This window comes from Erythranthe guttata, chromosome 5, assembly GCF_056151865.1.
Source record: "Erythranthe guttata isolate IM_541 chromosome 5, IM_541, whole genome shotgun sequence".
In the NCBI taxonomy this organism is placed as follows: domain Eukaryota; kingdom Viridiplantae; phylum Streptophyta; class Magnoliopsida; order Lamiales; family Phrymaceae; genus Erythranthe; species Erythranthe guttata.
The window spans coordinates 15,465,070-15,607,735 of NC_142537.1; the positions used below are offsets into that span (position 1 = coordinate 15,465,070).

At 33.6% G+C, this 142,666-nt stretch overlaps 18 protein-coding genes, 1 long non-coding RNA gene, 2 other non-coding genes and 1 pseudogene across 30 annotated transcripts; 13 read left to right on the top strand and 9 right to left on the bottom strand.

The window, feature by feature from the left end:
* Nucleotides 1–8,349: 8,349 nt before the first annotated feature.
* LOC105966370 (GRAS family transcription factor) lies at nt 8,350–11,672 on the bottom strand. Its single transcript, XM_012990928.2, has one exon. The coding sequence runs from the start codon at nt 10,630–10,632 to the stop codon at nt 8,626–8,628; it is 2,007 nt and encodes a 668-aa protein (XP_012846382.1). The 5' UTR covers nt 10,633–11,672; the 3' UTR covers nt 8,350–8,625.
* A 1,207-nt stretch (nt 11,673–12,879) lies between these two features.
* Nucleotides 12,880–17,253, bottom strand: LOC105966374 (plant UBX domain-containing protein 8). Of its 2 annotated transcripts, none has more exons than XM_012990935.2 (7): nt 16,986–17,253; nt 15,584–15,645; nt 15,001–15,457; nt 14,805–14,888; nt 14,195–14,338; nt 13,506–13,562; nt 12,880–13,309 (listed from the first exon to the last, which is right to left on the bottom strand). In XM_012990935.2, the coding sequence occupies exons 1-7, from the start codon at nt 17,070–17,072 to the stop codon at nt 13,202–13,204; spliced, it is 999 nt and encodes a 332-aa protein (XP_012846389.2). In that variant the 5' UTR covers nt 17,073–17,253; the 3' UTR covers nt 12,880–13,201. The 2 variants fall into 2 exon arrangements, with proteins under 2 accessions (XP_012846389.2, XP_088673883.1); XM_088817757.1 differs by having other exon boundaries at nt 15,584–15,666; nt 16,958–17,168.
* A 2,112-nt stretch (nt 17,254–19,365) lies between these two features.
* Nucleotides 19,366–26,840, top strand: LOC105966371 (GPI transamidase subunit PIG-U). Of its 4 annotated transcripts, none has more exons than XM_012990932.2 (14): nt 19,366–19,668; nt 19,805–19,852; nt 19,950–20,010; nt 20,126–20,158; nt 21,275–21,379; nt 21,493–21,630; nt 23,090–23,166; nt 23,254–23,504; nt 24,348–24,404; nt 24,505–24,673; nt 25,465–25,522; nt 25,633–25,718; nt 25,806–25,862; nt 26,475–26,840. In XM_012990932.2, the coding sequence occupies exons 3-14, from the start codon at nt 19,962–19,964 to the stop codon at nt 26,553–26,555; spliced, it is 1,161 nt and encodes a 386-aa protein (XP_012846386.2). In that variant the 5' UTR covers nt 19,366–19,668; nt 19,805–19,852; nt 19,950–19,961; the 3' UTR covers nt 26,556–26,840. The 4 variants fall into 4 exon arrangements, with proteins under 4 accessions (XP_012846386.2, XP_088673886.1, XP_012846384.2 ...); XM_088817760.1 differs by having other exon boundaries at nt 21,496–21,630; XM_012990930.2 differs by having other exon boundaries at nt 19,416–19,668; nt 21,255–21,379.
* A 2,660-nt stretch (nt 26,841–29,500) lies between these two features.
* LOC148770742 (uncharacterized) lies at nt 29,501–30,707 on the bottom strand. The gene is made up of 2 exons (XR_016031143.1): nt 30,625–30,707; nt 29,501–29,823 (listed from the first exon to the last, which is right to left on the bottom strand). It is a non-coding gene; the product is annotated as an uncharacterized LOC148770742 (long non-coding RNA).
* Nucleotides 30,708–31,596: 889 nt separating this feature from the next.
* CYP87A2 (cytochrome P450, family 87, subfamily A, polypeptide 2) lies at nt 31,597–34,678 on the top strand. The gene is made up of 9 exons (XM_012990917.2): nt 31,597–32,356; nt 32,444–32,765; nt 32,887–33,036; nt 33,118–33,369; nt 33,444–33,533; nt 33,612–33,690; nt 33,790–33,896; nt 33,977–34,104; nt 34,196–34,678. The coding sequence occupies exons 1-9, from the start codon at nt 32,157–32,159 to the stop codon at nt 34,338–34,340; spliced, it is 1,473 nt and encodes a 490-aa protein (XP_012846371.2). The 5' UTR covers nt 31,597–32,156; the 3' UTR covers nt 34,341–34,678.
* Nucleotides 34,512–41,778, bottom strand: HAP2 (hapless 2). Its single transcript, XM_012990933.2, has 18 exons — nt 41,482–41,778; nt 41,218–41,361; nt 40,971–41,059; nt 40,143–40,182; nt 39,231–39,288; nt 39,077–39,137; nt 38,606–38,684; nt 38,205–38,339; nt 37,763–37,957; nt 37,314–37,394; nt 37,130–37,230; nt 36,624–36,741; nt 36,349–36,381; nt 36,152–36,245; nt 35,934–36,022; nt 35,453–35,565; nt 35,192–35,292; nt 34,512–35,091 (listed from the first exon to the last, which is right to left on the bottom strand). Exons 1-18 carry the CDS (start codon nt 41,650–41,652, stop codon nt 34,703–34,705), a joined length of 2,091 nt encoding a protein of 696 aa, XP_012846387.2. The 5' UTR covers nt 41,653–41,778; the 3' UTR covers nt 34,512–34,702.
* Nucleotides 41,779–43,277: 1,499 nt separating this feature from the next.
* TRNAQ-UUG (transfer RNA glutamine (anticodon UUG)) lies at nt 43,278–43,349 on the top strand. The gene has a single exon. It is a non-coding gene; the product is annotated as a tRNA-Gln (tRNA).
* Nucleotides 43,350–52,516: 9,167 nt separating this feature from the next.
* LOC105966358 (uncharacterized) lies at nt 52,517–53,150 on the top strand. Its single transcript, XM_088818033.1, is given in 3 exon segments — nt 52,517–52,638; nt 52,673–52,736; nt 52,821–53,150. Coding segments are annotated over 3 exon segments (516 nt in total).
* A 441-nt stretch (nt 53,151–53,591) lies between these two features.
* Nucleotides 53,592–53,663, top strand: TRNAQ-CUG (transfer RNA glutamine (anticodon CUG)). The gene has a single exon. It is a non-coding gene; the product is annotated as a tRNA-Gln (tRNA).
* Nucleotides 53,664–59,541: 5,878 nt separating this feature from the next.
* Nucleotides 59,542–62,876, top strand: LOC105966368 (hypothetical protein). Its single transcript, XM_012990926.2, has 4 exons — nt 59,542–60,102; nt 61,593–61,793; nt 61,923–62,000; nt 62,095–62,876. The coding sequence occupies exons 1-4, from the start codon at nt 59,665–59,667 to the stop codon at nt 62,716–62,718; spliced, it is 1,341 nt and encodes a 446-aa protein (XP_012846380.2). The 5' UTR covers nt 59,542–59,664; the 3' UTR covers nt 62,719–62,876.
* Nucleotides 62,877–62,937: 61 nt separating this feature from the next.
* Nucleotides 62,938–65,839, bottom strand: LOC105966369 (RHOMBOID-like protein 2). Its single transcript, XM_012990927.2, has 5 exons — nt 65,282–65,839; nt 64,151–64,314; nt 63,887–64,050; nt 63,545–63,795; nt 62,938–63,260 (listed from the first exon to the last, which is right to left on the bottom strand). The coding sequence occupies exons 1-5, from the start codon at nt 65,599–65,601 to the stop codon at nt 63,149–63,151; spliced, it is 1,011 nt and encodes a 336-aa protein (XP_012846381.2). The 5' UTR covers nt 65,602–65,839; the 3' UTR covers nt 62,938–63,148.
* A 2,327-nt stretch (nt 65,840–68,166) lies between these two features.
* Nucleotides 68,167–70,178, bottom strand: LOC148770745 (large ribosomal subunit protein eL24). The gene is made up of 5 exons (XM_088817761.1): nt 70,036–70,178; nt 69,595–69,670; nt 69,405–69,506; nt 68,573–68,721; nt 68,167–68,474 (listed from the first exon to the last, which is right to left on the bottom strand). Exons 1-5 carry the CDS (start codon nt 70,044–70,046, stop codon nt 68,324–68,326), a joined length of 489 nt encoding a protein of 162 aa, XP_088673887.1. The 5' UTR covers nt 70,047–70,178; the 3' UTR covers nt 68,167–68,323.
* Nucleotides 70,179–71,064: 886 nt separating this feature from the next.
* LOC148770746 (BON1-associated protein 2-like) lies at nt 71,065–71,565 on the bottom strand. Its single transcript, XM_088818034.1, has one exon. The coding sequence runs from the start codon at nt 71,563–71,565 to the stop codon at nt 71,065–71,067; it is 501 nt and encodes a 166-aa protein (XP_088674160.1).
* A 2,691-nt stretch (nt 71,566–74,256) lies between these two features.
* ABCI7 (non-intrinsic ABC protein 6) lies at nt 74,257–78,214 on the top strand. 2 transcript variants are annotated; one of them, XM_012980853.2, is made up of 4 exons: nt 74,257–75,353; nt 76,179–76,438; nt 77,549–77,860; nt 77,959–78,214. In XM_012980853.2, exons 1-4 carry the CDS (start codon nt 74,454–74,456, stop codon nt 77,969–77,971), a joined length of 1,485 nt encoding a protein of 494 aa, XP_012836307.2. In that variant the 5' UTR covers nt 74,257–74,453; the 3' UTR covers nt 77,972–78,214. The 2 variants fall into 2 exon arrangements, with proteins under 2 accessions (XP_012836307.2, XP_088673888.1); XM_088817762.1 differs by lacking the exon at nt 77,959–78,214 and having other exon boundaries at nt 74,318–75,353; nt 77,549–77,864.
* A 4,800-nt stretch (nt 78,215–83,014) lies between these two features.
* LOC105956937 (pentatricopeptide (PPR) repeat-containing protein) lies at nt 83,015–85,965 on the top strand. 4 transcript variants are annotated; one of them, XM_012980848.2, is made up of 2 exons: nt 83,015–85,591; nt 85,745–85,965. In XM_012980848.2, exon 1 carries the CDS (start codon nt 83,239–83,241, stop codon nt 85,414–85,416), a length of 2,178 nt encoding a protein of 725 aa, XP_012836302.2. In that variant the 5' UTR covers nt 83,015–83,238; the 3' UTR covers nt 85,417–85,591; nt 85,745–85,965. The 4 variants fall into 4 exon arrangements, with proteins under 4 accessions (XP_012836302.2, XP_012836305.2, XP_012836304.2 ...); XM_012980851.2 differs by having other exon boundaries at nt 83,037–85,591; nt 85,727–85,965; XM_012980850.2 differs by having other exon boundaries at nt 83,043–85,617; nt 85,727–85,965.
* Nucleotides 85,966–85,997: 32 nt separating this feature from the next.
* On the bottom strand, nt 85,998–89,007 carry LOC105956938 (bifunctional UDP-glucose 4-epimerase and UDP-xylose 4-epimerase 1). The gene is made up of 9 exons (XM_012980852.2): nt 88,509–89,007; nt 88,362–88,411; nt 88,156–88,291; nt 87,963–88,064; nt 87,404–87,631; nt 86,831–86,912; nt 86,652–86,734; nt 86,481–86,572; nt 85,998–86,360 (listed from the first exon to the last, which is right to left on the bottom strand). The coding sequence occupies exons 1-9, from the start codon at nt 88,707–88,709 to the stop codon at nt 86,276–86,278; spliced, it is 1,059 nt and encodes a 352-aa protein (XP_012836306.2). The 5' UTR covers nt 88,710–89,007; the 3' UTR covers nt 85,998–86,275.
* An 11,362-nt stretch (nt 89,008–100,369) lies between these two features.
* Nucleotides 100,370–101,411, top strand: LOC105956936 (protein P21 pseudogene; annotated as a pseudogene). Its single transcript, XR_001172715.2, has one exon. The product of XR_001172715.2 is annotated as a protein P21 pseudogene (transcript).
* Nucleotides 101,412–104,862: 3,451 nt separating this feature from the next.
* On the bottom strand, nt 104,863–107,761 carry LOC105956888 (hypothetical protein). The gene is made up of 3 exons (XM_012980797.2): nt 107,588–107,761; nt 106,167–106,610; nt 104,863–105,365 (listed from the first exon to the last, which is right to left on the bottom strand). The coding sequence occupies exons 2-3, from the start codon at nt 106,566–106,568 to the stop codon at nt 105,018–105,020; spliced, it is 750 nt and encodes a 249-aa protein (XP_012836251.2). The 5' UTR covers nt 106,569–106,610; nt 107,588–107,761; the 3' UTR covers nt 104,863–105,017.
* A 5,154-nt stretch (nt 107,762–112,915) lies between these two features.
* LOC105956931 (F-box/kelch-repeat protein At3g06240) lies at nt 112,916–114,118 on the top strand. Its single transcript, XM_088818035.1, has one exon. It carries the CDS (start codon nt 112,916–112,918, stop codon nt 114,116–114,118), a length of 1,203 nt encoding a protein of 400 aa, XP_088674161.1.
* A 2,395-nt stretch (nt 114,119–116,513) lies between these two features.
* LOC148770747 (protein FAR1-RELATED SEQUENCE 5-like) lies at nt 116,514–124,600 on the top strand. The gene is made up of 2 exons (XM_088818036.1): nt 116,514–117,909; nt 124,001–124,600. Exons 1-2 carry the CDS (start codon nt 116,593–116,595, stop codon nt 124,292–124,294), a joined length of 1,611 nt encoding a protein of 536 aa, XP_088674162.1. The 5' UTR covers nt 116,514–116,592; the 3' UTR covers nt 124,295–124,600.
* An 8,810-nt stretch (nt 124,601–133,410) lies between these two features.
* On the top strand, nt 133,411–134,353 carry LOC105956933 (thaumatin-like protein). The gene has a single exon (XM_012980846.2). It carries the CDS (start codon nt 133,481–133,483, stop codon nt 134,165–134,167), a length of 687 nt encoding a protein of 228 aa, XP_012836300.2. The 5' UTR covers nt 133,411–133,480; the 3' UTR covers nt 134,168–134,353.
* Nucleotides 134,354–140,176: 5,823 nt separating this feature from the next.
* LOC148770748 (F-box/kelch-repeat protein At3g06240-like) lies at nt 140,177–141,397 on the top strand. The gene has a single exon (XM_088818037.1). It carries the CDS (start codon nt 140,177–140,179, stop codon nt 141,395–141,397), a length of 1,221 nt encoding a protein of 406 aa, XP_088674163.1.
* Nucleotides 141,398–142,666: the final 1,269 nt, after the last annotated feature.

The window sequence follows — 142,666 nt, forward strand, 5'->3', positions numbered from 1 at the left end:
CTGAAAGAATATACATGTTCTCTTAATCTGCAAAACACTATGTGAGAGGTCAGGGAATTCTCCGGCGATTACCCTAAAATGCTAAAATCAGATGATGTCGCGTGTTGTTTGGGTAATTACAGCCGCCCTTTTCTTTTAAACATTTTTACATAAAATTTATGTAAGTGGGTTATTTACCGAACCAAATCTTATATTCAGTTCGGTAAACGGTATCAAATGTTGGCATACCGAAATTTATGTTCGATTTTAACGATTGAACATCCAATAAATTTACCATTGCATGAATATTTTCGTAAGATAATACATAATTACGGGGTGACTGTAATTATCTAAACAGGATGGAGGTTTTGTAATCTAACCATAACTCAGAGACGACCGTAATTTGTCCCGAAAACCTTTTGCCATTAAATTAATATGAGATGAATTTCCTTTAGTTTAATTAAGGAATAAGACGCGTCATCAGTCGGTAAAACCAACTTTATGACATACGGAAAAATTCATTCATTTGTGAAAAAAAGTTGTAATAATTCAATAACCCACATTAATATTGAAATTACTAGGCAAGTGCCAATTATTAAATTAAATTTATTTTATTTTCAAAGAGGCAGGGGTCAATTATTAAATGGTAAAATATAATATTAATAATACAAAGAACAAATTAAAGTTACTCCCTCCGTTCCTAAATATGTGTCGTTTTTCACCTAGGCACAAATCTTAAGAATCTCAATAAATATGTCTTGAATTTAGGAAAATAGATATTGGTGGACCAAAATACCCTTGTTTATTAATTAATGCAAAAAGATTGCTATAGAGTTAAGAAGGGTAAAATTGAAAAATAAGCAATTAATGCAGCATTGAAATTGTAAAATGACAGATAATATGGAACAAAAAAAATTCTCAAAAGAAACATATATTATGGAACAGAGGGAGTATTAAACATAATAAAGATATATAAGTGCACTTATTCTTTTCTTTTGTATAGACAAAATTATGTGCCTAACTTTCGGTTTGAGGTTTGACAGCTCTCAAAAGCTAACAAAAGTATTCAAATCACATGCACACATCATAATTTATACACACCACATATAAATATACATATATATTAATTTGTCTTTTTCTTTTTTTTTGATAAATTAATTAATTAACTAATTAATATCAACTCGATGCCACGTAGTATGTGTTGATCTTCAAATAACCACTATGGAAAATAGTTATCTTAAAATAATGTTGCAAGAGTTTGGATAAGTTTTGGATTACAGTAATTTAATTATTCTAATATAGTGGAGGAGTGTGTTGGAAAATAAAATAAATAATAAATAAAAATCCGAGATATTTACAATTAATAATAGAGAGAGAGAGCGGGGGAAAGTTAAGAGACAAAAGGAGAGAATTGGAATGTGTCTTTGATATTTATTAACAGTGTGGGTAGTTTGTATTAGGGGTATCGGTGGAAAATATTTAATTAATGCATCATTGGAATATGGAATTATAAAACGACATATAATATGGAATAAAAAATTTCTCAAAAGTGACAGATAAATTGAAACGCATGCATGCATATATATATATATATATATATATATATATATATATATATATATATATATATTTTGTTTGGAAACTCAAAACATGCATATATAAAACATATTTAACATGCTTCTATCCCCATAATAATAATAATAATAATAATAATAATAATAATAATAATAATAATATAAACATCCTTACAAAATACAAATAAAATGCATTTTTTTTGCATTATAAAATATGTATGAAACCCGTAAGCATATATCATTAGATTCTTTAAATATAGCAATTAACATAAACAAGACAAAGCATAGAATATAATATTCCCAATTTCTTTTTTTTTTTTTAATTAAAAAAATATATAGATTTGAAACTAATTTTTTATCGATGTTTGTCACTAAAGTTTGACCCGCCTCCAGAATTTAACTGTCTCAAACCGCCTCAAAACGCCTGCATACCAAAATTCGATGTTTCGAAAATTACATCACAATCATAAAGATATTGGACCGTCTCTATCTCAAAAACCGATTAATCCGCTGAGTCGACCGATTTTTAGTACGCTGAGTAAGATATATGCAATGAGTATCTAACGTGTGGATGAGTCAGAAAAAATGTGTAAACCAAAAACCGCTAAGTGGCTACCACGTGGCACATGGTATGACTCTTAACTTTTTTCTTTTAAATTATATAATCAATTGGTATGCCTCTAATTATTGATTAGGGGAATGCAAAAGATTATGATAATTAATTATGGTCTTATATTAAATGGTAATTAGGGGTGGTAATTTCGCAACTTGGACCGGATCCGATCCGGATCCATGTGGATCGGATACAAATAGAACCGGATCCAAAATCAACCTCTATGAATGGATTTAATGTGGATCGAATTTAGACCGATTCGGATTAGATCCACATGGATTCATTCCATCTTTAATTCAACTTATGGTTTAATATCTCAATTTATGTGGTTTAATATCTCAACTTTCACACTTACACATAATATTCACACACTTTTCACACACACATTTCACACACATGCACACTCACATACACGTACACACTTTTTACACACACAGACACACTCACATACACATACATACATTTTACACACACATACACACTTTTTACACACACACACTCACATACACGTACACACTTTTTACACACACAGACACACTCACATACACATACATACATTTTACACACACATACACACTTTTTACACACACACACACTTTTGTACACACACGCATACACACTCACATGCACATACACAATTTTTACACACTTTTCACACACATGCACACAATTTTTTACACACACACACTCACATACATGTACACACTTTTTACACACACAGACACACTCACATACACATACATACTTTTTACACACACAGACACACTCACATACACGTACACACTTTTTACACACACAGACACACTCACATACACATACATACTTTTTACACACACAGACACACTCACATACACATACACACTTTTTACACACACACACACACTTTTTTACACACACGCACACACACACACACTTTTGTACACACACGCACACACACTCACATGCGCATACATAATTTTTACACACTTTTCACACACACACGTACACATACTCACATATACACTATTTACACACACTCACATACACATTCACTCATTTTACACACACACACACACTTTTGTACACACACATGCACACACACTGACATGCACATACACAATTTTCACACACACACACACACGCATACTTTTCACACACAATCCAAGACATTTTTCACACACACACACACATTAGGGCTGAAATTTTTTGATCTATTAAATTTACAATTAAAAAAATATTTGACCTTTTTTTTTTAGAAAATTATTTTAGTATTTAATTTGGTTTTGGTTGGATCCAATATGACCCACTTCATTTTTAGTTGAACTTTCAAGGAATCTAAAGTGGATCCACATGGATCCAGTTTAAAAAATAATTCACTTGATCCGATCCGATTTGTTTCAACTAGATTTATAATGTTTCAACTAGATTTAATTCGATTTGTTTCAACTATATTACACGCAACACACACATATATATATTTTCCAATAAATATATTATATTTTTGCCTATTTATGTATTTATAGCTAACCATTATAAGTTATTAGATGATTGATACGCATAATGATAATTTAACTAATTTATCAAATTAAAATGTTAGATGAATAAAAGAAAAAAGAAAAAAGAAATAGAGAGATGGTACAATAATACTATGATTGATAAGTACAAAACATGACAGCTTATAAATGATCTCTTATTCATAATCATTTGATAAAGAATATGTGGGACATTGATAAACTTGTATGTATCCATTGTCCTAATCATTTATTCTGTCAAATTACTAAATCATCCCGCCGACATTAATTATTAATAAAATCCAAATTGAAAAGGATATATGGTAGGTAGTTAAAGTTAAACTGATTAGGGTTAATTACCATCGCTCTCTGATATAAGGTTAAATTATTAAAAAAAACAAAAAAATCATCTCGTTTACGTAATTACAGTCAACCCCTCAATTATGTATTTCCTTACACGTTCATTCCGTCGTTGTTAAATTTACATGGGGGTGTTCTTCCGGTCGATAAACTGACCGAACTGAACCGAACGAAAAATTGGTACATGCCGATTATTGAACCGGTAATTCGGTTCGATATTCAGTTATATATATAGAAATATTAGTATTTAAACTAAAATTAATTTTAAAAAATTAAAATTTTAAATATTTTTAATAAAATTTTGATAATTCCGTTATTTACCGAACCGTACGATAAATGGTATGGGAATTTGGAATACCGAAATTTCGGTACGATTTTACCAAATGTACACCTCTAGGGGTTTCGTAAGACAATACATAAGGAAGGGGTGAGTTGTGACTATAATTATGCAAATAATTTTTTTTTTTCGTAATTTGACCTTATCTTGTGGATGATTGTAATTTGCTCAATTGATTATACTCGACACCACAAAAAGAAGACTATAGTTGTATATCCATAATCTGATTTTAAAATAAAAGTGGTCAATATTTGTAATTTTAAGAATTCATTTGACTAAATTTATTTTAAACAGCTGTTAAACTCTTATGTTTGATAAGTTGTTTTAAGAGTTGAAAAGTTGTCACATACTATTTTCAGAAATATTTTTTTAAGTATTTGAAAAATGAGTTTATAAGCTATTTTCACTCATTATAAGATCTTAAATTAAAATAAAGGATAAATGTACTTTTTTTTTTTTAAAAAAAAAGAAAACTCTCTCAACAATTTATTTTTAAAATTTTTAAGGGTAATTGGCATTTTGCACCCTCAAATTACACCTCATTGGCACGATGCGCCCTTAAACTAAAATAATAGCGAAATTCACCCTTCAATTTATATTTTATTGGCAAAGTGCACCCTAGTGCAATTTCCGGCTGAATATATCACCTGTGGGCAGGGGTAGAACCGTATAATTAATGGGGCAAAACTAGAAAATTCCATAAATATGTTTCTTTAAAATGTTTTATTACACTTAATTTTATTTTTAAAAAATAGTCAAATATCATATTAACATATAAAATGAATGGGTTAATATACGAAATCTAATTTGAACTAAATGACAAATATAAATCTATTTTTTTAATTAAATCCTTAGATTGAAATAATATATGATCCACATCCTTAATTTTTTTAATCCTTATCTTGCCTTTATACCCTAAATCTTATAACCCACATATTCACGTTTCTTCTCAGATCTATTTTTCCTCTTTATTCTTCTTCTCTCTTTCGGGTTCTCTCTGTCTCGCTCTCTCTGTCTCGCTCTCTCGATTTATTTTTCTCGATCTCAACCTATATCTCTCGCTACAACTCCATCCCATGATTTGAGAGGAGGTGGTGGCTATAACCATGGAATCGACTATAGCGTTGCTGGAGGCGGTGGGGAGAGATGGTCATGACGGCGGCGGCGGCTCTAGGGAAGGCGCTGGTGGTGAGCGGCGTTGGTCGTGAGGATGGGGCTCGTTGGACGGCGGCGCTCAGGGATGGTGCCGGTGGTGTTCGCCGTTGGGGGGTTATGGCAGCGTGGGTGTAGCGGCGTGGTGATGTTGGCATCGAAGATCTAGGGTTTGGTGGAGGAGATCTACGGTTTGGTGGGACGGATCTAAGATTTTTCGATTTCATGTCTATAGATGTCTATAAGTTGTTGTTCCCGATGCATAAAACGGGTAGTGATTTAGTAAAATGATCAAATAAATTAGTCGAAATACGAAAAGATTAGCCGATGCGAGAAAACTCTTTCCTTAAGACAATATTGCCCCGCTACGGTGCTTACGGTTATTTGGCAAGTGTCTCCCAAGATACAACGGCTAACTCGGCATATGAGCACTCAAAATCCCGAGTACAACGAACGTTACTTTGTGTCTCAAACTCTCGAATCGAATACGGAAGAAAATATTCTACGAAGAATATTTCCGGGCTAAAGAAGGAAGAATTCCATAGAACAAAATTATAGAATTGAATTGATTTTTTATGTTAATGAAATCAAACATGTGGAGTTTCTATTTATAAGTTTCCAATGGTTGTGATTAATGAACACAACCTTTAGGAAATTAAACAAGTGAAGAGGTGTGGCCACACCTCTTCATATTGTCACACTTATTTGATCAAATAGGTGCCTAAGAACCTTTTTATAATTTCCATTCAAAAATTATTTTATTTTTATTAATAAAATTTCCAACATAAGTATCTATGGGCGTCTGGCGGCTAGGGTTCAAAGGAGGAATTATGGTTTTAAGAATATGTGACTGCGGATTACTACCGTTTCCTACGAGTGTCTATACATGACTACAGACTACTACGGTTTCCTATGGGTTTCTATAGAAGACTACGGCCGAAAAAATTAAAAAAATATAATTTTCAATATTACGTAGAAAAAAAAAGGAAAAAATACGAAAATGTAAAAAAAGAAATTGTTCTACGAAGAAAAATAATAACAAAAATGCTAGATGCGAAAATGAAAATGTTAAATGCATAATGAAAAAAAATGATAAATACAGCTTAAATATTACTTGGTGCATATTTCATTTTTTTTATATGAGGGCATTATTATTGAAATGGAATTTATAAATGATGTGAAATTAATGTTTAATTATACTTGTCATTTAGTTTTAATATATTTTCTCAGCAGGGGTCCTATATTTTAAAGCCCCAAAACCAAAATGAATAGAGACGGCCAGACGGGTTTTATAATTTCAACCCACAACGAGTACGGAGCGGGTACCGGTTGCTTAATACCTAATGCACTAAAAGCAGTGCATCTAATTTTGAAACGTCTTTAATTCCGTGGCTGAACGATAGCCAGGTAAGACTAATACTTCAGATATTATTATTATTATTATTATTATTATTATTATTATTATTATTATTATTATTATTATTATTATTAGTAGGAAACAAAATGGCAAATAAAATAAATTAATTGGTTTATTTTGTGCCCACCCCATGTTTTCATGTCCAAGTGAAATACGAATGTTAGTGCCATAAAAATATCTTAGAGCTATTTACATTTCGTATTTTCATATTATATTGGGATTGTTTTAAAAACTACTCAATTTGAATAAACACATTGGTGCTAAATGCAATTAATCCCTAATTTAAATGTCAATCTGCAGAGTATTGTATTAGTTTTTTTAACTAGTTATTAAGTAACAGTAAATTTACAGTATTCATCCCTTAAGTTTGCAAAGATTTCATATTTGGTCCCCTATGTTCATAAAAGAACACATTTGGTCTCTCATGTTTTAATAATTTGACATTTTTGGTCATTTTTATCAATTTACAGTTTGTACGTCAGCTACGATATTGATGGATACACGTTTGATTCCGTTTTTTTTAACGGAAATTTGAAGAAAATGACTAAAAGTGTTGAATTTTTAAAACATAGGGGACCAAATATGTATTGTACGAACATGATGAACCAAATATGAAATTGGTGCAAACTTGAGGGGTGGAAATGTATTTTTCCCTTACTTAAACCCAAAACTAAAATGATTTTCTAGGATTTAAATATTGAGGGACTAAATTGGAAACTAAGCAGCCTCTTGGGCTTTTCTCCAAATCCAGATTTTTAGGCCTAACTTTACATAAACTCCAACAATATTTGTTTGGTGCAACAATTAAATTGTAAATTCATTTCTCACTAAATTACAAAAATGCCATCCTTCATAATTCTCGACATAACATGTATGTAGCACGAAAACTCCAACTTCTTAACGTATTCACGTTCAGGACATGAGACGTGTCCCAACACTGGAAGACACCTGCCGAACACCTTATAGATCATTTTGCAATTTCTGAAAAACTAGAAACATGTTTGAATAACAAATTTCTAAATATTTTTTGTTAATTACCTAATTATTCACATGATTTATAATTAGCAATTCCAAATTGATAGTTGATAATAATATTTATTTTGAATATATTTGTATGCAAATATATAAAAATAATTTATAAATAAATAAAATCTTAAATACGTTTCCTTAGTATATTTATAAATATACCCATATACTTTTAATATTTACACATTTCTCCCAAGTTCCCTTGCCATTTCCCGTTACCCCGTAATCGCCGTTTTCGTGTCCGTGCCACGTAGCGTAACATAAAAAATTACAACTTGTTGAAAAATGCAATAAAAAGTGCAGTAAATTGATCCAAAAAAAGGAGGACAAACCAACCATAAACAAAAATACTCGAGCAATATTATTATTCAGACCAGAAGTAGAAGTGTACCATATAAAAATTGAATCTTGAAACATGACTTCTTACATAAAAGAATCAAAGAATACAATAAAGAATTCTACCTCAATACAAACACTTAATTATCTGCATCATATCATATATCTATCAATGAAAGAATAATGAATCATAAAAACAAATTCCTCTACACCTACAAAGAATGACTAAAATACCCTCCGTAATAACCGGGAAAAAAAAAATCGTGTACTACGTATATATATATTTAAAAAAAATTAAAAAAACGAACCGAATATCGAATGTCGAATGTGCGGTTCCAAAATCAACCAATCCGAGAATAAGACGAAGACGAACCTCCCTCGAAATCAACCGCCTTCCAAGCCGAAACCGTATACAAAGGCTGATCCAACCAACTCAAACTAACCGAAGCCGCTCCGTTTTCGTCTCTCGTCGCGACACTATAGTTGTCTCCGCCGTACGTCATCTTCAGCATCATCTGCCCTTGAAGCACCTCCCTCTCCTCGATCCCCGTGCACCGGAACCCCTCTCGTCCGATCATCTCGCGCCACCTGTCGAACCCCTCGTGCCTCTCGACCCTCTCCCTTCCCTCGCAAGCAACAATGTTCCTTATCTCTTTCCCGAACATTTCCTCGATCTTGATCCTCGCTTTGCTCTCCAACGGAAGGCTCGGATCGACCGAGTCGAAAATAGCCGAATAGTATTTTAAAGAATTCGAAACCCTAGATTCCAAGTCGACCCCGTTGTGGGCCCCCTCTTGCTCGGCTATAACCACTGCTTCGGCGTTTGTGCTCCTGATCAAACTCAAGAAGTCTCTCAAGGCGGCACCACCACCGCCTCCTGCGGCGGTGGTGGTGGTGTCGTATAGCATCTTGTGGAGCTGAAATAGGCAGTTTACGGCGACGGTTTCTTTCTTCTCTTTTACGTGGAGCATCCACAGCCGTACATCTTCCAATCGATCAACGACCGGATGGAACTCGAACGGAATATTCAAAGCATCTGCAAATCCCGATAGCCTATCTCCCGTTTCGATAAGCTCTTGCTTCGATTCTCCAACTCCCGTGATTCTTACATGGCTAGGTGGATTTCTTCTAGAAGCTAGGCTTTGGAATAAGCTAGGCCATTGTAACCCTTGCTTTACGTCGAAATCGATGATGTGGACTCTGTCTTTTCCCTCGAACGCCCTCAACAGAATCTCATTCGATGTGAAGTGGACGAATTTCGGAATCGGGCTGACTTGGTTCAACGCCCTCAACGCGGTGGTGCCGCCATCTTCTTCCTCCCGGGGAGCAGTGACGTGGAAGATGTGGGGCCACAGTCTGGCAGCTCTTAAGGATAAGGCCTCGGTGAAGTAGGCGACTAGACGGTGAGTAGGCGTGGGCCCACGCGGGGAGGCGATTGCACCTAGTCGAGCGAGGCAATGGTTGACCGAGGCGATGTTCTTTGACCCCATTTGCTCGGTGCAAGTCACGAGCAAGTCGATTAGCTCGACACACTCGTTTTCCTCCGTGTTGCTGTTTTCTTGATTAGCAGCCAAAACTTGTTGAGAGCGGGCCCCACTCGGGCCCGAAGGAGACGATCCATTGCCGATAACGCGCCCCACTGGATTGCTAAGAACCAAACCACGATCGCTCTCGGATGAAAGACTCGTCGACGACGATGATCCGGAAGCTTCCTTCTTGTACGTCGGGCCTCCCTCGAAATTCTTCTTGCATTGGAACCACGGAATGTTCGACAACGGGGGCAAAGGGGGCGGTGCTAGTATGACATCGCTCGGCACAAAACACACTCGATTCTCGTCTTCGTCTTCTTGCGCCGCCGAACACGAAATAGAGAACGGCAATTGAGGCGTACTAATAAAACCGGGATGGAACCAAAAGCTCTCGCTACCTAAACTCAAATGCTGCTGCTGCTGATGCTGCTCTTCTTCTCCTGCATTATTGTTATTACATCTCTTCCTCTTCACTCTGTCCATGTAGTTCTTGTCCAAATCATCGTCGTCTTCGTACGACACTTCCGCGGCAAACCTCTTCTTCTTCTTGTTCTGATTCTTGTTCTTCTCCCAGAAATCGTCTCTGTTGTCTCGAAGCTTAATGGAACAACCGGTGACAACAGTCTTCGCTTCGACGGGCTTCTCGACGGAAAGGCCGACGGGCCGAACGGGTGGGGCCCGCGAAGAATCTTTACGAGGGAAAGTAGTACAAGGTAAATCCAATCTCTGAGTGCTCATTGTGGGAATACTGTGATGGCAAGCTTCACTCCTTAATCTATGTCTCGGTGACAGCAATGTAGAAGGACAACCAGCCAACATTCTTCACTTCTCCTTTACCAATTTCCTTTTTTTTTTTTTCTTTCTTTTTTTTTTTTCTGTAAATTAAAACTCCAATTCTACACTACACTACACCCCAGCACCCCTTTTTTTTAGAAAAAAACTATGATGACGTGTATTTTTTTCTAACACTGAGAAATAAAAATCGTGTCTTGCAAGAACAATGTGTGCTTTTTTTCTATAGTGAGTGTGTGTGAGAGTTTCAAGAAATCAGAAAAAAACAAGAAACAAAAAATTGGAATCCGATGTCAGAAACAAATGTGTGTGCGTGTGTGTGTGTGTGTGTGTGTGTGTGCGTGTGTGCGTGTGTGTGTCCTATATGATGATGATATGTATTATGTATGTATGTATGTATGTATGTATGTATAGAGAGAGAGAGAGAGAGAAAGCTTATGTTATGTCCAACAAAGAATATTAATGAATCATACAAATAAAAAAACAAATATTCAGACAGAATAGAATAAAATAAAATAAAAGAATGAAAGAATTTGAATTGAATCAAAACACACCTACCTAAACAAAAAAAACCATCGGATTCCTCAACTTTTCAGACACAATTAATCAATATGCAAGAAGAGACGCCGCCATTGTTGATCATCAAACCAGGTAAGAAGAAGCTTCTGCAAATTTTGCATCTTTGCTCAAAACCGAAGCTGTAAAACACACAATCAAGGTATACATGCATATTCTTCTTCATCACACCTTCCATACTATAAAATAAATTCGAAACCCACCCCCAACTAAAAGAAATCAGATCAAAAACACCCTTCAATCATGCAGGAAGAAAAACACAAACAAAAAAATTAGCTACCATATTTTTCTTCTCCTAAATCATGTAAAATTAATAACTTATAAAAAAAACCCACTACCCAAAAAGCTACAAAACAAAGTGCGGCCGAGTTTTTATATACTGAGTGAAAAAAATTGGTGGCTCGGTTAAAAAAATGAAGTGGGTTATGAGGGTTAGGGTTTGTGGGCGTTGGATGAGAATCGGACGGTGGAGAATGGAGGGAGAAAATGTGACCGTTATGTTTGGGCCCTGTCGGTGAAATATGACCGTTGGAGGGAGGGAGGTGGTTTTTTTTTTTTTTTTTTCTTTTTTTTCTGGTGAAGCCACGTGGAACGCACGTGTATGTATACTCCCCGCTTTTTTTTTTTTTTCGACCGTTGGTTTTGACATCATTGTTTTTTCTTGGTTGTGTGTGGGAGAATTTCCAGACGGTTAAAATCATTATTAACTGTCTCTCTCAGCCTTGGTTAATTTGTATCGAAATTTAATCATTGTTAACTGGGTAAATCACTGTCAGCCCCTGACATAAGTTCAAATTACGAAAACCCCCCTCATATTTGGATAATTACAATCATCCGTCAACTATGAATATTCTTACATGTTCACTCTTGCGGTGTCAAATTTAATGGAATCTTTTAGATTATGTGGAATATTCTTCGGTTTATACATATTTTACCCCATTCGAGCTCCACATTTTGAGAAAAGATGATCATAAAGTGCGTCTCTTGGTTTGTAAATATTAGATTGTGGTGTATTATAAACTGCATTTTTGCTCAGAACGAGTACAAACTAGAAAACATTTCATATAATCTAGAAAAAGCTGTTGAATTTGAGACCATAAGGGTGGACATGTAAGAAGATTCATACTTGATGGGATTCTTGTAATTACCAAAACATAAGATAATAGTCTTTTTTTTTTTTTTTTTGCCGTAATTCGATCTTAGCTCATAGGAGATCGTAGTTTACCCTAATTAATTTCACGAGGGACAAGATACAAACATAGTTCCATTACTTTGAAATATATTCTTTGATTAGAATTTTGGGGCATTGACCTCAATTTTGCTTTTTTAGATTTTCACATAAATATACTATATTAAATACATATTTATAAATTTAATGTTGTTATATATTGTATTAGTAAATAGGACAAAAATGTAGATATATCAAGAGCTTGGAGAAGGGGAAAAAAATAGATTTAAGGGCCAACAAAATCCGTTTATATAATATCCTGTCTTGCCCTGGCCACGCCCTTGCGACTAGGGATTTAAACGGATTTTAACGTAATGGTATCGATTTCGTTCATATAAATTGAAGAAATTCGGAGTTGAACTATTTCGGATGTACGTGTTACTAAGACGATTGTTTTACCTTCTAAAATTATGTGTAATGTATATACTAAGGCAAAATTTAAATTAGCTACAGTTAGACACGACCACAGATTGGTTAGTCGATGACCATGAATCGGTCTGTGAATCGTGATCAAACCCATGTAATATAAGCCATTTAAGTTTCATAGTTTCATGAATCACAAACGGACAATTTGAATCGTAAATTTAAACAACCTAATCACAAATTTCATACAAAAGAACGGAATCCGAACTTTTTTTTTTTTTTTTTTTGACGTAATACTAATATCTAAGCAATCCAGAATACCAATCCCCATAACGGATAACGAAAATCGATCCTGAACCACCACCCATCCCCCAGACTAATTACGCTTTCAAAATCGTGGTCATGTTTAACAAAGATAGCATATGCGAACTATATCAACTCCAGATGCAAGGCTTCGTATTTGCTGGTTAGACCCAATTCATGGAGAGTTGATGTGCTCTCTTCATCGCTAAAAACACGCCGAGGATAATGCCTCACCTAAAAATAAGACGAAAAAAAAAACATTTATAAAAAAAAAAAATCACAACATGAAACCGATTAACACATTTATAAAATATTCTAATCTCAGAATCGAATTTTGCTTCAAGAAGGGCTTATTCCAGGCTATACGCTTGCAGTACACATGGTATAGCATAAGATTTGACCAATAAGAAGAGTGAGATAAAAGTTTTACCAATCTGTAACTCCCAGGTTTGACCACTCTGCCAACGTCAATGAAGTCAAATAGACACTGAAAAAACAAAAAAACGTAAAGCATGTGATATGAGCTAACAAATTATTGAATAATGGTAAATCAATCCTTTGCCACCTAAGTAGCACAGTACCAGACATCAGACGATAAATGAAAAAAACTCGCATAACATAGACATAAGTGCACAACATTTCCAAAGACGACTAAAGTAAGAATGATCCATCATGTTATTTATTACTCTCGTCAGGTAATTTTACTATATTACATTCCATCAAATATATTTAAACATGGTCCAGTCGAGTAATTCTAATGGAAGTAAATAACTTCAGCCAAGAGTACACATTTTTGGAAAATGAATTAGTTACAGAAATATAAATACGAGAATTTAAAAAAAAAAGTAGTGGTGACAAATACGAACGACTTGGAGGACACAAACCTTAAATGACCTTTTCTGTTCCTTTTCTTATTACTAAGCTATTACACAAGTCCTATTTTCATTTTTTTTAACTAAATTTGATCTGGTAAAAAGGAAAATTACAGTACAGGCTCCTAGGTTAGTTATAAAATCAAATTTTGAACTGAAAAAAGTTCTTTGAAGTGTGTCAAAATTTAAGGCTGGAATATACAATGATTTCAATATACATGGAAAAAAAATATCAGGCATAGATTACCTGCAACTTGTCTGACTTAAGAAACCTTCGTTCACACTTATTTCCATCAGGCATCCGCAGAAGGAGTGTAACAGCATTCTCATCATCTGCTGTTGGTTCCTGAGGAAGGGAAGCTTCTTTGGCTGCTAACTGTCTCTGATTTTCCTGGACAAAAATACAAATAAAAAAACTTAACCTACGGACAAAAGTAAATAATTCTAAGAGCATCATATAGTTTGCAGTGAAATATTTATAATATTATACAAGCACTAGTGAACGCCTCCGAAAAAACTCAAAAATTTAATAACAGATGGTTGTGCCCATTTTTTCTCTAAAATTACAACTTGGTTGTACATTTTGAGACCAGCAAGAAAGCCAAGAGAGAAAATATCTTATCAAATGCTCATCAAATTTCTCCGAGCTTCCAGCTTAAGGGCTATGTCATGCAAGTGCTACTGCTTTTATGTGAGAAAATAAATCTTTTTGACATATATTTGAAAACTGCTGTAATTCTCGGAATTAGCCATAAATCGAGGAGTTTGATTTATGCACACACTCTAATGCACACACTTCCTGTTAACTGGAGCACTTATTGTGATTGAAAATATTGCAAACCAGAAGAAGAGCAAACCTGCAATGACAGGGAAACAGCATGTGCGAGCTCATCATCTTCCGGGAGAGAATTTATTGGCTGAGGAGCGGAATCTCTCACATCCTGAATCAGAATGAAAATGGCAATACTGATAAAAAAATCATAAAGCCCAATAATCAAAAGTTCATAAAGTCTAATGATGATAGCAAATTGTACTTTGTGGATAATTACGTACAAGAATATCACTATCTAGTTGATTTGACATGGATGCATCCAGCTTGGAAGCTTCAATGGCAGCTCGTATCATTTCTTCTTCTATATCATTGCCATAGTCAGCCACATCATCATCTTCATCGTCCATTATGACCGTTCCACGTATTACAGGGCCAGGTTGATGCACAGTTTCAGTGACATCTTCAATAGTGGGAGCACCACTAGAATCTCCAATCCCGTCTTTCACCTCAATTGGTATCTCCCTCACCTCTCTTGGATGTGAAACAAAAGGCGAGCGAGTTGCAGAATTACCAATATCAAATATACTTCTTGTGCAGTTAGGGTCAAGCATGGAGAAAGGATTGAAATCTCTAGCAAAGGGTAAGAAGGAAGAAGTTGGTCTATGCGACTGGGCTGGTAAAGGATCGTCTATATCCATGCCATGATCCCGAATCGAGGTAAAAGATGCCTCTTGAGTTCTACATGAATAGAAGCAAAAATATAGGTGACAGTGATAAGGTACAACTTTATAAGACCTAACAGTAGTTATTTAATTTTCAGAACGATAATTAGAGAGCGATATAAAAAAAATGGTAGACACTAACATGCTTGTATCGGCTTCATTGAAATGTGCATTAACAGCTTCATTGAGGTCGCCAAAATGTTCCTGCAAACCGAAGATATAGAGCTATTCAGAATAAGGACAGAACCTAGAAAGAAAGGTCGCCTAATTCTAGTTTACAAAATTCATCAATCCAACTCTTCAAAGCTCTAAAATAGCAGCTGAATAATCCTAATAGTGACAGACAATAGAGTTCATAAACTAAATATGTTAAACACCTTTCACCAGCTAAAAAGAGAAACGAACATTTTATACCACACTCGCCAAACTGAATACCAGAATATCTTTCTCACATAATAGTGAACATTTATCATGCACGTTGGACCCGAGGCAGCTAGACGAATCCTTTTTTCCTAGGTGTTCACAGCATATCTTTGGAAGGTGTTCACAGCATATCTTTGGATCAAGTTGAATTTCTTCTAGTCTTCAAGGCCTTTTAATTTGAGGGCATATATGATACTTGAGCCGAGGGAAGAAGTAAAATTACCAACTCGACTAGATGGCTAGAGTAAGAAATCCCTTAAAAAGGTACTTTGATCCGCAATAAACGGGTCTGTGTATGCTCTAAGGAAATAAAATAATTACTCATAAAAACTCGAGCACAATAGATCAATTTTTCCAGAGTCCCTATCATATGAATCTTCTAACGCAATTTATTCTCACACTTTCAACATACAATAGTAAGCTACGAAGTATGCTTTACATCGAGCACATGGTCGTTTGGAGAAATAATTTGAATGGAAATTTTCTAGGATCATTGAATGTTAGTTCATTTGCCTCTTACCTTTTCTTCTTGAAAAGGTGCTATATATTTGAATCCAACGTCATAGTTCCTAGTGAACTAACACAGTACGTGCAAAGATATTTTCAAAGATATAATTGATACTCCCTATCCCCTCTGTTTCTTTAGTGCCGTAAATACTGTCATCACTAATCAGATTACCAAGCACCACTATCAACGCACGAAGTAATCACCCCAAACGAAGCACGATAGTTTCATACAGTAACAAATGGCGAATTGCAAATAGTGATCTAAAACCAATTCGTAATCTCCTAGCTTAATGTTCACATCATCAATTTCGAACCCTCTTTCACGGCATTTACTTTCTTAAAAGCCATCAAATGGACAAGTGGATTTATCAACAAACCAAAGAGTTAAGACATAATTCAATTCCGTAACAGAAAATCGAAACAAGAACCCTAGTTTTCCCAACAAGAACAGGTTTACAATCAAAGAAACACCTCCGATTCAGAATTAATTGAACTAAAAACAACATTAACCCAAGGAAAAAAAAAGCCGGAAATAGTAATTCACAACTAAAATAACAAAGAACAAAAGCAACAACCACAAAATTACGATCACGGAAATACAGTTGAGAATATACCTCGAGTTTCTGAATAGCGACGGCTTCATCAACGCCGGTAATGCTCATGAAAGTGTCAACAATGGCTTCTCGATCGGGCCTCGCCATTTTTACTCAATTTTAACTTTAGCTGTGGTTTGCGAATTTCAGAAAGAGAGATTCAAATATACGTACATGCGATATTATATCCACACATTTACAAATGTATAACCGCGAGGACTGAGCTCACCCTTTTGGCACCGACTGAAGGGTAATTTGGGAAGCAAAACAAAAGGATCGTCACTTCCACAATGTTCTAGACTTCCGCGCTTTTTTTTTTTTTTTTTTTTTTGTTTTTTTGTTCTTTATTCGTTTTTTTATAAAATTATTATTAAAAGTCAAGATGTAAGTTTCTAGCGACAAACTTTATTAGAACTAACTTTTAATTGCAACTACCATTTTTGTTATTTGATTTTTTTTCTTTTTGTTTTTTTCATTACTATAAGAATTTTTTTTTTTCTACATAGTATTGAAAATTATGATTTTTTTTGAATTTTTTTTTTCCGGTCATAGACATCTGCAGACACATGTAGTTCCGTTTTTGTCAAATAATACAGCATATTTAAAAATAATACTATGGTATGCTATGGTAACTCTATCGTTCACCAACTCCCAGCCGCCGTCAAACCCTAACTTCCAACGTCTTCCAGCCACCGTTAACTCATAGCAACCAACAAATTTCAGCCGCCGCCAAACCCTACCTACAAAAACCTAGTCGTCCACCAACCCTAGCCGCCGACCAAATTAAATCCTAACCATTGACTAAATTAAACCATATATGTCGACCAAATTAAATCATACCCTACCTGCAAAAACTTAGTCGTCCACCAACCGTAGCCGCCAACCAAATTAAACCCTAGTCATCGATCAAATTAAACCCTAGCCGCCATAATTGTCGACCAAATTAAACACTAGCCGTCGACCAAATTAAAACCTAGCCGTCATAGCCGCCACCGTCCGCCGTAGATCAGACCTCCACCACCATAGTTGTCGTCGCCTCATGCCTCCATAACCATCCCTTTATTAATGTCGCCTCCACCATCATGGTTACGCCGTAGCCATCGTCCCTTCAGCAGTGGAGTGAAGTGATGGATGGAGAGAGAGAGAGAGAGAGAGAGAGAGAGAGAGAGAGAGAGAGAGAGAGAGAGAGAGAGAGAGAAATAAGAAAAATAGATATGAGAGAAATGTGTAGAATTTATGGATTTAAGTTGTGGGCAAATTTGGGATAAAAAAAAATAAAGGATGTGGGTCATATTTATTTTTGTAAAAAAGAATTTAGTTCAGAAAAAAATATTAGGGTTGTATCCATATCTAATTATGTTTCCAGCTAGGGACCTGTAGCCTATTAACCCTTATTATTATGATGAATTACGACCAACCCTAAGTTAAAATCAAATTACGAAAAACCTCATTTATTTCTTATAATTACACGCACCCGTTAACTATGTATTATCTTACGGAAAAATCCCTTTAGTTGATAAATTTAAGGGCAGTTCATTCGGTAAAGTTGTACAGAAAATGCGGTACCCCAAAATTTCATACCGTTTAGTGTTTGGTTCGATAAATAACCGAATTACCAAAATTTTATTAGAATTTTTTTTTTGAAATTAATTTAGTTTAAATACTAATATATATATATATATATATATATATATATATATATATATATATATATATATATATATATATATATATATATATATATATATATATATATAGAAATGAATATCACACCGAATTAACGGTTTGTGTAATCGACACGTACAAATTTCGTTTGTTTCGATTCGATCGATTTACCGATCAGATGAATACCCCTAGGTAAATTTGACATCTTAATGGTGAACATTAAAACAAATAGATAGTTGAGGGGATGGTTGTAATTATGCAAACAGTAGATTTTTTTTTTTTTTTTTAATTATACTTTACCTCGAGGGTGGCCGTAATTTGTCCTTATTATTATTACTTTTACGTTAAATTATGGCACCCCTGAGGTAATATCAAATTACGAAAAAAAATCCCCATGTTTAGGTATTTACAATCACCCATCAACTTTTAATCTTCTTACATGTTCACTCTTACGGTTTTAAATTCAACATAATCTTTCAAATTCCGTGGAATGCTCTCTAATTCGTACTCGTTTTGGGAAAAAAATGCAGTTTCTGATCCACTATAATCTGATATTTACAAGCTTAAGAGACACACATCTTATGATCATCCTGTTTTAAAATACGCTAAATTGGTTACAAACCGGAGAATATTCGGCATAATGTAGAAAATTCTATTAAATTTAACATTGTAAAAATAAACGTGTAAAAAAATTTCTAGTTAACGAAGTAGTTGTAATTACCCAAACAACTGAGTTTTTTTTTTTATTTTTTATTTATTTAGATGACTGTAATTTACACTTAAATTATTGCAAATTTTAAAATAATTAACCCAAACATTTGCATCCCAACTCCGGCTACCCGATCGGAAAGCAAGCAAAGCATTCTCCGAGAATCAATGGAGGAGAAAACGAAAGCCGGAAGCAAGAGAACGAAGCTAGGGTTTTGGAAATGGGCAATAGCTTCGATCGTACTCAGGCTAATTCTCAGTTATTTCTCCAAGTATCTCAACCTCTCCTCTCGCCCCGAAGTCTCTACTCCTCTCACCAGCCTACGCCGCCGTAAACTCGCCGTCCTTCTCTCTCTCTCTCTCTCTCTCTCTCTCTCTCTCTCTCTCTCTCATGGATATGTATATATTTTCAAGTATTATCGATTTCCTTATTCTCTTAATTATTGTGTGGTTTTGTGCCCTTGCAGTGGCGGAGGGCTACTGGCTGAAGCAACTGTCGATATCGCCTTATTCTGGTTCGTATGATTCAAATTTACACTTCTTAAAATAAAAAAAAATCTGTTCAGCTTGATTTGGTTTTTCGTGATTCTTTGATTGAATGATAATGAACAGGTTCAATGTACCATGGATCGCCTTTATTGCTCTCAATCCTTGGCCCTCTTACTGCGAAGAAGTAACTTCTCGTATCCTAATAAACAAACATTTCGAATATCTTCGTGCTTCTCTCTCTGGTTGGCAATGCTGTGTGACTAACTGATTGTTGATGATTGATTAAATGTGTAATGCAGAATTGAAGGATATGCTAGTCATCTATTGTGCAGGTATTCGTTTCTCCGTCTCTGTGTAATATCTCTTCGTTTTGTTTGTATGGATGTGTTAAATGTTAGGGATCGCTTAATGTGCATTTTAGATTCTGAAATCACTAGGATTGTTGATAACTAATCAAAATAGTTTCATCTATATATGTTTTTTTTTTGTCGAATTTTGGGTGATTAGGAATATATAAAACACTCGACGATATTTGTAGGACAGAAACAAAATTAGTCAGCAATTGTGCCCATATAATGTATAGCAATCATGCTGCTCCAACCGAGCAAGTCCCTTTACCCTCACATAGATGTGGATGTTATCTGCTGAACTAGTTTGATGTAGTTATATAATCAAGCCAATGAAGAAAATGACTATTCTTAATTATTACATGTGCCAACTAGATCTTTGTTTAGCAATGTAACACGTGAAATGTGAGTCCGAACACTAAACAGGGTCTGGCCAAAACAAAATTTTCCTCCACTGCTATATTACATCTTATTAAAAGTAGAAAGGGGATAAGGTATTTATATTAGACTCTTGCACTTATGCTTTAGTGAAGCTCGTGTGATCAGTTTCTAGAACAGGTATCTTTTCTCCTGCCAGAATAATCTTACGATGCTATCCCTACATCAGTTCTGGCACAGCATTCAACTTGATGTCTTCATGTTGACATGGCTCGTAGACATTGATACGAGTCTTAAAAAAAGCTAATTTACAATCAGGAGTAATGAATAAAAATCTCCAACTTTTCTCCCATGTAGTTTTTAAATATAGATGTGTTATTTGTCACATTATTGAAAGTTGTGTTTCTGTACAGTTGACATGTTAACAGCTGGAGTGCTATGTTAATCCTAAATCACTAAGTGAAACAGTTTGAAGAGATTATATGTGGCGCCAATTACTGCATGGATTTGTTGAAAGTTTATCGCCTTTCATAATATGATATTTTATTGCACTAGTTATTGCACATCAAATGGCTTCTTGTGTTGTTTATGGTCACCCTCAAATTATTTTTGCCGCTTGTATCTTTTTATCCTTATTTAGTAGTCTGTCCTTTGAAAATCATTTATTTAGCTGCATCGAATATCAACACATTTTTGGATATAGTCTGGTTTCTGTGATTGCAGATTTTATCAGCGCAATTCTTATTCGTGCAACTGGACATATTCTTGTAACAGCACATGGTCATAGTTTGAAAGCATTAGGCCTTGATAAATTGTTCAAAGACACAGGTAAGCCAAATACTAGTTGCTGTCATTGTTATTCTGTTTTTCCCCATCATACGAGTACTCCTGCTTTTGAAATTTCTACAGGGAACTGATTAAGTTACTTTTATTTTGAAAAGTAGAGATTCTGCCCTCTGGTGATATTGCTGCCCTTGTGTATTTGTGGAACCCTTTCACGATCATCTCTTGCATTGGGTTTAATACATCACCCATTGAAAACCTGTTTGTCATCTTGTCTTTCTATGGAGCATCTGCAGGTATGAATGAACAACCTTTTCCTCTCTATGCATGATTTACAAAACTGGAACTTAAGAAATACTTCATGATGTTTTATTGCATTGCTCTAAAGCTCTTCTGGCTGAGATGAGGGTGGTCGTAGATCAGATGAAGTAAAAAGTGGTAGTTTTGTGTGTTTTAGAGAGATTCCCAATCCAGTTTAATATTTTTTTATACCCACTACGTTTAAATTTACATTGGCTCGAACAGTTATTTTCTTCACTCATGCTAATATAAACATGACTGAAGTGCAATGCAAACCTTTCTAAATTTCAGCAAGCGGACTTAATTTTGGTTGCAAAATTAAATGGCAGTACTAAATGGTACAGTTTCCCTGTGAGTATATATCCATTTCAAATTTAAAGATTAAATGTTAATCATCCTCCATGTAAGCTGCAGTAATCTAAGAAGTCAATTACCCAATATCGTCTCTTCTTCTCTCCAATTTGAACTTGAGTAATTTATCAACACAACTAGAGAAAGACTTTATGACTAGGTAAATATCCTATATCTCTTCATTTTCCCTTTTTACCAAGGATATCGTTGAGTGTCTGTATAGATATATTTTTTTTTGCAGAAATTATATCATAGTTTTAGGTGTATGCACTAGTAATGCTTATTTATTGAATATTGATTTAGTTAATCATTTCCAAGTTCCTGCAACCCTTGCTTAAAGTAGGAGATAATACTAACAAGGATTCTTAACCACTAATTTTGAGGATGACGAAAGCATGTTATATGAAATAATGAAATACCTTAGTACCTCTTAAAACCTCAAAGTCAGAGGGTCTCGGGCCTAAGCTTATCAGCTCTTCAAAACATCTTATAGGATGTTTGAGAGCTTATAAGTTCCGAAAAGGTGTGTGTTAGTTTTTTTCTCAAAAGAGCTCATAGGATCCAAATATAAGTTTTCCTTGAGAGCTTTTAAGTTTTTGAAAAAGTAATGATGATAATTTGGTACCAAAGCATAGAAAGATTCCAAATTATTATTAAATTACGATCTTATCTTAACATTTTTTTTTTAATTTTGATGAATTTAGTTACAACATTGCCATTATTAACATCTTAAAAGTTACATCTTGTTATTTTATTTAAACACATCAACAAGTTACTATTACAATAGATTTAATAACTTATAAGATCTCTTAAATAAGCTTAGTTAAACAACCCCTAACTTATGATTCCTTAAGCTTAATTGGAAGTTGAATGTACCGATACCTGTACTGTAGTATGTATTTAACGATGTCCGCTGTTAAGAAAGACTTCATGGATCTATTTATCTAGGCAATAATTGGATGCCAAATTCCATTTGGTTGTCGTTTTTAGGTTTCCAAACATGATAAAAGATAAGACTAGTGAACTCATCTAAGATCATTGAGAATTTGAACATTCAATATTGCTTAATCTAATGCCCTAAGTAATTGGTTCCAACATACGCAGGACTAGTACCATTGGCAGCTTTTGGGTGGGTCATAGCATCACATTTGTCACTCTATCCCTTGGTTTTAGTCATTCCGGTATGTTTTCATGAAATATTTATATTTGGCTTAACAGCCTTTTTAATCACGGACAGGTACTGGAATATTTTTGTTCGTCTATTCCAGGTTATCTTTTTATTAGGTTACGGTCTGGATGCACCCCCAAGAAAATTGTTTGTGCAAAGTAATTTACGAGTTGGAGAAGAGAGATCAAAGGATCAAGTTGGAGTCAAGAATAAACCCATTAAAACAACAAATTTTGCTTGGCGGCGAGTCGTCCTTTTCTTTTTCTGGGCAACCATATGGATAACTTACGTCTTAATTTTGTGTGCTATATCCATGAAAGAGCATGGTGGTCTTGCAGAGATGTTTAAAAGGTACAACATTGTAAAGTGATACCTTCCTTGCTTTCTGATGTTACTCCCACCTTCTGTGGAAATCGAACTTTCAGATACTAGATCTAATTTATGTCCTTTGGTACCAGATGTCTATAACCTTCAGAAATTTAGAGGCATATATAATTGTTGAGATCTCTTATCAAAACCAATATATCTGTTAATTAGATCCATGTCCTTGTGTACAGCGCCCATTCGTAATAGTAGATATGATGTCGTTCGTGAATTTTCTGGTACTTGCTTGCTGTCAAGTCTGCTATTTATTTGTCCTCAACAAATGACAAACTAGTTTCAATCTGGAATAGTAATTTTCCAAAACTTATCGTTTTACTTCGAATCTCCCCCCAGTCAAAGGTTGAATAACTACTAGGGTTGACAGTTCTTTTTTCTTCTTTCTTATTTCATCTCAGGTTGCCCACGTTTAGTTTGCGAATTATTTCCTAAAACATAAATTTCCTGTATTTCTTTTAGGTTGTAGCACTGCAATTGAAAAGATTGCAAGAAAATGCTATCTTATGTATTATTACAACTCAAAAGGACCAGAATAATTTGTCCCTCTTCTTTTATCCTCTACCATTTAATTTAGGCATAAAAGTTCTGCCTCACTTTAGTGCTCAACGAGTGTATTTGAAACTTTTTTTTCATAATTGAAATATTCCGCTTGTACTTAGATTCTGATAATGGAAGAGGCATTCTTAATTATATCTTGTCATTTTAAAGTTATTGTGTCTTGTATCTATTGGCGTCTCGTGATGACGCCTGGCTTGATATTGTTGCTTCTCTGTTGTTTCGAGCTGCACTAATTACTTTAATGTCTTGTTGCAGGACCTATGGATTTACTCTTACTGTTAAAGATTTATCTCCAAATATAGGTGTCTTGTGGTAAGTTGCAGGTGACTTTGTTGGCTTGTAAAATGTTTATTTGTTCAATAGCTATTATTTTCTTTTCCTTCTTCTATAACATATTGCTTCTTTATTACAGGTACTTCTTCGCAGAAGTGTTTGATTTTTTCAGGAATTTTTTCGTGATAGTTTTTCATGTGAACATCCTATTCATGATATTACCGTTAGCCATACGCCTAAATCATAGGCCCTGCTTTTTGGTCTTTGTGTACTTGGCAATCTCTTCAATGCTAAAATCTTATCCTTCAGTGAGCACTCCATCTATCTCTAAATTTTAAAATTTGCATGTTTTCGTTTTGTCTGTCTGGGGCTCAATATCATCATTACCCATTTTCTGTTTCTCTTAACTCACGTAAATCATACTGCTTAAAACAGCATATATTCCTGTGAATTCTCTTAATATTGTCAAAGGAAATGGAACCGATATCTACTCCACTGTCTCTCTTCTTTCGAATAATAATTAACCTTGTGAACGTAAGATATTCATATTTGGTTTTATCGATACAATATTCACACAGTTCGGTAATTAACTGATTTTTTTTTTTCTATCTGAACCATGTTTACAAATAGTGGACACAGTTGAACCATCAAGATGGTCACATTTGACTAGAACTTTATGCTACTGCCTAAATCTTATGACGCGAGTACGAATCATGTGTTCAGATAGGATCAATTAGATATAACTTAATGATAGTCCTGCTTTGTGATGTACCATCAATCAAAGTGTTTGAAAAACTTAATTTGTTTATGATAAGTTGTATCTGAACCAGTTCTAGAATACATCCGAGTGCTAAGTATTGATAACCGCATCCCCCAACTGGTGGCAACTTCTCACATGTTGCTACGGTTTAGCTCAACAGATTCTCTATGAAAATTATGGCGATGTAGAACACTCTTAATCTCAAATCATTTATTAGAAGAAAAAAAATCATAAACGAGTTGGTAGAGTTGAGTGACAATTGTCTTCAGAAGTAGTTTCGCTTTTTAGAATCGGCTAACTCTGTTTGACACCCTGATTTAATCATGGTCCATTGATCAGGTTGGAGATTCAGCTTTATACTTGAGCTTACTGGTGCTATTTGTGAATGAGTTATCAGGTATATTGATCTGTGTGTGCGCGCAGGCGCATACATGCACACTTACAAGTACTCGGTTTCACTAGTTTGGCGATTAAGATCTAACATCTTATAATCTATCTGGCCTGCAGAAATGAAATTGTCTTTCTTCCTCTTTTGCGGATATGTTGGGGTGTCGTTGCTAAGCCCTGTAATGCACAATCTTTGGATTTGGAGGGTACGTGTCTGTATGCTGAGAGGGATATGCATAACCTGTTCCTGGGAATTTAATATTCTGATTCGTCATCTTTGTAACTCTTTGCAGGGAACCGGGAATGCAAACTTTTACTTTGCAACTGCTATGGCATACGCATCTTTCCAGGTTTTTCGTTTTTCGTTTTTTTTTTCTTGTTCATTCTTAAAAATGAAATTATGCTGATTTATATATATCTCTTGATATCAACCAAGAAAGAACAAATGTATCTATATCCCGTCTCTTATCTTCATTTGCTATGTGGACAAATCCAGTACGTGAGCAACGATGCAGAATTGAAACGGACAACTTATGAATATTTTATGCTCGGGGGGTTGGAATTAACGCAACTTGTTTGTATTTAATATTGAATCCATAGAAGTTAATGTGAATGGTTGGTTCTTGAAATAGCCAATTGAAAAATATTACGTGCTGAAAAAATTTAGCTTGTTATTTTAGAGTGAGCTTCGCGTTTCTGCTTCTTTCATTTATATGACAAATTCTGTACCGTAGAGAATTTCTTTTGAAGCCACTTGAAGATGTGACAGTTACCAAGAACAATTATCGCTTGTCTTCAATTTAAGTGGGATTTTGCTACAAAGAATGTATTTGAAACTTGCGGTGCATGGAAACATTGAAGACGAACCAATTGGAATTCATATAATTAACATCTCTTCTTTTCACGCCTTCTCTTGAAAGCGTTTATTTAATTAATTAATCCATTTTCTGTATTTGTTGCAGATAATTCTTGTGGTTGAGAGTGTCAGTGCTATGCTTAATTATGACAGAAAGATCAGAAAATTATGTACTACTCCACTTTGACAAGTCTTTTGATTCCGATAAAGGCTCTTTCGTTTGGCAATATATTCGGTAATTTCCTTTAATTCACTATTGCAGGAAAAAAAAAAAAAGAAAAGACGAGTAATCTTGGTAATTCTCGTTTTAGATACCGAATGCAGACAGTTTAGGTCATTTTCTTACTGTCTTTTTCCTATCTATCCACTTATTTTAGATTTGTCTGTAAACTACTCTCTCCACATGTATGTACCTATCTATATATCTGCATATTTACGAACGATCGTATATTAACGATTTCGTATTTACCGATTATGGTGTTTTGGTGCTACCTAAGACTTGTATTTACATATAAACTACTCAATCTATCTATTTATACGTATCTATCCATATATCCGTGTATGTCACGGATGACAACACTCGACGATAGACGATAACTTATTTTCGTGCAGTCCGGTTAAGTTGAAGTTAACAGCGAGGAAAATGATATTCGTCCCGAAAATACGAAATTTCGATTTTCTTGAGTTACTCTGAAATAGCAACATGATATTTCAAGTTGCTTTGGAAAATCCACGAAGGATTTACCAACTTTCATTTAAAAAAAAAATAATATATTTATTTAATAAATTATATTTGTACAATTAGAAAGCTGTCTTGAACGAATAACGTGGTCAGCAGTAAAATAGTCAGCCCTAATATTCAGGGCGACCGGCAAAGTCCAGACAACTTTCCACTATACTATTTATTTTGGGAATTACACCACCCAATTAATTATTTAATTAAATTAAAATAATATTTCTCGAAGTTACAAACTCCAAGTGAAGCAATAAAATTTACTATTTTTCTAAGAACTATTTATTAATGAATAATGATCATGTACTTGAAAGTGATAATATTAAATAACAATGTTTTGACTCTATATTGAAAATTAATTTTAAAAAAAAGTTAGAATACAATATAAGTAGATTGGGAATGTTCTTGTTATATATGAGCCTAGTGATTCTATAGGGTTATACTAATTATAGGGACAGCTTTATTTTTCTTTTATTTCATATTTTAAATAATTATGAACAATTAATTAGGAGGGTAAATAATTATGAATTTTAAATTGATATTTTAGACAAAAGATTGTTTCATGCATACGCTATTGCAAAGCCAACACGTTGGCATATAAATTTCTGGATTTTCTTTTTAAATTTTATTATTGTTATTTTCGGAACGCCCGTCAAACCAACCCTCAGATCGGCCCTGTTCCGATGTTGCACCTCCAATTGTAGGACATATCTTGCATTGCGTACTACAACAAACGCAACAATAGGACGCCCTAAACTGGATTCAATATGTACAACTGTTTAATTCATACTTAGTGGCGAAGCCAGAATTTCATCATGAGGGGTCCAATATACATAAAAAAATATAAATAAAATTTAATTTAAATAAATTAATGAGAACAATGATTGTTTCAAGAGTGACGAGTTTAAGATATTGTTACATTGTGGATTTAAATTTTCAGGGGTTCGAAGCAGCGCCTCCAAGAAAAAGACGAAGATTTTTTTCTCTTTTTTTTTAAGAAGATAGAAAACGCAAAACTTAGAACTTTTTTACATTAATCTGAATTTTGATGGACTCAATATCAGACTGACCCTAGGTTACAAGTCTCGTAACTTCCTTATCCTACTTGTTAAACTTATTTATTATTTTTCTTTATTTTCTACAATTTTTTTATTTATTTTTTATATAAAACGTAATTGTTTAAAATTATATGAGCACAATATAAAAGCTATAAATAATATATATACATATATAGACTATAGTAGTAAAAACATTTAAAATTTGAGGGGGTCATGACCCCCCGGCCCTACACTGGCTTCCCCACTGGTCATTCCCGATTTGAACTCCCGTTTTTTCGAAATTCTTTTCTTTAGATGATCCTTCAATTCATATCCACCCTAAAATCAGGTTTACCCGTCAATTCCTAGGATCGAATCCTGGCAGCCGCAGTGTGGGAATTTCAACTCCAATGAGATTGGTTCCTTGTGGGCACCAGGTCCGGGTCCGCTACCTTAACGGGCTGTTGAGTTACCATGATTTACATTCCTCCATCAATCCTTGTCGGGCCAAGGGATGGGGGCCCTGGGGGCGAGGGATTTCGCCTTTTGGAGCAAGGTGTACCCGTCAATTCAAGGCAATGTAGCCTCCTTAATGCCATCAAAATTTCTACTATCATTAGTTATGTTTGGTATACAATAATTGGGATACATTTCGATATCCCTACAAATCTCACCCCTATATTTAATTGTAGTTTCAAATTCATTACCAACGATCTATAACAGACCGACTCGTCACACATGGTTAACTTTGTATGGTTTTACATCTCTAGTGCAGTTTGCCAAATATTGCATAATAGTGAAGATTTAACGCGTACATCTATATAGTTGACTGTAGATTCTTTCAATTACATAATAAAACAGACATATTATAGTTTCATAATTAAATATATATCAAACTAAAGAGTAATATATATTTACAATTTTCCTTAAAGAAAACTCAATTAGAGTGTTTGGTCTATCAGATATATATATATATATATATATATATATATATATATATATATATATATATATATATATATATATATATATATATATATATATATATATATATATATATATATAATCCTAACGGGACTCTCATCTTTGAAAAACTTTAGGACCTTGACTTCCAGAATTCTTTCTGTATATCAAGTTGAAAATATCAGCAATTTCAACAAGTTTTTACCCCATAAGGGGATTTACTTCATTATTATTTTGCTGTCCTGATTTTCTGGCTAAAAGGCATTTGATTTTTTTGATAAAAGGAAAAGCTCATAAAATTGCTGCAATCTTTAGCCACTTGACCAGGATCATTGTCCTTCAATTTCTTTTGATCATCGGCAAACACAAATTTCAATTCTCAATAAATTTCAATGTATCAACAACATTTCTTTTGCATTATTGATTTACAAGTAATCACTTAAATGAAATTAGGATATACATTTTTTCAAGAATAATAAATATACCCCACCCCCTATATATGGAGTGGTCTAATGGGTGGAACGAGAGAGAGAGAGTGTGATGTCATTTGACCCAAATTTGAATCATCTGATCATTCATTTATAAGGTCAATTAAATTTTTTTTTAGAATTATAACACTGCTCTTATTTATAAAATTATAATTACCATCCTCTTGAGGTAAGTCTAAAGTTGACATGAGCGTCAAATGATTTTTCTCGGATCAAGCTCGGACGCCCTAACAACTGTTAGTGATGCACACAAAGAGTCATTAGTGCAAGGAGTAATTGAGGGAAGTGCCGTAAAATTGTACATCACATTGGAAAAATCAAAAGATTCCATTTTTTTTTTAGTAAAATAGCAAATATTATTACTTGAAATATGAAAATATATACAATAAGTACTTGTAAATTGTGATGCATATATATCCCTTGCAATACACTAGCAGTCACCCAAAGTACTTTTGATGCATATCATATATCCCTTGCAATACTCTAGCAGTCAAGTACTTGTTCAATTCTTACACAACATTTTAGTTTACCAATGATTTTATTTTTTTCATTTTCTCGCAAAACACCAGGATCCTCATATTTTACGATAATAATGCAATAAAACGTAAAATGAACGTACTTTTCATGAAAATTGTATGCTAAAAAACTATACCGTATTAAAACAAATAAAGAAAATAGAGTCAAATACATGTGAAACATTGCTTAATATTGAACTCAAGAGGCACATAAGCAACCACGTAATACAATAAGCATGTTTTACAGGTAGATAAGTCCACACAATTGGATCTGTGCATCATACCATCTAAACAAGTGGGACATGTTTGGCTCTTCAACCAAAAATGAATAAGGGAATTAAAAAAAAAAAAAAAACTACTCTTTAATTTGTTGTAATAAACGAATACTTTTTGGTCGAGAATCTCAAATACACTAAATAGTATCATACCATAAGATCTACATATAATCACACACACACACATACATGTGGGTGTGTGCAAAGTGAGTAGTTATCAATCCACATGTACGGTGAGATCTTACCCGATGTATTTGACCGGTTGTAGCATCAAACAAAAAGAATCGAACTTCAACAACACACTTTTTATACAATTGCTTAAGACCCTGCGGTTAAGAAACCCTTATAATTATTAATTAAAACTTCAATAATAGTACTTAAAAAGATATTATTCTAAATTAAAAACAACTTTTAGAAATATATATATACATATATATTATAAAAACCCTGAATCAAATCACCGAAAGGAAATATTTTAGGTGGTAAATTGCAGAATGCACAAGTTTTTGGCTAAGCACTAACTGTTACCCCAGTCCCTTTATGATTAAACAACCAAAAAAAGGCCAAGAATATTAATATATAAAATAAATTAATAAATAAACAATAATAATAAGACAAATTTTAACAGTATATTCTATCAATACCTTTACAGTTCAAATTCTGATGATGGTGTTTGCTTTGACTATAAAGGTCCAATCTGCACACGAGTGTGATCAGGGATTCTAATAAAAAAAATCAGACAAGGTTTCTTGATTAGTGTGTGCATGTAACTCAAGGCTTTATTATTTGCCTGTAATGAGTCTCGATCCGATATTATTACAGTGACGAGTCGTGTAGTTAAGTATACGGACATGAAAGTGTTATTAGCTGCTAATAATTGTTCACACACCGTTAGTACTACACAGTAACCTACCTACAATTTAATCGTTGAACGTGTCTTAAGCCCGTGGCTCGAAGAGTTGGCTGGATATGGGTAGTTCTCTATGAGATAAACTTGAACTATAGCTTTACATTACCTACAACTACAATAGCATATGTTAGAATAAGTTAGCAATATACAATTGGAGATACAGTGGTTGCAATGAAATCTAGAAGGCAAACATTTTTATTACGAAAGCGGTGATGCGAACAAGATTCAGAACTGGATACGCGATAATGTACAGCTAACGAAGATCTAGGATTAGATTTAAATTTGCTAAAAATAAAACAATAGATAAGTTATTTTGTAGATGACAAAAGTATTTAGCACAGATAGAGGGGATATTTGTGAGTAAGCTGATATCCTTTGAGATACTATAGTAAATTATGTTTCAATAATTCTTCATACTTAATTAGTAGGTATGTCATAAGGATATCTTTTAATTTAACCAATCCTTCCCTTCTTAGATCTAGAGAGAGAGAGAGAGAGAGAGAGAGAGAGAGAGAGAGAGAGAGAGAGAGAGAGAGAGAGAGAGAGAGAGAGAGAGAGGAAGTATCCTGTAGGCTTCACCGGTTCATGCGAGGCTTTCTGCACGAATTTTATACATGCGTTGACCGAGGATAAGGAGATGCTGTAGATAAAAAATATTCCATTGTTATTAAACAAGTCATTTGGCAATAGTTATAAGCTTTTAAATCAACTTAAAGACAAAGTGTCCTAACTAAAATATAAAAAAAGTTGCTATTTTAACCAGTTGCAGATTCTTGCCTGCCTATTTAAGCACTTGTCCCCGTGAGTATGTAGATACACACACACCAGCAATTTTTTTCTCTCGTCTTCTCCTTCTTCCCGATAACAATGTTTTCGATAGTTTTCTTCGTCGGAGCTTTACTCGTTATCCTCATCACAAACTGGCTTTACAATTGGTGGAATCCTAAGTGTAATGGAGTCCTCCCACCAGGTTCAATGGGCTGGCCGATTCTCGGCGAAACTCTTTCCTTCTTTGCCCCTAACACAACTTTGGATATTTCTCCCTTTGTAAAGGATAGGATGCAAAGGTAATAATAATAATCATAATAAATCAAAATGCAGTCAAATAATCATTATCTTCCTTTCTCACAGTTATTGTTTACGAAACTTTTCAGATACGGGCCAATTTTCAAGACTAGTGTAGTGGGAAGGCCGATAATAGTATCGACCGACGCAGATCTTAACTACTACATCTTTCAACAAGAAGGGCAGTTGTTTCAGAGCTGGTACCCGGATACCTTCACCGAGATATTCGGGAGGCAGAATGTAGGTTCGTTGCATGGATTCATGTACAAGTACCTTAAAAACATGGTTCTGAATCTATTCGGTATAGAAAGCCTGAAGAAGATGCTTCCAGAAGTTGAACAGACATCAAAACGGAACCTACAAAGGTGGTCGCTCGAAACTAGTGTCGATGTAAAAGATGCAAGTGCACAGGTATAATCAAGAACCAAATTAATCTCACTATGCTATTCTTTTTCCTTTTTTTTTTTTTTTTTTTTTTTTTTTTTTGCTTTACACATTTGACAAATTTATTTGGGTGATGTATCTTCTGCAGATGATATTTGACCTCAGTGCAAAAAAGCTAATCAGTTATGATTCAGAAAAATCGACTGAGAATCTAAGGGAAAGTTTTGTAGCATTCATACAGGGATTGATTTCCTTCCCATTAAACATTCCTGGATCAGCCTACAACAAATGTTTACAGGTGTGCAAATAAATAATTGATGACAATCAATTGTTTATACGAAAAAAAATATTGTCAACTAACTCATATTAATTTGAACAGGGAAGAAAGAAGGCAATGAAGATGCTGAAAAACATGCTACAAGAAAGACGAGAAAGGCCGAGAAAAATCCAAACCGATTTCTTCGATTATGTGTTGGAAGAACTTCAAAGAGAGGATACGGTACTCACGGAGGCGATTGCTCTGGATTTGATGTTCGTGTTGCTTTTTGCCAGCTTTGAAACAACCTCCCTGGCAATCACTTTAGCAACCAAATTTCTTGTCGAGTATCCCCTCGTGTTAAAAGAATTGACTGTGAGTAAAAAATAAATTACCATCATTCATACAATCAGTCCTGGTGCATTTTATTAACATGCCTTTAATAACAGGAGGAACATGAGGCGATTATTAAAAGACGGGAAAATCCGGATTCCGGACTTACATGGAATGAGTACAAATCAATGAAATTCACATTTCAGGTGAATCTTCATTTTTTTTCACCTTACACCTGAATTTTTTTAATAATTTCTAAGTTCTTACAAATTTGAATAATGCAGTTTATCAACGAAACAGTCAGACTGGCAAACATAGTTCCTGCAATTTTCAGAAAAGCACTGAGGGAAATTAAATTTAAAGGTTAGAGTTAAAACATTGACTATAACTCATAAGATCATAAAAAGAAATTCCAGATTGGTTCATATTGGCATATTTTAATACAAATTCTTGGTGGCGCAGAATATACTATTCCAGCTGGTTGGGCGGTTATGGTATGTCCTCCAGCTGTGCACTTAAACCCCACCAGATATAAAAATCCTCTTGACTTCGATCCGTGGAGATGGGAGGCAAGTATTAACTACCAAACTATATTTTTATATTTTATTCATGCAAAAACTCATAATCACGGAAATATCGACGCCTACAGGGAATAGACACGAATGGTGCATCAAGAAACTTCATGGCCTTTGGAGGCGGGATGAGATTCTGTGTCGGAACAGATTTTACTAAGGTGCAGATGGCTGTCTTTCTACATTCCTTGGTAACCAAGTACAAGTAAGAGTAACGAATTCTGTAAAAAAAATAAAAAAAATTCCGTTAATGCATGAATAAAGCTTTGAGAAAACTAACCTCTTTGCAATGTCAGGTGGACACCAATCAAAGGCGGCAACACCCTTCGAACTCCTGGTTTACAGTTTCCTAATGGCTATCATATTCAAATATCTGAAAAAGAGAAAGCAAGTATAGGGTCAGATAAAGAAGACACCCATGCAAGCCAATTGGATGGGTAGAAAGACACACCTGTGCCATTGATATCCTCAAGCTGCAAGAGAACAAGAATCGATGAAGCCAATACGAAAAAGTGATATAGCAATGGAAATTTTTAACCACAATGCGATGAAATTGTGGTTGTTACACATATCGAGGCACATAAATCTATAAGCCAAAATACAGATAAGCAATAGAAAAATCTGAATATATGATATATATAATGTTGTCAGTTAGTATCATTAGCTACTATGTTAGTAGTATATAGAAGTTTTTCCAGTATACTATTATGTAAGTTCTGGTCATTGGAATACTATTAGTTGACATGAATACAATATACATATTGCTAGTTAAAGTATTACGCCTTGGTTGTCAAATGTCACCACTATCCATAGGTTTTCTTTCTTTTCGTCTTCTCCATTCTACTCAAGTGAACGTGTTCCAATACTCCTGATTTGTTGAGTCTTCCATGCTTGTGCTTGTCCTTATGAACATGGTGAAGATAATAATGGTAATCACTTTCCCCTAATTTGGTCTTATGCCTGTGCGCCTCACTGTGACTACTTCGCCTCCTATGAGTATCGACATGCTGCTTGTGATGCCTCTTTTCATGCCTATGATGTCTCTTCAAGTCGATGAGTGACGTGCCCGCGTCTCTGTGATGCTTCCTTATGTGTCCACTTCTCTTGTCATAAGTCCATACATGATCCTCCCACCAGTCATATAAAGGGTCGAAGAGTCCTTTTTGATGTAAAAGCCAGAGTAGAACTATAGCTGAAACTCAGAAAGACGAGATGTCAAACGCTTTTACCTTTGAAAATCGAGATACTTAACTCGCGTATTGAAAAAAAACCCCGGTCGGTAAACATGGTACCTGTTGGAAAGATTGCTAGAAACAGACCAAACATCAATATCCAACTCATGCAGATATATTGTATATGGCAGCTGAAGTCGAAAAACCCAGAGCACTTCCTTCTGTTTCGTACAAAATATCCGAGGAACATTGTCAGATGTCAGCTTGAATGAAAAAAATTAACAATGTTTTTTTGGCTAAAATGAATGGAAAACATCACATTAACGACGTATTCTGTGATTTGAATGAATAGACTTTTCGACCTAGAGGAAAATACAGTACCTGCAACTTTTTCCAGTGACGAAATCTGCGAAACCAGTCCAAAGTTTGTTCCACAGCACTTCAATGGATTCAAAGAAACCATTTATACTGGTCTTCGGAGGTTGAAATGGAATCTGAATGGTGACCATGATTGTTGAGATTTAGTTGACTGATGTGAATCCACAAACATATTTAACCATACGGGAAAAGTACATCATTCTTTCAGACTGATAGTTCGTTTATAGAAAGAAACCAAACACCGTATCTTCGTTTATCAAAAAATAACAAGTATGAAATTTCAAGCAAGTTGGCATGCCATAATCGTCTTGCAGTAACAATGTTCACTTTGTCTACAGTGTGATAACTATTCGCGAAATATATGTCTCCTTAACATTTGTTTATCGATAAAAAAAAGGTCCGAAAACATTCAGTTGTTTGGTCAGTAAGTGACAATACCCACATGTAAGCATTATGTTGTATTGATCTTAGACTGTAGCCAAACCTGAGATCCATTTTCAATAACAGTAGCCGTAGTTGTAAATTGACACTCTGCTCTGTCAACTTCACTAAAATCGGAGTCTTTCAGTATGGCTGCAATCAGATTCAGTAAAAGGATGCATTCAATATAATTTTCAAGTCCAATATCTGGAAATCGGGATCAATAAAAAACCTAATATCGCCCCAAAAGAAATTTGTTTTTCTAATCAATATAAATTATACCTGCACAAGCATATCTTGCAGCTTGATCAGTTGTTGGATACAACTTAAATGATCGGGTTATTACTTCATTTGGCTTCATTATGTAAAACTGTTCCTGCATTATCACAAACAATATGAAATATTAACATTAATTGCATTGATGTTTGATCTGGAAACACAATTAGGCATATCGTAGCAGTATAAGACCAAGTACTTACCTCCATTAGGCTAACACCAGATGAGCAATCAAACTGCAAGACAACCATAAGTAATTATCCAAACTATGCAGATTCAAGCATACGGAAACACATCATTTCTGAAAAATCTAGCTCCTTCCACTAATGTTTCTTGAATAGATTTAATTTGGGTAAATTATCAGTTTAACGTGGCATATAGTTAAAATTACCTATAAAGAATTGTGTCTTTCGTAAATTGAGTACATATCTATCTTATGTATGTACTAACAATCATATTTTGTATAACACTATCTTACAGTAAGGCTGTAGGATGCTTCAACTTCACCAATATTTTTTGTTGTAATTGTTGCAGTCCCAAATTGTGTCAAAGCTTCAAAAGTTGGCACAGTGATGGCCAAAATTTTGCCTGGGCTCCTGAAAAAGGTAAAGTCTATCAGACTAAAAAACTTACCAGTGAACAAATTGTCAAGAAAAAAAAGAAATGATATCAAAAATAAAAGTAGGACGAAATTAGTTTGGTTCTTAAATCTGAAAACATATAAGATGGTATATATCCCATCTTTTTATCACAAACATAAAATAAAACAAAGATCTCTTCATTTTTTCCTTTACCAACCTTATAGCCTTTTCTTCTTTAATTAATGAAATACCGAGTAAGGAGAAGTGATGGAATAACAACGGCTACAGAAATTCTGAATAAACACACACAAACACAAACCTTTTGTATTTGCATGCCCTTATATATGAAAAAAACATGATAAAATGGAAACATTTAAGCATTTTCCTGACAGTTCAGATTAACCTTTGATACACATATTCTATATCATCAGCTCTCAGTTCCAGCAAAAGGTTTGTATTAAGAACTTCTGTGATGCCTATGGAAAATGCATGACTTCCCGCATTCTGCAGATTCAATAAAGCCGTTAGGCATCCGTTAATGGATATTCTTGAGAATCCAAAACTTAATTTATATCCTAAAACGTAACTGGATGTTGGTTTATCCTCTCAAACCTTCTTTCCACGCAATAAAGAGGAACCTGATTCCGGCTAATTCTGTTCTGGTCTGCCTGAAAATAGAGAAAGGCATCATATGAGATGGGTTATAATGCTACGAAACTGTTTCATCATCAAAAGCTGTATGAGTTCACAGGATAAATTACTCAAATACTTACGTCTAACAAGATCTGAATTCGTTTGCATTTGAAGAACAAAATTAGAAACACTTTTTAGGTATTGTTTTCTAACTTCATAGTTAATACTTCATAAGAAGGCCTAAAAGTTAATCGATGGTGAGTTTACTACCATTAACAATCAGAAATTACAAAACCATGATATGCAAAGACAATCCATTTCAGACTCTGCAAGAAATTAAACTGCGGAGAAAAAAGCCTCATGCAAGGAAATCAAGATATAGAGGTCAAATCGATTAACTGACATCCCAAAAGTTCCACAGTTGATTATGCAAGCAACTCCAAAACGGTGCAGCACAAAAGTCTGGTTGCGTGTTAAAAGCCTCATAACTGACACCAATTTTGTTGCATTCAAGACCATCTAGTGTAAACCTGACTCGTTCAAGGAGCATCCACATGGAAAAATTGCTCCCCAGATTTTGAGGTTGACCTGAACCACCCTTCAATAAGAAGATAGATTGTATAAATAACCAAATATGAAACATCAAACAACTTAAATTTTATAGGATGAACAGACCATTTGTCGTTTACCGCTTGGTTTCTAATTCGGAGAAGGTAATTTATGTTTAGTCGACTTTATCATATCATGGTTTATGCATTAAAAATGGTGAGGCATCATCATAACTTTGATGAAAACCAAGCCAAAACTTGGAAGATGGAATATAAATCCCGCGCCAAGAAATCTACCTGTCTTGGAACAATGAGGTAGAAGTCATCGAATGAGGGAATATCAGTGTATCCAACATAATCTCCAACCATGTTCACCCTCAAAAATTTATCACCAGATATTGCAGTCCTATTCTCAGGACCCACAATAACTTCCTGCAAAGAGTTCCGAGATTAGTTCTAATGCCATCATTCCATAGGGCAGCTAATGAAGGGTTAAAGATAAAAGAAATAAGCAGTAGTGGATGAATAGCAACTTTATTTTTTCACCAGATTATTATATGTAGACTGAACACATTTATTTCTATTCACTAGTTATAATAGAGAACATCAAAGTCTACACATGAGTCTACACTAGTAATAATTGTGTAAGGGTTAGGCCTTCTGATTGTGATCAAAATGGAATTTACAAAGTGGCTTACCGATATTTTTGATTTTGTCTTAACCTCAATGCGTATACTAAATTCAACAGACCGCTGTCCAATGCCAAACACATGGAACCTAACATCAGCATGTTAAATAAGATAAGAGAAAGAAGAAAAAGGTAATAATGTAAGCAACTAAGCATGATTTCAAGATTGAAATGGAAAATATCAATATCATCACTAAGGCCCAACTTTAGTATCTATTTGTGAAACCTCGCAAGTGAAGACACTATTAACCCATAATAAATTATAGTGAAGCAACTCTATGCTCTTTTAACTCATTGGTTACCAGAGAAATTAGTTTATTCGTATGACTAAACCTCAGATGATACAAGCATTATGGGTAGGAAATGAATCAAAACCCAAGTGAATATATAGTTTAAAATATTATGTCCAAGTCAAAATTTTGCATCTGACATGAGAACCTTGGCAAAATAAGAATAGAAAAAAAGTAAACGGATACCTTACCAATCATCTGTAAAACGTAGACAATGTGCTGTATTTGCCTTCCCTTTCATCAACTTGTCAACTAAACAATCAAAACTGTAAAAATCATACTGCACTTTCAAAAGCATTTAGGTTCATTCTAGAGGGATGAGTTAAATACAGGTACTGAACTTACAAAAGTTTCCACACGATGATGGGACCCTGCGCTGGTCTCCACAAGGACAGCAAGTTGGCTATGCAGAGAACAAATATGATAAAAAAAATATTCAAAGGGATTTAAACATTAAATGAGCAAAGGATTATTACTGCTGTTGCGAAAGTTTAAAATCTCGAGTCATATTTAATATGGAAACTGATCAGCATGGCAGGTCTAAAAGAAACTGTCTTAGAGTCGAGACTTCAGGTGCCTTGCATTACTTTTTGTATGAAACTAACATAGAAAACAAAAAGCGATTTTTCCCTTTCGACTCTTGCTCCAGCAACAATACTTCACACATTTACACTGTTTATAGCCAAACAAAATACAACCGTACTTATTAAACTACTGCTAGATATAATACCAAGCTCTTAGCAAGACCACTTATGGAGGTTTTGTATCCTATGTGCGTATGCTTAAGGTACCAACTAAAAAATTTTCCCAGAAATTTTATCTGACTAAGCTGGAACTGTTTATTTCTGTATTTCCAGCTTACTTCCAATATTATTAGGATCAAAGTTTGAATGGATTCACCTGCATCGAACCAGCTAAGTACTCGTACATTTACAATTGAAAGAGTGGACTTCTTTCATCCAGTAGATTGTTAATGGTATCAACTGATCACCCTAGGTCCATGAGTGGATGTGGAAGCAAATCAATGAATGTCATAAATTTTCAATAGCGTGGGAACATACATGGAGACTAGCATCATTTCTGAAGATTAAGGGTTACATAGAAATGCTTAAGACAATGAATTGGCTCCTTTTTTTTAATTCTTATTTTCTGGAAACCTATCACAAAATCATCAGAAACTGCCTACATAAATAATAAATGTGCATCAGAATTGACTATCACTATCAGGAGAAAAGTTAAAGCCTTCAAACTTTTTACCTGAGTATGCTCAATAATGTGACCATTCTCATCTCGCAGCCTATACAACAATTTTGTCAGAAACGGACAACCAAGAAAATGGAACAGTTAGATCACATGATATTCTCATGAAAAAAGAGAATAAATAAACAGGAAATCACAGTAAGATGTTTTGTGATCAAAATATAGGAAGAACCACTGAAACAAACATTTTATATGTCGCACCGACAGCAATTTTTCCTAATTTGGCCCATGAACTTAGTGGATTCGTCAAATCCTGGTTCAAGTGTAATTGAAACTTCTGGTTTAGAAGAGAGACTTTATGAAAAATCTCTAAACACTGAACAGTTCCCAAATAGTTGTTATCTGTAGTACCAAATGGCCCGCAATTGCTTTATGAATATTTCACTAATCCCGGTTATTAATTCCACTCGTCCTGTTATAGTTTTGCTCTGAGTTCAATTCAGTTTCCATATCTAGTGATCTTTGATAAAATACGAGATCGGAGATATACTTTTGTAAATGGAGAGAAAAAAGACTGGCAACTTAGCATAGCAGAAATGGTAAAATATCTTTCCGACTCTTATTAGGCTCTCATTTTTAACATTTTATTCTTCTTTCCATTATGTTATCTGCCTTCATTCATCCTCCTTCCCTATACAATTTATGCATTCAACTTAGTCTGATTTTCATACGGGAATCAATTTACACTAATCCTCAAGGCACCACGCGCACCAATTAAAAATTCAAATGCTTCCAACTAAAATACTATATTCAAAATACGGTGAAATCCAACAAAGGGTAATGAATTAACGGAGAGAACGGCACATTATCATAGAGGGAACTTGCCTCTCACACATTTTAACAACATCTGCAGCAGCATCAGGCTCGCATTTTCGTGTTTGAACATAAAATTCTTGGGGCTTATAAGCAACATCCTACAAGAGAATTTTATACACGCAAATCACCGACAAAAGAAAACCACATATAAACCAACTAATACATATTCGTATATATATATATAAAGATGAACCGAGCGGCAAAATGTATAAATTAAAACAATGGACGACCTAATTAAATGAAAATTACAATATACCCGTATGTATGTTAGCTCGTACAACGCATAAGCAGCGGATTTATTGATAGTTATAACCGGAGGAACTCGAAGCGTGCGCATATTGTCGGTGGAGTTCTCCTCCGCTTCTACTATTTCCGCCACCAGCGACGCCTCCCTCCCACTCTACAGTACACCCAGAAAAATAAAAAAAATAAAAAATAAATAAAAAAACAGAGCATCATCAGTGAAGAAACTGGCATCGCTTGTAAGCAAACGAAGACATTATCGCGCAAAAAAACATACTGATTCGCTGGGCACAGCCAAATCGATAACGATCTTCGAAGTGCAGTTGAGCCCTTCCGATTCCGAGACCTTTTCGCATTTCTCGAGTTTCGATTTGGAGAGGATTTGTATTGCGGAGACGCTGTGGGAGAGTGAAAACAAGGTAATCGCTACCAGAATTAGGGTTTTCATGGCGGAATTGATCGATTGATTGAAAAAAAATAAAGATTACGGAAAAAGTGTGGAGACGGTGGGTTTGATTTGGGGATTTTGAAGGCAAAGGAAAAACCGTTTTGGCGGGCGAATAACTGCATCCGGGGTTTTGTGTTGGATTGTTATTTTGCAAGCGACTCCCTTGAGTTTTTATTAATTGGTTTTTGGCACATAACTCCCACTACTATGATGATTACAACATTTCCTATTCATCGATCTGCACCTGTCCGTAATTAGCACTTTCGGAAATTTTTTTTTTTTTTTAAATGAAAAAATAATTCTGATTTTATTCCAAAATTTGGATGATATTCGAAAAAGTTCAAATATATTTTATTTTATTGATCTAATAATTATAAATTTTAATAAAAAATACTATATATTTTTCCATCATTCTTCACATATTGTTGCAATTAATGAATCTAAAACAGCTAACTATGTTACCATTTTATTGTTGATTCAAAATATATATATTTACTTTAAATTAAGCTTGTATAAAATTAACTCAATTTTTCGATTTTATTTGTTATTTGATTGATTGAATTATTAAATATAATATAAAAATAATTTATTTGTTATACAAATATAAAAATCCTAAAAAGTTGCACGCGCGTCGCTCCACGCATCACAAATAAATGTTATTCTACGGCGCTCAAGTCAGTTACGAATTTAGAACGTATAGAGAAACATAAGAACATTAATTTTTTATATAGGCAAAATATAATTCTTTGTTCGCATAAATCATTAATTTGAAATTAATGACGACAATAATGGAGAATTTAAATTTTATTTACTTTTTTTTATATATACATATATGTATATATATAAAAGCAAGACTTTATAAACAATATTCGGAAAAAAATACAGTTTTGGTATCTCAAGTTTGCACTGATTTCACATTTGGTCATTTATGTTTCAAAAATTCAACATTTTTAGTCTTTTCCGTCATTTTCCATTAAAACTAACGGAATCAAGCGTGTGCCCGTCACTGCCTTAACTAACGGAAATGACAAAAAATGTTAAATTATTGGAACATGAGGGACCTAATGTGGTTTTCGTGAACATGAGGACCAAATTTGAAATCAGTGCAAACTTGAGGGATGAAAACTGTAATTTTTCCGATAATAGTGCATTTCATTCGCAAGCAGTTGTGAACACAAAATAGTAGTTTCAATACCAAACAACAGTCTATTTTACAAAACAAATATTCTTACAGACATATCAACTGAATCAATTAGCAGACAGTTAATATTTTTTTGCTTCAATAGCTGATTTAAAGAACAGTACTGTGGATTTAACATGATAACAAAATTATGCTTGCCCGAGATCAATAGGGTAGTGATGCAGACTTGTGCAGGTGGTCTCGTGTCTACGAACAAGTTCCTGAAGTATTCATAGTTCGTCTCTTCATGATCGGCTTTGCGAATGCACTTTTTCGCGAATAGTTTTGTGCATGGTTTAGTAAGTCTATTTTTTTGCATGTCTTTGTATATATATATATATATGTATATATAAATAAATAGAGATTACTTTGTAATCAGAAATGTAACCATATACTTCAAATTATTTATTATGTAATGCGTTTACAGAATTATTAGATCGAAACGGGTTCTATGGTGTAGTGGTTAGCACTCTGGACTTTGAATCCAGCGACCTGGGTTCGACTCCCGGTAGGACCTATACATAGTTTGTCAAATTCATAATTAAATATATTTTTTTTATTTCTAGATTTGAATTTTTAATTTCACACTAATATAGATCCAATTTTTTTTTTTTATCACGAAATATAGGAAATACTTTGTTTGTTGAACCGAGGATGGAGAATCATTAATGACCCGGATTTGTTGCTAGCTAAAATCTTAAAATTGCGCTTAACTGGACCTAAATGTGCTTGAAACTATGACGTGGTGTATAATCAAGGAAAAAAATTGCATTTGTATGAAGACGAATCCAAGCAAAAAAACATAACATTTCTCAGGCTGACTTGAAGAAGTAAGCAAAAAAACAAAAAAAAGAGAGCAGGAAAGCTACTGAAAATATCTGAAATAACTATACAAAAAATCTGAAAATTAGATATAATATATCACCAACCGAGCACAAATCAATCAGAATAGACAATATACAACAAAGCAACATTCGAAATGTCACATAACAGTGTTGGTAGAAACCAATTCCGACGCTTTGTCGAAAATGACCTCTTATACCAAAATGACCTCCATTCAAATTTCATACATTATTTATAAGATATTTATATATCTTACAAAACAACTTTTGATTTCTTAACATCGGACTCCTTTGATTTTCTGCCAAGGATGGCAGTATGAAGAATCAACATATCTGAATAACAAAACAGAGGGCTTTGTGAAAGAAAGATGAACGCCCACCCCAAATTGTTATATAAATATTTTAGTTTGGTCTGTAGACATCGCAATTATTTCCTTCAATTTCTATGGCTTCTTCCAGCAATAGCTAATTCAACATCAGCGAAGATGATAGAGGGTGGATACGATAATGACTTGTATGAATACAAGGGTTGAAGTCAAACCAGAAATACTGAAATTGGTGATGTTTGGTGCCATAACGCAAAATTGATTGGGGATAGAGATAAAATGAAAAGAGCGTTTTTGTGATTTTCGATTTGGATGCAGAGGATTCTCGAAAGAAAAAAAAATCGGCGTTCTAATGTCGATTATTGAGTACAAAATCGGTTTTCGAATACCGATATTTTTTGAATTTTTTTTAAATAATACATTATATATTTGGTTAATTGATATTTTTTTAATATTTGAAACGAAAATGTTTATCACCATTCGGTGGCGTCTACCACTCCTTTAACACAATCGAGTAGAGTTTTTCGTATCTCAAATATTTATTCGTTAGATAATTCATTTGAATAATCCTCCATCAATCCCCTAGGTTGATGCACGAGAGTATGAGAAAACGGTCTTAAAAAAACACAGATAATAAAATCGGTATTTAAAAACCGAATTTTGTAGTACAAGTCGGCATGACAATACCGATAATACAAAAACAAATCGGTGTTGTCATGCCGATTTTTACTACAAAAGTCGGTTTTTAAGTACCGATTTTTATTAAAATAATCGGAATGTGGTTACCGACTTTAGTAACAAAAATCGGTATTTGCAGACCGATTTTTGGTATCGTCGAATTTTTTTCCCAACAAAAAAAACGACCCAAAAGCAAAAATAAACGGTTAAAACATATTTCATTTTGTTCTCCACCCTCGTAAACCTCCATATCATTGTTTTCTGGTTCCATCGTGAATGTTTGGTATGTATTTGATAATTTTGGTGTGTAGGATTTCTTGGTGGGTTTGTGAAGAAGAAGAGTTTTAAGTCGTGAAATAAGGAAGAGGGGTTTCTGGATTTATGTATTTTATTTGGTCTTGCACAAAGGAAATGATTTTTTTTTTTTTTTAATGTTTTGTATTTTTTATTTGATTTTAAATTTCGTTAAGGGTAAATTAATATTTTTATGTTGGATGTCTTGAACTAATAAAAAAATGGGCTTGCATATAACCGCCGCCTTAAAGAAAAAGTAAATGAACTCCGAAGTCCCAGCAATAACACCTAATTGCAAAAGATAAATACAAGAACTTTAGAGCGTATATTTGACATTTACATTATTCTGTTAGTGTAGCTAACGTTAGCTACCCCTTGATAACCACAAGGTGGTTATGTGCTTGTATTGATACCACGAGGGGGTTATGTACCAAATGGTCAAACCACAAGGGAGTTATGTGCTATTTACCCTAATTTTAATTATGAGTGTGAAATCTAAATGTCAAATACTATACAATGCTTAATCCTAATTCCTAATTAAGGGCTTGATTGTTTTAGCTAGAATCAAGTGACAATTTTATAAACAATCACCACCTTATTTAGAGCAACTCCAATGGTAAAGTATCAAAATCGATCATCAAATATTAATTAATTTGATGATTCGTTTTATTGTTTTGATACTCATTTACTCCAACCGCAAGCATTAAATGAATTATCAAATATTAAATATAAGTATAAATATATTTAATATTGACACATGTCAATCTATAATAGGTTTGTTGGGTAGTTAATATTTTGATACCTCTTTTTTAGGATGCATTTTTGCATCTTCGAAAGTTGAATATCAAAATAACTACCAATTTAATTCCTCATTGGAGAAAAAATAGAAGTTATGCCATTTGATCCCCCATTTAATTCCTCCATTGAAGTTGCTCTTACTCACAATCACTGTGTTCTATTTTTATGATATCTTTTGCAAACACCATCTTATCTTACACCGGCAAGAATGTAACATTCGATTATATTACATATTTAGGGCGTTTTTCTTTTCCAAAACCTCATATTTCTAAATAAAATACAAATTCATAATCAACGCATAAGTTTTTTTTTCAAAATTCTTTATATTATAGGCATATTATATATATATATATATATATATATATATATATATATATATATATATATATATATATATATATATATTATATATAAAAGTATGAATAGTTTGGAGGTTTCTTCCCTTTTTTGTATGGACAAAATTACCCTACAAAATAACCTTTAGATATATGATTTATTGGACAACAAGGTCATTTAACTATATACTTTGATAATAGTAATAACTAATAATAACTCTTCCTTGATAATTGAGTTCAATTGAATTTATATTAACAAAAACACGCAATTAATTAAAGATGACATTTAAAATTGGCAAAAGAAATACACAATGATGTACTTTAGCTAGATAAAATCTAAAGTGAAATTAGATAATATTATTTTATAATCAATCTCAAAAAAAATAAAGTTTTAATTAGTCAGTAATTTATTATATATTAATCAATAGCTTATTGTATTTTAAAAACAACACGTAATAGTGTAATTTAATTTTAGTACCATTTTATGTAGGTAATGAAAATCCCTGTGAATATATTTTAGAAAAAAACAGATAAAATTTAAAGGGTAATTACATAATATTATGTTATAATTAATTTTCTAACAAAAATTAAAATTACAATTAATAATTAGTTTATTGTCTACTAATTAAAGTAACTGAGTTTTAGGATTTCACTTGACAAAAACACATAAAAGCAATAGACAATAGAATAGTGTTTACCAACCAAGAAAGAAGTAGATGAAACGGATTCATGAATTTACAAAAAATATGTATTAATGTAAAGTCTAAATGACACTCAATACAAGAAACTCAACAGTCTTTCTAATTTGTTATGGGTTTTAATTTTACGGTTAAATACACTTTGCACCCCTGAAGTATAGCTTATGTACCTCTTACCCCTTAAAGTGTCATTATTTGTAACACTTACCTGCCTCAACATCAAGTGTTTATATTTTAAAATTCAAATTATAATATACATAACAATTTGATAATTATTGGATCATATAAACATTAAGTAACTAAAATTAAATTATTGGAAATTATATATATATATATATATATATATATATATATATATATATATATATATAGAGAATAATTTAAGCTATTGGAATTTAAAATACATATTAAATTGTGCTTGAGGGGGTAAATGTTACAAATGAAACTTTAAGAGCGTAAGTTTACAGAGATTATACATTAGGGGTGTAAACTGTATTAGTTTATCCATATACTAATTCTAAAGCCGTTACAAGTTACAACATATCATCAATTTAATATTAGTTTATCCATAAAATGTTTACATCGATGAATGTAACCAAAAATATATAGGCACTTTTATTATATACACAACTATAATATGTCACTCATCAGATGCACCAGATATTAAACGATAAATTACAATTCAGATTCAAATAGCAACACCATCAGCAACTATTGAAACTCCAATCTACAGACACGTGTGCATGACGTATTTATGTAAGATCATGAATCATTAGGCTTCTCTTTTATTTATATTATTTAATTTTTCTGGATTTTTTCCTCAATCAATGGAATACCTACTGAAGGAGGACTTGAGTCAATAGGTCGCAGAAGGGTTACCTGATTTCTTGTTAAGCAAATTAAGCAATTGTTGGGAAACTTTAATTGGTACATCCTCAGTAAATCTATATGATTCATCTCAAGAATTCACAGAAGATATATACTTAAATAAACTATATAAAAGAAGTTATATTTTGTGATGTACATGCCTTCTTAGTTATTACAATTCGAACACACATGAATATCAAGGCGTAGAATGTATTAGTGGATATGTAACTTTACGAAAAAGAAATATATCAATTCCACTATTTGGTCTAAATGATGGAAGACATGTTTAAGTATCAAACATAATCTCATTTTTTTTGTACTATTTAACTCATTCGATAGATTATGATAAATTGACTGAATCTCTCTCTATATTTCCTTAGACCATGGATCTCTCTATACGTTGCCCTTCTTTCCCTTAAGAACTCAGAACCGCATTTCTACTTGATAGATCTCTTTTTCTTCTTACATTTTGAAAATTTGTAGCATTCATCATATTTAACTCACTCATCTTTGCTACGCAACTCTTTAGGATTCAAAGTTGCCTTAACTTCAATAAACATTTCTAATAATCCCCGGCCCTCATCGAAAACATCATTTACATGTCCATAATCTATAACCAAAATAATTTTGAAAATCTATTTTCCTATTTTCACTTATGAATAAAAATATAACATGCTATTGATTGAAACGAATAAAATAACATCTTTTAACGATGACCATGAGCACATTAAGAGTTTTGGGGGGGAAAAATCAAATTAACAAGATTAAAATAAAATAAAAAAGATCATGAATGAAAATATAAGTATAACGTATGAATCTAAATGTATTGAAATATTAGAAAATGTTAGATTTTATTGAAAAATAATATCAATATACTTCAAATAACTTAGATATTTCCAGTATCTATTTAATTGATTTTATCGAATATATATCGAAAAACAACACAATTTTTTTTAAATAAAAAAAATCTTATAAATATACTACAAGACGTACAACGCACGTCCACCTCCCAAGTATATATATATATATATATATATATATATATATATATATATATATATATATATATATATATACACACACACACACACACACACATCAATTCTCATTTGGTTTCATATAAAGTCGTGATTATACTAGAAAGGCCTTTAACCTCTTTTATTCGCATTTTTTAGAATTGGTTTTTGTCGTGTTGGTGGTGGTTCATCAAAGCCTTGGTCACAACACTCGACCGCTTTGATAGCTTTTGACTTTACGCTTGTTGGGATGTACATGTGAAGCCCAGTATTCAATGAAAATTCCCAAGATGTTCTAGATTAGTCGGTTTTAATTTTATTAACATGCTTTGATTAGATTCGTTTAAAGTGGAATAAATCTAATCTAGCAACTTACAGTTTTCGCGAGCAGATTCGTTTCTATCTCCGGCGCACGCACGAGGATCCACGTCAAGCCTTCAATCCTCGAAAAACTGCTGTCCAGAAATTTCCGACCATCTTCCTTCACCGATATCTCCGTGATGGTTGATCGATCTGATTAAGAAACCCTTCGGACTAATTATACTTCTATGGGTTAGGAAGCTACTGTATGAATTTCAATCCAATTGGACAAATGGTTGATGTATGGTGAATTTCTTCGCAGGACTGCTCAGAAATTTCGGGAATAATAGTTTGCTCTAAAAAACCTATAGTCTTCTATTGTATATCCAGGATTAATAATTCTTCTACAAGGGTGGACTTGTATTTGAAGAAATCTAAACCTATAATCGAGAAACTTAGAGAGAAAAGAAAAAGAGAAAAATATTTATCTCCAACGTTGAATTAGGCGTGTGGAATTATTGTTCTCTCATCAACCCAATCTCTATTATATATAACATAAGGAATTAGAGTCACACATAGAGAGGATTACATGGAAACAAATCTCACTCCTTCTATAACTCTATATAGTCGAAAATTGCAATCCAGTGGGGACTTAATTTTGGGCTATTTTAATTCCAATATATAATATTGGTTGAACTTTATTTTCTCGATTAATTAGAAAAATCATTGGGCTACAATAGGGACTAAAGGAGAAAATATAAATCAGGCACCTAATAATTAACTAAATCCAAACTCTTAAAAGAGTTCATTTAATTAATCATTAAATAATTATTTATTTTCCACTACCAAATATTTATTGAACTCCCGTTTATATTCTCAAATATTACATTCGAGCTCCGGTCGATCATTACTTAGATTCTCCCCACATTAAGAAATCTTATAACCACCAAATTAACCAATTTTGACCATAATTTCAATTCGACTCCAATTTTGACCCGCCACCATCGGAGACCGTTGGTCAGCCGGCGTTGACCTTTTTTTTTTTTCTTAAAAAAAAATTATTTTCACTAATACTATGTCTTGGCCGCTAAATTACTGTCTCCAACAGTAATTTAACTGTTGGAGACATTTATTTAACTGTTAATTGATTTTTTTTTCTTAAAACAATTATTTTAATTAATATTTCTCTGTCTTGGCTGCAAAATTACTGTCTCCAACAGTAATTTAACTGTTAATTTACCTTTTCTTTTTTTTTTTGAATTTTTTTTTTCTTAAAAAAAATGATTTTAATTAATATTACTGTCTTGGCTGCTAATTTACTGTCTCCAACAGTAATTTAACTGTCTGAGATAGTAATATTACTGTCTGAGACAGTAATTTTACTATATTAATTAATTTTATCGTGTTGGCCTGCAATTTTGCTGTCTTCGACCGTAATACGTCGGTCTCCGACCTTAATATTACTGTCTCATGCAATAATATTACTATTTGGGACAGTAATATTAGTAATTTAACTATCTGAGATAGTAATATTACTGTCTGAGACAGTAATTTTACTGTATTAATTCATTTTATCGTGTTGGCCTGCAATTTTGCTGTCTTCGACCGTAATACTACTGTCTTCGATCGTAATATTACTGTCTCATGCAATAATATTACTATTTGGGACAGTAAGATTAGTAATATTACTGTTCGGGAAAGTAATATTCATAATATTACTGCCCAAACAGTAATATTACTGTCTGAGACAGTAATTTAGCAGCCAAAACAGTAATATTAATTAAAATAATTTTTTTAAGAAAAAAAATTCAAAAAAAAAAAAGTAAACGGCGATTGACCGGTCGGAAAATTTTTTTAGAAAGAAATTTCAAAAAAAAAAGTCAATGCCGGAGAACCGTCCGGTCAACGCCGGAATCTGGCCAAAAAAAAAATCAGAAAAAATTATTTTCTGAAAAAAAAAAATCAACAAATTATTAAAATGGGGGTTGATGTGATACATTTGTTTAAATCCTGAGTCAATATGTAATATTCAGGAAGTTAGAGTATAATGGATGGAATTGATTAAAAATACATTATGGAGGTATTTTAGACTAAAGACATGAGGATGGATTTAGTTGAAAAAATGTTTTCTGTGTGAACCAATGTGTATTTAAATTTCTTGTCATGTCCCTCTTTACCATTTGTCCAAGTATTTATAATATTTAATATTATTATAAGTTGTATGTATCTTATACATATTTTATGAAATACATATTTTATGAAATATGATTAGATAAAATGCAACGTCGGGGGAATTTAGTGGCTATGAACACAATTTAAAAATTAAAATAAGTTACTAATATTGAAAGTGATATATAATAATTTATAAATAATATTATAAATCAAAAAGTAATGTTATATCAAATATTACAACAATCCTCTTAAAACCTTTAAATTTGCAATAGTGAAAAAAGTTCAGAAAATTTCAGTTTAGGGGTTAATGTGTAAGTTTTGAATATATATCTTTATTTTAACAGAAATTACAAAATTTGAGGACTAAGTTGAAACTTATGAAAACTTAAGCCGACTCTAATCAGATCTGTATTCTTGCAAATTGCAATTGACCCCAACCCTGGTTCAGGTTCTTAATCATAGCATACCAAAGTTTTGAACATCTTTTAACATTTGAAAGTTATGTTCTTAATCATTGCATAAATTGGGATAATATAGAAAATTTATAAAATATCTGCTTATCAAATGATTTATATGCTTGATTTTCTTGTAAATAGGCTAGCACAACGAGTTAATATAGTATTAAGATTATTTAATTATTAATCTAGATAGGGCTAAATACACTTTGCAGCCATGAAGTATAGCATATGTAACACTTACCCCTAAAAGTATTATTTGTAACACTTACCTCCATCAACATCAAATATTTTATATCTTAAACTTAAAATCATTATAAACATAACAAATCTAATAATTATGGATCATAAAAATTGAAAAGTAACTAAAATTAAATTATAGGAAAACGAAAAAAAAAAGTAATATATATTGTATAACAATGAATGAAAATATATTTTAAAAAATCAATGAACTAAAATAAATTTAAATACTTAAGATTACTATTATTTACGTATTGATTTCTTAAAATTTATCGATATGAATATATTCGATTAATTGGTTCGATAACAGTTAGATGTTATTTATTAAATTTGTACCCAACAGTACAAGATAATACTTTTTTTTTTTTTTTAAATATTGCATTTTTCAACAGATATTTTTAGTTGTATAATTTAATTATTCTTTTAGTTATTATTTTAATTTTTTTTTAAGGTATTAGGATTTAAAATACAAATTGAATTGAGGGGTAAGTGTTACAAATAATACTTTAGAAAGCAAGTGTTACAGAAGGTATACATTAGGGTGTAAACTTTATTTAACCCATCTAGAATCTAGATAATACAGAAATGAAATTATTTAATTATTCAATTATGATATGTTATGTAACCCCAGTTTGATCTCTTTTGTTGTATAGTAGCAAAAAAATGATGAGCGGCATGGTGTCTCTTTGTAGAAGACTAAGTATTAAGGATCTCGTTGCAAATTCACCCGTTTATACTCCGGCCACCCGTATCGAATTTCTCTTTCTTGTAATGTGAACAATGGTGTTTCTCTTGTCATGATTTCTAGTTGAAATCGAGGCTCACAAAAAACGGGCGTGACTCGCTTCCCAAGAATCTCGGTGTTAAGGTATTCGGTGGAGAGGTAAGATCATGGAATTTTTTTATATTTTTTTTTTTTGGTATTTCTTGATTTGGTGTTTTTATACGGTGAATGGTGGTGATGCAGGGAGTGGTGCCTGGAAATATAATTGTACGTCAAAAGGGGGACACGTTTCATCCAGGAAATTACATTGAGATCGGAAAAGATCACACTCTTTATGCTTTAAAGGAAGGGTGCGTCAAATTCGAGCGTCCCAAACTGACTGGTCGGAAGTGGATTCATGTGGAGCCAAAAGAAGGTCATGAAATTCATCCGATTTATGCGACTGCTGCTGAAGTTGCTCCTATAGATGGAGACCACAACTTAAACTTTTGTTTTTGCTATAACGTTTCTTTTCAAATAATGATTTCGTACTCTGTGAAAGGGTGTTTGGCTAAATCTATTTTAAATATGTGATATGTTCTGACATTTGATAAGCTGTTTGAAGAGCTGATAAGTTGCTACGTCTTTTTTTAATATCTTATAGAATGTCCATCAACTTATAATTTGAATCTTTAATATATTTTAGAAAAACATTACCAAACTTATAAGATATTTTTACGCTTATAAGCTTAGCCAAACACCCTCTTAGCGACAAAAGGAAAATTTCTAAATGTACATTAATGTGTATAACTACTTGGAAACTCTTACAAATTACAACTCATAGTATACAACTAGAATGTTTTATTTTCCCTAATGATTTGTATTATGCACCGAGGTAATTCGGTATTCGAGAAACAAAAATTGTTTCTGAGAAATCATCGTTTTGGAAATACGAAGATTCTTCTTTACCCGGAACTCCATATTCGAATATATTTCCGTGAAATATATTACTGTATTGGTGTAATTTCCGTGAAAGGTCCCATGGTCTAGTGGTCAGGACATTGGACTCTGAATCCAGTAACCCGAGTTCAAGTCTCGGTGGGACCTTTTCTCTTAATATATATATTTTTTTCCTTTTAGGGTAAATTACAATAACCCCCTAAGATATGGTCAAATTGTGGAAAAAAGCCCACATGTTTTGATAATTGCAATTACCCCCTTCAACTATGAATTTTCTTACACGTCCACCCTTATGGTGTCAAATTCAACATAATCTTGTAGATTTCGTGGAATGTACTCGTTTTGTGCAAAAATGCAGTTTCTGATGCACCACAATCTAATATATACAAGTCAATATGATCATCTTGCTTCAAAATATAGAGCTCGAACATGATAAAATGGTTAGAAAATTGAGAATATTCCATATAATTAGAAGATTCCGTTAAATTTCCATAATTCGACCATACCTCAGGTTTGATTGTATCCATCCTTGTACATTTCCATAACTAGACGAGCATTTCATTCCAGTTTATACTGATGATGTCAAGATTTGGTTTTTTTAGACCATATTATTTTAAAGAGGAGTATACAAAATTTTGGCGGCAAAAGTATAAAAGCAAATGGTGGTAAAAAGGGCGCGGGGCGTAGCAGAAAGAATCGAACTATGGAAGAAGCACGTGATGCTGCGGGCTTCGGAAACTTGTAATGAAATGAAATGTATGACAAAGTAGTACATCACTCTCTACTTCATCTCTTGTCTTTTCAAACTCTCTGAGTTCTCAGACATTAAAACATCACTGCCGGTCGGCTACACACAGACACACACACATATATATATATATATATATATATATATATATATATGCATATGGTTAATTACAACCACCCCTGAAATATGGTTAATTTATGGAAAAAAACCCTCTTGTTTGGATAATTACATTTACTCCTTAACTATGATTTTTCTTACATCTTCACTATTATGGTGTCAAATTCAACATAATTATCTAGATTTCGTAGAATGTGCTATAGTTTGTACTCGTTTTGTGTAAAAATACAGTTTCTAATGCACCACAATCTGATATATACAAGCCGAAAAACACATATTATGATCATCTGGCTTCAAAATATAGAGTTTGAATGCGATAAAACGGGTACAAAACTGATAATATTCCATTTAATCTCGAAGATTCCACTAAATTTGAAACTGCAAGGGTGGACGTGTAAGAAAATTTATAGTTGAGGGGGTGGTTGTAATTACCCCAAACATGAAGGGAATTTTCGTAAATTAACCGACCTCAGGTGTGGTTGTAATTTACCCTTTTATAATATATATATATATATATATATATATATATATATATATATATATATATATATATATATATATATATATATATATATATATATCAATTAATGATAACAATAATGGAGAATTCAAAACCTTATTTACATTTATGGCCACACCCCGTCATTTGGAAAATATTGTAGCACGGGTGACAAATTGTGAGAATACACGTTTAGGCTGACTCAGTATTAGTTAATTTCAACATTAGTTGACACTTGACATCCTATTTTTTCTTTTCCTTTTTTCCTATTGTAGATCGTCAGAAACTAGTTAGCTGACTCACCATTAGTTAACTTCACTCTATATAGAATTTGAACCCATGACATCGGGTTTTGAAGGCCCCGCGTTCTACCGAACTGAACTAAAGCCGCTTTCTTATTTCTATTACTTAGCAAAATCGAAAAAAATGTAAAGAAGAGGGTTATTTCTCTAACACTAATCCAGGATAAATATTAGTTTTAATATAATGACATACCCCTTAAAGTTTTTTTTTTTTTTTTTCTTTCCACCACCAAACCTAATCTCTCACACGCATGTTCTCCTCATCCGTTGCCCCGCCGCCCTTCCACCTCCACTCAACCGTGATGGTAGATTAGGAGAAGAAGCTTCAGATCTCCGCCGTTGATTTTTGGGATCCCTACATGAGAACGCGATCTCTCTCAAATGTGAAACTCAATATGGTAGCCTAAATCTTTGAAAGGGCTTCGTTTTAGAAGAATAACATACCACAATCATGCCTTTACTGTCTAAATTAATCTAGAACCTTAGGAAAATTAGATACTACATCAAGTTATCTACATCAGTTGATAATTGGCCGTAGATCTACACATAATTACATACACGAATGCGTGTGTGCTTAGTGAATGTCACTGTTTAATCTTATCTACTTTTAACAAATACCGGTAGCATTTAATTTCCCTAGAACCTTGCCACTTCTTCAAACAAAATGTTGGTTGCATCTTGAATTTGGTCTGAAATTCTCAAAACTAAAAAGATCAATCTGTTGAGGAGGCTGTTATTCTATATATCTCATCTACCAAATTGCACTTTTATATGGATGCTCTTGCAACAAAAATCATTTTTGAAGTCCTTGTTGATGAAATCCGTAAGTTTTGGGGTCTAAATGGAAATTTATTTTTTGGTCTAGGAACTCTATTTATTTTGGCTGCGCATGTTTAGGTAGTTGGGCACATTCCGTTAAATGGAAAGGGGTTGCCCCCCCCCCCCCCCCCCCCACCAAAAATGCTATTCTCATTTATTGTTTTTGTGCTTTGCCAATTGTAGACTCATCCTCCTTTATTTTTGCTTAAATCGAAATCAAAAATTTCGGATTTAATTTCGGAAGTTAAATTGGATCGAGAATAAAAAATTTCAAATAGTTTTTATATAATTCCAATTTCATTCAAAAAAAAAAATCGATGAATATCAGAATCGAAATTTTGAGAATTGGAATGAAAAAGCTGTTCCAAAATCGGAATTTTTCGAATTAGAACCGGCGGAATTCGGAAATCCGTTCGAACTTTCACCCCTGTTCGTGAAAATAAACATGATGATTATGTCTACTAGGATAAAACAATAACGGTAATTAAATACTCCCTCCGTTCCCTTTTAATAGTTGTTTTTAGCTTTGTACATGGATTAAGGATTTTAATAAGGGTTTATTAGGGATAACCCCCTTGTTCATATTTTCTAATGAGGTAGATCCAATTAATTTTTCCCTTTTTGAGATACACCCAAATTTGCCAACTTGGCAAAATATATTATGTAATTTTCCTTTAATACCCCTTTTTTATTTTGTTTTATTTTTGAACGGTATTTACTTTCTTAACTACGTGATATGAGATTGCTGATATGTTGCCTAAAATCACGGAATAAAATTACGTGAGTATATTGGCGGTTTCTATCAAATCTTGTACAACCGGTTTTGAAGAATTTATCCAGCGTTTCATCGTTTTCCATCGGATTTGAAGATAGGTTCGGATTTCATCGTTTTCATCGTTTTTTATCTTTTTCCATCGTTTTCATCGTTTTCAATCGGGTTCGGATTTGAACCGGTTTTGAAGAATTTATCCAGCGTTTCATCGTTTTTCATCGTTTTCCATCGTTTTTTCACCGGCGTGGAAATAGGTTCGGATTTAAGCGTTCATCGTTGTCCGTTAGAAGATGATGATGTTTGTTTGGAAAAGGATTGACAGAGTTAGAAGAGGATGGTTCACGCAGATCGGACCAGAGTTGTTTTATATGAGCTTCGTAGTTGGTTTATGCAATAATCGGAATAATTGTCCGCTGTGGTCGAGTTCATGTTTTTTATCCCGATCGATAGTTGGTTTATTTGTTTATAACAGTCGATTTAAGTGTGTTGGGTAGTACATTAAAATATAGTTCGTAGTCTTTTTTAATTTAGCGTATGGATTTTGCATTTTAAGTTTATTTTTGATGATATTAATGTATTGTCATTCAAATGTATTTGCAGTCTATTTAATCATTTTTTAGTATTCTGCATTTTTTATTTTGTTTCATGACTTTAGGTTTTTTCGATGGCGAATTTCGTACGGATTTTGTTGAGGTTTGGTGGGTTGGTTGCTATAAAGAGGTGTTTACGATGTATTGGCTCGGTAACTTCGGTTAAGTGTTAAACCGTTGTAATACAGTAGTATACTATTATGAATACCGCATGATACTACCATTATCATTTTATTATACTATTATGATATTATTAATGTACTAGAGTTTTTTAACTCGACATATTGGTTTGATTGTGTTATGATGTGTTTTATGTATTTTATCAAAACCCTAGATTGAAATTATGAGATTATTAATGTTCTATTTTATTGGTTATGTTGGAATACTTTACGTTGTTGTTGTTCTCAATGTTCTTGTCATTTCAGTGGTATATTGTTTGTAACACAATTTCATATCACTACTATAACCGTAATATACTATCATAGCAGATTAATGTACTATATTGAAATTATTAATATACTATGTGGTTGAATAATACGGGATCTATAGTCGATTAACGAGATCCATAGTCGAATTAGATCAATAAGATAGTCTATTACACGATATAAGGAAAATTACCCTAATTGATTAGTATTTCAAACAAACATATTATTCAGTTTCCATATATATTATTATTTTTTCATATATATTATTATTTACCCTAATCGTTTTCATATAATAAGGAAAATTACCCTAATTGATTAGTATTTCAAACAAACATATTATTCAGTTTCCATATATATTATTATTTTTCCAATAGTCAATTAACTAAACCCATAGTCGAATTAGATACATGGGATAGTCTATTAAAAGATATGAGATAGTCTATTAATTTTAAAACACAAATCCGCCGCCGTCACTTCTCAAATCTAGGGTTTTGATGATTCTTCGGCCCATAGTCGATTAACGAGATCCATAGTAAAATTATACTAGTGGGATAGTCTATTAAATGATATGGGATAGTATATTAATACAGATGTAATTCGACTATGCATCTCGTTAATCAACTATGGGCCGAAAAATTATCAAAACCCTAGATTTGAGTAATCCTAGATTTGAGTAACCCTAGATTGGAGCAGTGACGACGACGGCGACGGCGGCGAAAGACGATATCACTCCTAAATTGATTGTTACGACCTTGGATGCGGGAGCGGCGGAGGTCTTGGTCGTTTTTGGCGGTCTTGGAGGTGGAGGTGGTCGGATGTGGTGGTGGTGGAGGACTAGGCGATGGTGGAGGTGTTGCTTATGGCCAATATCGTTGTTATCGTCGTTGGCCACCGGCGACAACGGTGACGGAGGTGGCGGCGGTCGGAGGTGGAAGCGGCGAGCCCGGCGGGAAAATAGGGAGGGATTTCGGAGTGCAGAAAATCGTCAATCGCCGGTGTATAAATTTCTGGTTTTCTATGGGACGTTTTGCAGATTTTGATAGTGGTTTTGTGGGGATAGTGTTTTAACGGGAAAATAGAGAGGGATTTGATATTATTTCAAAAGGTAAAGTAACGGGATTTGTGGGATTTGATTGAGGGTAATTATGTAATTTAGAAAAGTTTGGGTTTTTATCAAAATGACAAATTTAAATTTGGATCTACCCCTATTATTTGAATGTTTAAGGGGGTTATATCTAATAGACCCTAATAATAAATGTGTCTTGATTTTAGGAAATGAATGTTTTTAGGCTAAAATAACATTATCTTATAATTAATAAGAGAGATAAATTAATTAAAAAAAGTATTAGAAAGAGTTCATAAATGTATAAACTGAAAATTAAATAATTAATGTACTATTGAAAAATTAAAATAACAGATAATATAGAGAAAAAAAATCTCAAAAGTAACATATAATGTGGAATATATGGAGTAACTAGTTATCATTATCATTCATTAAAGAGAGGAAAATAAATCTCAATACTAGTATTAGAACAACAGTAATTAATTATTCTGAAAATAATAAGTGTAAATTTGTACTAATATTAAAAACAACAACAACAACAACAATAGTAAATAGTAATAATAGCAATTGTAAATTAGGAGTAGAATCTATAATAGGTATTTTTGTATAAATAAATGGTGCTATTTAATGCCACCTCATTATTCCTTAGTATTTATTAATTATTATAATATATATTATATATGTTTGCTAATCCCAAGTTCAGTAGAAGAAGTAGTAGCATATTTCCCTTTTGACTCTCTCTCCTCTCTCTCTCTCTCCTTTCTCTCTCTAAAATGTAGTGTTCTTCAACCCATAATCATCTCTAACAGAAAAATGGGCAAAGCTTGCAAATGGATCAGAGCTCTGTTGGGGGGCAAAAACCCCGACCCGAACCCTAGTCCGGGTCCGAGACCGCCGGGCAAGAAGAGATGGAGCTTCGTCATGTGTCGGAAGGAAAGGGATCGCCGCCGGAGATCCCAACACGGCGGTGGTGGTGGCTACGACGGCAACGACGCTAGCAGGCAAGCCATCGCCGTCGCGGCTGCCACCGCCGCCGCCGCGGAGGCTGCCGTAAAGGCGGCCCAGGCGGCCGCGGCGGTGGTTCAGCTGACGAGCTGCAGGTTGGGGAGTAGCAGCACTTCCGCGGCGGGAAACGGTGGCGGTTCCGTCGACTCCTACTCCTCCGCCGGCGGTCGAAATGGGCCGGGTTACGGCTGGAGCCGGGAGGAGCGGGCAGCCGTTGCGATTCAATCTCATTTCCGTGCTTATCTTGTAAGTCTCTGCGTGTGTGTGTGTGTGTGTGTGTGTTCATGTTAAACTTTAATAATTAAAAAAACAAATTAAATTATTTTTTGATGTTATTTTTTTTTCTTGGGGGAGGATCGGTAAATATATACCGTATTTCATGGAGATTTGGTTTAAAACGACGCCGTACTCCTCTTTCATTACCAAGTTTTATTGTGCAGAAGCTTTGGGATTTACACCGCCGGAGTTATTTTGGTATCTCGAGTTGTTGTAAAAAAAAGAGCAATTCTCGGATATATTATTCTTATATATTAATATTTAGTGTAAATTACGGCCACCACCCCTGAATAAGGGTTGAATTACGAAAAAACCCCTCTTGTTTGGCTAATTACAATTATCCCTCAAATATGAATCTTTTTACACGTCCATCTTTATAGTGTCAAATTCAACATAATCTTTTAAATTCTGTGAAATTTTCTTTAATTTGTACTCATTTTGTGAAGAAAAAAATGTTGTTTTTGTGCGCCACAATATGATATTTACAAGTCAAGAGACAAACATATCTTATAATCATCTTGTTTCAAAATATAGAGCTCGAATAGGATAAAACGGGTACAAACTGGAGAATATTCGACATAATTTAGAAGATTTCACTAAATTTGACACTGCAAAAGTGGACGTTTCATAGCTGAGGGAGGTGGTTGTAATTACCCAAACACAAGGGAATTTTTCGTAATTTGGCCTTAACTCATTGCTAATCCTAATTTATCATAATATTTATTTATATTTCACATTTACATACACACGTACATCTGTATCTAATATCTATATATATGTGTGTGCATGTAGGTATAGATAATAAAATGTGTTACATTACCTTGAGTGGGGGTGGGAGGGGTGGACCAAGGAAATCTAGCAAATAGTAGATTTGATATCAAATATACTTCTATTTCATTTTGCTGCCCAAATGTTTTTTGTCGAAAATTTAGCCAAAAAGTTCATTGGAGTAGTTTAAGTTACAAATAGCTTTTTGACTTTTTTTGTTCACATTTGCCAGACAGAGAGTAGTTAGTTTGTGGGTCTATTGCTAATTCATTCTTCCATCATCAATAAATAAATAAAATTAAAAAAAATAATAATAATAAAAATTGATTCTTGATTGTCTTCTTATTAGCATAATTAGTGAACTAATTATCATCATTAATTATGTTAGTTGTATATGATAGTGCTAATTTGGTACCTTGTGGGCAAGGACTAATTCTTGAAAGTTACTTGTCTCCTTTTTTGGTTTAATTCTTATCTTTTTAGATACTTGTTCTGAACTTCTTGCTTACTTTTTTCTCCACTTTATTGCATCACTGTCTTGTCTTTTTACAATATTTCTAAAAAGTTTGAAATCTTTTTTGATTTATTAATTATGTTATTTTATTTTATTTTAATAGTAAAAATATATGATCTCTTATTTTTCCTTGTTATTCACTGATATTTCAATTGGAAAAAAAAAAAAAAAAAAAAAGGCAAGAAGAGCTTTACGGGCGCTGAAAGCGTTGGTGAAAATACAAGCAATGGTGAGAGGTCACATTTCGAGGAAGAAAGCTGCAGATGATCTACGACGGATGCATGCTATTGTGCGGGTCCAAGCAAGGGCTCGGGCCGGCCGAGTTCCGATTAATGAAGCCCGACATTCGACCGCCAATTCATCTCACTTCAGCCATTCAGTAAGTAATGCACCATTTTTTTTCTCATTATGAGTCTCCACTATTAGAGTAGAGATCTTTGGTTCGAATTTGATTTTTTTATTAAAAAAACAAGTATTTTGAAAATCTCTCGTATGTTTGAACTTGTAGGCACTGTCGAGTTGGGAGAAATTCGAGCAGAGAATACGGGCAGGTATCACAAAGCACGAACAACCGATGATGCTCAAGGTTCTCTCTCTCTCTCTCTCTCTCTCTCTCTCTCTCTCTCTCTCTCTCTCTCTCTCTCAAATATGAACACACAAATCCGTGCTAATAAATGCAGAAAAATGGCTCGAGATCATGCGAAAGATCATGGGACGAAGACGAAAGAAGCGACAAGATTCTCGAAGTAGACAGCAGTTTCAAACCAAACCCCACACCCAAAATCAAGAACAGCAGGATCTCCCACTCTCGCCACCCGAAATTACCAATCAGCCCCTCGTCGTCCAACGAGGTCCGATCATTAAGCCGCCTGAAATTCGAACAAGACGACGCAGCAGATGACATCAGCAGCAGCAGCCATGCCCTAACTTCCGATAACTGCCCGTTTGTTTACTCCGCCTCGCCCAGCTCCAAAACAGCTCTTTTCACACCTACCAAGAGTGAAGGCTCGGTCAGCTGTCTTAGCGGTTACTCTGAAAACCCTAATTATATGGCTTATACGGAATCTTCGAAAGCCAAGGCCCGGTCTACGAGCGCTCCTAAACAAAGGCCCGATCAGCAGTACGAGAGATCGAGCTCCACGAGTAGATATTCTGTCCACGTGTCTGGCGACTATGGCGGTGGCGGTGGCGGCGAGAAGAGAGCTAACAAAGCTTATCCGGGCTCGGGCCATTTGGACAAGCACGGAATGCCCGTTACTAGAGATGTTTCGAGTTTCAGTGGTGGTCTTTGGGTGAGATATTAGTGTAACTTAATTTAATTTAATTTTTTTTTTAGTGATTATATGATGTAGATCAAAGTTGGTCTAATCATATAAACTTCCTGGATTAGATGCTAATTCAGACGGGCGTAATAAAAAATCGAAGCCCGCAATTAAATGCTGCTATTCAAGAAAATTAACAATGGCTCTTCTTATACGGTACGTTTGTATAAGTGGCGATTCAAAAGAAAATTACACACCTTGTCATAAAAAAAGAATTCTCTATATATATGTTCAATACAAAGAAAATCGACAGAACTTATCGATGTCAATTACTATGCATGTACACAATGAAGCATATATACTACAATAAATTTTGTACCTCGAAAAAAATATATGAACTGTTGATATTCGACGGTGCGAGAGAAAAAAAAAAAAAAAAAAAAAAAAGATATAAACTGATGCGAAATCGAAATCAGTTATTACAGCTCCATCTCGATGTAGGCACGCAGCTCAGATAATGGCACCAGCTACATTTATCGTTCCCGTTTTCTCCCTTAAACAGCATTACCAATCCCACCGTGAATCTACATAATTTCGAGGGCATAAGAGTAAAAAAAATCAGTTTTTTTTTTTATTAATAATAAATCAAGAAACAAGTTAAAACTCATAAATGTGATAAAAACACACACATCCATGTTGGTGTGTGTGAAAAATTATGTCTTTACTCACCGAACGTAACATGATTCAACCCTAGCCAAAGACTATTTTTTTTTAAGTAAGACGTATATTATATATCTGAATTGCATAATCGATACGATATACGAGGTACATAGTGCGAGATTAAACGATAGATAAAAAGAAAGCTTACCCGACAATAAGAAGAACAATAGCCACAACCAAGAAAACATATTGGTAAGCCGTGTACTTGGACTTCATCCTATTATGAGCTGCCAGGTGGCGATTCTCCAGCCAACCGAATTGGGGTCGGACCAAAAGTATAAATCCGAGGAGGAAGCCACTCATAAACCCTCCAATATGTGCAAAGTTATCGACATGCGGAAGAATTCCAACGGCCAAGTTTATTGCGATTATCACAATCAGCGTAAAAAGAGCCGCAGCCTATTATTATTATACACGAAGATCTTAGTTAGTAAAAACGAGACTAAAAAATAAATCTTTTTTTTTTTGGAAATTTCAAATTTGAATTAACCTTGTTGGTATAAATGGTCCAATTAGTAAATAACTCGGATAACATTGCTCCGAGAAGTCCGAATAAAGCACCCGAAGCTCCAACGGAGATATTCCTGTGTATAAAAAGGGACGAGAGTACGCTCCCTCCGATACCCGATACTAGATAAATTGCCCCTATACGCACTGCACAAACACACGTTTCAGAATAATAATATATTAAATGTTCGAAGGTTATAAATAATAATTAAAAAAAAAAAAAAAAAAAAAAAAAACGGTAAATTACCAAATCCAAATTGCTGCTCTAGGCGAATTCCGATAAAGACCAAACTCAGCATGTTTGCAAGTAAATGTACGACACCGGCATGCAGCCATATACAAGTAATAAGCCTCCACGCTTGATTTCCGTGAACTATTTTGTCCCATTCGAGCGCTCCCAGTTTTTCCAATCTGCACGAGCATATATATAATTAATTAATTTATTTATTTTCCGGTACGAAGATGACAATCTTGATTCCATTTTTTGCGACGGGCACGAAAAAAGTATACTTAACAACCATTCAAGAAACTTAGACATTTCCTTTTCGATAAAGGTGCCATTTTTTTTTCAAGAAACCGAATAAATGCTCATGAAAAACTAATGTTTTTTTGAAAAGGAATTTGTTGTCTACATTATACGAGTCTCGAGCGTATTTAATGTTTCTTTTCTTACATTATCATACGACATTCGAATGGCTAATAGAGGATGCCGCTAAAACAGAACTCGAAATTCTATCAATTAATTGCACAACCCAAGATAGAAAACATATTATTATGTCGAGACTTTCACCAAAAAATAAACGAAAAACGAAAAGCAACGTCGAGGGATAATAAAAGTTCAAACACCTCATGTTATATCTAGTTGACACACTCTACAACAAAATAAGAGGGAGACAATTGTGGACTTAAACTGTTAAGTAAATTAAGGCCTCGTTTGGTTGCCAAAATAAGATTAAACAATCTAATGAAATCCAACTATATCATTTGACCTTCGATGATCCAATAAAAAAGACATGGCTAGAAGGCAAGATAAGCCATGTTAACATAATATTTGTGAGTCGACCCGGCAAGTTATTAGGGATACCAAACATCAAACAAATTCCTATTATTTAGTTAATCATGGCTAATCTCCCCAACCAAACGAGGTCTTATAAGAATGTAAGAAACTGCATATCCCCAAAAAAAGTCAACCATTCTTATACAACAAATTAACCCCAACAACTATTAAAAAATGATAATAATAATAATAAATAGAAAAATCAATCAGGTTAACCCAAAGAAACAAGTGCACAAGAATCCCTAAAAATTGGAAGAAAAAAATCAAGAAAATCAGCAAATGACGAAAAAAAATTCAAAAAAAAAAAGAAAAGAAAATTACGTTGAGGAAGAGGGGCCGAAGAGGGGGTTTTGTTTGAGGGGCTGAAAAGAGAGGCGGCCGAGAAACTTGGCGACGCAATCGCCGCCTTGAAATCCGTTATTGTGATTCTTCGGGCAATTGTTGACGAACATGATCGCCGCAAACATGCCAACGTTTGCCACAACTATCATCGGCACAAGCCACGATGTCCACTGACTCTCCGAATATTCCATGTGGTATGCTCCTCCTCCGCCGCCGCCGCCGGCGTAGTAATTAGTCTGTGGGTAGCTGTGGTTGCTTCTGTTCTTCGTTCCCCTCTCCGGATCTCCATTTCCCATCATTCTTTCTTTCTTTCTTTCTTTACACACTGTGTGTATGTATACGTCAGTGTGTGTGTGTGTGTGTGTGTGTGAGAGAGAGAGAGAGAGAGAGAGAGAGAGAAGGGTGGGGTTGAGGAGAATTCAAGAATTGGGGTAGAGAGAGAGAGAGAGAGAGAGAGAGAAAGAGATGGGGAGAGATTTAGGGAGAGTGGGGATTTATCTGTAGATTGCTTTGAATTTATGATTTGATTATTTATTCAGCCAAAATGTAACTTTCCTCCGTCTTTTCATATTCCAATTTCTAAACGCCATTTTTTTGAATTTTCTTTAACCAAAAAAGTACAAGGATTAAAATTGATTTTGGTGTATAGTATAGGGACTAAAAGTGTGATTATCCATTTTTACTTTAATAATACATATCTTTTTTATATATATAGAAAATTTTAAGGGCAAAATACGGTCACCTTTAGGTAAACTCAAATTACGAAAATAAAACTCTTATATTTGGATAATTATAAATAACCATCAACTATGTATTGTCTTGCAAAAAAATCCATTAGGTAAATTTTACACCTTAAGAGTTGACGTATAAGACAATTCGTGATTATAATTATCCAGACATAAAAGTTTATTTAATAATTTAAGCATACCTTAGAGATAATTTGCCAAAAAAATAATAATATCATTTCAACTTAGTTAGATTAAAAATTTAATATTATGAGCTTCAAATAAACTACTCAATATTCAAATATAAGATTTAGGTACATGTGACAATGTGAGATTTCCTTAGACATTAATCAATCCATTTAATATGTCATTGTATGAATATATTTATATATAATACGTAACAATGAGACCATATATTATAAATTATAATAAAATCCCAAATGAAGTTATATCCATATAATATTCTCAATCATAAATTCATAATCATTTGGTAGTCATTAAAAAAAATATTATTTTGACTAAAATAATTAACTAATGGCAAGTATTGCTTGAAAGTAATACGTTTGACTTATTGACCATCCGTAGTCCAAACTTAAAGACTATTATTTCAAATCAAACTAAAAAAAATGCCAATTCAAGAGCGGCAAATGCAGGCTTTGAGGCATTGTAATTCACATAAAAAATGATTTAAATGATAAAATTGATTTCTTATTATAAGATATTTTAATCGATAAATTGAAGATAATAAAAAAAAATTGAAAAAAAACCTCTTGTGGTTAAAATTACAAAAATGCCATTAGTTTCTTTAAATTTTCTAGTATTTATTACTTTTGTATATGAGATAAACGCCCACGGGCCACGTCATAATGATGTGTATCAAACATGGTAGAATTTATTTATTTATTTTAACAACATAAGGGAATGAAATTAAATTAAATTAAATGTAGGTTTTTGTTCTTCTTCACTAGGACCTATATATTCACAACACAATTTATTTGTTTATTTATTTCTTGTAATTAAATAAAGTGAGAAGAATTGAATTGCCAATGGGCTTGACAGCTAGCTGAATTCAATGTGCCAGCTTTTATTATATATATATATATATATATATATATATATATATATATATATATATTATTTTTTTAATAATTTAAAAAAAGGAAAATGGATTTTGCGAAAAACGCGGGTATCAGACGGCAAGGACACGGAATTCAGGTGTGCTATTGCCTTCAAAATGCTCCACCTTACCTTATTATTATCATCAAATATTTTCTCCGTTTCTAATTTACCGTCTTTTTTCACTTTGTACGAGTCTTAGGAATACCAGTAAATGTGTATTGATTTTAGAAAATATATTTTAAAATAATTTTGATCATTTAATGTTGTGATAATTGATAGTTTAATACTTGTAATTGAATTAATAATGTTAAAACAAAAAGATGAAAAAAAAAATGTCTTCTGAAATCTAAAAAAAAGCTCTCAAAAGATGAAATTGCTTTCATTATTTAAAAAAATCAATATTGACCGTCTTATAATGAGTATTGTATTTTAAAAGTGCAAAGTGTTATTAACTTTTGCCATGTGTTATCGAATGTAAAATGTTAAAGATGCAAAGTGGAATTAAGACAATTTCAAAGGGTCAAACAAAATATTTTCATTTGATTCTTAAGGATAATTACTCATTTTGCATCGAGTTATAACTTCGAGGTGTTGAGTGAAACAAACCCGTGTATTCTGTTCCTATCAATGCTAACGAACATGGGACGGAGTGGACAAAATACGTAGAACAATAGTAGTCCAACGTAACCTTTAGAGCAAAACAAAGACTTAGGTGGTGCTTGCAAACGCTTTTAGAAATAGATTATAAATATTTTTCCTGTACATGATCATTTTTAAGGTATTTACAAAACAAGCTTTTACTTTTGCTTCTCTGAAAATAAGTTAATAAGCTGATTTAAGCTATAATTTTAAAATGAACCATGTATCAGCTTTTTCTAATTTAGTTTATTTTCCAATTAATTTACAAACATCCCTAACTTTTAAAAATAATCACTTAATTCCATCTTAACTCACAATTACTAACTTCTACTTTTAAATATGCTTTTGCAAACACCACACTTAGAAGCAACATAAACGACGAAAGATAAAATGTGTTTTTTCTAACGAAAATAGAGTCTAAACCTTACAAACTAAAAATGCTCAGGAAAACAAAGAACAACTGCATATAATCCCAAAAAGAGTATGCTTCATCATATAGAAGTTAGCAGCAACAACTAAAATTAAAATTACGCAAAAATCAACGCTTTCCACCACCACCTCCGAGCTTAGGACCCTTAGGTCCCGCACCCTTCGTCACGTTGCTCTTAGTACTCTTCTGCTTCGAAACTGTCTCGGCCTTCTTCGCCTTCTTCTCATCCTTAGTCTTCTTGATCCTCTCCTTTATTTCACTGCAATTCAAGAATCATTAATAATGCACATCACTTCTAACTCCCCGGAAAAAGAAACAACAGCTCAAATCACAATTATTTATTTATTAATAACATACCGCAAGGCAGCTTCACGTGCAGCATCACGCACCTCCGGCTTTTCGGCCCTTCTCTTCTGGATGACTTCCAAAGTGGCACCGACAATTGACCTAGAATAGGGCTTCTTTGTCGCACGACGCCTCTTCTTCACTGCTTCAGCTGCAGCATCCTGTAACAATTGAAGAAACCATTTAGATACAACAAATACATACAAGATATATATATATATATATATATATATATATATATATATAGATACACACACACAATATATTGGATATTTACAAATAACTCTAACAATATATAAGACCGATGAGACGCAAGGCAGTTTTTCCTAGACGATGATGGATTTAATGGGTACTTACAGATGCTGATGTAAGAAATCATGCATCAACATATATATATACAATCAGTTATGCACTGGTTTTAGCAGATTTTAATGTCGTCTGTTCCCGCTTATGATGATTAATAACATTGGAGATGGATTTTCCAGTTCTCTGTAGTCATTAATGAAAGATTGATAGCTGTAGAATCTCTGGGAAAAATTGGAGAGCAAAAGGTTCTTGCTTTAACCCTGCTTTTTTCTTCTAATTTAATTATATTGGTGAATTAATTAATTACGATATTCGTTTATTTCCCATTTCCGATTTTCAGAGACATTGCAAGCTGACTCAGAATCACAAAGCCGAATGAGGAAAAGGGTGTAAATCGCTAACCATATGAATCGGAATTGTACTGCAATTTCACAATCTAAGTGATTTATTTACGATGCTTCTAATTAAACAATGTATTTGATTTTTCGTCTTCGGTTTTCGATAAATAGGTATATATATTCAAGCGTGCGTGGTTTACCTTCTTGTGTTGTTTACGGTACATTGTAGTCCAGGTAAGCTTGGCGGGCCTCAGACGGTTGTGGAAGTACCTCTTGCATTTCGAGTTAACGAAGAGGAATACCTAAAACAGAAGATAAAATAAAAAAAAAATTACGAGCCGATAAATATTTCGGAAGAAAATGCAAATGCAAGCACATTGAAATTCTGACCTGGGAATCTGAGCGAATAAACCTAATCCCCCTTCCTGGGTAGATCTTGTGTCCGCTAAAACGGCAAAGCTCGGTCCTGATAATTCAAAAAATCAATAAATCAATTAAAAAACATTTCTTTTGAATACTTATTGATTCAATCTGAACTAATTGAGATTTAATCAATAAATTGCATTTGCTACATAAAAAGTTGAAATTTTTATTAGGTTAAATTAGGTTAAATTGAAATATTCAGCCGAAACCAAATTATTATAAAATCATGTTCGATTGAAAATGCATTTCAGGCATCAAATAAACATAGATTACAATTCATGAAAAATTAAAACAGTAGCAAAATTGATGTCTATTTATCAGAAAAAACGAAACAAAATAAGCACAACAGGCGTAGAGAGAGAGAGAGAGAGAGAGAGAGAGAGAGAGAGAGAGAGAGAGAGAGATTACTTGAGAACCATTGCTGCAAATGTTTGTGAACACGACGCCGCACTTGGTTGATTTCTGGAGTTGCCGAAACCGAAAATGAATCCCGGTGAAGCATTTAAACTGGGCTTAGGGCTTTCTAAGGCCCATTTTCCATTTGGGCCTTGACTCAAATTGCTTATTACTAGGGTTGAAAATCGATTTTTTATTTTAAAATTATTTTTGGGAGTGATTGTTAATTTCAATTATGTTCTAAGAAAATTGGGAAAATAAAAGAATCGGATTTGGAATTGAAAAAAAATGTTTGGAACTCGACGTTTTATGTGTATCACTGATTGCATACGAACATTAGAAAATGTGCAGGTTACTCGCAACGTATTAGATGAGTTATAGACGATGTGGATTCATGCTGATGCACTATACAACACCACTTTGATAATTAAGTTACATCTCAAGGAATCGAGCGCACTAGACGAGATAGTTGTAACATTAGGGTCAGACGATATCTGATTGTTTTAATTCATAGTTTTCGTGATTCAATACTATCTTTCATTGTTTACATTGTTTAATTTGGTACTTAACATCAAATTGGATCAATATTGATTGTTAAGTTTTTGGATTATACCATATTATATATTAATTATTCAAAGATTTTGTTAGACTATTCTCTTAAATATTTTTTAATTGCTTCCGTACATCACATGGGTGAAAAATTACCGAATACAAAATCGAATTTTCGGTTCGGTCGGTTTACCGACAGAGTGAACACCCCCAGACTAGGAATGCAATTTTATGTTTCCTCTGTATTACACTTCTGAATTATAAGGTCCATACTTAACGAATATAAGTTAACCAAACCGTAGCTCGATTCTGCCCTGGTATTTGGGGTATTCGCCACTTTAATCTACCGAAAAAATACTATTGGACAATGATCATTTTACGTAGATGATCAATCAGAAACGACACGAAAATGCATCGGTCCCAAATCGAGTGTTTCGCAACGGCTTACTATATACAAATTGACAACGCTTTCCGATGTAAACTCAAAAAAATTCACAATTTCACCGGAACTCCAAACACCGAGTGATCGTCACATAGCGAACCCTCCAATCGTACAGCAACATTAACAACTCCCTGCCCTCTCGAGCCATCTCCGGACCTTAACCGGTAACTCAAGAACTGCATGGACCCCACATGGCTAAACCGGTTAAGTATATCGGACGCTGGGATCATGCACCACCCGAGTTGACTTTGACCCAATAGTAGATGTTTGGTGTAGAGCTGAAGGTATATCCCCGGATATCTTTGGTTGAAAAAATTATGAGTAAGCGATAACCGGAACTTGTCGCCCCATGTCGGGTTTACGCCTCCCTTTTCATCCTCTCTCGTTTCGTACAATCTTTGTAGGTTTTTATTTCGGGCGGAGGAGGCGGCGCTGAGTATAATGAAAGGCCGGATACGCCGGGAAAAGGTAAAATACGATTTATTTTTCGTGATGTTTTGAGCTGATATTATAGTGATTTCTATAATTGGAGGGAGGATATTGTTCTGCATTTTGTTTTTTTTTTTTTTTTCAAATTTTAATTTATTTTTTTTTGTATGTATTTGACATGATGAATATATATATAAGAGATTATGTTTAGGAAAAGTTGGAAGATGGGGATTTCTTGGGGGTTTCTTGCCTTGTGGAAAATTGTTAAATTAATGGAATTTTCAGCTGGAAAAGGTACAGAAATTGTGCATTTATTGACAAATATGTCTGGGCATATAATGAAGGAGAAGGTTGCAGGAAATTGTATGGTGGTTTCTTTATGAAATTTATATTATTTAATAGGGTAACTTACACATACGCCCCTAAGGTATGCTGAAATAACTTCAAGGTCCCTGTTGTATTGGTAATTACAGCCACACCCCTGAAACAATTATCGGAGTCAAGATTTCATGTTTTGGCGATATGCATTATATTTGTTTTCGGCGGGGTCGTTAATGCTACCATAGACGAAAATTTATAAATCATATATAAAATAATAAGGATTTAAGAAATGTTAGGAGAGCCATGTCACACCCTAGTTCTATGTTGTCTCCACCGCTGCCACTAATAGTTCGTTAGAACCGTAACGGAATAACTTATCCAATGTATTTTTCCATTAGGCTTTCTAACAATGTTTCAAGGGGTGATTGTAATTACTGATACTACATAGACCTTAAAGTTATTTTAACACACTTCAATAAGTTGTAGATGTAATTTACCCTAATTATTAATATATTAAAAAAAAATCTTTAGAGCATTATTTGTTATGAAGATTAATTTGAAACACATATATAGAGGGTGCAACATTCGGAATATGTTAAAACTTGTGTGATTTCTTATACGAAAAAATGTTTCGTTAAAATAAAAACAAATACTACTGGAGTGGATAGTAAAAAGTGGTGTGTTAAAATACTGTTCATTCGTATAATTTGGAAACAAACTGGTAAATTTTAGAACATTTGTTAGAGATGCTTTAACCTTTAATGGCAAAAGTGCCAATTTCCTGCATAAATGGTGCCGTATGAGAATTTCCGGGAAGCACTGTTATTAATTGCTGGTCTATGAGATGTTACATCTGATGAAAAACATTGGGTAATTTTGCACTCATATTCGTATACAAATCACTTTTCACTAAGCACCCATACACATGAATATATGTTATTATGTATAGAACATTAATACATAATTATTCGATTCAGTGTATTTTGTCGGGTGTAACATCTCTTAAATTAACTTTTAGTAGTCTATAATGAGAGAGTGTGATGTAATTTGACACTTGTTTGAACCATTTGCAAACACCTTTTTAAGTTAAATCCGTCACATATGATCAGCTTAATTTAATTTATATTTTTTGTGGTTTACTAGTAATTGCACGAGATATTGATCTAATGTTGGTTATACAATAAACTATATAATCATGAGATATTAATTTGATATTCTAGTTTTATTTAGGTCTCAATGCTCTTTTAAATGTCATAGAAAAAGAAATGTATCTTTTAACATCTCACTCACAAAAAATGACAAAATCATATTGGAGAAAATCTTAGTGGAGGAAAAAAAACATTATTTAAAGTTTAACATCTGTATCTTATAAATTGGTATTTCAGCTTTACCCTAAAGTCTGTTTATTTAAATATTTGAAAATAGCATTTAACAAGATTTCCATTTAGGGGTATAAATTGAAACTGAATTTTTGAATTCCGTCAATTTCAATTCAAATATTTTCGATTATGAAAAGTTATTTTTCACCCCGAATACCGAAAAGTTCATTTTTCAAAATCGGAATTGGAGTATATATGAGATTTCAATTTTTCGATCCAATTTTTTCTTAAAAAAATAATATTAGATTTATTATTTATTTTATACTATAATTTTTATCCCAAAAATATCAATTTTTGAATATATTTTTTTCATCCAAAATTTCAAAAAATATATTTCCAACTCTTTTTTGGAATTGAATTGAAATTAATTTTCATTTTTGATGAAACATTGAAATGTTTCCAAAATGAGTTATTCGGATTGAATCTTGTTCGATTTCTATTGTATTATTGGCCGGCTTAATCTCACTTTGCACCCTTCAAATATAGTAGTTTGGCACTTTGTCCCCGAAATAAATTAATAGCACTTTGCACCCTTAAAATATATCAGTTTGGCACTTTGCCTCCTCGAAATAAATTAATACCACTTTGTACCCTCGAAATACAATAAATTATGCATAACGCACACCGAATGAATTATTAAAGTTAATAAAGGTAATTTAATATTTCTAGTGGTATGTTTTTAGGATGCCAAACATGAATCAATTTTTTTATTTATCAATTATTTTGAAATTAAAAGGTGCAAAAATAAAATACATTTCATCAATATATTAAAAAATTATATTTTTTATCAAATAAAATAAAAATATTTATACCTCATATTTCCACCAATTACAATATAACATCCATCCATCGAATAACTTAGTGATAAAAGTTTATTTTGTAAGAAAGTAGTTTTTTTCCATAATCCAATGTGATTTTTATTTTTTTGCACTTGGTGAGCTCAAAACTAGGTTGAAATTTGAAGGAAATAACAATTTAATTTGTTACTTGGCACATTGGGAAAAGAATAAACAAATCAATAAAAAATGAAATTGCATGTATTGTTCAATTCAGGCTGCACTGTAAATAATTTATTGCATTCAGGGGGCGCAAAGTGCAATTATTATTTTTCATGGGTGCAAAATACCAAAATACTCAATTTCAAGGGTGCAAAGTGGGAATTAAGCCATTATTGGCCATTCTTGATTGTGAGTAAACAGAGTACTCACAAACCCCCGTGGACCTAAAACAGTAAACCGAGCTCAGGCCGATAAACATCCTACATTTTCCGGCGAGTCCCGGCGAACCTCAGGCGGCGATTCCCCAAAACAATGGTAACCGCCCATCCAATGTCTATCCAAACCCTCAACTCCTACCTTCCCAAACTCCGCCCACCGCCGCCGCCGCGAAACACCAGAATCAAACCCTTCGCCCAGAAACCAACACCGCTCGCAATCCTCTCAGACCCGCACGTTCTCCGCCTGGCGGAAACCCTCGAAGACTCCGTCGCCTCCTCCTCCTCCGCCGCCGCCTCTCCTCTCCAGAAGCTCAGGGACATCTCCTCCCAATCCCTCCTCTCCACCACCTGGCCCTCTCGAAAAGACGAGTCTTTCCGATTCACCGACACTTCCTTCATTAAAAACTCCGAAATCCAACCCATACCCCCCTCACCCACCGCCACCCAATCCCTCGATCCTTCAACCCTCTTCGCCGACACCCTTTTCCCCAGCCTCGCAATTGTAGACGGTTATCTCGTAAACTCCTCATCGAATCTGTCCGAATTGCCGGCCGAGGTTTTCGTCGGAGCCTTGTCTGCACTAAAATCAGAGAATGTAATAACCGAGAGGGTTTCGAAATACGTTTCGGGTTTTCAAGGGGATATGTTCTGGTCTCTGAACGGTGTCGGCGCTTCCGATGTGATCGTCGTGTACGTGCCCGAGGGAATCAAAGTCGATACTCCATTGCATTTGAGATTCCTTTCCGTGAATGGGAGTGATAAGGATTCGAAGATTCTGCCGATTTCGAATCCTAGGGTTTTGGTGGTGGTTGAGAAAGGCGGCGAGATTAGTATAGTCGAGGAGTATATAAATGGAGATGGGGATAGTGACAAGTGTTATTGGACGAATTCGGTTATGGAAGTTTTCGTTGGGGATGGAGCGAAGGTCAGCCATTCTTATATTCAGACACAGTCGTTTGGCGCTGCGCATGTTAAGTGGACTTCGGTTCGTCAGGTATATTCTACATTCTCGGTTGTCTTAAAAGTTTCTGTTTTGTGCTTTTGCAAGAAATGCCAATTTATATTTGTCCCGATATCGGAAATCAAATCATGTAAGCATATATTCGTGTCGCCTCCATCGGTTAAGTGAAAATGTGGTATTTAGTGTACTGATATTGCTCTGTCTCGAGTAATGTTGTTTGCTCTACGAATAATAGAAGCAAGCAACACACGCATCAACCAATTATTTAATGATCGACACGATATATCATAGCCTCGTTTGGCTGGGGAGATTAGCTATAATTAACTAAATAATTGGACTTTTTTTTGATGTTTGGTATCTCCAATAACTTGTCGGGTCGACCCGCATATATTATGTTATCATGGTTTATCTTGCCTTCTGGGCATGTTTTTTATTGGATCTTCCAAGATCCAATAATACAATTGGATTTCACTAGATTATTAAGAGGGTGTTTGGCTAAGCTTATAAGATGTTAAAATGTACTTATAAGATGTTTTAGAGCTTATAAGCACTTCCAAAGTGTTTGGTAAATTTAAAAAAAAAATCTTAATTTTTTTTTTAAAATAAGTTGTTGGTGAGCAAATAAGATCTTTTTAAAAAATTACCTCTATCCCTATCCCACCTTTAAAGAAGCTCATTATCCAAACACTTAAAACAATATCAGCTTATCAGCTCTTAAAACATCTTATCGGACGTAAAAGCTTGAGCTTATCAGCTGTTTAAAACAAGCTGTAGCCAAACACCCTCTTAGTCTTATCTTGGCAACCAAACGATGCCCTTGTGTTTGCGTGTTTTACATGTCGTGTGATACATTTGCAGGAGCGTAACAGTGCGTACGAGATGAGTGAAGTGAGCACCGGTGGAAAATTGAGCAGGCACAATGTACACGTGCAACAATTAGGGCCGGATACGGTAACCGAGTTATCGACGTTTCATTTGTCGATCGGCGACCAGTTACAAGACTTGCACAGCAAACTCGTGTTGGACCATCCACGCGGATTTTCACGTCAACTTCACAAGTGTATCGTAGCACATTCACTTGGCCAAGCTGTTTTCGATGGCAATGTTCAAGTCAATAGGTATTTTCGAACTTTCTTTTCGTCCCATCTTATTTATCATCGTGCATAATCGCTCGTTTTATGCTGATGACTGTGATTGAACTTGGTTTATCGATGCTGTCTTAAAAATATTATTAAAATAAAACAATGTAATAAAGAAAAGTGGTCGAAAAATCTATGTTTTAAGGACTCGTTTGGGAATGTTTATGAGATTGATTGAATCGGTTAGGAATATAGTGTCCATGATAATTTTATATGTGATTATGATATGTTTGGAATTTGTGATTGTACAATCCTAGTATTGCGTAATATCTTTCATCAAACTAGGTAAACTGTAGGAGTTGTGAGTTCTGGTTAAAGAGTGTGTTTGCTTGCTAAGCTTGTTTTAAACATCTGATAAGTTCTTATATGTGATAAGTTGTTTTAAGAACTGATAAGTTGTTGCGTCTTATTTTTAAAGTGTTTGGATAATGAGCTTATAAGTTATATTTACTGATTATAAGATCTTAAACAATAAGGTGGGGTAAGAAGCTGTTTGGCTAAGCTTATAAGATGTTAAAAATAGCTTATAAGATGTTTAAGAGCTTATAAGCTCTTCTAAAGTGTTTGTTTATTTTTTAAAAAGATCTTAAAATTCTAAAAAATAAGTTGTTGGACAACAAATTAGATATTTTAAAAAAAAATACCTCTACCCGAACTTTTTATTTAAGATCTTGTAATGAGTAAAATTAGCAGATAAACTTATTATCCAAACACTTAAAAAATAAATTGTTTATCAGCTCTTAAAACATCATCTTATTAGACGTGAGAGCTTATAAGATGTTAAAATGTACTTATTAGCTGTTTAAAATAAGCTAAAGCTTATTTGCTGTTTAAAATAAGCTTAGCCAACCGGGCACTTAAAAAAAGATCTTATAAGGTCTCAAACAACTTATTTTGTTGAATTTTTAAAATCTTTTATCATGATAATGAATAATAAAGTATATTATATCGTCCATCAAACCTAATCATATTGGCCAAATTATTTGTGAGACGATTCTCAGAATTTTTGCCACAACATATGAGGATTAATACGATTATTTATTTATTTTTATTTAAAATAATAACTATGAATTTGGTTTTTATGCACAGAGAAGCACAACAGACGGACGCAGGGCAACTGACGAGGAGCCTGCTATTGAAGCCAAGAGCGACGGTGAATGTGAAACCTAATCTCCAAATAATAGCAGACGATGTTAAATGCTCGCATGGAGCTGCGATTTACGATTTGGAAGAGAATCAATTGTTCTACTTTCAAGCGCGTGGCATTGATATCGAAACTGCAAGAAGAGCTCTCATCTTCTCCTTCGCGTCCGAGGTTATTCAACGTTTTTCAAACGCTTCTGTCCAAAAGAAAGTCGAGACTCTTATTAGAACCTTACTCGATTCCACACTCTCTCCAAGGTAAGAGAAAAAAATAAATTCGAACCCACAATAACAAAATTTTCAAATCTCGATTTGAACTACTTTTTAATGATTAGCGACGTATCTTCATTTTTCAGGGAAGGCAAGTGAGGGAGATTTGTACTATGAGGTTCTGAATTTTGGACAAACCGGTAATGTAGACGAGATCACGACAGCATAAATATTGTCAAATTGTAATTTATTTCCTCCATGTATTTTTCTTTCCTCTTTCTGTCGGAATTAAAGTCTGGATTATAGCATTTAACAGAAACCAATTACACATAATATTGAACTGTAAATGTTTTTGAACTGTCTTTATTTTCTTATTGGAAAAATTGTAGTTTTGGTCCTCTATGTTGGCCTATTTGGGAAATTAATCCTCTAACTTGTCATGTTTCAGATTTACATGCAATAGCTTTGCAAATATGGTATTTTTAGTCTTATTTTGCATGATTTTCAATTTTATGACGCGACAAATAAACTTGATGCATTTTACTTATATGGACACTTGAAAATTTATAAATTCGGCATCTAACTTACCATTTGTAGTACTTTAATTATGTGAGATGACTCATCTATAAATCAAATTAGAGGAACACTTATAATTTTGAAGTGTCTATATAAATAAATTTCTACGAGTTTGTTAGGTACATGATTAAACGATGACTAAATCCATAGGTCGAAAGAAATAGAACTAAAAGCCATAATTAAAATCCATAGGTCGAGTAAGCGTATTTTTCATATCCATAGCTAAGTTTCGATTTTCCTTAATCGTGATTCCGTAAATACTTAAATGGCTGGTCAACTTCATTAGTGAGATTTCATGCATGTTCGACTCATTTGGCTCCATCTCAGGCAACTTCAGATCTTCATTTTCCCGACATCTCTCAAATTGAAGTAAACCTCGTGTCTGATGTCGTAAAATTGTTGTCTTTAGTTATATTTCGAAAGTTTCCACGATGTCTACAGTTGTAAAATCGATGTCTGAAGTGAAAAGACAAATATATGGGGGCCAATTTATAATAAATAGTTATAAATAGAATGTATAGTACATTTTATATCTAATGAAGTTGAATGGGTGTAGGATAGAACAAACACTCATATATATACTAAGTAACCTTAATAACCAATCGTGTGTTTATGATTAGGGGTGTGAACGAGCCGAGCTCGAGCCGAGCTCGCCTCTTTTGGCTGGCTCGAGCTCGAGCTCGAGTCTATTTTGTCGAGCTCGAGCTCGAGCTCGAGCTCGTCGAGTTCTTCTTTTTTCGGCTCGAGCTCGAGCTCGTGTTAATTTTGTCGAGCTCGAGCTCGAGCTCGAGCTCGAGCCCAATTTCTTTTTTTTTTTTTTTTTTTTTTTTATAAATATTTTTAAATTATTATTTTAATTATATTTTTAATATGAAAAATTATTTTAAAAAAATAAAAAATAAAAACTAAATTGTGATTATATATTTTTTTAATATTTGTATTTATTTCTATAATATTTTATATTATTATACATTATTTAAATAAAAATAACATATAAAAAATAAAAAAAATAAAAAAATAATAATTAATCAGGCTCGCGAGCCGGCTCGCGAGCTGATGAACAACTAAAATCCGGCTCGAGCTCGGCTCGCCAGAAAGCTCGAGCTCGCGAGCTCGAGCTCGAGCTCGAAAACCTCGAGTCCGAGTTCGAGCTTTTTACGAGCCGGCTCGTCGAGCTAACGAGTCGGCTCGGCTCGTTTACCACCCCTATTTATGATAATGCATGTTCGTTTAAAGGTTATAATTTATCTACTAGAACTATTCATAAAAACATATGTATTTATTCTAAGATAATTAGATATGCTTCTATGAAATATTTAGATTAAATTTTAGAACATGGATTATTGGACTATAACTTCTAGAATATGAGCTTAAACTCTTATTTTAATACATAGTTCTCAAGCCCATATTATTTGCATATAAATCAAGTTGATTCACATCACACCGTTAAACTTTGATGTTAGTATCACTTATATGGGATAATTAGTGAACAATGCGAGGTACCGGTCACTGTTTATGCAAGACTCTAATATCGATGGTCGTTCGAGAATAGATACTTTTGTTGACGCTTAATTAATACAGGTCACGGGCTTGGCAAATGGAGCTTCTTGTGTGCTTGTGATGATATTTATCATCTATAGGGACATTGAGTAGATTTTTGAGAATTTAGAGGCCTTTTTGATAGATCTCGAAAATTGAAGTGCTCCCTTGTTATTTCCAAATGAGCCAAAGTACACAGTTTGCCTAAATGATTTTGTGGAAGTAAGATCACATTTTCAGAAATTTGAGGGACTTAATCGTGATTTGTTATATATAATTTCTTGAAAACCGAAATGCTAAATGCAGGGGGATTTTTACTGATCGCAGCAGGATTTTGGTCATTATCTCAATACACTCCTAAAAAATCAAAATTTTCTCTACTTTCAATTTCTGAAATTTTGAGACTTTGAAACTCGTTTCACAAATATTTTTGACAAATAACAACAACAATTGCCATGGCCGATTCAGATTACGATTATGAGGTAAAAATAAGTTGTTCTTTATTTTTTTGAGAAATTTCACTATTTTGTGTTGCTGAAACGAAACTTGGTAAAAAATTTCGTGTTCAACAACACGAAACCCAAAAAAATAAAAGATAACTAACTATTTCGTGCTCTACAGCACGAAACTGTGTTTCGTTCATTAGAGCACAAAACCCGTGTTCAAGTTTCGTGCTGCGGAAAACAAAACCTTAAATCTATTTTGTTTCACTAATGACAACTTGTATTATGATGTTCCTTTGGACAAGTTTGAATTTGAGGATTAATGTCATTTTTTTTGCCGTGGATTTGCGTAATTTGAAAGTAGGGAAACATTAATTGAATGGACCGAAATCTCCATTAATCAAAGTCATCGGTTGATTTGTGCTTCAAGCAATAAAAACACTTATCAGGTATTGACATGTTATATGTTTGGACCTGGATGACAAACGAACTGAAATGTTGGGACAAAAATCTGGATGTCTGTTCCGGTTATACAGTAGTAGGAAATATGATGGATCATGGCGACCAACTGTAAGATGACAACACAATCATCGGCCGACACCATACTCTATCGGACAAGGTTCGAGTAGTCGTTTGGCAGGACAAGAGTATGAAGTAGTTAAATTACTATGAAGTAGTTAAATTAGTGAGAAAGAGTCACGTGAAGCAGTTATTAACTATGGATCGTTTGACAAATGGTAATGTGGAGACAAACACGTCAGTAAAACATATTTACATGAGAAGATGAAACAACGGTGGGGGTGGGGTACGTGGTTTAACAGACTGTGTCAATCTTCAAGGGGATCATTTGAAAAAATGAAAGGGTGCATTTTGATAGAAGAATTTGGGGAAAGATTTCAAATCCATAATAATAAATCCCTTGGACTTGTTTGGATTGAGGGATTTGATGATGGATTTCAAATCCACACCCCTCATTTTTAGTTATGTTTTGAGCAATTGAGGTGGATTTCAAATGACTCCAAAAATGGAGTCATTTCAAATCATTTCCCCAAATCAAATCCCTCCCCAAATCCTTCCATCCAAACGCACTAAAAGAGAAAATATAAGCATAAGGAGGTCATCTGCAAAAAGATACTATGAAGTTTGAAACAGTCCGTTAAATTTGACGGACAAACTAACCGAAGCTACTCCCATGAACCACAAGGGGATTATGTATTTATGTGGGGATCACTATTTCAAATCCCAACTTTTGCTTACTTGAATACCAAAAAAATAAAAAATTATTAATTAATTGTAAATTACTTTAATATCCTTAATGAAATTAAAACCAAAAAAAATATTACAAATACTATTTTTCTTTGTTAAATACCAAATAATCAAAAACTCAAAAAAACCATTTCCCTCCTTACTCACAAACCCCTCACCTCCTCCATCTCCTTCTTCTCCCTCCCCAAAAACCCTTCTAAAAAATCTTCCTCACAACAAACCCTTCTAAAAAATCTCACAACAAACCCTTCTAAAAAATCTCAAAACTAAAGAAATTAAAACCTCACAAAACTTATAAAATTGAGTTATAAGACAATAATATGGTAGTATATATGAAAGTTGAACACATTAAGGTAAGTATCGATGTCTTTTTTAAGCTTCGAAGTCGATTTTGAAGTTTTTTTTTTTTGAAACCCGCCGGCAATTTTCGACACATACAGGTCAATTTTCGACACCAACGTGTCGGAAAAAAAAAAAAAAATTCGACACATACCTGTCGAAAATTCTCCCAATTTCGACAGGTATGTGTCGAAAAACACTATTGGTAAAAAAAAAAAAAAAAAAAAAATATTTTTTTTTTACCAGCAGTATTTTTTCGACACATACCTGTCGAAATTTGGAGAATTTTCGACAGGTATGTGTCGATTTTTTTTTTTTTTTTTGTTTTCGACACGTTGGTGTCGAAAATTGACAAAAAAATCGACCTGTATGTGTCGAAAATTGCCGACGGGTTTCAAAAAAAAAAACTTCAAAATCGACTTCGAAGCTCAAAAAAGACATCGATACTTACCTTAATGGCTTCTCTTTCCACATATACTACCATATTATTGTCTTATAACTCCATTTTATAAGTTTTGTGAGGTTTTGATTTTTTGAATTTGGAGATGTTTTGGAGGATTTAAGAAGATGAAAAAGATAGGGTTTAATTGGGTTGTCGCGGCAGTTACGAGCACGTACGGTGGCGTTCGGCGGCGGCGGCGGCGGCGGCGGCGGCGGTGAGGGTTGGAGAGGAGAAGAAATAGTGGAGGTTTTTCTTTTACAACAAAGGGTTTTTTTTCTTTTTTTTTTTTTATTTAGTTTTTGAATAGGTAATTTCTAATAAAATTTGATATAATTGATATTTTGTATGAAAGGGTGTTTTTGTAATTTTCTTTTTATTTTGGTATTAAAGTAAGAAAAAACTGATAAATATGTACTCAATTTTGGTTTTAAACTTGGTAGTATTCAAGTAAGCAAAAGTTAGTATTTGAAATAGTTGCCCCCATTTATGTGCTGATATTACAAGCATAATGGGGGTCATCTGCAAAAGCTTATAACCACAGGGGTTTAAGTGCTATTTACCCTTTCTTTTATTTTATTTTTTATTTTAATATATTTTATTTATTTTATTTTAAAATTTTACAAGACTGCGTGTAATTCTTTCTGTGCTACTTGAGGCGTTGAGCATAGAATAGAGCTCACACGCAGTGAAGAATGAAGATAAGGTTTTGTACTACGCAAAGAAATTCTTCTAACATGAAATACAGATAATTTCCATCTTTCAAATTTCCCCAAACCCCCTCTCACCCCACTCCCACTCTTTCTTTCTCTCTCTACATTTCCATGGCGGCAGCCGCTAATCTCTCTCTAGCACCCTATCACCACCACCACCACCACCACTCAGACACCAACCACCACCTCCCACTCCACTTCACCACCCTCCTCCTCCTCCCAACCAAAAAAAGATTCACCATCTCCTGCAACGCAGCCAAGCGCGCCGCCCCACCGCCGCCGCCGCCGCCACCTTCCGCCGTCGCCCAAGACCCAAAAACCCCATCTCTAGCCGAGCAGCTGAAACCCTTATCCACCACCACCCTCTCCGACCAACCCAACGAAACCCACCTCCTATCCAAACCCAAATCCACATGGGTCAACCCGACAAAGCCCAAACCCTCCGTCCTCTCCCTCCAGCGCCACCAGCGCTCCGCCTCCTACTCCTACAACCCCCAAATCAAAGACCTCCGCCAATTCGCCAAGAAACTCAACGACTGCACCGAATCCGATTTCTCCGCCGTCATTCAGACAATTCCTCATTCACCTTCCAGGGAGAACGCCCTTCTGGTTCTCAACAATCTCCGGCCATGGCAGAAAGCCCTCCTCTTCTTCAATTGGCTGAAATCACAAGACGTATTCCCCATGGAAACCATCTTCTACAACGTCGCCATGAAATCTCTGAGATTCGGCCGACAATTCCAGCACATTGAAGAACTCGCTCTCGAAATGGTCGAAAAGGGAATCGTGCTAGATAACATCACCTACTCAACCATCATCACCTGCGCGAAAAGGTGCAATCTTTTCGATAAAGCGGTCGAGTGGTTCGAGAGGATGTACAAAACCGGGCTCATGCCCGATGAGGTCACTTACTCCGCCGTGTTGGACGTGTACGCGAAATTGGGTAAAGTCGAAGAAGTGATGAGTTTGTACGAGAGAGGGCGAGCGAGCGGGTGGAAGCCCGATTCGATTGCGTTCGCGGTTTTAGCTAAGATGTTCGGCGAAGCGGGTGATTACGATGGCATTCGGTATGTTCTTCAAGAAATGAAAACGCTCGGGCTGCAGCCGAATTTGGTCGTGTACAACACGTTGTTGGAGGCGATGGGTAAAGCCGGGAAGCCGGGTTTAGCGAGGAGCTTATTCGAGGAGATGGTGGATTCGGGTATCGTACCGAATGAAAAGACGTTAACGGCCCTGGTTAAAATCTACGGGCGGGCTAGGTGGGCCCGTGACGCGTTGGAGCTTTGGGAGAGAATGAGGCTGAAAGGGTGGCCGGTGGATTTCATATTGTACAACACTTTGTTGAGCATGTGTGCCGATCTTGGATTGGTCGACGAGGCCGAGAGGCTTTTCGACGACATGAAAGCGTCGGAAAAGCACAAGCCCGACAGCTGGAGCTATACGGCCATGCTTAATATATACGGAAGTGGGGGTAGTGTTGACAAGGCTATGGATTTGTTTAAAGAAATGTCGGAAAAGGGCGTCGGGCTTAACGTAATGGGGTGCACTTGTTTGATTCAGTGTTTGGGGAGAGCCAAAAAGATCGATGATTTAGTGAGGGTATTCCAAACCGCCACGTCAGCTGGCGTGAAAACGGACGATAGGTTGTGCGGGTGTTTGCTCTCGGTTGTGTCGTACTGCAAGGGCGAAGATTCGGACAAGGTACTAGGTTGTCTGGAGTTGGCGAAACCGGAGCTCGTCGAATTCGTGAAGCTTCTGTCGGGCGAAGAGAGTAACAACTTCGACTTTGTCAAAGAAGAGTTCAAGCGGATACTAAGCAACACAGCTGTCGAAGCAAGAAGGCCGTTTTGCAACTGCCTGATCGATATATGCCGAAACAGAAACTGCCACGAGAGAGCACACGAGCTATTGTACTTGGGTACGATATACGGATTGTATCCAGGTTTGCACACGAAGACCGAAGAAGAGTGGCGGTTAAACGTGAGGTCCTTATCGGTGGGTGCAGCTCAAACGGCTTTGGAAGAGTGGATGGGAACTTTGGCGAAGATTGTGCAGAGGAAGGAGAATTTGCCCGCGTTGTTTTCGGCAAATACCGGAGCCGGAACCCACAAGTTTTCGCAGGGTTTGGGGGGCGCGTTTGCGAGCCATGTGGAGAAACTTGCGGCCCCGTTTAGGGAGAGTGAGGAGAAAGCCGGGTTTTTTATTGCTACACGAGAGGATTTGGTTTCGTGGGTGCAATCTAAGGCGGCTTCTTCTTCGTCGTCTTCTTCGGCTGTGAGTGCAGTTTGAAGGGAAAAACGAAAGAGAAAAACGAACTAACTGTAGTTACGGTTACGGAGGCGCGAATGTGCGGCCTTTTCAAGAAAACGTTTTTGTATGTGTAGTTTGTAGCTTGAGAGATTTGCTAAAGTTTTCGTTTGGAAGGGCAAAATTGGTATTTGAATGTTCTTCGAGGCTACATTAGGTGAATGTTCTTCGAGGCTACATTAGGTGAATAACTTGTTCTCCAATTTTTTGTTTTGGCTTTCGGTTTTAGTTTCACTAGTTTCGATTGTCGTAGAAATATGTTTAAAAAATCCTTACTCATACATTAATTCAGGGTATTTGTTGGTGATAGGGAAACGAGCGAGAGAGCGAGGCCGAACAAGAAAAACGAGTGCCAAAAGACGGAATCGAATAAGAGAGGTTCTTACACACACCACACCTATTTGTGAATTGTGAGTATTTTGAGACAATTTGGCTAAATTTTCTATCAATTACTTCTTTCTACACTACACTATGATGCTATTTATTTTCTTTTATTTGATTCTGATATTAATATACAAGTAATTTAGTTTATATTAGTATTTGTTAGTTGGTGAGTTTTCTAATTCATAAAATAGAATAATACTAGCAAATAAAAAAAAAAAGAAATTTATTACATCAGTCACACTGACCAAAATCAAGAAATGTGTGCTGTTACATTTGAAAATGATCCGCTCAGAAGAAAAAAACGAACGAAAAAAATAAACACATTATCGATGACTGAATTATTAAAAAGATACGAACTTTAACACGTAAGGAATATAAAAAATACAATCGTAGAATCGACAAAAACAAACCGAATCGGAGCATTTTTGCGTCGTAGAATTCGTGTGGAATTGAGCTCTCAAGGCTTGGATTGATAACCCCATGGATTCTGGCTTGCCCACTTCCATTGGTCCCTGCACATTTCTTCTATACCGTATTTTGCCCTGAAACCCGACGTCGGATTTCTAAATTAATTAATGCTGTCGAGTTTTTTTTTTTTTCTTTTTTTTGGGATTCAGAAGAAAGTGAATAATATTTGGTTAATGAAGATAGAAATAACTTACTTCCAACCGAGTTCTTTCCCAGCTTTCTCTATCGATGCATAAACAGCTGTTGCATCACCTGGCCTTCTCGGACACAGTTTAATCGGGATTTTCTGTACGATAAAAAAAAAATAGTAACGTTTTTTCGGTAGAGAGAGAAAGATAGAGAAGGAAAAAAGAGAGTTCTCTCACCTTGCCTGATGCCTTTTCGAAAGCAGCTACCATTTCTAGGACAGACGTGCCTCGACCCGTTCCCAAATTGTAGGACACGAAACCTTAAACGAAAAAAAAGAAAGAAAAAAAAATTGTCCGATGAATTAGTATGCATCTGAAAATTAGTGAAATTAAAAGATGGATTGAGATGTACTTACCTATGTCCTTGCATTCTAGAAGCTTCTCCAACGCAGCTACGTGGCCATCTGCTAAATCCATAACATGGATGTAATCTCGTATCTGTTAATAATAAGAAACCGGATTTTGTCAAATTATTAACTGCAAATAAAAAAAAACACTATTACTTCAAAGTTCAAAGGGTATCTAGTTTGGCAAGCTTAGATACAAAATCAGTTCCGAAGGCCTCGTTTGGCTCCTAAGATAAAATTAGTCAATATAAGATTAAATAACTTATAAAAGCCCGATTGTATTGTTCAACCAAGGAGGTCTAATAAATTATCTCTCAATTAGTCAAGATTAGAACCCTTTTCTTCCACAATTGTAGGGCTTGCCCGGAAATTATTGCACATTATTTAAGTAATGATCATGACTAATCTTATCAACCAAACGATGCCTTAAGGCTATGTTTGCTCTGAAACAAGCAAACATTACTTTGTTTATCGAATTCGGAAACAAAATGAAATTTGCGAAATCCCATTCCACAACCTAACCTAGAAAAAAGTATACTAACTATATAACAAGAAAAAATAATCGGAACGAGATTGACATACCGCGCTACCATCGAGTGTAGGATAATCATGGCCGTAAACATTTAACTCGGGTAGTCTACCAACAGCCACTTGTGTTATATAAGGCATTAGATTGTTCGGGATTCCTTTCGGATCTTCTCCGATCACACCGCTCTCGTGGGCCCCCACCGGATTGAAATACCTCAGCATAATCATTCTCCATTCCGGGTCGGCTATTTGAATATCTCGAGCGATTTCTTCTAGAAACAACTAATTATTACAGAACCAAAAGAAAATTGTTATAAATCAACATTGAATCAAGAAAGCCAGATTTTCAAAGTATATATTCCTCGGTTCCATAACATCTGTCACTGACTCACTATACAAATTCCAATACTGCATTAGTTACAATATTTTTCAAGTATACCCTTATTATTAACTCTTCAGTATTAACCCTGCATTAATTAGTAAATAAGGGTATTTTTGTATAAAAATATCTATATTCCAAAAATAAAGACACATTTATTAACATTCTCGAGACTTGTGCAAATGCGAAAAAACGACAGTTAATTAGGAACATAGGGAGTATTATAATACACACCTTTGTTCGACCATAAGGATTCATTGCCTTCAATTCCAAATCTTCTAGACACGGGATCTTCTCGGGTTGACCGTAAACTGTGGCCGATGAGGAGAAAACCAACTACAAATAATAACAATCATATTATTACTTGAAAAAATTAAAATTTTCATATTGTTTGTATATATGTAAGGATACAATGTTGGTGACACACCTTCTTACAATTATATTTCGCCATTATTTTGTATAAATTGATCGATCCGACTAAATTGTTGTCGAAATATCTCATGGGATGAGCAACACTTTCTCCTACAGCTTTCAGTCCAGCAAAATGGATCACTGCATCAAACCTATTAAAAATAATAATCAATCAAATTATATATATATATATATAATAATAATTTCCCAAATTTTAATTACTTGGTCTGAGAAAATAATTTCTCCAAATCCTCCAAATTTCTAATATCCCCCTGCAACAAATTGAAAAATTCAGAACCAAATTTTCCGGCGAAAATCGTAAATTATTCTGTGTGTGTGTGTACACATTATACGTACATATATACATACCAAATGGAAATGAAGATTCTGGGAGAGATGGTCGCCGACGAGCTGGCGGAGGCGGTGAACAGATTCCTCAACTGAATTATCAAGGTTGTCTAAAATAAAAACCTGAAAACCTTGTTTCAGTAGCTGCACCGCCGTGTGTGTGCCGATGAAACCGGCGCCGCCGGTAACCAGTATCCTCCCTTTCTCTGCAGTGATTCCCATGCTGTAATTGCTGTTTCAATCAACACAAGGATGATCGATTATATATCACTACTGATGGATTTATAGAGACTATTTATTATTTAATTGATTTTTTTGGGAATATTTTATTAGAGTGTGATTTAATTTACTGATAAGTTTTTGTGCGCATGTGTGGGGATGATGAGTCAGTGTACTGAGTAAATGAAGAGAGAGAAAGAAGAGAGAGAGAGAGAGAGAGAGAGAGAGAGAGTTGAGCAATTCAAGGAAAGTTTATTGAGATAGCAGAGGAAACAGAGTAACAAACTGGGATGAAAAAGATGTCAATTAGAATTCGGTTGTGGTCCAATTATTTTTTGTGTTTTGCACTTTTACCACTCAAATTTATTGTTTTCTTCCATTATGTACCAATTTGATCATAGATTCTGGGTAAATTACGGTCACCCATGAGATAAGGTCAAATTAAAAAAAAAAAAAAAAAAACAACAACAATCCTTATGTTTGGGTAATTACAATCACCCCTACAACTATGAATTTTTTTACAAGTTCACTCTTATGGTGTCAAATTGAACATAATAATCTAGATTCTGATGAATGTTCTCTAGTTTGTACTTGTTTTGTGCAAAAATACAGTTCTCCGTGCACCATAATATGATTTTACAAGTCAAGAGACATATTTTATTAGGGGTGGTTTCGGTACGGTTGCCGAGTATTTTGATGAATACCGTGTACCTACCGAATTATATGGTATTGAAAAATTCGATACCGTTACCGTACCAACAAGTGCGGTATACCGTTATTCGGTATACCGTTACTTTCGGTACGGTATATCGGTACATGGTAACTCTACCGTTAATTTTAATTTGTTACTTTGAAAACGATCTTTATAAAAACACAACACTTTAAACAAGAACATTGGCTATTTATATGATCATGTTCAATTTTTTAAAACTCCTTTAATATTTGTCAAACTTCAACTTCATTGATTTAGCCACACCTTGCAAAATAAGATTACTAGAGTCATGATTTTTTTTCAATCTCAATTTACAGCCGTACTATTTCAGTGTTAACCAAATGGGATGTACGTTTTTTTGTTGCACTAAACTTCAATGTTGTCTCATAAATTTTTAAGAACTGTAATTCAACTTTTTTAAAGTTTTGATCTATTTATATGTAGTAATTTTAATTTTAGTATGTTACTAACCAATATAAAATAAATATATATTAATTAAAATATAAATTTCAAATTTTCGGTACGGTACGGTATTACCATGGTACTGAAAATACAATACCGCTACCGTACCGTATAATAGTGGTACGGTACCAATACCGTACCAAATGTAGTGGTTACCGAAGTTTCGGTAATTTTTCGGTATTGTTTGGTAGGTATACCGTGGTATTCGGTAGACGGTAATTATTTTCCAGCCCTATATTTTATGATCATCTTGTTTCAAGATATGAAGTTCGAATAAGATAAAATGGGTACAAACTAAAGAACATTCAATATAATCTAAAAGATTTCACTAGGTTTTGACACCGTAGAAATAGACATTTAAGAAGATTAATAATTAACATGTGATTGTATTATCCAAACATAAACTTCGTTTTTATACTCCTTGCCGTAAGAGAGATGGCCGTAATTTATCCTTAGATTCTGTAATATTAAGAATTCTGTAAATATTTAATGCTATCAGAAGTGAAAATCGATAAATGGGATAGGATCATATGAGTAGTATCTAGAAATAATATTTTTACAAGTAAAAAATATCTGAATTTCATCTGCAATTCTGAAATTGGAAATAAATAAATAAATAATTACTTGAGCGTTTAGAAATTTTCGTTTGTTCTGTTTAACATAATAATAATAATAATAATAATAATAATAATAATAATAATAATAATAAAAATCGCAGTGACAGTACCATATTTGATGTAGAGTTTGGTACAATATATATTTACTAATTAATAAATGTGGAGTAATGATTAGGTAATATGGGATGGCAAAATCATTAGGAATGGAGACACGCAAGCAGAGATCATTGGAATTTGGAATTCGTCAGACCGTTGCATTATATGATGTCGATAATATTTTTGTACTAATATTTTCGGTAAATCTTGTTGGCCAGATTCTGGCCAACCAGAATAAATCAATTTACTAATATACCCTTAAATTATACTTAATTCCCATTCCTTTTTGGTGTAACTTAGGCAATAACTCGTCTGTTTGGAGAACCGAGGAGCCACCCAACCCTAAGCTCTTTCTCCTTCTCGACTTTTAATGAATTCTTATAATAATAATAATAATAATAATAATAATAAATTTGGAGTTAACACTATAAAGGGCATAAATGGTATAAAATATAAATAAAAAATAAAAAATAAAAAACAAAAAAAATTCGGATAAATTACAAACACCCCCTCAGGTATGGTCAAATTACAAAAACCCCCCTCTTGTTTGGATAATTACATCTACCCCCCTCAACTATGATTTTTTCTTACATCTCCACCCTTATGGTGCCAAATTCAACATAATCATCTAGATTCCGTGAAATGTGCTCTAACAGTTTCCGATGCACCACAAACTGATATATACAAGCTAAAAATCACATATTATGATCATCTTGCTTCATAATGTAGAGTTTGAATGGGATAAAACGGATACAAAAGTGATAATATTCCATATAATCTCGAAGATTCCACTAAATTTGAGGAGTTGAGGGGTGGTTGTAATTACCCAAACAATAGAGGTGTTTTTGTAATTTGATCATACCTCAGGGGGTGTTTGTAATTTACCCAAAAAAAATCCTATTCTGGTCAGCCAGATTCTGCCATTTAACATTGTCCTAATATTTTATCCTTTTTTCTTTTCTTTTGGGAACAATATATGTTAGAGTTAAAAGCAGTTAGACTCTTAAATTAAGGCCTGTTTTGCACTTCACCCCAAATTAAAAAAAAATTCACGTTTTTATCTGAACTCGTTAATTCGTTGGATAGTGTTCCTGAGCTCGACAGTTATGATCGAAATGCTAAAACATGTACTTTGCGTATATTTGTCCCTTCACTTACATTCTATATACTAAATATAAATATAATTCATATATATGCATGAATAATATGTATTTTCATTATACATAAATAAAATTCGAATAAATTACGGTCGCCCCTTGAGGTAAGGTCAAATTTAGTGGAATTTTCAAGATTATGTGGAATATTCTCCAGTTTGTACCCGTTTCTCATTCGAGTTCCACATTTTGAAACAAGATGATCAAAAGATGTGTCTCTTGGCTTGTAAATATCAGATTGATGGGGCATTAGAAACTGTATTTTTGTACAAAACGAGAACAAACCAGAGAATTTTCCACGAAATTTAGAAAATTATATTGAATTTAACACTATAAAAGTGAATGTGTAAGAAGATTTATAGTTGACGAGTGGTTGGAATTACTCGAAGTATGTATTCATATTATTGATTATAATTATACCGAAAAATAACCATTTTTCTCTTCGACTTTACGCCAAAGTCTCATAATTATTGCTTGATAAAATTAAAAGTTCTTTCGTAAGCTCCTGAACAATAATCATTAATTTCTTAAGATAGTGACCTTTTGCAAATCTGGAAAAGAAACAATAATCAATATAATATCCTATTTTCAACCTAATTAGAAATGTACATAAAATGCGAAAAGAAAAAAATCTAATTAATTTACTTGAAAATTGTATTTTCTCACACAATTCTTTTTTGACAAAATTCACTAAGTACATAAAAATATAGTTAATTAGTGGAACAAGAGAGTATAATGTCAAATGACCTAATTCGAATCACTGTATCGAAACTTTTTAGATCAAACTTATCAGATTTGACTTATGTCTAGTGCGCTTAGGTATTAACCACCAAATAGGGGCGGTCCAAGAGTGCGAGTCCAACAAGGTCACCCAAGCCCAAAAGGAACACTTTCAAAAGCCCAAATATGATATTATCGGTAATTGGCAGTCGCAGTCTGAAAATCATCCGGATGGATATAGCTCAACTAGTTCTGATGTGATAAGTTTGTGGAAGGTTCTAGAGTTGAGTATTGATAGCCGCAGTGTGAAAATTTCAACTATAGTAAAAATTAATTCTTTGTAGGCATTATATTAAAGTGCGTTACCTTAACAAGATGTTGAGTCACTATGATTTATATTTCTCCATTAAATACTTGTCCTATAGGGAAGGGCGCTCAGGGACAAAAGGTTTTTGGTGAGAGTAATTGCAATATCAATTAAAATTAATATATATTTTCATCTTATTTACATAATCTTTTACTAAATATTGGTTCAATTAAAAACTTCAATTATGTTACTATATATTGGTTCAAAAAAATACAAATTCAACTCAAATGTGCATGAAGTAAAATCAATTGAACTCAATTAAATAATCCGACAGTCAAGACTTGGTTTATATATATATTATTAATATATTATATATATAACAATATATGATATAATTAGTGGTGAAGTCAGGATTTTATCACGGGGGATCGAATATACTTTGAAAAATAAAGTAAAAAAATTAATAAAAATAATAATTGTTTTAAGAGCGGCGAGTGTAAAATTTTGTAATATCGGGGTTTAAATTTTCGGGGGCTCGGGGGCCGAGTTCCTGAATTTTTTTTAGAATTTGTTTTTTGTTTTTGACAAAACTAAAAGTTAGAACAAGAAAAAACGAAAAGAAAGACTCGTAGGACTTTTTTTTGAATTATGAGTGGACTAAATAAATATATAGGTATAATATAGTGGAATATTTTTCAAAATAGAGTGGAGTCGCCCCTAGTTTCGAGTCACGGTTCGTAACTTTCTTATACAACTTTTTACACTTATCTATTATTTTTCTTTGTTCTCTTCAATTAAAAATAATTAATTTTAATTTTAAAATAAAACTAAAGTTTTAAAAATTATATAAACACAATACAAAATAATAAATTATATACACATATATAGTAGTAAATAAAATTAAAATTTGAGGGGGACTATGCCCCGGGTCCTACACTGAATTCCCCACTGTGAATATAATGTTTGGTTCACTATTATTCATGCAAATCCATGTGGTATATATATATATATATTAGGGCTGTGCGTTGGTTGGTTTGGTTAAAAACCAGCCATAAAACCAACCCAACCCATCCAACCAACTTTGGTAAATATTGGAAACCGTTATCGACCCAATTTACATGGGTTGGGTAATGGTTGAAAACCAATTTAATGGGTTGGTTGGTGGTTTGGTTGATGGGTCATCCATCTAAATATTTTTTAATTTTTTTTAAATATTTTATTACTTGTTACAACGCTATATCTTTTATAAATTAAATGGGACTAGTTCAATAATATTTAAATAAAAAATCCAAAACATTACGGGCATATATATTGCAATTAAAAATAAATACTTCAACAAATAATAATCGTCCAAATATTTAGACTATATGTCTTAAAATTAAAATAGTTCAAATTAGATACTTAGGTTAGATTTATTGCTTTTAGGATTTTGGTCAATATTAAACAATTTAATAAATGTGATATAAAATAGAAATTTGAAATTAAAAATATTAAATATTTTAATTAAAATTAATAAATAATAAACGAATGAATAAAGTTGGTTGGCCGATATTAACCGACTAACCAACTTTTTAGCATATTAGAAACCATTATCGACCCAACTATACATGGGTTGGTTGACATTATCGACCCAACTTAAATGGGTCGGTTGATGGTTGATTAACCATCACAAATTGTGGGTCGAAAATGGGTTGGTTGGTGGTTAAAACCGATCCGTGCACAGCCCTAATATATATATATATTTTTTTGAGTAAATTCAAGTTCATTACAAGGGAAAATAGAGGAGGGGGAGACTCGAACCCTAGACCTTTACTCTATTGCAAATCCATGTGGTATATTTCAAAACCATAAGTATTGATAGACAAGTATAAAAATCGAAAGTAATTAAAGAATGGCCTTAAATCAAAGTTTAAAAATTAAAGAAAAAGATGTGCAATAATGGATCCCTCTAGAAAAGGACCAGTGTGAATTATGAACACGTTGCGGTTAAAAACAAAATAAATGTCACGTCAAATGATTTTATCAGACAATTAAATTTGCGTAATCTTTATAACAAGGGGTTATATGAGATAACCCCTCATACAAATTTTTTATTTTTTAGAGGCATAAATCCATATTTTTATTTACTATTAGGATAACCCCTTATTAAGGTTAATACCTTATTTACCCTTATTATATTCATAAAAATATAATTAAATTATTATTGCTAAAAGAACTTCCCTAAAATAACTCCCTTAAATATCTCACCAACTCCCCCAAATCTCTCTCACAAGGCAAATCACGTATTTCAGTTTTTCTTTTGATTCTTTTTACAATATTTTTGTAATTTCCATTTAAAAAATATAATTCTTTTTTTTCAATTTTCATTTTTTAATTGGTTTTTTACCGCAAGTTTAACAAAAAATTGAAATCCACTACATACTCATTGAAAACCACTATAAATTCATCTTTTACAATTTTTTTGTAATTTCGATTTAAAAAATATATTTACTTTTTTTTCAATTTTCATTTTTTTAATTGATTTTTTTTACCGCAAGTTTAACAAAAAATTGAAATCCACTACATACTCATTGAAAACCACTATAAATTAATCGAGAACAACTATTCGATTAACGTAGAAATCAGTATGAAATTATCGTAATCAACTTTAATGTTAATATAATGCACTACAAACGTATCAAAATCGAATAAAAATTTACATAATCCACTATGAATTAACGTGATCCATTACAAAATTATCAAAATCCATTACAAAGTTATCAAAATCCACTTTATAGGTTAAAGTAATCCACTACAAAATTAACGTAATATATGGATTGAAATCCACTACATATTCATTGAAAACCACTATAAATTCATCGAAAACCATTATTCGATTAACGTAGAAATCAGTATGAAATTATCGTAATCAACTTTCATATTAATATAGTGCACTACAAACGTATCGAAATCGAATATAAATTTATATAATCCACTACGAATTAACGTAATCCATTACAAAATTATCAAAATCCACTACAAAGTTATCAAAATCCACTTTATAGGTTAAAGTAATCCACTACAAAATTAACGTAATATATGGATTGAAATCCACTACATACTCATTGAAAACCACTATAAATTCATCGAAAACCACTATTCGATTAACGTAGAAATCAGTATGAAATTATCGTAATCAACTTTCATATTAATATAGTGCACTACAAACGTATCGAAATCGAATATAAATTTACATAATCCACTACGAATTAACGTAATCCATTACAAAATTATCAAAATCCACTACAAAGTTATCAAAATCCACTTTATAGGTTAAAGTAATCCACTACAAAATTAATATAATATATGGATTGAAATCCACTACATATTCATTGAAAACCACTATAAATTCTTCGAAAACCACTATTCGGTTAACGTAGAAATCAGTATAAATTTATCATAATCAACTTTCATAATAATATAGTGCACTACAAACGTATCGAAATTTAATATAAATTTACATAATCCACTACGAATTAACGTAATCCATTACAAAATTATCAAAATCCACTACAAAGTTATCAAAATCCACTTTATAGGTTAAAGTAATCCACTACAAAATTAACGTAATATATGGTTAATCCACTAAAAAATTATCGTAGAAAAACACTTATGCATCAACAACAAACTTATCAAAATTCACTACAAGCTTCCGAATTTATGAAAGTGTTGCTCGTGGTTTTCGTTAGGTTAGAGTGACCCGGTGATAAACACTACAAACTTATCATCACCCAACATCGTCTCACCTGCTGCCATCACCCGCTTGTGCAAGAACCTAAACCAAAGAAAAATAAGACAACAACGTGTCAATTTAATTCATTCACTAAAATTCGGTCTCTAAAGCAAGAATTTAAAATCCACTATAATCTCTTCAAAACCCAATACAAAAATTATCGAAATCCACTAAAATATTAACATATTCCACTACGAAATAAGTTAATCCACTAAAAAATTACAACAAAAGTATAATTACAAATATTCAAATAATGACCGAAAACATGAAGGAGCCTCAAAAGTATATTGAAAATCTCATATATATAATAGCTCATTCAACAATTCAACTAGTACGTTGTCACTTCTATTTTGTTAACCATCATATAGAATTTATTTATGGATATAAAGAAAAAATGATAACAGAAAAAATAGCAGCAAACCAACATCTTAAAACAGCAGCAAAGCAACACGAAAACAACAACAAAACAGCAACAAAATCAGCTGCAAATTAGGAGCCAAACAGCAGCAAAGCCAAAAGAAAACTGCAGCAAAAAACAGCAACAAAAACAGCAGCAAAAAACAGCAGCAAAATAGCATCCAAACAATAGCCAATTGTAGCTAAAAAAATACAATAAATAAATTATAATTCTAAATTTTCAGAAAAAAATTATCCAAAATTTGAAAATATTTTTGGAAATTATGGAATTTTCAATAATATTTAGTGCTTCACCTTATTAATTCGTATTGTATTCCTTACTAAAAATTATCAAATTTCGAAACCAAAACATGTTTGAAATCAGAAGAATTTATATAAAAAAAATCTGAAATTATGGGATGAAAAATCAAAAAACCTAAAGCGACGAAGTATTTTCGCATACCTTATAATCAACAACCGCCGACGAGAAAGAGAACCGCGGTGAGCTTATCTATTTGCCGACAAAATATAGAGCGAATGAGACAAATCGTTCTGCGTTTTGGGAAAACATACCAACTTCGTCGGTAAGCGGATCTCGTCAGCGAGTGAGAAGACGATTAACAGGATGGACAGATCTGGTAGTATGTAACGAGGGGTGGCGATGGTGGTGGGAAAAGAGAGGGGCGGCGGCCGAGGAGGAGAAGGGGCGGAGATGGTGTGGTCATCCGGTGAGGCGGCGAGGTTGTGGAGCGAGATTATGGCGTGATTGTGGAGAGAAGGAAGGAAGAAGATGAAGCGACGGCGAGATTAATGCGTGATTGTGGAGAGAAGGAAGGGAGAAGAGGAATAAGTGAAGGGACGTGTTTCAGGGTTTGAGTAGGTTAAAAAAATTCAGAAAGGTATAACAGGTTATTAATAATATAATTTGTTTAATAAAATACAATTGGATTTATCTCAAAAAAAGGAAAGAAAAAAGGATTTACTGGGTGTTTGCAAATGCTTTTTGAAAGTGATTATGCGGTTTTTTTTGCTCATAATCTGTTTTTAGGTGTTTGCAAAATCAACTTTTGTTTTTGATTCTCTTAAAATAATTTGTTTTAAGCTATTTTTTTAAAAACACCCCTAACCCTGTTTTTTCAATTTTAATTCATTTTCCGAAATATTTGCAAACACCCCCAACTTTTAAAAATAAACACTTAAAACTAATTTAAATCACAATCACTAACTTCTGCTTTTAAATAATCATTTGCAAACACCACCTTAGTCTAATGATACATTGTATATGAGGGGGTTATCTCAAATAATCCCTTATAACAATTAACACGCGTAGTTATGTTTCGTCGACACTTCCAGAAATTACGACCATGATTAATTCTTAATTTTAATTTAATAAACCAATAAAAACTTGATTCATATTATTTGTGTTATTCATAAGCGATTGACTTTTAATGTTGAGACTGATGCTAAAAAAATAAAATAAATAACATTTAATTATATTTATTGTGACCCATATGGCCATATGCAGGGGCGGACCCAGGGGTGTTTTCTTGGGGGGGCGGAAATATAGGGGTAAATTAAGAGAGAATTTTTTTTTTGTTTTTAGGGACTAAAATGTACAAAATTAAAAGTTTGGGGGGGCGAAAGTGTATAAACTAATACATAAATACCCAAAAAAAAAAAAAAAAAAAAACAGCTTAAAAAAAAATTCTTGGGGGGGCGGGGGCCACCCCAGCCTTAGGCGTGGGTACGCCCCTGGCCATATGTGATTATTGAGGTCTTATTCGATTACAAATGTCATAGTAATATTGATTGGATTAAATTATACAAATTGTTTAATCACTAACTAATTATTTAATCAATAAGATCTCAATACCTCTCCTCTAAAAATCACTCTTGCGTAAAGAATGAGTAAATGGTGCTCTATTTAATTTCATGCTAAAATTGGGGGCAATATAATTAAAATTATCGTAAGTCTATTTCAAGACTATCGAGTAGGCTATTTATTTTTTGGCAATTAAAGCTAGGGGTAAAAGTTGGAACAAAATTTTTAATTTTAGTCTATTCTCATAAAAGAGTTTCAGTCTTGAAACAACTTTTTTGATTCCGATTTCCAGAGATATTTCAAAATTTTTTTTTTATTGAAATTGGAATTATTTTGAATTTTTTATTTCGATCCGATTTAATTCTCGAAATTAATTTCGCAAATTCTAAATATTATGATTTTATGAAAGTGAGTGTTCTTACTTTTAAGGGTAAATAGCACTTAACCCCCTTGTGGTTTGGACATTTTGCACATGACCCCCTTATGGTATGAATTTAGGCACATAACCCCCTTGTGGTTTTGACATTTTGCACATGACCCCCTTATGGTATGAAATTAGGCAGATAGCCCCCTTGTGGTTTTGACATTTCGCACATGACCCCCTTATGGTATGAAATTAGCACATAACCCCCTTGAATAGAAAACTGGAAAAGACTAAATTACCCCTATCAAGTCAAAAATTCTTGTTTTAATTTAAAAATAATTATTCTATAAAATGAAAAGCTTAATGTATTTAACATTATCATTAATTATGATTGTTATATTACTATTTTTTATATAATATACTATGTTATAGCTGTTATCGAACTTTAATTTTATTAAGAAACAAAGTATTTATTTTTGTATTATTTTGAAAAAAATCTAAAAAAAATATTTGTCTAAAGTTGAAATGAAAATTAAATTTAAAAAAAATATATATATGCGGTAAAATAAAAAAAATACAATAATATATTATATTTCTCATTTTACAAAAAAGTACATTAAGCTTTTCATTTTGTAGAATAATTATTTTTAAATTAAAACAAGAACTTTTGACTTGATAGGGGTAATTGAGTCTTTTCCAGTTTTCTATTCAAGGGGGTTATCTGCTAATTTCATATCATAAGGGAGTTATGTGCAAAATTTCAAAACCACAAGGGGGTTATGTGCCTAATTTCATACCATAAGGGGGTCATGTGCAAAATGTCAAAACCACAAGGGGGTTATGTGCCTAAATTCATACCATAAGGGGGTCATGTGCAAAATACCCAAAGCACAAGGGGGTTAAGTGCTATTTACCCTACTTTTAAAGAATTTAATAAAGTTTCCTAAATTTTTTAAAAATATTAAAACTCATACGATTTCCGAAATTTCCCAATATTCCGAAATTTCCATAGGATTTAGATTTGAAAAGAATTTCTATTTTCCGATAATTTTGGAATTGAAATTGTTAGTTTTGTACTTCCAATTTTTTTTTTCGAAAAGCATAATTTCCATCCGTTTCTTCCAACTTTCACTCCTAAATTAGAGCCGTAGTTCGTTATTTGTAAAAAACGTCAAAAAGATAAAGTTGAAAAAACAGTCCTACATGAATATGATAGCAAAAAGCATGCATAGTATAGTTGACAAATCCAAAATAATCACATAATCCTTAATTTTTCAAACTAATTGAAAATTCAAATTCAATTCCATCACGTAACTCTCACCCTCTATAAAAACCATAATACAAACCACACACAATTAAGATTAAAAAAAAACAAAAACAAAACAAAAAAAGAAAATGAATTCCACCAAATTCATCTTCACACTCCTCCCTCTTCTCTTCCTCCACACCACCCACGCCATAATCTTCAACATCCAAAACAACTGCCCCTACACCGTCTGGCCGGCCGCCGTCCCGGGCGGCGGCCGCCGCCTCGACAGCGGCCAGACATGGACGATCGGCTTCCCAAACGTCCCGAAACTCGCCAAAATCTGGGCCCGAACAAACTGCACCTTCGACTCCTCCGGTCAGGGCAGCTGCCTGACCGGCGACTGCGGCGGGCAGCTCCGGTGCCAGTCCTACGGGTCGCCGCCGCACACGCTCGCCGAGTACGGGCTGAACAGCTTCGCGCGCAAGGACTACTACGATATCTCCGTGATGGAAGGGTTCAACGTGCCCATCGAATTCACGCCCACCACGAACGGGTGCACCCGACCCGTTACATGCGCGGCGGATGTAACGGGTCAGTGCCCGGCCCAACTCAGAGCGCCCGGCGGGTGCAACAACCCGTGCACGGTGTTCAAAACGACGGAGTATTGCTGCCACTCCGGGGCCTGCCGGCCGACGGATTTTTCGCGGTTCTTTAAGAAGAGGTGCCCCGATGCTTTCACTTACCCGGAAGATGACCCGACTAGTACTTTTACTTGCCCCGAGGGTACCAGTTACCGGGTTGTCTTCTGTCCTTAATTAGATCACACTGTATCTATCTATCGCTTTTGTTTTATTATTATTATTATTGGACCACGTACGCTTTTAGTTCTCACTGTATTGTTTTGTAGTAAAGAGAATTGTAGACGTTGTTATGATAACAGCGACGTACACTATTGTTGGTGATTAGCAATAACGAATTTCTGCACATGTATGTAGTTATGTGCAATTTCCAGGTTATAAATTAACTTATGCTCATAGGCTGATTTGAGACTCATAACACAATTAGTTAGCGGCTTAATTCCACTTTGCACCCTTGAAATATACCATTTTGGCACTTTGCACCATCGAAACAAAATAATATTTATTCCAATTATTTTTACCTAATATTTCCACCAGTTGCAATAAAAGATCCATCAATCAAATAATTTAGCGACAAAAGTTTATTTTATTTTATTTTGTAAGAAAATATAATTGTTTTTAATAATCTGGTGTGATTTTTATTTTTCCGCACTTTGTGCGCTTGAAATTAGATTGAAGGTTGAAGAAAATAACAATCTAATTTGTTAAAAAAACCAATAAATAATGAAATTGCTTAATTATTCAATTCATGGTGCATTGTGAATGATTTATTGTGTTTTAAGAATGCAAAGTGCTATTATTGGTTTTTTTGCATAATTTTGAAGAAAAAGGGGTTTTTTTTTGCATAATTTTAATTTTGGATGAACTAATTAATAAATATTAGATGGACTTAATAGATATATAAGTATAATATGGAAAAAAAAAATTGTAATTTAATGTTGGGCTTTTGAGTCCACCCTCCCAAAGGGTGGACTCGCCCCCCTGCCTATAGGCTCATCAAACTAATAAGATTCTTGCTAAGAGTTCAAGACCAAATTATTTAACCTAAAAATTTATCATGACAAAATCTTATTCAAAGTTTGAAGGGTCCATTTGATATACATTCCTAGAATGCAAAATATATAGGAATAGGTCCACCCTAAAATTCTTACTTTGAGATAACCCCTGGAGAGGTAAAAGTACTATTGTGCCATTAAGTGCAATATTTGCTCAACTGCATTTAGATTTTCGCCTCTACATTTAGCATATGGCTCAACTGCATTTAGCATTTTTGGGCCTGCATTTATCATTTTTATAGATTTTTTAAAATAAAAATATACATGTTTATTTTATTATTATTTTTTATACGTACCCTCTTTTGTATTATTTTTTATATTTTTTAATTTTTTTAATTTTTTTAATTTTTTGTTTTTTAATTTTTAATTTTTATTTTTTAATTTTTTTTTGATAAATTTACTGTACTGAAATTGAATATACATGACTATAGTATACTATACCTAACTATAGTATACCACAGTCGTGTATAGTTATATGTAATCATGTAATGTCTTTTTATCCTAAAATTAATCTACACCAACAAACAAAATTCACAATTTTAATCTTGATATTATAAATCAACTAACCCCCCAAAAAAAAAAAAAACACAATCACGTGCATATAATCTTCAAAACATGAACATGCATTACTATACATTAAAAAGCGCATAGCATACATATACGCATATGTTACTACACGTGACTATATATATATAGTTATCTACAATTATCTATAATTATATAAGTGGCATAAGTCTAGAGTACTGTAGCTTGAATGCAACTTCGCATGGCACTTCTCTGTGTCTTATTCTTGCATCTCATAATGTTATACAAAGCAAAACCTGTGACAAAAAATACAAGTTAAAGAGCAAAATGAAACATGCGTGTTAGATTACATGAAAAATACAAACAAACATGATGATTTTTTTTATTTTTTTTATTTTTGATAAATTTACTGTACTATAATCGACTACAAATGATTATAGTATACTACAAGTTCTATAGTCATGTATAATTATATGTATCCATGAGTATACATGACAACATATATGACTGTATATGACTACATATAACTGTATATTCACCTAACCAAAATTACCCATCTAAGAACCACTACTGATTAAGTTTCTACTACAGGCAAACAAAGCTCTCACTTGAGGCATTTCGGAGCATCTTCAAATAAATACAAAAAATAAAAGACATATGATTTATAACAAAAATGAATAACATAAGAATCAAACAAACTAAAAAATAAATTAATCCAAAGAAAAATATTTTAATATTAACTGTTCACAGATCTTAAAAAATATAGTAGATCTAACATTTTTTTTCATAAAAAAACAGTAGATCTGATTAGAGCCCTCCTTCAACCAAATAAAGAAAAGAAACTAAAACAATAACGTAGAAACCGTTTCACCTGTATATAACTGTATATACATACAATCAGTAGTGTATATCTGTATATACATATAACTGTATATTCACCTGACCCAAGTTCTATGGTCATGTATAACTGTAGTGAATATACAGTTATATGTATCCATGACTATACATGACTACATATATGACACTATATGACTACATATAACTGTATATTCACCTGACCCTAATCACTTATCTAAGTAATCGCTACTGATTAAGTTTCTACTACAGGCAAACAAAGCTCTCACACTTGAGGCATTTCGGATCATCTTCAAATAAATACGAAAAATAAAAGACATATGATTTATAACAAAAATGAACAACATAAGAATCAAACAAAATAAAAAATCAAATTAATCCAAAGAAAAAGATTTTAATATTAATTGTTCACAGATCGTAAAAAACATAGTAGATCTAATTTTTTTTTTAATAAAAAATAGTAGATCTGATTTGAGCACTCCCTCAACCAAAAAAAGAGAAGAAACTAAAACAATAACGTAGAAACCATTTCATCAAACGAAGAATGAGATTTAAAACGAATTTAAAACAAACAAACCTTCATCCATCATGTTTTTGGCATCATCGAGTCTATGCGATTCTTACGGGTAATTCAAGGCGGCGATTAGCGTCGAGCACGCGAAAAGGAACGGCGGCGCAAGGCTGTGGGAGGAGCAGCGGCGGCGTCGCAAGGAAGTGGGGGAGCGGCGGCGCAAGGCGCAAGGCGCAATGAGGTGAGGGGAGCGGCGGCGGCGCAAGGAGGTGAGGGGAGCAACGGCGGCAGAGGGCTGTGGGCAGAGAGATAGTTAGAGAGAGAGGGAGAGAGAGAGAGAAGGGAAATGGTTGTGGGCAGAAATAGTTAGAGAGAGAGGGGAGAAAGAAAAAGAGAAGGGAAAAATGACGGCTGAGAAATGTGGAAGTGGAGTGGGAGAAAAAAGATTAGGGGGTTAGGGTTTAAATTGAAATTAAAAGGGTAAAATGGGTATTTCAATTTGTTAGGGGGTCTGTCAAATTAAGATTAGAATTTGAGTTTTTGACTAGGAAAAAAAAATCATTAGAACCTATCCATATATATTTTCAAAACTAGATGTTTATCGCTCATTTCTCCAAATTTTAAACCTTAATTACATTCCTTTAACCTCAATAGTCCATGGGTAAAACTGAAGGTAAAATCCGGACATCAAAATTTTGAATTGCGTGCGTTAAAGCAATTAGGGGTAATTTTGTCAATAGAATAATTATGTCAATAGTTTTGTCAATATAACCCGTTAAATGTGGACTTTTGTAATGAAAGATTGTGATATTTTTAATAAATTCTGAATTAAGCCCTACAATTTTCAATATAAGAATCTCTTCCCTATGTAAAGTCTGACTAATTAAAGAACACATACATCTTTACCAGAAAAAAAAACTTATATTACACAAAAAACATAAAAAAAGAAAAAAGGAAAGAAAAAACTTATTACACACACAAAAGAAAAAAACCTTATTACACAAACTATTCAAACAAGAATCAATCGAAATATCAAACATGAATTACATTACGAAATCACTGAAAGCCACGCGAAACTAACTCCACGAACACATTAGATATCAGCATTGTCGGATCACCCAAAAGAGCAGACAAAATAATCTTCAGAATCGATTTAATCGTCCCGAACACGGCGCCACCACTAATTCGACTCCCTCGGTTTCCGCTAACCCTAGCCAGTTTCCGCATATCGACTTTCTCCAAACCCATCTCCCCATTCTCGACACACGCCGCATGCACGATTTCCGCCATGCAATAAACATGCACGTGGTATTTCTTGCATGCAGACACGTACGACCATCCCGGAACATCTCGTTTCCCATCAGAGATCTTTCTCTTCCTGCACCACATGCACTTCGACGAAACCTGTTACGATATAATATTTAGCTTATTAGTTTAGTTAATATTTAATTTTTTTAATTAATTAGAATAATATTTAGGATATATATAGCCGTGTGTTCGTGGTAATTAGGGGCTAATAACACGTTCTGTTGACAAGATTCACATTTTTTCAAACCCACTACTAAAATCAAAGCCTGTTATTAATTAATGTTACTGTTGCATTAAATTAGTAGCACCCCTCCCCAAGAGATTAGTTTAATAGGGGTGATTAAAAAAGAAAAAAAAAAACAATTTTATCCTTAAAATCATATCGTATTATTTTAAACTAAGTGGTTTTATAGACAATTCATATTAATAACTGAATTTAACAAATTTAATAGAAGATCTAATCTAAGAAACCGAGACTACAAGAAAAAGTTGCATTAGCGGCACCCCAATTGTGACAAACGCAAAAGTTGTCACTTAATGCATACATTAAGTGACAACATTTTTGTTGTTGTCACTAATAACTCTTTTTATTGTCACTTAATCCTTATTTATTGTCACTATAGAGCATTAATGACACCCCATTAGTGACAAGTATAGTGACAACACTTTTTGCCTAACTTTGTGAAAATAAGTGTTGTCACTCAAAAGATTTTTTTTCTTGTAATGCGAATATGCTACTAACTAAATAATTAATTAGCCAGCAGGGAGTTAATCCAATCTCATCTAATCCAATCGAATCCAATATAGGTAGTCGAACTTGAAAATTCCACCCAACTTGAAAAAAAATTAAATATTAACTAAACTAATAATAAACTAAATATTATATCGTAACAAAACCTTTGCCCTAAGACTGAACACCGCTTCGTCGACGGTTAGGTCTTTTTTCAGGTTCAGGCAACACGGGTGCAGATCTAGGTTATCCGCTTCGCAGTGGTAGCTGAACCCGCATATGTCTTTACCGCAAGCGTCGCAGATTTTCGAGTACTCCTTGCGATTGTTTTTGTAACTGAAACTCGTGAAGGGGTTATCGCGAAACTCGAAAGTTGACCCCAGGAAATAGTCGTGGGAGGTCGTTGTCCTTGGGTACCTGCACTCCTTGTGGAGCTCGTGCCCGCAGAGTTGGCATTGGTATCGTTGTCCGAACCCTTTCATTTTGCAGCCGTCGCACGTGAATAGCTTTTCGTAGCTTTTGAGTTCGTACTGCTCGTAGCAGTCGTGAGTTCCTTTACCGGTCGACATATTTTCTTGAATTCGGCACTCCGAGCCGTCGATCGAATCGAGCTAGATATTTAAGAAAATTCTTATTAGTCTATATATAAAACGGCCAAAAATAGGGTTGAACTAGTCAAAAAAAAAAAAAAACTCGGTTAATTTATGTTAATTCAAAATAAATTAATCTATTTTTTTTGTTCATTTTTAAATAATTTGTTCTTGTACGGCTCCAAGAAGTCATATATATTATGGTGTCGTTTAATTGTTTTTGTTCAAAATTTATATCAATTTAACCTAGGTAAAAACAAAAAAATGATAAATTTGGCAAAAATGTGTTAAACCAACAAAAAACGAGTTAAATTATAGGGTAAATTACGGCAAACCCTGAGGTAGGGTCAAATTACGAAAAAACACCTAATGTTACGATAATTATAACCACCCGGTAACTATGTATCTTCTTAAAGGTAAAAAGATTCATAGTTGCGGGCAGTGGCGGATGTAGCCTAGGTCTAGGGTGTGCAGTTGCACACCCTTGATTTTCAGTAAATATTACTATTATACATAAAATAACAGAAAAGGCAGTTGGTTGAAGTGGTAAAGATGTGTGTTGTCATATCAATAGGTTATGGGTTCGAAACCCACCCTTCACGATAATGGAAATTTTTTGAAATCTTAACATTTTTCAACTTTTTGGTTTTTAAATATTTCCACAATTCACCTAAAATTTGTAAATTATAAATTTTTGGTCCACTATTTTTATAAAGTGATATTTTAATTTTTTTATTCTACAATTTCGAACCCCCTTGGCAAAAATCCTAGATCCGCCACTGGTTGCGGGGGTGGTTGTAATTACCCAAACATTAGATTTTTTTTTTTTTCGTACTTTGATCTTGCCTCAAGGAGTTGACCGTAATTTATGCTAAATTAAATTATATTGATTAAGAATAGGAAACTAACAAGCTCATGACATAAAGTAAAGCCAATACTTAAAAAAGAAAAAAAAAGGAAAAAAAAATTAAAAGTGCCAAATATATATAATTAATTACCTGATTAGAGTGTTGAAGATGCCTTCAACCACCTTCAGAGAAAAGAATTAAATAGAAAAGACTATGCTTATGCTTTAACATCTATATAGACATATAACTCTCTTCCTCTCTAGAAATAAATAAATACTTAATTGGAATTCGCAGCAATATATATAACTTAATTTGTTTTTTCTTGCCTCGATCGTATGCGGAGGTGTATTTATAGATACAAATTGAGACTTTTTCTAACATGTATATAATTAATTTTTTTAAATATATTTTCTTGGCAAATTCCAAGAAGCATCATTTTGTAATAATTAATTATATCAGACCAAATCAACCCTTATCCCCACCAATTTGTTAATTTATTTAGGTCTTGTTCGGTAGTATTTTCTCTGTCCCATAATATATATATATATATATATATATATATATATATATATATATATATATATATTGTGTTTCGCATCCCAAGTTATTTGTCACTTATATTTTCAACAAGCATTAATCGCAATTTTTTCAATTTTGCCATTTATGACTCCTAATTAGTTATTAAAATAAACAATTAATGGTGATTTTCTATATTTTTTGCTATCATTTATGTATTTTTTTTTTGCTTAATATATATTTATGGTAGGTCAATTTTGTGACACATGGTTAGCCTAGTATAATTTATGTCTTTCGTATGGTGTGCAAGTTATTATACGAGAGTGTATGTTCACTCAATGCACCTATAAAGTTGACTGCATGTTCTTTCATTACCAAATAAAATAAAATAATATGTAAACAAATTCAATTTTTTGTCAACAAATCATTAATATGTAATTTGATGATGATGTAAAAGAGTGACCGAAGGAATTGCGTGAACATAGACAGTTGGAATTGGAAGTCCATATTATTAAGCAAAATAAACTTACAATATTTAAATAACAAAAATAATTTATGTTGACCACATTTTGATTGGGAATTAGCCGACTAGAGGTTTTGGTAGTATAATCTAAAAATATTAAAAACTATATGTTTATGATTAGTTTCATTGAATTTATTAAGAAAGTACATAGTTAATTAATTTGTTAGAATATTCCAAGATTCCGTTTGGAGGTCGGAATTTTGGCCTTAACCACTAAGCAAAACATTCCCACGTAATTCTTTCGTCCCGATTTAAATAATATTTTGAGTTGCCGTACATATATTGAAAAAATCAATAAATATTTATAGATTATAGTAAGAAGACAAGATATTGATTATTTTACAATTAATTAACAATGATTAATGGTAAAATTAAAAATAATAAATTAATGATTCATTGAAAATTTAAAATAATAGATAAATCGGGATAAGAAAAACTCTCTACAAAGACAAATAATTTGGGACAAACAGGGTAATAATGAAAATTATTTCTTAAAACTGTAATGTTAGCTGACGGCCATCTCTGGAGTGGAGCGGCAGGGCGACGCCCAGGGCTCAATTTCATAGGGGTTCAAATTGTCATTTTTTTAATATATATATATATATATATATATATATATATATATATATATATATATATATATATATATATATATATATATATATATGCAAATTTTTTTATTGTTTAAAATAATTTATTCTTCTAGTTTTTTCAAAAAAAAAAAAAAATCAGTTGTTTATTCTTTTTTCTAATTTATAAATTTAATTTAACAATAGATTTGAAATTTAATGTTTTGTTTTTATTCTAACATTTGGTTTACAAAAAGTTTTTATCTAGACATTAATATTTTATAACTAGTATTTCACCCGTGCGTTGCACGGGGTCAGTTTTAAAATGAGAATAAATAATAATATGGAAACGATCATCTTTTTATAACGTCAAGAATTCAAGTAAAACAAAATGGAAGGAAATAAAAAAATAAACAATTGCTTAATTTAGAGTTGTAACATATGAAATTCAATTAAATATACAAAGAAAAAAATGCGAAACGCGCAAAACCCGATATGAAGATTAAGTGAAATCCTTTAAAACATATAGCATAACTTTATTTCGTGGAATGCAAATTACTACACCATGTGAATTCCTGCAAAGTAACTAACTTAACAACAAATACGGTAGCAGAGAAGTAACACATTAGATAATCAAATAACCTGCAAGTTTATCACTAACGACGTTCAATTAGTGATGTACATTACTCAAACAACAATACAACTTATAAATATTAAAAAAGAGATAAGATGTATACACCATTATCGATACCAATATATTGATACCAATATTGATACTAATATCGATACTAATATTGATACTAATACAATACTAATACTAATACTAATACTAATACTAATACTAATACTAATACTAATACTGATACTAATACTAATACTAATACTAATACTGATACTAATACTAATACTAATACTAATACTAATACTAATACTAATACTAATACAAATACTGATATTAATATCGATACTAATACTAATACTAATACTGATACTAATACTGATACTAATACTAATACTAATACTAATACTAATACTAATACTAATACTAATACTAATACTAATACTAATACTAATACTAATACTAATACTAATACTAATACTAATACTAATACTAATACTAATACTAATACTAATACTAATACTAATACCAATAGCAATACTAATACTAATACTAATACTAATATTAATACTAATACTAATACTAATACTAATACTAATACTAATACTAATACTAATACTAATACTAATACTAATACTAATACTAATACTAATACTAATACTAATACTAATCGTAATCCTACAAATGCTAATACTATTACTATTCGTAATCCTGCAAATACTAATACCAATACTGATACTAATACTAATACTAATACTAATATCAATACTAATGTTAATACTGATACTAATCCTAATATTAATACTAATGCTAATACCAATATTAATACTAATACTAATACTAATACTAATAGTGATACTAATACTAATATTGATATTCGTACCGATACTAATTGCAGCAACACCCACAATCTTTATCTATCTTCACATCCGACCGGCTGCAGCTTAAAATTCTTAATTTTACGAAGCTTCTTACCCTGTTTCATTTATTATTTGTGAATCCACCGATTGAAGCATTATGAAAAGGAAAGCCTGTGCTGAATTGGGTATTAAGTCTTTCGATATCGACCTTCCGGAGGACGTCTCCGAACCTGACTTGAGTACCAAAGTCCACGAATTGATACAAACACATGAAAGGGTGCAATACAAACACATGAGAAAAATACAGATGCAAATAAAATGTACAGAGGGAGTGAAAAAAAGGTGAAAGGGAGAATCCTAACCGTATCTTCTGGTTTCATGCAAAATAGCTAAATATGAATGGGTTGAGGATTTAATTAGTTGTGCATCAGAGATTTTTGGGCTGAAAATTAGGAGCGATGAAATTAAAAAACAAAATTACAAATAATATGCAGGATAATTAGGAGCGAAAGTTAAAAAAGAACGAAAAAGAGATTTTAATAATTAGAAGATTTAATTAATTACAAATATGCCATTAGGGTTTTTCTAGGGTTGCCCAGTGTTTCTTTCTTTTATATATAAGATAATACAAAAAATATGCTGGAGATAAAATAAAAAAATTACAAAAAAACAAAAAAAAAGATTTTAATATTTAGAAGATTTAATTAGTTGTGCATTAGAGATTTTATGGCTGAAAATTAGGAGCGGAAGTTACAAAAAAACGAAAAAGAGATTTTAATAATTAGAAGATTTAATTAGTTGTGCATCACACATTTTAGGGCTGAAAATTAGGAGCGATGGAAATTAAAAAACAAAATTACAAATAATATGCAGGATAATTAGGAGCGAAAGTTAAAAAAGAACGAAAAAGAGATTTTAATCATTAGAAGATTTAATTAATTACAAATATGCCATTAGGGTTTTTCTAGGGTTGCCCAGCGTTTCTTTCTTTTATATATAAGATACTAATACTAATACTAACACTAATAATAATACTGATACTAATACCAATACTAATACTAATACTAATACTAATACTAATACTAATACTAATACTAATACTAATACTAATACTAATACTAATACTAATACTAATACTAATAGTAATGCTAATACTAATGCTAATGCTAATACTAATACTAATACTAATATTAATACTAATACTAATACAAATATTAATTCTAATACTAATACTAATATGTTAATATTGTTAATTTTAATGCTAATTTACATGTACTAATGTTAATAATAATTTTTATGTTAATGCTAATCTCTATATGCTAATGCTAATTATAATTGTAATCCTAATATTATCCAAATCCTTGTCCTATTCATAACACCAATCATGATTCTAATCCTAATCATATTCCTAACACTAATCATAAGTCTAATCCTAACCCTAATAATTTTAATACTAATAATATTAATGATAATGCGAATGCTAACACTAATGTTAATTCTAATTATAATTCTAATCTTGATTCTAATCATAATCCTAATCCTAATACTAATTATAATTCTAATACTAATACATGTCACTGATTGTAGTACTCATCATAATCATAATCTTAATTGTAATTCTAATACTAATATTAATCATAATCCTTATCATAATCCTAATATTAATTCTAATACTATATTAATCTGAATCCTAATCCTAGTTTTAATACTAATACTAATTCAAAGAATATTAATTATAACCATAATTCTAATGCTGACCGGCGATCTCCGGTAGTGGCGGGTCAAAATTGGGGTCAAATTTGAAATTATGGTTAAAAATTGGTTAATTGGTGAAATTGGGCTAAATTGGGGTGTAAATCATGAAATTGGAGTTGAATTGGGTGTTAATGAATTGGGGTTAATTTTGGTATATATAAAAGAATTTTCCTTATTAGCAAATAAGTTTGAATGAGCCGGCAATATTTACAAGACAAAAAAGTTGGATATCCCTTTTTGAATTAAATGCCTTTGTCATGGGCCTTTTTGTCATTTTTCCTAAATTTAATTATTAAAAATAATATTATTGGAGAGAGGACTTAATTGAAAGTATCGGGGAATGAATTGTAAACTTGGAAACTTTATTTGAGGTGAATCTATAATTTTGGAAATTTATGTAAAGAATATTTAGGTCTTTTCATGCAAAAGAATTATACCTCCACTCGCATAAGGAAACAAGTATCTCTCTAGAAAACTTTTGGGAAGAGTTCAACAAGAACAACAAGTCCTATCTATATATATTATATATATATATATTATATATATAGAGAGAGAGAGGGGCATAGAATTATTTGTGTGATCCCTACTCTCTCTCTCTCTGTTTCTCTCTCTATCAACTGATAAAAAAGAGAATCGATGGGAAATAATAAACAGATAAAACTAGGTAATGAATCGACGGTGTACTTTTCGGAAGAAATTGTTGAAGAAATACTATCACGACTCCCCGTGCATTCTCTGTTCCGATTCAAGGCCGTATCCAAATCATGGAACACTTTAATCTCTTCCCCGAGTTTCGCCGATTCGCACCTCAACAACTACGGCAATAGCAACAACTTCGTTCTACTCGCCTTCGACCAAACCACCCGAAAGTGGAAACTATCGTTTACCACGTTCGGCACATCGTCGCCGTCGGAATTGACAACCGTAGCCGTTGGTGACGGCGGCGGCGGGCGTGCGGACGAAAAATTTATCGAATTACCAACTACGTTGGAGAAGACGAGGAGGATCAAAGAGAAAATCATCGGCCCGTTTAACGGTTTCATCTGCATCTACCGGATTATCGGGATCCCCAGGATGGGGGGAATCACCCTCTGCAACCCTAATCTCCGTACAACCGAGACTCTCCCGATCTGCACCGTTACCGACAACGAACTCAGTTTCAGAACATCCGTCATACGAAGCATGGGATTCGGTCTAGATTCCGTCACCAAAGAAATAAAACTAGTACAAATTTTGTCTTATATTTTTCGGTTCAAGGATGCGATCAAGAAAGGAATCCGCGTGGATATCTACTCCCCGAGCAACAAGACATGGAGACATGTACCCGACGACGATGCTGCTACGTCGGACACTTTTATCTCCCGCGCAATCGGGTCGTACGAGGATGGTTCGTTTGCTCATTGGATCGATAACAATCAAAGTGTCGTACTATCTTTCGACATGCAGAAAGAGGTCTTTGTGAGGACCCCGATCCCGATCGAGTACGATCAATTTAAACATAAGGTGAAGATTTTTGCCAAGGGCAGTAGCTCGCTCGTTCTATTCGCGTACCCACGAGAACGGGTTACGGGAGAAAATTACTTGTTCGAAAGATGGGAGTTGAAGGGTTTAAAGCACTGGACTCGGTTGACGCGTGTCGGACCCTTTTTAGGTGTGACGAAGCCCGTCGGGGCTTTGTGGAGAAGCCGTGTAATTGTTGTGAGGGGGGAAACTAAGCTCGTTTTCTACGATTATTCGACTCAACAAGTAAGAAGAATTTACGACATGGAGGTAAACGATTACCACCTCAACTGCAGCGATCTCATCAAAGTTCTCGAGTATAAGGGGATTCTACTTTAGATGTATATATTATATACAGTTAAACGTCTGACGGTTGGGATTACCAAAATTCTATTAATTTAGTGAAATATTAGATTATCGAACTATTGATTTTAACTGAGTTGGGGCCAGAAGAAGTTATTAATTTATCGAATATTAATTTATCGATGTTTTATCGTAGTTCTCAAAAGAACGAGTTTACTTTTGCTTGTCTCAAAGTCTTATTTTTAATGGTGAGAGGGCCAAAATATTTTATTCCATTTGAGAAAAGTCCGCACCAATTTCTAGTCACTATTTTTTCCAGTTTTGCTCCCGCTCGCCACGTCATCATTGTGTCAAGCGCCCACATTTATATAGTGTCAATAATTATTAAATTATAACTGATAGGATGCCCAAGACATGTTAAGCATATTGACCCCCATTTACAATATCTATTTATATATATGGGAAGGTTCAGTTTGAACCCCTAAATTATGGGGTAAATACCCCGTAACATCAGGAGCTATGATAGCCGGCGCGTAGGTAGGTGTGGCGGCACTGGTGCGTTGATCGAAGAGCTCCGAACCACTAATACGGAAAACGTTGATCGAAGCGACAAAGGAAAACGTGATAAAATCGCCTGGGCCTGGCCAGACTGTTGTTGTATGTGATCAAAACAAGACATATTGCTCCACTCACTTCAATTTTTTCTGTTGTTTTTAGTGATCTAATTGCACTAGTTTCTCGATTTTTCTTATATATATATATATATATATATATATATATATATATATATATATATATATATATATGCATGCATGTGTGAATAATACAACCTTTTCCGTTTTCATCAGAGTTTCAGAGAGTCAGAAAGAATTAAGATCATCCGAGTCTTCTTTCATGTCCAATAATCTTGGTCTTACTATATCAAAATATACCATGATTTTTTATTAATTAAATAATTATTATAGATGACAAAGGGGGATAATTACAGTTTTGGTCCCCCAAGTTTGCACGTTTTTCACTTTTGGTCCCCCATTTACCGCCGTCAACAAAATACACACTAATGTTGTCACATTTTAACACATTTAGTCCCTCCGTCTGTTTGACCGTCAAGAAGTAACGGTCAACTGTTGAATTTGGGATTTTTCTTTGAGAAAATTGCAATAGACGGCGACGGCGTGTTGAGTGGAGGAGAATAGATGAAAGATAGGAGAACACATCTCGAAGGAGAGAAAAAGAGAGAAGGAGAAGAGAAGATAAATGAGAGAAAGAAAGAAAAGGAACCATGGAAGAGAGAAATTAGGCGTAGAGAAAAAGAAGAGAGAGATAGAAAAGGAATGAGAGAAAGGGCTAGGTTAAAAAAAAATTAGGAATAGGTATTATGGTGAAGTTGCATATTTATCACAATTGAATTTATCTTAAAAAAATATTTTGTTTTTGGACCACTCTTAGTTGTACAATGTGTTGGAATTTTTAATTGAATAAAACAATTAGGGTATTTCAAATAGGTGCATGTTTGGAATGAATGGGTTTCTTTCCAAACAACACGTCTACTTATGAAATAACTCTTTTTAAAACAACATATCCATTCACAAAAGGACTCTTAAATATCTATAAATAAAACAATGGCTGCGGCTATATGCAGGTCTATTCTATGCTACACCCGGTTAAGTTCACCGGGTGTCTAAGATTTCGACATGTGGCAATTAGTAAATTAATTAGTTAATTATATATTTTTAATTATTGTGAAATTAATTATTAAAAGAATCACTTTAAAATAGGTAATTAGGATCCTCTCTCCAAATCTTTCCTATTTTTTCTCCAATTACTTCCGTAATCGTCTCTTTCACCCACTACTGCACTTCTTCTTCTTCGTGGTTCGATTGATTTTTGGCTTTTGATTTTCTTTCTTCTGGCTTCCGCAAATGAAACTCTGCAACGAATCTCCAACTTTCCCTGGTAGGAGCAAATTAGCTCTATTATTCACGTAAAATGCAAGAAATTCTTTGTGATAAAACATGAGTGCAAGTTTATATATCTCACGCATATGCATTATGAAAGAATACCTATCATTAAAAATCATAGATTTCAACACACCACTAATAAGTAAAGACATGTCAGATCATTGTTATGTAGTTATTGGATATACATGTACTATAAAAATATTAATTTTTATTTATTAAATTTGATTATATTTTTTGTTTACAGGTATGGAACAAAATTCATTATCCAACGACGATAATGCAAATTGCGGTTCAAAGGTACATAACAAATATTTGATAGAAGAATTTGAGCATAAGTTAACAGTTGGGCAAATAGTAACAAGTCCTGAAAATGCATATCTATTATATTGTGAATATGGGCGCATTAAAGGTTTTAGTGTGAGAAAAGGAAAACAAGAGTATTTTCATGATAATAGTAGAGAACTTTATATGAAGGAGTTTGAATGTTCTTGTAAAGTTACAAAGGATGAAAAACGTAATAATAAAGGTAAACAACCAATATACTTAAAGATGGAAACGAGATTTGGTTGTAGAGCGAGGCTTAGAGTTGGAAGAAAAAAGAATGAAGAGTGGAAAGTTGTTATTTTTGACATTGAACATAATCATGACATGGTCGCACCTGACCAAAGTTATATGTTAAGATCGGCTCGTAATATTTCATATGTTAAAGGAGATACTTTAAAAGCACTGGTGGATGCTGGATTTTCAGTAGCTAACGCGTATTCTTATATGCAACAAGAATCACATGGGAGAGAAAATGTAGGTTTTGCTAAAAAAGATGCATATAATTATATTAATCGTTTAGCAAAAGATCACAAACAAGTTGATGATGGTGATGCTGCTGAACTAATTCGATATTTTAAGAATAAATCGAATGAAGATGCATTATTCTATTGGGATTTCCAGGTTGATGAAAACAATAGGATGTGTAACTTTTTTTTTAGAGATGGTCGGTGCCGCCTTGATTATGAAGCTTTTGGTGATGTTATTTCAATTGATACAACTTATAAAACCAATAAATACAATTTGATTTGTGCACCTTTCACTGGCATTAATCATCATAAGAACAATGTGATGTTTGGGTTGGCTTTTATGTCAAATGAAACAGAGTCGTCTTTTCAATGGTTATTTAGTACGTTTCTTGAGTCTATGGGTGGTAAACAACCCGAAAGTGTCTTCACGGATCAATGTCAGGCAATGATGAATGCAGTTGAAATTGTATTTCCGAATTCGCTACATCGATTGTGTCAGTGGCATATATGTCAAAACGCTCCCTCGCATTTTGGTAGTTTAAATAATAATTCTGAGTTCAAGAATATGTTTTATAAGTGTATGGAATTTTGCGAATCTGAAGAAGAGTTCGAGAATGTATGGAGTAAAATGATCGCTGATTACAATCTGTATGACCATTCATGGTTGAACAACATGTACAAGTTGAGAAATAAGTGGTCTACGGCATTTAGTAAACATAGATTCAGTGCTGGACTTAAAGCTACTTCAAGAAGTGAGGGCACAAATTCTACTTTGAAAGTTGGTGGTAAAAGTACACATAGTTTGTTTGAGTGTGTTGTTCGATTCGAAAAAGTTCAGAACACGTGGCGTCAAGATGAAAGAGAAAATGACTTTAAATGCCGTCGTGGAATGCCGACACTTGTGGTAAAAACTAATTATTTAATGAGAAATGCTGCAGCGGTTTATACTCACACTATATATAACATGTTCCAATCAGAACTGTTAAATTCATTGGGGATCGATCTTGTTGGAGAGCCTTTACGTATTGATACTTTAATCCAGTTTAAAGTAAGATCACAAGGCAGTTCAGGTCAAGTTTGTAAAGTTGAGTTTTCTTTGGACTCGCATGAAGTAAATTGCAGTTGTCAACTGTTAGAATTATTTCGTGCAAATTAATTATAAATTTGTGTCCGATAAATCCCAGATTCAGTTTTAGCTACTGTTCTACTGTTTTACGAAGAGTTGCAACAGTTAATGGAACAGTAATAAAAAGACACAAATTTTAAAGTGGTTCGGATACAACTGTACCCTACATCCACGGGGACCTGCAAATAAAATTTACTAATTTTTAGTTTTACGAATACAATAATAGGACTTAATCAAAATACAAAGACTCCCTCTTTGTTGACGCCGTTCTTGTATACTACGCTGAATTATAAATCTTCAATTTGCAGCACGTCCCTTGCTCCGCACGGTTGAACTCCCTTCAACGCTGAATCCCTCAGTCGGCGGATCGATCTCCTCCCGAGATCTGTTTAAGCCCCTCTCCCGAAGAACCGATCTTCTTTTTGTATAGAAGAAGCAAACTTGTGATACTCGTTGAATCTTGGTGTCTTCACCACAAAGCCTTGAAGCCGATATATTTTCGATGAAAATCACGTATCACGATGGAGCAATAAGAAACGAGAGGAAAAAATATTTCTCTGAAATCTTCTCTCGATGAAAAAGACGCTCCAGGTGCAGCAAAAATAAGAGCAGAAAAATATAATTTTTCTTCTCCAACAAAAGGCGTGCAACAGCAACCAAGAAGAGAGAGATCGACTTCTCTCCAAAAAAACGCACACACCGTATTATGTTCCTGCTTCTTCTTTTATAGTTTAGGAACACTCCTGTATTAGGTTTTACAAGGTTAGAGACGTAGAAGGAATTATCTTGTTAAAAGATATGGAATAAAAGTCCATGCCTTATTAAAATATTATCATCCTAATTTAATGGGAATTCCCATGTAAACAAACAACCAATTAATGACAATAAAATATAAAAGATAATCAAGGAAATCTTTTCCTTCTTGAAAAATTATACGCACAAGGACTATTGGATAGTCTTGGTGTACAAAAACTCTTTTTGATTAATAAAATAGTTTTCTATATAAAAGAAACAATTAATGACAAATTAAAGAATTTAAGTAAACAAGGAGACTTCCCTTTTGTGTCACGGTACATAGGACTTGTTGCACAAGTCTTTACTCATCCCTTGTTTATTAGAATCCAATTAGATTCTAACAATCTCCCCCTTTGTCATTGATTGATTCTAACATTTTCTCCCTTTGAGTAAATTGCCTGAAAATGAAACAATAGAGGATATAAGGAAACAATAAAACTAAAGATCATCCTCTGCATCAAAGGAACAGCTCATCATCATAATCTCTTTCAGCCACAAGAGTGGTATGAACTACTGCAATAGCAAGTGCCACAGTTTCAGCAACTGTTCCCACAGTACTGGCTTCGGCAGATGGTTCATAACGGAGTCAGCTCCCCCAGCATGTGTATCTTCCACTGTGAATGATCCTTAGGCAGCTCCCCTTGTAAATGACTTCATTCTTCCCCTTTGCTTACTTGGCTTTGTAGACTTGGAGGGCGACGTGGTAAATCACCCACGTAATAAAAGACTCAGCAAATAACGTCGGCATTATAACTCCTTCTTTTATATTCTTGTGAAGACCTAAACCAATTAATGACAATAAACATCTCCATAGAATTCCACTTGGTGTTGTGGACTTAGAATCCCACCGAGATTCTAACACTCTCCCCCTTTGGCATTGATTGGTCAGAATATTTACTCCCCCTAAATATATGATACATGCATGAACAAGGGTTAGCAAATTCAGAATAACATCTGCACATATAAACTGTTGGAACAGTTTATCAAACAGTTCAGCAGATAGTGTAAACCATAAATAAACCATAGTTCCAAAATAAAGGCAGATAATTCGTTCAGATAAGCACGAGATAAAAGGATATGCAGTAGCAGAAACAACTTCTCTGCACAGTGCTTATTATTTGTCCTATATTTCTGCCCAGCAACTGTCTGATGCACTGTAGCAACAGTTGTCGGAACTCCCCCTGCATTCCTGCACTGTTCCAGCAACTGTCTGATGCATTGTCGCAACAGTTGTCGAAACTCTCCCTGTGTTCATGCCATCGTTACTGTTCTTTTCTCCCCCTTTCTGGGCAATCACCATGCATAGATAACTCAACATGGACTAATGATCTTGATGATTCGAGCAAGCTGTTCAAACACTTAACAAAAAGATCAAACGTAGAGAGAATTTTGAAAGTAAGTAAGAAGAATCACCATACATGACGGGAACACAAAATCACAAACTCACACACTCAATAACACACGATAATTGCAATGCGAAATCAAAAGGATAGTGATATCAAATCCAACATTAAATAACAAAGACTACAGACTTTGCCAAACTTCATACGAAACGTGGAGATGAGAGGAGTAAACTCAATAGATCCGGCTGCAACAAAAAATTAAATTTAACCGGCACATAAACAAAAATCCCGTCTCTCTTTCTCTTTTTTTTTTTTTTTTTTTTTTTTTTTTTAAATAATGCCTAATGCAAGACAAGAAGTAAACATGAGAAATAAACATGAGTGAAGAGACATATGTGAATAGGATACTGCATGGACAAACAAAACATATGGGATTTATCTTCACATTCACGATAAGCGCAATCCCCAAAAATCCGACTGCCAGTGCAACCAATAAACTTAATAATCCCAAGTCAAACACAAAGATGCTCTTATTAGGTAGCGTACACACACGTCTAATGGTAGCTTTTTCCCATGAAAAATAGAGCAATTAAAAGGAACGAGATTATGGTGGTCGTGCAATGTGTAGTCCCCTGGGCTTTCTAATTGAGCCTTGTAGTGAGTGTTCGATCAAGTGGTTTACTGGCTCGACTCAACTAGGCTTCGAACTATTCACTGACCATATGTATAATTTATATTGGCCGTGCAATGTGTAGTCCCCTGGGCTTTCTAATTGAGCCGTGTAGCGAGCTTTCGGCCATGTGATTTACTGACTCGACTCAAAAAGGCTTCGAACTATTCACTGACCAAATGGTTGTAGATATATATATTAGTAACAGTAGTTCAAGAGTAGCTTTCACTCATTAAAAGAGGCAGCTTTTCCCTATAAAAACATCCAACCATGACAAGACTATTCAGAGAAATAAATAAGTTGGAGCCTTTTAAGTAATCATTTCGGGAATTGGTGAAGTTCTACCCCCACAAATTTTAGAAATACACGAAGTATCAAATTCACATTTGTCTCAATCATATGCAGTATGCTTAATGCAGGTCCTATATGAGATGCAAAAACATATGAAGTGTCCTACCCCTAAAAGTTGCAAGTCTGGACACACAGACTGTTGCAACAGTTCATGCAACTGCATCAGATTAAGCAACATAAATTCCCAGCGATTTTCGCAAGGAATCAAATCTCTGTGCATCAAGGGTTTTTGCAAAAACATCAGTTAATTCATTCTCCGTTGCAGCATAATCAATTGAGACAACCCCCTTTTCAACCAAGCCCCTTATGCAACAATGACAAATATCAGTAAGCTTAGTTCTCGCATGCTGAATTGGATTCATCGAATTATTTTTCGCACTCAAATTATCAAAATTCAGAAGATCAAGTTTCTTATGCCCCAATCTAATTTTGTCAACAGAACTGTTGGAACAGTTAGTACTATCATCACACGATTTTAAAGAAGTAATGGCAGATAAACAATTAAGATCAGATTTCTTTACCCAGATTTTTTGTTGAGTTTTATTCACTAAATCAACCTTTATCTTGGGTTTTTGAGACGACACAAAAGTGTGATCAATTTTAGCGGAAAGTGGTGAGCGGGCCATCATTCTTTTAACCATTTTCAAGTACTTAAAACACCTGGGTCGAATATGACCAGCAACATGACAAAAATGACAAATAGGCACAAAGCGTTTTCTTTGAAATGACTGTTTTGGCGCAACTGTCGCAACAGTCTGTGAAACAGTGCATTGTTTAACAAAATTGATTTTTCCTATTGGATCTTCTTTCTGTTTCAAAGAATCATCAGATAGTTTATTACCCCTTACACCTAGATGACCATAGTTTGGCTGATTTGTTTTCAAAATTTCATTCAAATTTACTCTACCAGTATTAAACTTAGAAATAGCATCTTGGGTTTGAGCAAATTTAGCCTTCAAACTATCTGTTTCTCTACTAGCAGAAATAGCATTTTGTTCAAGAGTAGAAATTCTTACCTTCAACACTTTGTTTTCCTCAATTAGGACAAGCTTCTCTTTTTCTAAGAATTTATTCGACTCGCATACCTGAAGAAATTTTTCGTACATCCTTTCATAGCACTCCTTTAATTCTTCCAAGGATGACACGTCATCATCGCTGCTGTTTTCTGAATCCCCATCATCACCTGCAACATTTAACGGAGTTAATCTTTTATCAGGTATTGAATGCAGCTTATCATACCTAAGTTCTGTATGAACTGTTTGTCCAACTGTTGTAACAGTTTCAGCGACAGTCTCTTTGCACTCGCTTATCAGAGTAGTTCCTTCGTAGGCCTCTTGTAGAACATCCCATGCCTCCTTTGCTGATTTGCACATTGATATCAATTTGAATTGGTCTTCATCGATACAACTCAAGATAGCATTGGTTGCCTTGGAATTATAATCTGCTATTCGTACTTCTTCATCACTCCACTTCTCTTTTGGCGTTTGAATGATCTCGTGTGACTCATTCATCGAGGTAGGAGGTGTCCAACCAATTAGAATCGCGCGCCAGGCCCATTCATCAATAGATTTGATGAACATCTTCATCCTTATTTTCCAATCAGAGTAGTTCAATTCACCCAAGACAGGTGGTAGGAATGCGCCTTCACGATGATTATTCATATCTGCACAAAAAAAATAAAAAAGAATTAAATCCCAAAATCTCACTAAGTGTATCTAGTGACAGGCTCTTGATGCCAATTGTTAGAATTATTTCGTGCAAATTAATTATAAATTTGTGTCCGATAAATCCCAGATTCAGTTTTAGCTACTGTTCTACTGTTTTACGAAGAGTTGCAACAGTTAATGGAACAGTAATAAAAAGACACAAATTTTAAAGTGGTTCGGATACAACTGTACCCTACATCCACGGGGACCTGCAAATAAAATTTACTAATTTTTAGTTTTACGAATACAATAATAGGACTTAATCAAAATACAAAGACTCCCTCTTTGTTGACGCCGTTCTTGTATACTACGCTGAATTATAAATCTTCAATTTGCAGCACGTCCCTTGCTCCGCACGGTTGAACTCCCTTCAACGCTGAATCCCTCAGTCGGCGGATCGATCTCCTCCCGAGATCTGTTTAAGCCCCTCTCCCGAAGAACCGATCTTCTTTTTGTATAGAAGAAGCAAACTTGTGATACTCGTTGAATCTTGGTGTCTTCACCACAAAGCCTTGAAGCCGATATATTTTCGATGAAAATCACGTATCACGATGGAGCAATAAGAAACGAGAGGAAAAAATATTTCTCTGAAATCTTCTCTCGATGAAAAAGACGCTCCAGGTGCAGCAAAAATAAGAGCAGAAAAATATAATTTTTCTTCTCCAACAAAAGGCGTGCAACAGCAACCAAGAAGAGAGAGATCGACTTCTCTCCAAAAAAACGCACACACCGTATTATGTTCCTGCTTCTTCTTTTATAGCTTAGGAACACTCCTGTATTAGGTTTTACAAGGTTAGAGACGTAGAAGGAATTATCTTGTTAAAAGATATGGAATAAAAGTCCATGCCTTATTAAAATATTATCATCCTAATTTAATGGGAATTCCCATGTAAACAAACAACCAATTAATGACAATAAAATATAAAAGATAATCAAGGAAATCTTTTCCTTCTTGAAAAATTATACGCACAAGGACTATTGGATAGTCTTGGTGTACAAAAACTCTTTTTGATTAATAAAATAGTTTTCTATATAAAAGAAACAATTAATGACAAATTAAAGAATTTAAGTAAACAAGGAGACTTCCCTTTTGTGTCACGGTACATAGGACTTGTTGCACAAGTCTTTACTCATCCCTTGTTTATTAGAATCCAATTAGATTCTAACATCAACTATGTGAATCTGTTGGTATATTGTGCAAGCATGCATTGCTGGTTTTTAAAGAAATGAATGTGCATAAATTACCCACAAGGTACATAAAAGTGAGATGGACAAAAGGTGTAAGAGATGTAGTGCACTTCAACGATGAGAACCTATTTGCAAGTAACCAAGAATCTGATACAGTGTATGTAAATCATGCAATGAGATTTTGTTATGATCTTACGATGCGGAGCAAATTTCATCCAGAAGCTAGAGATTTAGTGAGAAGTGGGCGAGGGTGTCCTTTCGAATCTGAATTCATTACTTGATAAATTGGATTTGAGCAATACTCATGCAGATATAGTGATAGACGGTTCTCAAGTTAAAAGTTCAGATGCTATGGAAGAACAAAGCGTTATAAACGATGAGCTTGTGAGGAATCCTCTTTATGTGAAGTCAAGAGGAGTGAATAATCTTCGTCTCCCAAGCCATTGGGATTTGAAAAGCAAAAGAGGAAAAACGAAAATTGAGTCTTCAAGTAAGTTTATCAAATATTTTACGTTGAATTTCTATTTTGTTGTATTAATTATTTTTGTCATATCTTAGAAAGAGCAGCAAAATGCACAAAAAAGAAAGCTCAGACCTTTGAAAGAGCCGCTAATGTTCGACATTTACGATACACTGCTCATCCTTTCGAAGATATTTCAACTAGTTCTCAAGCTTGTGAACCTCGATCTGATTGGTTGCATCCTACACCATATCCGACAATGCATGTGGTGAGCCATTTATTTAGTCTCTAATTATAATAAATATATTTGGCATCTTATAGTTTTTGTATTGGATATCTAGGAACAAGGTCAAGTTTTTAATTTTGGCCAAGGCCATCCTTCGCCTTACATGTATCAACATTGGGGTGTTAATATATCACAGGTATATGTATTATGCTATTTTGTTAGTTTTGGTATTTTAGTGAGATAATTGTTGATAAAGTATATATACTTAACTTACTAACTAATTGTGTTTAATTTCTTCAGGGATCTGTTAGCAACAAGGAGGGGGCCCCCAATTTTCACTAGGATATTTTCTTATCATAGTTTTTTATTATAGTTCAACAAGGTTATTTTAGTTTCAGACAGTTATTTTGTTGTTGGGAATTTGGAGAGAGTTTTGTTTGTACAATGTTAAACTTTTAATTTATCTAGTATATGGCAAACTTTGATGAGTAAACAGATGGCAACTCTATAGCTTCTGCAGATTCAATATTTAAATGAATATTATTCTTACAATTTTCTATGTTTTTGTTATATTAATTAGCTGTGAATGATTATCCTTATTATTTGATTTGAACTACTGAGTACATATTCTGCCAATGTCAAGCTCATTTATTTGACTAGGTTTTGTACAATACTCAATACTCAATTTTCAAGCTTGTCTGTTTTTAGTTTAGACACAGTGAAAAAGTAATACAATTTATAGTTCTAACACCATATCTCTCTTCAAATATTAAAATCTTTAACAATGGGTACAAATGCAAAAGTTAAGACTTTTACAGTATTTATACTAAATTTCACAATGATCGTACAATTTGAGTACTTAATGTTCTAGATGCCCAACTCCGGTATAGATGTTCTAGATGACCTGCAAGTTGTTGATAATCGACCCGACTACCTCTGACCGCTCGATCGTAGGCGAGATCCACGTCGACGCCACCACCGGCGATTGTTCCTCTGTCGACGCCCTCGTTTCGGCGGTGACCGTTGTGCCTGCCTCGCCGCACTCTCCATCTTCTGCCTTGCCGCACCCTCCATTTTCGTTGCAGAGTTTCATTTGCGGAAGCCAGAAGAAAGAAAATCAAAAGCCAAAAATCAATCGAACCACGAAGAAGAAGAAGTGCAGTAATGGGTGAAAGAGACGATTACGGAAGTAATTGGAGAAAAAATAGGAAAGATTTGGAGAGAGGATCCTAATTACCTATTTTAAAGTGATTCTTTTAATAATTAATTTCACAATAATTAAAAATATATAATTAACTAATTAATTTACTAATTGCCACATGTCGAAATCTTAGACACCCGGTGAACTTAACCGGGTGTAGCATAGAATAGACCGCTATATGCAATACTCATTCCACTTGTGCAAGACCAAATTAAAGAAAGATTCCAAAAGATTCTATTTTATTAAGATGGAATGACAAATATGTCCATAAATTAAATTGGTTTTTTTTTTCTCATGCAAGACCAAATACAAATAATGAGGAAAAAAAAAAACAAAAAAAGAAGGCGGCGGTTATATGCATGCAAGCTCATTTTTTTATTAATTCAAGACCTTCAACATAAAAATACTAATTTACCCTTAATGAAATTTAAAATTAAATAAAAAATACAAAACATTAAAAAATAAAAAGAAATCATTTCCTTTGTGCAAGACCAAATAAAATACATAAATCCAGAAACCCCTCTTCCTTATTTCACGACTTAAAACTCTCATTTTTCTTCTCCTTCTTCTTCACAAACCCACAAAGAAATCCTACACACCAAAATTATCAAATACATACCAAACATTCACGATGGAACCATAAAATAATGATATGGTGGTTTACGAGGGTGGAGAACACAATGAAATATGTTTTAACCCTTTATTTTTGCTTTTGGGTCGTTTTTTTTTGTTGGGAAAAAAATTCGACGATACAAAAAATCGGTCTGCAAATACCGATTTTTGTTACGAAAGTCGGTAACCACATTCCGATTATTTTAATAAAAATCGGTACTTAAACACCGATTTTTGTAGTAAAAATCGGCATGACAACACGTACCGATTTGTTTTTGTATTATCGGTATTGTCATGCCGACTTGTACTACAAAAATCGGTTTTTCAATACCGATTTTATTATCTGTGTTTTTTTAAGACCGTTTTCTCATACTTTCGTGCATCAACCTAGGGGATTGATGGAGGATTATTCAACTGAATTATCTAACGAATAAATATTTGAGATACGGAAATCTCTACTCGATTGGGTTAAAGGCGTGGTAGACGCCACCGAATGGTGATAAACATTTTCGTTCCAAATATTTAAAAAATATCAATTAACCAAATATATAATGTATTATTTAAAAAAAATCAAAAAATATCGGTATTCGAAAACCGATTTTGTACTCAATAATCGACATTAGAACGCCGATTTTGACTTGAAAAGTCGGCGTTGTGTCGCCGATTTGGTTAACAAAAATCGGTATTATGACGCCGATTTTCGTGTACAAAATCGGTCTGGATAAACCGATTTCGGAAACCAACGAAAAAAAATAAAAAAAACCAATTTCAATCTCAATTTTTTTTCCAAAATCGGCCAAATCATTGCAACCCAACAAGAAATAAGCATAGATTAATGTTCATTCGTACATATTTATCAAGAATCGATGTTTGATTAATGTTTTCGAATTTACAAATAAAAATTTAGTAAAAAGGACATCGATGATCGATTAATGTTTTCGAATTTACAAACAAAAGTTTAGTAAAATGGACTTACTTGTTGGTGGTGGTAATGGTGCAGTGGGTGGGTCGATAGTCATAGCCGGTGCGGTGAAAGTCTCGCTGGTTGGGAGTCGTGATATTTTTTTTTTTTTTTTTTTTTTCTTTTTTTTTGATTTTTGGTCTTGAACAAATTAAAAATAAGATTTATTTGTATTTAAATATTATTTGTGGATAAGGGTATATTTGTCATCTTTGGTCTTGATGTAATAAAATTAGATTAATATACGGGCTTGAACTAATAAACTCATTTATGTGGTTTTGAACTAATAAAAAAATGGGCTTGCATATAACGGCCGCCAAAAAGAAAACATAGAAGCATGAATTAAAAAAACAAACAGCCCCCCCCCCCCCCCCCCCCCCCCCCCCCCCCCTTGAAACCCTACCTACCCCCACCTTCTCCGCCGCTCAAGCTCAGCCGCCCAAGCTCCACCGCCGATCGCCGCCGCCAACCCCGCCACGCACATGACCTAAATCTGCTCAAAAAAAGAGGAAAAACAAATTAAATTTGAAACTGGTAAAAATCGACACCAAGGTGTCGAAAAACTATGCTACAAATCGACACTTAAGCGTCGAATTTCATAGGTAAAAATCGACATTGACATGTCGAATTTATAGCACAAATTCAAATGTCGAATTTTATACCTCAAAATCGACATCTAAATGTCGATTTTTACCTGTAAAATTCGACCTGTACATGTCGAATTCGTTGGCGCGGGATTGTTTTTTGGAAAATCGATATTTTAGCTAAAAAAACCCATAAATGCATACCTTCTTGGGTTTCCATCGTAGAATTTTCTATTTTGATGTCTTCTCACTCCATACTTGCCATATTTGTAAGATTTGTTAAGTTTTGTTAAGTTTTGACGATTTTGAATGTCTAGGTTTTGTGGGTTTACGGAGGAGGAAGGAGAAAGGTCTAGTGGGTTTTGGAAGATGGAGAAGATGAAAGTTGGTTTTGTGGACTTGTGATAGAGTTTTTTGTGTTTTTGAGTTTTTGGTCTTGCACATTTGGAATTTTCTATTTTTTTAATAAATAAGGGTAATATAGTATTTATATATTGAAAATTTTAATTTGGTATTGCACAAGTGGAATTAGTCTTGCATATAGCCGCAGCCTAAAACAAAACATGATCAATTTTGCACAAGAGATAATAAGACGCTTGAGAATTTCTTTCTAAAACCCATTTGTCAAAATTTCGTTCCTACGCTTTTAGTTCGCGGTGAACTTCGAATTTGTGCAAATATCGAAGTATCTGTTGTATCTTGGAAGACTACCGAGAGTGACTGTGGTAATATTATCGAACCTCTTTAAATTATTGTATTCTTCACCGTTTCATTTGATATGCGCATTGTGTCTGTGTTTTCTTCAACTGTTGGTTCAACGCGCATCAGATCGTAGAGTTTGCAGTGTCTTTTTGGTTTTGATTAATTTGTGGCTTAAGTTCACAAAAAAATTACAATAGTAGAGAGAGATTGAGCCTACGGACAAAGAGTCAATCACTGAAATCTTTTGAAGAAATCTTGGATGGTTGTTTTCATCTAACTAATTTCTTTTCTTGTTGCTCTTTTAGTTTTATCGAAAGACGTTGCAACAGTTTAGCTGAAGATCTTGCTACTAGCTCTGAGCTCTGTTTCTATTTGTTTGGAAGGACCTTCATCACATATGTGGTTTCATTAAAAAGGAAAAAATAAAGCTGTGTTCCTTTGGAAAATTTTGATTTTTTACATGCTTTTGTATAATCATCATTTACAAAATACATATAACCATAATATGCATAGTACAATCATATATATATATATATATATATATATATATATATATATATATATATATATATATATATATATATATATATATATTGATCTTGTTTGTTTTTAGGTTATAATGGCCAGTTAAATAAATTAATAAAGTATTACATGATGTTTGAAACTGATGATGCTAGAATTAGATTACCTTGATTGGTGAGGTAGAATGAGTTGGGAGAGCAGAATGGATCACTGGCTCACGAGTTAGATGGTCCTGAGGCACCTTAATGATATTGAGGTTCCTACGAACAAAATACATGTAATCTAAGTCGGGGGTTGATTTGGCGGAACTACGAACAAAATACATGTAATCTAAGTCGGGGGTTGATTTGGTGGAAATCCTTCCGACGCTCAAGTCAAACGTGCTGATAGTGGAGATAGTAGAGAGAATATTAGTTGTTGTATTGCATGAATAATAGAACGTACATTAACAAAGGAGTTAAAACATTAATTTATACCTCGTTGATTGGATTGAAGTTATTTTGTTGGGTATTTGAAGGTGTTTGTGCTTTCGTAGTTGCGGTCTTTTAAATCTTGCTCGTGACCCATTAGATACATAAATCATAAGCCTATTGGGCCCATTGGGTCGGTTCAATTAGACATATCAAAAACCATTTAATTAGACCGATTAAAGAAAAGTAAGGTCAATTCGAAAATTTTAGCAAATACGAGTCAGTTGCTTGATTTATCAGAAATTGAATATCGAATCTTCTTTAATTGAATTATATAAAACTGGACTATATATAGCTGCTCTTATAAAAAGTCGATGCTAGAGACCGGTGGTTACCCCGGTCAATGGCCGGAAAGAAAAGTTCAGATAAAAAAATATTTTTTCAAAACAAATTGTGAAAAATGGGGTTAATATGCAATATTTGTTAAAATTTGGGGTTAATGTTCTGTTGGCGCCAGATTTCTGTTAGTGAAGATTGAAGAAATCTATCATACGTGGAAATTAAAGATTGGTAAAGATTTATTTTCCATGTTTATTTTGGAATTAATTAGAGTCATATTCTTGTAATATTGTTATAAGGACTTAGATTTATTTCCATGCATTGTATTCTAGTTAGGTATATTTTGTACTTATCTAGAATAGAAGTAGAAATCGACTAGGATTCTATTACCTAGTTAATCGATTTCTTAGGGCTCAAGTTAGGTTTAGGGTGGTGGATTTCGTGCCTATATAAGGCCCTCAACCTCATATGAGTCCTATGGAGCTTTAATAAGAAAAATCCCAGCATAAGGGCTTTGAAGGGTGCAGCCCGTGCTGCAACCTTGTCGGCACATCAGGTCACATCAGGTGTGGCAACAGAACGGGTTTCTTCTACCAGGCCATAAAGAAGATCGGCGTTTCGGGAGAAGTGCTTAAAAGATCTCGGGAGAGGTCGATCCGCCGTTTGAAGGAAGTTCAACATTGGAGGAAGTCCAAGAGTGCGGAGGAGGAATTGCTTTGATTATCAACAAGTTCGAGTTGTGTGCAAGAACGACATATTACATAAAGAGGGAGTCTTTAGTGTTTTTATTAAGTCCTATTAATGTACACTTAAATCTGAACTAGTTTTGCAAGTCCTCGTGGATGTAGGGTACGTTTGTATCCGAACCACATTAAATTCTTGTGTTCTTTATTCTACTTTTAGTAGATTAGCTATTGTGACAACACAAGAATTCTGTTACCACACCTAATGTCGTAACACGTAATCTGTCTCAAAGATGAGTAGATATTCATAGGCATTTAAAATCAACATGTTCAATATTTGTTAAATTTGTACATTGTAGATGAAATTTATGCAAATTATATTGTAAGGGATATTTTGAACAAGAGAAAAGGGAATTGGCTTTTTTGTAAGATTGATGTTAAGTCTAAATAGGAATGCAAATTAATTTCCCTATTTGGGGTTATATGCAATTTGTCCAAATATATATATACCATGGGCCACATCCCACATGCTTTAAATATGATCATAGATAAGGAGGGGAGGCTAAGCATTTGTAATACGTGGTTCAAATTTTATTGTTGACTTGTTAATTTCCATATTGTAGGTTCCGGCATTCCTAATTTGTTTGCTTGGTGAACCAAAGACAAATCAAACAAGAAATTATGGTACGAATATTCGGTGGCTTGTTTGGCTAAGATATGTTATAAATCTCATCTTGGTGCATGTCATTATTTTCCACGTACAACTCTAGGAGAATTATATACCGATTTATCGACTTTACAGTTTTTTTGCACCAAAAGGTGAAATTTATCGCCTCTAGATCCCCAATTTCTTGGCCCGACATATTTTATGCTGACCGGTCAACACAGGTTAACAATAGCATTGATTTTTTTTCTCCTTTTCCGGCTATGATGTTGTTAACAACAACATAGTAGTGACGATCAATAGTACAATATCGGTGATCAACATCTGAGATATTTTTTTAATATTGTTGTGTTGATCGTTTAACACCGTAATATTGGCAGTCAACCCAACAACATTGATGGTTAAAAAAATATCAAAAAAAATGTTTTTTTTATTAATACTGTGTTGATCAATTAATACAGTAACATTGTCGGTCAATTTAACAACATTAACGGAAAACAAAAATTGCAAAAAAAATTGAACAACAACACGAACCGGTTTACGGTGGTTGGCGGTCAATGATTAACTATCAATGGATTAAATTGGAGTAAAAGTATATTTTAATGGATGAAATTAAGTAGAATTAGGATTTGAGGGTATATATTTTTTTTCATTGGTGAAGTTTTAGGTAAAATAGTTTAATATGTCTAAATTTTTAGGTAAAAAAGACTGGATCGATTTGCAAGAAAGTTAATTCTTATGGGCCTATAGAGAATTTGAGCATTGTGCAAACGAAAATGGAGAGTAGAAAAATCAAGAAAAATTGAAGTGCCTACCACACTACTAATCTCTAAGCTTTAATTTATTTTGACCAAGAAAAGCAAACCACAAAAATTAAACATGCGAAGAGTAACTAAAAGATTGTTTCAACTACATCAATTAAGACACTCGGTTTAAGTTAATTATAAGGTGAATAAGAAATAAGACTTCTAAGGCATCAATTACACCGACCACCTATATATCTTGCCCCTCTATCATATGATGTTTAAGCTAAAAACTTTAGAGTTATGTGTACAATACAAAACCAAACAACAAATTTAGAGAATTGAATTTTTTTTTTTTTTTAATAAAAATGGTCTAATTAGCTTTTATATCAACAAAAATACATAATTGATATAAAAGCTATTTTTTTGAGGTAATGTTTTTAAAATTAGAGTTACATTTTGTATTATTGTTGATATAAAAGCTTTTTTTTTATTTATCTGAATACTCAAACAATATATGAAATAATTATTGTTGATACGAAAAATAAATATTTATTTTGGGCTATTTTCTATTAATATCCTTGAAACAAATTTCGAGAGCGCAACCCTTGAACCCTCGTTATTTTTCTCCTCAACATCATATATGATATGTCATTGCCACTGCACATACATACACGCACGTGCACCAACACGTGCAAGAACCCCTACACCGAGAAATATGCTCACATACACTTAAAAATTACAAATGCCTCTAACTTGGTTTACAAATTTGTTCTCTCACATAATAATAATAATAATAATAATAATAATAATAATAATAATAATAATAATAATAATAATAATAATAATAATAAAATTATCAAAGTTCAACCAAGGATAAATTAAATATTATATTTATAAATATTGCTGTCCATATAAGTAAATTAAAATACATCAAGTTTATTTGACGCATCATTAAATTAAACAAAAAAAAAAATAATCATGCAAAATAGGACCAAATGTACTATATTTGCAAAGTTATAGCATATAAAATTAAATAATGCATGATAGGGGACTAAATCCTTAAATAAGCCAAACATAGAAGACAAAAAGTTGGAACTTTCCCATATAATCTAGAGATGCCAATTTAGTCATTGCATTAGGCGAAAATATAATTTATGAACATGAAGAAAAACGGAATTTATATCCAAATCCAAATTAAATCTTTGAAATGTCTAACCACAAATTAAAATCAAGAAGATCCAACGTTAGGGACACGCAACATTTTAGCCGCCAACCTTCTATATAAACCCCTTAATCCTTCATTCTTCAATACCACACACCTACTATAATTAACCATTCATCATACTAATTGATCAACATGGGATTCCTCAAAAACCTCACAATGGTGTTTTTGTCTCTCTCAATATCATTATTGATGATCACTCCCTCCCATGCCGCCACATTCGACATCACAAACCGATGCGGCTTCACCGTCTGGGCCGCCGCTTCCCCCGGCGGCGGCCGTAGACTCGAGTCTGGTCAGTCCTGGCAGATCAACGTCGCGCCAGGGACCGTCCAGGCTCGAATCTGGGGCAGGACCAACTGCAACTTCGACGGAAGCGGCCAAGGCCAGTGCCAGACCGGCGACTGCAACGGCCGTCTGGAGTGTCAAGGCTACGGGCGGGCCCCCAATACCCTAGCCGAGTTCGCCCTCAATCAACCCAACAACTTGGACTTTGTCGACATCTCTCTTGTCGATGGATTCAATATCCCGATGGAATTTAGCCCCATAACCAATGTTTGTCGCAACCTTAGGTGTACTGCTCCGATCAACGACCAGTGCCCGAATGAGCTGCGGGCCCCAGGCGGATGCAACAACCCTTGCACCGTCTTCGGTGGGAACCAGTATTGTTGCACTGACGGGCCCGGAACATGTGGTCCAACACCATTGTCAAGGTTCTTTAAGGAGAGGTGCCCTGATGCTTATAGCTATCCCCAAGATGATCCGACAAGCCTTTTCACTTGTCCAGCTGGTACCAACTATAGGGTTGTCTTCTGCCCATGAACATAACTCGTATTATGGTTCATAGTTTAAAATTTAAATAATTAATTATCCGTGGAGTCTCCTCGAATAATTGAAATTGTATGAAATATTTTATCCATGTGGCATAATATTTCATATTTATGTTGTATTTCGTATTTTATTTACCTAATAAAAATATATGTAATGAAAAAATATTCTACATATTAATTTGATGTCCAATACGCTGGTACGGTAAAACGATTGCATAAACATATCCAGAGCTCCAAACTCTATGAAATCTCTACCAAAAGAAAGAGCTCGGCGATGAGAATCCAACGGTAGTTAAACCATCGAATTCTGACCTCTGGAGAGAGAATTATGACTTTGGGAAGCAACATCACTGGTTGGAGACCGATGGGACCCGAAATTTAGATATGTGGGAGAGGAAGAAAGAGATGGTTGTGAGTTGACTAGGGTTTAAAACTGATTCTATAAGGGTAGTTTATGTACTTAAAGTCGCCCAGGGGTAAGTCAAATTTCAAAAAAAAGTGAGGGGGTTTCCACAAGGATGTAATCTCACTAGGCCAAAACACAACACTGGCGACGAAAATTTGCGACGAAAAAAGGATATTGGCGACGAAAATTCAACACTTGCGACGAAAAAACATCGTCGCAAAGGAGACAAAAAAAGGTCGCCAAACAGCTCGTCGCAAAGGCTGCGACGAAACATAATTTTCGTCGCAGAATGTTGCGACGCTTCTATATTTCGTCGCAATAATTCGTATTTGCCAATTTATTTTCTTTTGCGACGAAATCTAATAATCGACGCAAATCTCCTAGTCATCTGGCCACGATTATGCGAAAAACGTCGCAATTGGTTTGTGCAAATGTGCGACGAAAATGATTTTTGTCGCAATTATTTACTCATTTATTTGCGACGTTGTACAAAATGGTCGCAAGTTTTTTTTTCTTTATCATATTAAATAATAAATTAAGCTGTAATTAATTAATTAGCAATTCTAATAACACAAAATTAACTATTAGGTCAAAGAACACATCACATTCAAATTTATTCCATCACATTAAAATCATAAAATTAAGTGAAATACACTACAAATTCGAAACTACACTCAAACTTAAAAAAAATATTGTAGCAAAAAAATAAAACAATAAAAAAAATAAAAATTGGTCCATACTTTCTTCATTGTTCATTAGAAGTAGTTTGCTGTGGAGAAATACACGACTTTGTCGTCTCAAATGCTCGTTCAAGGAGTTGAAAGCTTTGCTGAAGTTATACACTTGATCATTATAAACTCTTTCCATCCCTGCCTGAAAAGAATGTATAAGTACATAAGTGTTACATAAATATGAACAAGGACAAGTTAAACAAAAATACGGCACCATAACAACTACAGCATGAAGTTACCTAAAGTGCCTATGACAATACAAAACACCCAAATGATCTTGCAACATATATAAAACAAAAGTTTCAACATATAAGCATATACCGAAAAAAACTCCCAATACTACGCAATAGATACCAAACACTTTATACAATGTATAACAAACATCATAAGGTGGCGCATATAAATACCAAATGATAGATCTCAAATACGAGAGAAATTTACCAAAGAGCTTCTCACGCAAATCCCTTCGCACTTGGTTAGCTTGATCAATACTTTCCTTGGAGCTTAAAACGCAGACTGTTACACCAACTCAGAGATCTTCCGAGACCATAAATAAAATCAGAGCCATCTCAGACAAAGTAGATGCTATGATAACATAGTATCAAAAACATAAGCAAACATCACATAAATATATTGCTAACAAACAATTCCCTGCTTCATCCACCATTTGATACATTACAGCTCTTTATATGCTAGCTAGCAAATGCACCAAATGCAGCTTCTAATTGATTCCAAACAAACTTCCAGAACAATCCATATATATTTTACTTAAATCCTTGATATTTAGTTCCAAATATTTCCAATTTGAGGGGTCCATCAAATAATCCCTATATATATATATATATATATATATATATATATATATATATATATATATATATATATATATATATATATATATATATATATATATATATGGTCAAATTACAAAAAAAAACAATCTTGTTTGGATAATTACATCTACCCCTCAACTATGAATCTTCTTACACCTCCACCCTTATGGTGTCAAATTCAACATAATCATCTAGATTCCATGGAATGACATCTAGTTTGTACTCGTTTTGTGTCAAAATACAGTTTCTGATGCACCACAATCTGATATATACAAGCCAAAAAACACATCTTATGATCATCTTGCTTCAAAATGTGGAACTCGAATGGTATAAAACGGGTACAAAAGTGATAATATTCCATATAATCAAGAAGATTCCACTAAATTTGAAACCGTAAGGGTGGACTTTAAACATAAGGTGAAGATTTCTGCCAAGGGCAGTAGCTCGCTCGTCCTATTCGCGTACCCACGAAAACGGGTTACGGGAGAAAATTACTTGTTCGATAGATGGGAGTTGAATGGTTTAAAGCATTGGTCTCGGTTGACACCTGTCGGACCCTTTTTAGGTGTGACGAAGCCCGTCGGGGCTTTGTGGAGAAGCCGTGTAATTGTTGTGAGGAGGGAAACTAAGCTCGTTTTCTACGATTATTCGACTCAACAAGTAAGGAGAATTTACGACATGGAGGGAAACGATTACCACCTCAACTGCCGCGATCTCATCAAAGTTCTCGAGTATAAGGGGAGTCTACTTTAGATGTATATATTATATACAGGTAAACGTCTATAAATTAATACAGTTAGGATTACTGATTAGCAAAATTCTATTAATTTAGTGAAATTTTAAATTATCGAACTAATGATTTAATAATTTTTAACCGAGTCGGGACGGGAAGAAGTTATTATTTAGCAATCTATATATCTATATATAATATAAAAATAGGATCTATGCCCTCAATGATTGACATGTGGCAAATGATGATGTCATTTATCAAAATTGCTTAGTTGGAGTTCAATTGATGAGGTGGATTGTTCAATTGGTGAGTTGTCAATTTTATTGTGGTATGTATTTAAGTTATTTCCTATTTAACATTTATACACTCATTTAAACAATTACCACATGTATATATATTATTTCCAAAATTAATATTTTATAAATTCGAAAAAAAAAAATCTTATTTACATTTCCAGTATTTCAAACTATATTTATTGAAATAATTCATGATACTCAATTTTTTTACGAATATTGAAATAATTTTCAGAATTTTTTTTAATATTAAAATATTAAAATAAAGGAATACGTTTTTTTTTTTTTTTTTTTTCAATATTTTGGAATATTCGAATATCCATTCCATTAAAAATAATTATAAAAAAAATGTTTTATTTTTTAATTGAACTGTTTAATAAATATACAATATTTTTTGTGTATAATTTCTATTATACCGTATTTCAAATTATTCTATTATACCGTATTTCAAATTAAAAATAATTATACTATTTAATAAATATGCAATATTTTGAAATTTTAAATTTTAACAATTTCTAATATACCATATTTTGAATTGTAAATACAATATATTATATATAGATTATACACTATATTTCGAATACCTTATTTAAATTTTAACAATTTCTAATATACCATATTTCGAATTGTAAATACAGTATATTATAAATACATTATACAGTATATTTTAAATAAGGTATACATAAAGTAAATGACAAAGATTGTATATATAACTACGGTATATTTGTCAATGATTGTTTCAAATTAACATATGTACAATATACATGTATTTGTAAATCATTATATATAACTTCAATGATCTAACTTCTTATATTTTCATTTTTATTTTTGTAATGAAAGAACTCGCAGTGAACCGTATAGGTCCACTGCGTAAAGATATACATTCTCGTGGGATAGCTTGCAAATAGAAGGAGAGATGTGAATCATACTAGGTAACCACGTATAATTAACGAGCTCAACCAAAAAAACGTTGGCAAGGAGATTCAAACTTGGGGTCAATGGAATTGTGAGGCAAAAGCAATCAATTTTTATTTTTTTGCCTATGGAGTATATATAAGGATATATAACTCTATATGTTCCGGGAATAGAGAAAAGATCATTAGCACGGGTGAGTAAATTAATGATAACATGACCTCTTTCAAAACCCTAATCTTATTTTCTCTTCTCTCCCGTCTCTTCTTCTCCCGTCTCTTCTCTGGTTTTTTTTCCCTCTCTATTATATTTTTCTCTCTCAATCTTTAGATTATTCTCTCTTGATCGGAAGATGAAGAACCAACCATCAACATCACCGCCAAAACAACGATGCCAATTCCGTTGAAGCCATCGTCGTCGTTGCCGTCTCCGTCGTCGTCGAGGTCGTCGTCGTTGCATATCTTAACAAAAGCCATAAAGATGATTATGATTTTGATAGCGATTCTGAGTTCGAATGCCACGATTGCTACATCGACGGCGAAAAGAGGTAAAATTGTCGATTTGTCGCCGGAATCGCATTTTGATGGGTGGTGGTTCTGATTTGGTTGGTGGTGCGAGTTGTGATTTTATTTATTTATTTATAATTTAAAAAAAAAAAACCGTCATATATAATATGAAAGTAAGGTGGTGATGGTGTGTTTTGGCGGCGGTGTGGTGACGATGGGGAGGCAGATTTAGGGTTTTTTGGTGGATTGGGCGGATGACGGCGCGTGTAGAGAATTTCGCGCAGGCTGAAACCCTAATCGACTATGTACATGTTCATAGTCGATTAAGTTAATCGACTATGCTCTGGTAGTCGATTAAGGTTCATCGACTCCAATTTTTTGATTTTTTTTGGATTTTTTGTTTATTGATTCCAATTGTATAAATCATTTATAATGTTTGTATATTTTTTGTTTTTGTAATATATAGTTGATTTTGCATTTTTTCGCAGTTGTGATTTGTTATTTTTAGTAGCAGATTCTTAATCGACTATGATTCACATCATAGTCGATTAATATGCTTCATTGACTCCAATTTTTAATATTTTTTTTTTTGCATTTTTTGTTTATTGATTCCAATTGTATAAATCAATTATAATGTTTGTATATTGTTTGTTTTTGTAAAATATAGTTGAGTTTGCATTTTTGTAGTTGTGATTTGTTATTTTTAGTAGTCGGTTCCTTAATTGACTATAGTACATCATAGTCGATATAATATTCTTCATAATCGATTAACATACCTGATAGAGAAAAAGAGTTAAAAAACGAAAAAAAAAATTAAAGAAAATTAAAAAAAATTAAATTTTTTTTTTTTAAATAAATAAATAATAATAATAATAAAATAATAATAATAATAATAATAATAATAATAATAATAATAATAATAATAATAATAATAATAATAATAATAATAATAATAATAATAATAATAATAATAATAATAATAATAATAATAATAATAATAATAATAATAATAATAACAATAATAATAATAATAATAATAATAATAATAATAATAATAATAATAATAATAAATAGAGAACTAAATACACGGTTATGGTGATAGTGGGCTGATGGGTCATGGGGATGTGTAAGGTGGAGAGACATAAATGGAAAAATGGGTGGCTGAAATTTGGAGTAAGTTTTTCTTAAATGGTGCAAAATAATTTGGACCTTACTCTATTAAAAGAAGTATTGAGGGGGTTATATCAAAGAGCCCCCTCTAAATATATTTCTGAAAAATAATATTATTGGAGAGAGGGCTTGATTGAAAGTATCAGGGACTGAATTGTAAATTTTGGAAACTTCATTTGGGGTGAATCTATATTTTTTGAAATTTATGTAAAGAGTATTTAGGTATTTTCATGAAAAAAATTATACGTCCAGTTGCATAAGGAAACAAGTATCTTTCTATAGAAAACATGGGAAGAGTTCAACAAGAAGAAGAAGTCCAATATATATATATTACTACTATATAGACGGGCATAGAATTATTTGTGCAATCCCTACTCTCTCTCTCTCTCTCTCTCTGTGTGTCAGATAAAAAAGAGATCGATGGGAAATAATAAACAGATAAAACTAGGGAGCGGCAAAGATAATGAATCGACGACGACGACGATGACGTACTTTCCAGAAGAACTTGTTGAAGAAATACTATCACGACTTCCGGTGCATTCTCTGTTCCGCTTCAAGGCCGTATCGAAATCATGGAACACTTTAATCTCTTCCCCGAGTTTCCCCGAATCGCACCTCAACAACTACGGCAAAAGCAACAACTTCGTTCTACTCGCCTTCGACCAAACCACCAGAAAGTGGAAACTATCGTTTACCACGTTCGGCACATCGTCGTCGTCGGAATTGACAACCGTAGTCGTTGGTGGCGGCCGTGCGGACGAAAAATTTATCGAATTACCGACGATGTTGGAGAAGACGAGGAGGGTCAAAGACAAAATCATCGGACCGTTTAACGGTTTCATCTGCTTCTACGGGATTGCCGGGATGGCCGGGATGGGGGGAATCGCCCTCTGCAACCCTAATCTCCGTACAACCGAGACTCTCCCGATCTGCCCCGTTACCGAGAAAGAACTCTGTCTCAGCACATACGTCACACGAAGCATGGGATTCGGTCTAGATTCGTTCACCAAAGAAATAAAACTAGTACAAACTTTGTCTTATTTGTTTTGGTACAAGGACACGCATATCGAGAAAGGAATCCGCGTGGATATCTACTCCCCGAGCAACAAGACATGGAGACATGTACTCAACGACGATGTTGCTATGTTGGACACTTTTATCTCGCACGCAATCGGATCGTACGAGGATGGTTCGTTTGCTCATTGGCTCGATAACAATCAAAGTGTCATACTATCTTTCGACATGCAGAAAGAGGTCTTTGTGAGGACCTCAATCCCAATCGTGTACGATCACTTTAAACATAAGGTGAAGATTTTTGCCAAGGGCAGTAGCTCGCTCGTCCTATTCGCGTACCCACGAAAACGGGTTACGGGAGAAAATTACTTGTTCGATAGATGGGAGTTGAATGGTTTAAAGCACTGGTCTCGGTTGACACCTGTCGGACCCTTTTTAGGTGTGACGAAGCCCGTCGGGGCTTTGTGGAGAAGCCGTGTAATTGTTGTGAGGAGGGAAACTAAGCTCGTTTTCTACGATTATTCGACTCAACAAGTAAGGAGAATTTACGACATGGAGGGAAACGATTACCACCTCAACTGCCGCGATCTCATCAAAGTTCTCGAGTATAAGGGGAGTCTACTTTAGATGTATATATTATATACAGGTAAACGTCTATAAATTAATACAGTTAGGATTACTGATTAGCAAAATTCTATTAATTTAGTGAAATTTTAAATTATCGAACTAATGATTTAATAATTTTTAACCGAGTCGGGACGGGAAGAAGTTATTATTTAGCAATCTATATATCTATATATAATATAAAAATAGGATCTATGCCCTCAATGATTGACATGTGGCAAATGATGATGTCATTTATCAAAATTGCTTAGTTGGAGTTCAATTGATGAGGTGGATTGTTCAATTGGTGAGTTGTCAATTTTATTTTGGTATGTATTTAAGTTATTTCCTATTTAACATTTATACACTCATTTAAACAACTAGTAACTCACCCGTGCGATGCACAGGGATCAATTCTAAGTACAATTTTTTAATGACTAAAACACGCCGATGAGATAAATCAAACACATTTATGAATGAAAAAGATGTTAATGCGATGATGGGGTAATATAAAACATAAAAAAATATTTTAGATAAAATAATCAAACGAAAACATTGAATAGTCAATAGTTGATATATAACACGACATCATCTAAAAAATTTAAAAACTATGTCAATTCCATTTTATAAAGTACAAATATAAACAAAATAAATGATAAAAGAAAATATAAAAAATGAAAATTGTGATATATAAAATAAAATATATATTATCTGATCCAAATGGTACAACTATCTCGTTGAATACACTCGGATCCTTAACAAAACTTAATTATCAAAGTAGTGTTTTACAACACATCCATTGACATCTCATATAACTCTCTTTGCGAGTAACATACACATTTTTCATTGTTCAAATGCAATCAGTGATACACATTACTGAAACATAATCACTTAAAGGTGTAAAAATAAATACAATTTGTACTAAATCACCTCCATTCAAAAAAATAAATTTAGTGGAGTAGACAATAAAATTTGCATAAAGTGCAAATAAACTAACACAGTAAATAATTATATATATAATAAAAACAACAAATGTGTATTTGAATCACAATATACAATTTTTATGATGTAAATTCATATTCACAGAAAATTCCTAGTAGACAATATCGCAAGTAATATTAGTCGTCTATTCCGGATTGATGATATCTTTATGCCACCTCTACTCTTAATTCTTCATATTGCGACGTATAATACTCCATGCTACTTCTAATACAAATACTAATATTAATACTAATAATAATACAAATATTATTATTAATATTATACTAATACTAATATTAATACAAAAATCAA

Excerpts from the sequence above, each read along its gene's own strand:
- LOC105966370 (XM_012990928.2), bottom strand. The coding sequence starts at position 10,632 with ATGTTGGCTGGTTGTCCTTCTACATTGCTGTCACCGAGACATAGATTA.
- LOC105966374 (XM_012990935.2), bottom strand. The coding sequence starts at position 17,072 with ATGGCGAGGCCCGATCGAGAAGCCATTGTTGACACTTTCATGAGCATT. Across the intron at positions 15,458-15,583 it reads AATGAAGCCGATACAAGCAT|AACTCAAGAGGCATCTTTTA; the intron begins GTTAGTGTCTAC and ends CTATTCATGTAG. Across the intron at positions 13,310-13,505 it reads AACCTGGGAGTTACAGATTG|GTGAGGCATTATCCTCGGCG; the intron begins GTAAAACTTTTA and ends TCTTATTTTTAG.
- LOC105966371 (XM_012990930.2), top strand. The coding sequence starts at position 19,506 with ATGGAGGAGAAAACGAAAGCCGGAAGCAAGAGAACGAAGCTAGGGTTT. Across the intron at positions 19,853-19,949 it reads GTCGATATCGCCTTATTCTG|GTTCAATGTACCATGGATCG; the intron begins GTTCGTATGATT and ends GATAATGAACAG. Across the intron at positions 25,719-25,805 it reads ACAATCTTTGGATTTGGAGG|GGAACCGGGAATGCAAACTT; the intron begins GTACGTGTCTGT and ends AACTCTTTGCAG.
- CYP87A2 (XM_012990917.2), top strand. The coding sequence starts at position 32,157 with ATGTTTTCGATAGTTTTCTTCGTCGGAGCTTTACTCGTTATCCTCATC. Across the intron at positions 32,766-32,886 it reads TAAAAGATGCAAGTGCACAG|ATGATATTTGACCTCAGTGC; the intron begins GTATAATCAAGA and ends TATCTTCTGCAG. Across the intron at positions 34,105-34,195 it reads TCCTTGGTAACCAAGTACAA|GTGGACACCAATCAAAGGCG; the intron begins GTAAGAGTAACG and ends TTGCAATGTCAG.
- HAP2 (XM_012990933.2), bottom strand. The coding sequence starts at position 41,652 with ATGAAAACCCTAATTCTGGTAGCGATTACCTTGTTTTCACTCTCCCAC. Across the intron at positions 41,362-41,481 it reads TGGCTGTGCCCAGCGAATCA|AGTGGGAGGGAGGCGTCGCT; the intron begins GTATGTTTTTTT and ends GGTGTACTGTAG. Across the intron at positions 36,382-36,623 it reads AAGCATCCTACAGCCTTACT|TTTGATTGCTCATCTGGTGT; the intron begins GTAAGATAGTGT and ends GTTGTCTTGCAG.
- LOC105966368 (XM_012990926.2), top strand. The coding sequence starts at position 59,665 with ATGGGCAAAGCTTGCAAATGGATCAGAGCTCTGTTGGGGGGCAAAAAC. Across the intron at positions 60,103-61,592 it reads CTCATTTCCGTGCTTATCTT|GCAAGAAGAGCTTTACGGGC; the intron begins GTAAGTCTCTGC and ends AAAAAAAAAAAG. Across the intron at positions 62,001-62,094 it reads AACAACCGATGATGCTCAAG|AAAAATGGCTCGAGATCATG; the intron begins GTTCTCTCTCTC and ends TAATAAATGCAG.
- LOC105966369 (XM_012990927.2), bottom strand. The coding sequence starts at position 65,601 with ATGATGGGAAATGGAGATCCGGAGAGGGGAACGAAGAACAGAAGCAAC. Across the intron at positions 64,051-64,150 it reads AGAGCAGCAATTTGGATTTG|TGCGTATAGGGGCAATTTAT; the intron begins GTAATTTACCGT and ends GTGTTTGTGCAG. Across the intron at positions 63,261-63,544 it reads ATTGTTCTTCTTATTGTCGG|ATTCACGGTGGGATTGGTAA; the intron begins GTAAGCTTTCTT and ends GAAATTATGTAG.
- LOC148770745 (XM_088817761.1), bottom strand. Across the intron at positions 69,507-69,594 it reads TTATTCGCTCAGATTCCCAG|GTATTCCTCTTCGTTAACTC; the intron begins GTCAGAATTTCA and ends CTTCTGTTTTAG. Across the intron at positions 68,722-69,404 it reads ACCGTAAACAACACAAGAAG|GATGCTGCAGCTGAAGCAGT; the intron begins GTAAACCACGCA and ends CAATTGTTACAG.
- LOC148770746 (XM_088818034.1), bottom strand. The coding sequence starts at position 71,565 with ATGCAGAACAATATCCTCCCTCCAATTATAGAAATCACTATAATATCA.
- ABCI7 (XM_012980853.2), top strand. The coding sequence starts at position 74,454 with ATGGTAACCGCCCATCCAATGTCTATCCAAACCCTCAACTCCTACCTT. Across the intron at positions 75,354-76,178 it reads AGTGGACTTCGGTTCGTCAG|GAGCGTAACAGTGCGTACGA; the intron begins GTATATTCTACA and ends ATACATTTGCAG. Across the intron at positions 76,439-77,548 it reads GGCAATGTTCAAGTCAATAG|AGAAGCACAACAGACGGACG; the intron begins GTATTTTCGAAC and ends TTTTATGCACAG.
- LOC105956937 (XM_012980848.2), top strand. The coding sequence starts at position 83,239 with ATGGCGGCAGCCGCTAATCTCTCTCTAGCACCCTATCACCACCACCAC.
- LOC105956938 (XM_012980852.2), bottom strand. The coding sequence starts at position 88,709 with ATGGGAATCACTGCAGAGAAAGGGAGGATACTGGTTACCGGCGGCGCC. Across the intron at positions 87,632-87,962 it reads ATCCTTATGGTCGAACAAAG|TTGTTTCTAGAAGAAATCGC; the intron begins GTGTGTATTATA and ends TGTAATAATTAG. Across the intron at positions 86,573-86,651 it reads TCGAAAAGGCATCAGGCAAG|AAAATCCCGATTAAACTGTG; the intron begins GTGAGAGAACTC and ends TTTATCGTACAG.
- LOC105956888 (XM_012980797.2), bottom strand. The coding sequence starts at position 106,568 with ATGTCGACCGGTAAAGGAACTCACGACTGCTACGAGCAGTACGAACTC. Across the intron at positions 105,366-106,166 it reads TGTTCAGTCTTAGGGCAAAG|GTTTCGTCGAAGTGCATGTG; the intron begins GTTTTGTTACGA and ends ATATCGTAACAG.
- LOC105956931 (XM_088818035.1), top strand. The coding sequence starts at position 112,916 with ATGGGAAATAATAAACAGATAAAACTAGGTAATGAATCGACGGTGTAC.
- LOC148770747 (XM_088818036.1), top strand. The coding sequence starts at position 116,593 with ATGGAAACGAGATTTGGTTGTAGAGCGAGGCTTAGAGTTGGAAGAAAA. Across the intron at positions 117,910-124,000 it reads CACAAGGCAGTTCAGGTCAA|TGTGAATCTGTTGGTATATT; the intron begins GTTTGTAAAGTT and ends TAACATCAACTA.
- LOC105956933 (XM_012980846.2), top strand. The coding sequence starts at position 133,481 with ATGGGATTCCTCAAAAACCTCACAATGGTGTTTTTGTCTCTCTCAATA.
- LOC148770748 (XM_088818037.1), top strand. The coding sequence starts at position 140,177 with ATGGGAAATAATAAACAGATAAAACTAGGGAGCGGCAAAGATAATGAA.